The following is a 144179-nucleotide window of genomic DNA, read 5'->3' as shown; positions in this document are numbered from 1 at the left end:
TCTGGGTACAGGGTCAACTGGTCCAAGTCCGAGGCACTCCCCCTAACAGCTTATTGCCCCTCCACTGCCTTCCATCCAGGGGCGTTTCAGTGGCCTCAACAAGGTATCATGTATTTGGGTATCCGATTTCCAAGACAGTTGAAAGATGTGGTCAAAGTCAATTTTGATCCATTATTAGAGAAAATTTCTTGTGATGTTGAGAGATGGGCAACTCTTAATTTATCTATGGCAGGCAAAGTTAACGTTTTGAAAATGAACTGTGTTCCCAAACTTAATTATCTTATACAGTCCCTCCCCTTAGAAATTCCCCATTATTATTTTAAAAGGTTTGACAGGATATCCAAGATATTTATTTGGAATGGTAAACGCCCCCGTTTGAACCATAGCAAGTTACAAAGACCAGTAGATACAGGAGGCTTAGGACTGCCAAAGATGTTGTTTTACTATTATGCTTTTAGTCTAAGGCACCTGGCCCATTGGTCTCTCCCTCCCGAAAGGGCCCCCCCATGGTACTGTATGGAACAAGCTGTAATGGCCCCTCTGTCACCCATACAAGTCTTGTCTACTAAATTAAGTAAAAAAGCAAAAACACATCCAATAATTTCTCATCTTAAATTGATTTGGACTAAGGTTGCTCGAATATTTAAATTTGATCCCTTTCTAAATCTCTCTTCAAGTATTTGGTTAAATCCTAAATTACGAATTGGCAAATTCCCCGTTTATTGGAAAATATGGCAGGAGAATGGTGTGGTGACATTGGGGGATTTGTATTGTGATGGTTCCTTGAAATCTTTTGGGGATCTGGTGCGGCAGTTCAATATCCCCACGTCTCACTTCTTTAGGTACCTGCAACTTCGACATATGCTGGTGGGGATTTTTGGGTCTGCGGTGGCGGTTCCCCAAAATGCAGAATTCCTAGATAAAATTATAAAGAGTTATGGAAAGGGGCACGAGGCGGCTGCTTATTATTCTATGATGATTCAGACTCTTGGCAGCGGGCTCATTTCAGCTCTGCAGAAGACATGGGAAAAGGATCTGAACCTGACATTCAGTGATGAAGATTGGAACAGAATTTGTAAAAGTGTTAAAAATGTTTCAAGGGATGCAAGAATTCGTCTTATTCAATTCAAAATTATACATCGTTTTTATTGGACTCCTTCCAGATTATTTAGATTAGGGCTATTACCCACATCAGATTGTTGGCGATGCAAATCTGAGGAAGGTAATCTAGTTCATGTTTTATGGTCATGTGATAAAGTCCAGCAATACTGGACCAATATTTATGATAACTTGTGCGAGATCACAGAGATACAAATGCCATTTAGCCCTAGATTATTTATTCTGGCTGATGATTCAGTTCTGGTAGGAGAGGATAAACATATCAAAAGTTATGTCCAAACCAGCATTATGATTGGCAGACAAATACTTGTCAGAGGATGGAAGACGGAAGGGGTGCCCTCTCTTCAAGAGTGGGCTGTGGAGGTGGCACGAGTGGCAGCTTTTGAAAAGATGTCATTTAAACAACTGGGTAGACTGGGTCTATATGAAGCAAAGTGGGGCAAATACGTAAAATTCATAAAGGGTTCCTGATATGGGTTACATGGTGGAGAGAAGCAAGCTGTCATTATTGTGGGTAAATACAGAACAGTGCTTCTTATTTGTTTGCATTTTATTCAGCTATTATTGTTTTTATTTCTTCATTTGTTAACCAATTATCTCTTCAATGTAGTGACTATTTTGTGTTGTTTTGACCTTGTCTGGAATCATTTTTTGTGCCTAATTTTGTTATAGTTATTTTGGGTTTTGTCTACATTGATGCAGGCTATGTAGCTGTAATAGCTGTACATGAAGGAGCACAGGGGTTGATGTTGGTAACCAGAAAGGGATCAGCATGGATGGTGGTGGCCTGGGAAGGGTTTGTTTGTTGGAGGGTGGGGGGGTTACTGTTACTGTTGTATTATTGAAATAATGAAAATAAAAATGTTAATCATAAAAAAAAAATCTCCTTTAGAATGATTAAATAGCCTATATTGTCATGGCATGATCCTTTTGTCCTTTAAAACAAACTGATATTTTTCAGCATCAAGCAGTCAAACAGATCCCACATCACACCTAACGTGATTTGGATTTGGACAATGAGATGAGAATTTATTTGATTGTTCAACATGATGTTGCAAACAGCTGGGTAAATGTAATGACTGAATCGCTGGGTCGTTGAAAACAGATCCAGATTGAGTGATTAATTTAGTCTTGGGTGAATAATCTGTTGGTCTTTTTTGTTGTGGCAGAAACATTGACCCATAAACTGGGGAACCATAACGTTGGGTCCCATTCCTGCCGCACCATACCCATTTAATGGGTCAATCTGGAAAGCAGGAAAATTGACTGTGAATATGGGCAAGGCACAAATCCTGGATCTTGCAGTGTTTCTGCTAGGATTTTTTTAAGGAGTGGCGGCACCCCACCCCCCACAATTGCAACATTATTGGGGTATGTTGAGACGATGACGATATAGCACGGCTTCTTGTGTGTTAAGCTATTGCTTATGTTAGCTGTTGTCTTTTGTTAGGCTACAATGCTAGCTAGCTAAGCCATTTCTTGAGACAGGAAGGATTATATCCCACACAAAATCATGGTTTGCTGCTTGCTGTTCTGTATCCTGGAAGTCTGTTTAGCCTATTTGTTTCTGATCTGTTGTGCTCTGTTTATTTGTTTTTTGTTTTGTTTTTGTTTTATAATTCTCCTTTCCTTTCGAAACGACACGCTATAGCCATTCTTGAACGTATGTATTTAAATGTTTAGTGTCTTATAAGCCCATGTGGGCTGGGCACAAAAGAAAATGTGCATGACACTTAAATAAAACAATCAATCAATCAAAATCAACAGTCAAAACTAGGGATGTCCCGATACCACTTTTTCACTTCCGATACGATACCGATATTGCAGCCTTCAATATCGGCCCGATACCGATATTGATCCGATATTGGGGGTGGTGAAAAAAAAACGATTATTTATATTTTTCAAATTCTAATAGGCTACTCCTGTTGCTGACTGACAGGCTGTTGCTGTCATGTTCTTCTATGGGACAGACAGTAGTGAGCTTACTTTTGAACTGTAAAATATTTAAAAATAAACCTTATTTACAACTGTTATTGAATTACTGTATGTACATCAATGTCAAACAAAAGGCAAAATCTTCTTGCTTCAAGGTTTTATTTGTCACTCCAAATTGAAGATTATAGCCTGCCCTACAGTAAAAATGGCATACATAAAATGAAGAGGAGTAAAGCAATATATTAAGCAGCAATATTTAAGCATCAAAGATGTTTAATCAAACCCACATAGTTTGAAACAACGTTCAAAACACACAGCCAGTGTCACAACTAAGCATAAAGCCCGCTAGCTTAATGCTAACGTATAATGTAAAACGCCATAGACGGGCTAACAGAAATTAGCATCGTTAATTTAATTCTGGCTTTAGCACTGTTAACACGGCACAACATGTGGACCAGCTGGTCTTCCTCCAGAAGAATCTGACCACCGACCCCGTCGGTAGTTAATTTGAACTGTACATTTAGAGCAATATAGCGCATTTACCGTTTATTAGCGGGCAAGCCCTACCTGTCCATGCACCCGTGTCTGTGTGTGTACACGTACGTGTGTGTGTGTGTGTGTGTGTGTGTGTGTGTGTGTGTGTGTGTAGTCTACGTGCCACACAGCCGACATCACTTCTCCCTGCTACAATCGCACACACGCTGTTGTTGTTATCATGTGTTCTCTGCATGCTGGAGCCGGGCGCTCTTCTTCTCTGGCGGGCGGCGCACCAACATTAAGGTGCATTACCGCCACCTACTGTGTTGGAGTGTGAACCAGAGTCTATTCATATGGGACAGAAGTGCTGGAGCGGAATAATTGACTGCTTTTATCGGAGCGTTTATATCGGAGATTTTAGATGCAGTCCGATATAATCCGATATTCGTTTTTTTGGCTGATATCGGACATAAATCCGATATCAATATCGGATCGGGACATCCCTAGTCAAAACAATAACAGGAAAAAGGAGAAATCCACAGAACACCTGGCAAGTAGGCCAAAACCTAACGAACCTAGTGACTCACTTGCCCGTTCGGCCATGTTGCTAAAAATAGTAAAAGTATATGTCAATGTAATGTTGATAATTGATTGCCGTTTTGACAGCATTTAAACATGGCCTGACTTTTTGTTCATTTTCCACTCTTAAAAATGTCTTCACAGACCATCGCCTAACTATGCTTCATCAACGCAAGGCCAACCTGATCCAGTTGGCATTTGAGAAGGACTTGACTCGGAAATATAGGAATGAGTGGAAGGACAAGAAGGTTTCAGCTTGACATCAGTTATGTTTCCAATAGAAGTGAAGCTGTATGGTGCTATCTGCATGCCACAACCCTTGTTGCTGTTCTTCTTGACATAAATGCTTGAGTTGAATAAATGGACACAGCACTACACTGTTGTTTTTTTGTTTGTTTTTTAGATTTTGGGATGAACTGCCCCTTTTGTTTCTAAGCACTGTAGAAGCGGTTTGCTCAGCCTGAAGCAAATAAAATATGGGTTGAAAAAGTTTGCCCCCCTGAAAAAATAATGCCCCCCCCCCCTTGCCGCCGAATCTGGCGACAGTGGCTACTGCTACTGCTGGTTGGGTGTTTTGAAAATATCAAGTGATCTGATCACGCTGGTGTGATAACCCTGGAGGGTTAAAGTACATGTGTGATAGCTACAGAGGGTTTGACTCAAAGCGCAACTGATGATCGACTAAACCAAAAATCACTTCAGTTTAACAACAAAGATAAAACCATTTTTCCTCTTCCTGTAAGTGTTTGGTCATAAATCTGAGGAGTCTCACTGTCTCCCAGAGGCCTAATTACTGTTATTTCTGCATATAATCAGCTGTATAATGTATACACTGCATAATGTACTGTATTTCTGAAACAAACAAGAATAAGTTAAACCCTAGTAAGTGGCTGGAGTGTATATACATTCTGCTTGATGTCAGCAGGTTTCAGCCCAGTATGTGTTCGCTGCTCTCCAACTCTCAGTGCTCACATACACTGTATACAGCCTAATTCATAACAAAGCTGTTCTCATTCACATGCATTGGAATTAAATAGTGTCTGAAACGTGGCCCATTATACTGCAAGTTGTGTCTGTGGCACGAAAAGCCCCAAACTCACAGAAAACAGGCGTCTTCTACAACAGAAAGTAGCTCAAGTTTGTCCAAAAAGCTTCTGATAAGTCAGAACATTGGGAGGAAAATGTGCAGAGTTAGTAAAACAACTTGTTCACAACAAGGTGATTTTGAAAAAGCAAAAACAAATCAAACACACAGCCAGCTGACCAATGCTGTAACTTCATAATTCAGTCAGACACAAATATTCAAATTGGCCTCGCTAACATACAGTATACAGGGCAGGCTCCCAGAGAGTCGGCCATACTGTGCGCATACTGTGAGTGGTGCGGACTCTGCGCGCACTGTCCGTGGATGTTTAAGGTTTCATAGTCGAGCGTACAGTGTCAAATTTTAAAACAGGTTTGTTCTGACTCCTGTCAGTGTTTGAGTAATGTTATTGGCCCCCTGGTGGCGTGTCAGGGTTTTACACCGGAAAGGATCTGACTAGAGAAGTGACCTGCATAACACACACAGACTGTGCTACACCGCAGTGTTGTTGTCTGAACCTTGGAGTAGATCCATCAGTAAACTGCTGATCGTAGCTCATTTAAGTTAAGTTTAAGGTTGTTAAAGGTGCATTGAAGTTGAAAACCCTTTTTTATCTTTTAGTTGGTAAACAATGCTTACGATGCTAATGCTAACAGGATCGTAGCTAGTAGCATAGCAAACTCAATTCACTGACAGCCTCATTCATGTTGTATTTTACGTTTATGTGTGAACCATTGCCATTTACTGTGTTTATGGTGTTACTTACCTGTGAGAGGATACTGTAAAAAAAGATGTTTGACTTCGTTAATATTGTGTTGATCTGATTGACCTGATCTGTAGCCTGAAAAGGAAAAAGAAAGTGTGACCAGTGTTGTTGCATATTTTAATTTCAATTGTAACATTCTTGTGTTGCAGTTTTACAAAATAAGAAAGTCTCAGAAGATTTCAGTAAACAGCCTCAACCTGGAATCAAGCCTACGAGTCTTCAATTGTTAGCTATCTGTCTACAATACAGCTCACGTGTTATCCAGGACAGAATAAGGTTGATGAGAAGATTTCCCACCAAGCAGTCTATAGTGACAATGGGTACGCGTACGTGGAAAAATTGAGCTTTGCACTGATGGGTCTGCTTTGGGTCCACCTCGAGTCACGTAGATGTCCACGGACTCTGTGGGGACCTTACCGCATCTCAATCTCATTTGAGACTGAGACAGGTGTTGCCATTTAGACAATTAGTGGCCTATGTCAGAGTGCTGGGACGACGGAATGGCGGTTGCCCCCACAGAAATGGTAACGCTACTGCTTTTTTTGTTCCTTTGGAAGTCTCTAGAAATAATTGCATTAAAACCCGTTTGACCCGTTGTTGTTGTTTTTTAGGGTGCCCATTGTCATCTGGCCGGGGACTACAGCAGGATATTAGCCATGCTGGCTAAAGCTGCCCTTTTTACTGTATTTAATGCAGTTGATTAATTGGGACTGTCCACATACAATAAAACAATAAAGTTAAAGTTAGTGATTGGTTCCCCAGTTTTTGCGGAATTGGAAGTAAGGCAAAAATCAATCATGCAATATGCATGGTATTTATGCAATCAATGAAATTGCAGGAATTTGCAAAAAAAAAAAAAAAAGTCCTTTGCAGGGACTGCTTTTTGGACATGGAGAACTTGTCCAAAATCAATCAAAAATGGCTAATTGATGAAGATGTTGTTCTGATTTGGAGAAAGCATCATCTGATCAATTAATCTTTGCCTCAGCAGACTGAGGAAGACAAAGGTTTTACTGGCCATGTTTTCTCAATTGAACCATGTGTGTGTTTTCAGACCACAAATACTTTAACAACCATGTTTCCAACAAAGAGAACATTTTCCCAGAACTTTAACATGTGAAGAAATGTCTGTGGTACAAACACGGGATTAAATGCTGTGTGAAATATTGACCATGGAAGGAGCAACATCCTTTTTTATAACTCATGGATATATTTTAGCGTATGATTTACCAGATGAAGACAGAAGAAGACGAAGACGACAGGAAGAGGGGTGAGTGCACTGGGGGGGGGGGGGGGGGGGGGCGGGGGCTATAAACTAAAGATCACTTTCATCAAAAAAAAAACAGGACTTACAACCTCATAAAAGACGAGTCACATTAAATCAAACTCATCCTGCTCGTCCCCACTCCGAGTCAAACAACTTCTCCATCTGATTTTATTCCCTTCAATCCTCGTTCTTTCTTGTTTGAACATTTCTCACGGGAAAATAAAAACGACTGAAGACTAAAGTCCATCCGCTCTTTCTTTCATAAAAACATTTTTTAACAACAGCTCATATCCTACTGTTTCTTTCAACTCACCTCCATCCCCACCCCCCCCCTCTCTCATCATTCAGCTCTCTCTGTCATTTTCATCTGTCCGTTCCTTCTCTCCCCCGCTCACTCTCTCTCTTCCTCTTCTTTCTCCAGTGTTTTTTATTAGAGGAGAGGATATGAGTCGGTGGTGATTCCTTGATTGCTCCAGCACATGTGAGTGGTCTATAAATCTATCATCATCATCATCTCTCTCTCTCTCTCTTACTCTTGCTCTCTGGGCACACACACGCACACACAAGAATTTGGACACTCCCCTAGAGGTAACCACATATACCCAAAGGGAGAAATCAAGATGGAGGGTTGTGGTTGAGGGCTTCAACGACAGGAGAGTATGTCCACACACACGCACGCACACACGCACGCACATAGAAAGAGAGACACACACACCCTAAAGGACTAGACTACAGTAGTGGGCTTTGGAAAGTGTATTGGCTTTCACAATAAAAGCGAGGAGGGCACACCTGTCCATCAAAGCATCCCAAAGGACCCCTGTGTGTGTCTCTGTGTGTGTGTGTGAGGGACCACAGGTGAGATGAGCAGCACCGCAGCACGCACACACACACTCTCGCTCTCTCTCTCTCTCACACACACACACACACACTTGGATGTGAATGAGGCATTTAGAGTCTGGTAATTTCCACAAGAAGATGAGGTTTGTATCCGCGGATGCTTTGCTGTGATTTATCTGTTAGTGCGACAGTCTGAGAGAAACACAGCTGTTCCCTCGGAAAATAAACTTGTTCTGAAATGACAGCCCAGCCACATTAGAGCCGCACAACGTTTTCAGGAAGTCACAAAAAAGAAAGACAGAAAAAAAAAACATAAATGTGTTTGAAATTGTACAAGAGATCTGGTAATCGTTTCTGCGGTGACTGATGTGTGTGTCAGCGACTCGGGCGTTAAATAAAAAAAACATTCGGAGGAACTGGCTCGTAAGGAAATATTGTTTGATTAAAAGTTTGTGTTAAACAAGAAGGAGAATAGTTGTAAAAAGTGTTTAAGTTGAACATGTTTACAGGGTGGAAGCTGCATCTTTATAAAGAGTCACTTTAGCGTTCACATCAGTGTTTTCACATCGTCCTGACATCAAAACACACAACATTGTCTAAATGTTGCAGTCAATCAGCAGCATCTCAGAACAAAACTCTTGCTGGTTTCTTCAGTGGAGAAAAATGATGTCACCGTGGCAACTCACCTGCACGTTCAAACTAGTGTTGCACCATTCAGATATTAAAGGTGAACTCTCCAGGTCTGGTCTCTCCTCCTCTCTGTCTCTAACCCTCCTCTCCTCCATGTGCATTTGTTTTCAACGAAGCCAGTGAGAAATCAACCCATGGAGCGGTGGATAACGTTATTTATCATCTACCATGTTACCACGTGTATATTTGTGTAGTCTTATCTGTCATAAACAAGAGATTACAGGTTACGGGGTGCGTTACGTTTGTGTGGCGGTGCCGCAGAGACGAGAGCTGGGACACCGGGTCGGAGGCTCTGATCTTACAAGGTTGTTTTTCAGCCAAGAGATGCTAGGTGGAAGACAGAGAGCCTCCATTCTCCCTGGAACAAGCTACACGTCCTACAAGGGATAGTTCAACATTTTGGCAAATTGGCCCATTGCCATAATCCCTATAGTCATAGCAGTACATTTGTTACCTTTATTTGTCGGTGTAAGCTGTTTTTAGAACGGCGGAGCAGAGCCGCGAGCTGCTCAGAGCTACGCTACGGAGGCTCATGGGATTTCTTGGTTTCCCTCATCAAACTCATCAAATACACAATCCAACAACTCCAAAACGCTCTGGTGGACAAGTTGTGACCTGCACATTCACCACGCTATGAGATAATAACAGAACGTTACGAGACAGAGTTGTTTTCGAGGGAAATTCATGCAAAACCGTTGATGCGCATTCCCGTTGGGGGCAGTTTTTCAGCAAGCAGTCTCTGCATATACCTCGAAAACAACTCTGTCTTGTAATGTTCCGTTATTATCTCACAATTCAACATTTATTCTCCAAAAGGCAGATCTTTAAAGGACTTTTTTGAGTTATTATCTCCACTAACAGATGAAAACACAGCTGCACTCTTCAGGTAAAAGTCGGCGTTACCTCCTGTAGAAGGAGTGTGGACATTTTTCATGTTTAATTGTGCCGAAAAAATATTACAGGACGCACAACAAGTAGTTGTTATATTTCTCCCTCTTCACTTAAATCCATGTGAGTTTTATTAAAGCCTGAACTCATGTTGTTCAGTAGTGACTTCACCTCTCAGCTGGGATCCGTTCGTTCTGACAGTGAGTGTGTGACGATCCGGAGTGAACCTCTCCAAGAAAAGGTGGGTTTCTTTTTTTTAAACGGTTATTTCCGTATCAGGGCTGATCGTCTCTTCACAGAGTTTATAATGGGACGAGTGAACTCTGTTAGAGCCGCTATGAAAAGCTCCAGCCGTCTGATGAAGCTGCTGCCTCCACCTGTGTGTGTCTGTGTGTGTGTTGTGATTGCCTGAGTCCAGTCTAGTGTAAAGCCGCCGCTTCAAACTGCACTTAATCACACACTGCAGCACCGAGTAAATATCTAATCACACGCACCGGGCTGCATGAATGCTGATGCACACGCTAATGTGTTTATCATGCATACACACACACACACAGACTCTCAAACTGCACAGTTGTGAATGCATAACACACATACACAATCATACACGTGTCTTTCAGACATGGAGTAGAAATTCCATCTTTTTCCACTTTGTGTAACGGCCAGTGCAGCCGACACACACACACACACACACACATCACTGTTTGTGATCTATCTCAATGCCACGCCTCAACAGATTCAATCATAAGGGAGCTTTTGTTTTTTTTTCTATCTGTCGTTTTATTTTCCTTTTCTCTCTCTCACTCATTCACACTCACGCAAACGCACACATTTTTTTTTCTCCGTTGGAGCCAAATAACTTGAGTCTGAATGTTCCCACAGCTAAACACACAGATATGCAACAGGATCACACACACACACACAAAGAGTGAAAGAGAGAAGAGTGAGTTACTGTTGGTATCGTGTGTGCGTCTGTATATACATTACATTGTGAAGGTATGTGTGTGGTGTGTGTGTGTGTGTGTGTGTGTGTGTGTGTGTGTGTGTGTGTGTGTGTGTGTGTGTGTGTGTGTGTGTGTGTGTGTGTGTGTGTGTGTGTGTGTGTGTGTGTGTGTGTGGTGAGGCAGGTGACAGCAGGGAGTGAGTTACAACTGCTGTTCACTGTGTCCAGCCCTCGAGATTTATGACACACTGGAGCTGCACATTAAAACATGCAGTGTGTTAGAGTGTGTGTGTGTGTGTGTGTGTGTGTGTGTGTGTGTGTGTGTGTGTGTGTGTGTGTGTGTGTGTGTGTGTGTGTGTGTGTGTGTGTGTGTGTGTGTGTGTGTGTGTGTGTGTGTCTACACCTTCCTTTAACTACACTTGTTGTCTTAAACTTAAAGCCAAACCCTCTCCATAATTTTTAAATGTGCCCCCTTTGAGTTAAACCTCATCCTTGTTTTTATCTGTGGAGTAAATCCTCTGGTTGTTTTTAGGGATGTTGTTGATGGGGGGGGGGGGGGGTTTGTTTGTTTTTTTACGGATCACTTTTTGATAAAAGACCCATTTCCCTCCTATTTAATCCAAACAAACCAGCAGCATCAGATGGATCAGGTCCTCCATATTAAAGTCAGTGGGTGTGTTTGTTTTTCAGCTCGGCCTCTTTTGGTCGATCCGTTCTCACACGTGCTGCAGAGCAAAGTGACAGAGAAATGAATCATAACTAATAATTGGAGGTGTTTGCTTTTCTTTTTAATGTCGATACAGTACTCTGATTTATGAAAGTTAAACTACAGTTTGTGCTGCAGTGTCTAAATGTCTAAAATACAGCTGGGCCTGAAGTTTACAGTGACAAAACAGATGATTTTTTGACTTCCTGGGAGCAGCAGGGTACAAACTGTCAAATGTTTTAAATTACATTTTCATACATCCAATAGTCAGGAAGAAGCTTCAGTATTTTCATAAGAGTCAAAAGTTCACCCTCCTTTTAGCTCCGTTTTGGGCTCCACAATCACATCTCACATACACATCTCGTCCAACAACAATGTTAGACATTAATCTTTGTCAGAACATAATCTACAATGATATTTTCGACCAACCCGTCCTGGCGCGCTGGTTTTGGGCCGAAAATATACACAAATGAAGAAAATAATTTGCTAGAGAGTTGGCTTCAACACCGGCGGGTTGGGGTTTTAATTTTAGAAACTCTTCCGTCTGTGAATACCTCCTCCTCTCACTGCACACCCTGAAGTTTTAAACAGAGATCCTGCTATTGAATTTTTTTTTTTAATTAACAAAATAACTTCATTACCACACATGCACACAAAAAACTGCTGAAAACAGGTAGCGTTGCATGCCAGTACTGATCCCCGGAGCCAGGTATTGGTACAATCTCAGTTTAAATGTCAAAGGTACCCATCCCTACATCTCACACATACATTATAGCTGTGACCGAAACCCAATGACTGTCAAAGGAAAACTATGCAAGTCTGGTCGCGTTTCCGATGTGTTGCTAACCCTCCTCCTGGCTATGTGCATTTGTTTACAACAAACCCGGCGAAAATGGACCGGTGGATAACGTTAGCTATATAACATATACGATGTTACAAGTCACAAGTCATGTAGTTAACTATCACAATTACTCCAGAGGTCAAAATGTAGCATAGCCACGCGAATAATCCTGTTTAGTTCATCTTTAAACAACTCAATGTCAATGAGCTAACGCTGGATTTTCATATCGATCCAACTAAAACTGAATGTGCATGTGACATTAAGAGTCGAACATCTAAGTCTGTGTGCGAACTTTCATTGTATACAAACATAATAATAAGTGCAGAGTCTCTTACACACTGTTTTCTGTATCTTCCTCCTCTCAGCTGATTAAATCCTAACGGCCGTCTGATCGTAGCAGGACTGACAGCTGAGTTTCATCTGCTCTGGTTTCTAATTTGAAACAAATCCTGCACCAAAGTGTAGAGCACACACGCACACACACACACACACACACTGATCCGTTGTCGGGCACCTTGACTGAAGCGTGTGCAGCCGGCCGCCTGCTGCAGAGTCACTCCTCGTCTCTACCTCTGCACCCACTGGACTGGTTCGTTAGAAATCTGCTGTTTGCTGCCGGCTAATTAATGCTCAGTAAATCTCTGATGCCTTTCAAGCCTCCAGTCTGAGATCCCTCATGTAGAAATGTTTGTATGATGCGTTTAATTTCACCGCTCCAACAAGTTCTCTAACAAGAACCGACCAGAATAAATGCACATTGACAGGGGGACGCACAAATTCAGTTTAAGACCTTTTTTAGGACCTTTTTAAAACAACTTTTAACAAAACTTAAGACCAAACCTGCGATGGAAATACAGCCCAAAAGTGAAAATATACTCTTTCTAATTAAAGGCATTGATGTTAGTTCAAAATTAACAGTAAGGTAAAATGAAAGTAATCAGTTGAGTTCAAGAACATTTTTAAAGTGTGTTTATTAAAGCAGTACTAAAGAACTTTCAGTTTTGGTTGAGTTTGGCGGCGCCAGTGGCCCAAAGCGGTAGTGTTTTGCCTGAAGGAAGACTCCATTTCCCATGAGCATTAGCGTGTAGCGCCGTAAACATCCTGATCTCCCGGTGCATGGAAATTAACAGAAGACGTCCAAACTAAGTTTCTGTTACCAGCGGATCATTTCTCAGTAAACACACATGCACAATCTGACGGAAAGGTGCCGCATTGCCTGCTCCCTCCTCGTCCTGACTCGCTAAAGGGCAATTCCAGCGTTATGGATGTTACATTCAGAGAGAAAATTGGAAACTAAGCTGAACTTTGACAAGGCATTGATATGAATTAGAAAATTTAAAATACATATTTTAGTTACACTTATTGGGATAAAAATAAGCCTGCAATATGAAATGTTTTGACCCTTTGGATTTTGAGAGAAGTGACAAAATACCCAGCGTTATGGATGTTACGGAAATGGACAAGCTTTTCGGACTCACTGAACACATGATGAAAACTCTGTGAATTGATCTTTCAAAGACTAACATGTTAAATATATTTTTGTAGGGAAGGGTTTGAGGTACCCAAAAAGCACATTCAGGAAAACCTTGTTTTTCCTGTTAAGGAAAGAATCACAGAAAAGTGCCGTTATGGATGTTACATTTTTGCGTTATGGATGTTACATGTCTGAAATAGACAGTCAAAAATAGTGGTTTACCCACATTTGTTTGACTTGAGTGGCCTTTTTAAGCTTGTGTGTTGATAATAATGAAGAGGATTTAGCACTTATATGGTACAATTAACATTACTAGCCTACACTAGCTGATTGTGCCTGATCTTTCACTCATATGAAGCTAACGTTAACAGCAAATTTTAGCTAGCCAGAAGTTAGCCAGGGAAAAGGTAATGATGAATGCCCAAATTACAGACTATATGCTTATAATTTAAAGTGTACGTAATGTTCTTTTTTTCTTTTATACACAAAGTTAAACATAATGTTGATTAGTGTGCGTGTGTGTGTCACTTTAAAGGGATAGTTCACCCAAAATTCAAATTTCACTCATTATCTACTCACCCTCATGTCGACTAAGAGCTGTGAGAAGTTTCAGAGTCCTCCGTCCCTTCTCTGAGTTACGGGGGGGGGGGGTCCGCATAGCAGTATTTGTCCATATAATGGTTGTGAATGGATACCAACTTTCTTCGACCAAAAAGACACACCAAAAACCCTCAAAATACCTCCATGCTGCTCGTCTGTAATGTCCCTCTTGTATTGAAGCCCCGACATGAGAAATTGTTCCGCCGGTCAGTGCAAATCACACGAGATTTGCACTGACACAGGAAGAGCAGTGAACCGAGACACTGGGAGCTTCTGCTACAAACAAGCTTAAAATATAGACTTATTAAAATGTTTTCAAAACAATTTCTCATGTCGGGGCTTCAATACAAGAGGGACATTACAGACGAGCAGTATGGAGGTATTTAGATGTTTTTGGTGTGTCTTTTTAGTTGACATGAGGGTGAGTAGATAATGAGTGAAATTTGAATTTTGGGTGAACTATCCCTCTAATGAATTGGCGAACCAAAAAAAAAAAAAAAAAGTGAGAAGCGCGACGCAAGTCGAACTGTCTGGCCAAAACAAAAGCACCAGGTCTAAGAATAAAGTTTACCAGAATCTCTAGTAGCCTAGGCTACTGACTATAAATAATTACGGACCGACGTGAAAGCGAGCGGAGGAAAACTTAACTGGTATTGAAGTGAGACGAGACGTGAGCTGTCAAACGTGAGTGATTGACAGAGAGGTTGTCACTGTGTGTGTGTGAGAGAGAGAGAGAGAGAGAGAGAGAGAGAGAGAGAGCGCGGAGCGGGGCACAGCTGTAGTGACCTGTTTGTGTGTGTAGTTTTCATTCATCAAAAGCACAGATAATGACTCGTATTATTCGTACAATAATCGTAGCTACTCGTCAAAAGTGCTTTAACCGTACCAGATACGCGCCGGCTCAACCCTGTTAAACAGCGAGCAAGAATGGCAGTGTACCCGCGTAGCCTAATGTGATACAGTAACATTTTCCCATGTCGGCAGCCCATTCCTGCAAATAGCTCATTCAGGATGATAAGCACTACACAGCGAGCCACAGGAGCAGTATTAACTTGTATCATAGTGGGGTGTAACCATTAACGTGATACAGTGTAATCAACATTGTTCACACATGGACTGGGGTTCAGATGATTGACTCAAGAATTCATCTACAATATGTAACGTCCGTCACGGTAACGTCCGTAACGCTCGGAAATAATAATAAAAATAAGACCAGGATGACCAATTGTTGCTAATATGTCATCTTCATGAAAGTTAGCTTTGCTTAGAAAGTTTGGCTGAAATTGCTTTCCAGATTCATGTTTTATGACAACTTTTCTTAAAAAACGTTATGGACGTTACACGCGCTGTCCCATAAACGGGCATCATTAATAGCACGTTCCACCTGACAATGGAAAGACACAAAGTACATAACTGATTTAAATATTGATACAACAGCCCTTCTTGATAAAAAAGTGAGGTTAGAGGACATCTGTAGGTGATTTCTTTTTGCCATTTGGCCATTCAGAAAGTCATACAATTTGGTTATTTGAAAAATACATTTTTACATTATTGCGTCTCCTCATTGTAGTGAGGAAAAATATGTATTTGCATGAATATTATGATCAAATATATTTTGTACTTCAAAATATAGACCTTGATGATACATTTTAAATGGGTTTTGTTATAAATATGGCTACTTTATTTTTTCATGGTGAGGTTGACATTTGTATGGAATTGCCCTAAAGTGAAAGTGAAACTTAAGTGAGAGCCGGGTTCCTGCCATGCTCCTCAAAGCTGCTTAGTGCCAGAGAAAGAGATACCACGACAGAGGTGTCATTCAACTTGTTGTAAGTCGATGTACCATCACAAAAGTTATGAAAATATTATATGAAGGTTGAAAAGTTCCTTAGTGTTGGTTTAATGTGGAAAAAGCACAAAAATATAATTGTCCTAAATTATACGTTTCATTGCGTCACCTGATGTAAATGCATCGACGGGGTGAAAAGGGCGTTCATTCAGCACATACCAGAAAGTCTCGCAGTCACATGTAAATAGGAGATAACGTCAATTGAAGGCAGAAATATTTAAGACCTAAATAATCTGAATTTTAGACTTTTAAAGTTTTTATCAGTACACTGATATTTAAAGGCCCTTGCACAAATATTTGCATCAAAACCATTCATACTGACGGCGATGCATATATGCAACAGATGCAACAATTATAAACCAAAGTTTCTCATTAGGTGGTTCTTTGTCTCTACGTTATGCCTTAAAACCACACAACACACACCGATTGATTATTCCTCATGAATTCAACACAGGTTTGTTTCGTTAGCCGAACCTTCTGTGATACTATCGTCTACTACTGTACCTCCAACACAGCAGATCACGATCTGAGCCTCCACCACACTCTACTTCATTTCTTTGTCTTTATAATGTTTGTGTCCCTTTGTCAAACAAGACAAGGTGGTGAGAGACACAGTTTGTTGATGTAGTTGTCATGGTTTGTGTGTAGGGTTGTAACGTAGGCTACCTCCTTTTCATGCAACATGATTGGCGTTTAGTCGCCGGGCAAAAGCTCATAAGATCAACCTCACTCTGAAAAATATGTTTCATTTTCTCTGCGTCACATTCGCTGTCTGTGTGAAAGGACTCGTGATGAAAACCAGAGGTTGAAAATAAAATATTGACGTGCGAATTACCTGCACAATAACTACATCTCCGGTGTGTAAAGGCCTTTACACCGTTCGAGGACCTGCGTTAGCTCCACAGTCGGCAGCTTTAATCAACCTGTGTAGCTTTAACTTTCTGTGTCGGTTAGACCAGATGCTTGTGCAGGTGAATATGACCCTCCTGGGCTTCTGTACTAATTGCCCCTCACGCTTCACACACACGTTTTTCAGCTAATGTGCTAAATGGGTGAAACTAGCATGGCTGTAATTTTTTATTTTCTGGCCTAAACCACCGTCGCCACCCTCTCTCCTCCTGTCTTCGCCTCCCTGCTCCTTTTCATGACAGTTAATTGAAGAATATACACAATTCACAGCCCTCGCAGGAGCGCACGCCGTACAGGTGGGGCCCTGGAATATGGCAGCGGATTGACTAATTAAAAAAGAAAATCCCATTTACGCGTTGACTTTTTTCATATCCCAAGACCGGGTTTGATACGCTTGATTCAATACCAAATTCTGAAAATCTCACCTGAGGCGGCGAATATTGCAAAAGCGTCTGAGAGTCTGAGAGTCTAAATCCATCTGTTAGTGTGAGGAGCCGAGGCTGCTGCTGTCTGCCGGAGCAGAGCCGGCTGCACACACCACAGTTAGGCAGATGTTAAAACTAAATGAAGATGTCCTATCTCATTTCCTCCTGCTCCTCAGCTCGGATCACTGTGTAGTCGCTGCTGCTGCTCCCTCCTCCTCCTCCTCCTCCTCCTCCTCTTCCTCCTCTCTTCAGTTATGTCCAATTCTTTTCCTTCCTCTTCCTCAGTATAAACTCTGCCGTGCACGACTGACTTTTATACGACAGTACCATTTTCCACCGGGGCTAAAGAACACGCTAAGCAGTTAAAGTGTCAGGGGACATCAGTCTACCTCTGCGCTGGCTCCGGCAAACACACACACACACACACCGCCGCTGCCTCTCTGTATTCACACTTTGCATTTTTCAACAAGCGACCTCCATCCATCAGCCAAACACTGTTTTGATGTCTGATATGCAGCGAGTGAGTGAGGGATTATTTCACTCAAGATGAGTTCAGTGTTTTTTAGTGAGGAGAAAATAACCACGACGAAATAACCACACTTGAATCATGAGTCGTCCAAACATTTCAGGTGTCAAAGTGCAGAAACCACGACGTCCTGCTTCAGGTTGAGAGGGAAGATTAAAAAAAAGTGTGATTTAAAGACTTACTACAGTTTGAGCATCTCTGAAAGCACCTCACCCCTCCTCCTCCTCCGCCTCCATGAGTCAAATCCCAGCCCGGAGCCTCCAGACGGGATCTCATTGGCTGCTCCCAGGTCCAGATTAAAAACAATATTTTTTTGTCAGCTCCTTCCAGAAATCAAGAAGACTTTTATGGGCTGTCTGGGTGAAAAACAGCCAGTCAGTCTATGTGAAGTCTGGATGAAAGCAAACAAGTAATCAGCCTGGTCTTTACCTTCAGAGCTGCTGGACTCTGGATCCATCTGGATGATTACAGCCGAGGAATCTTTTTCTTTTTTGGGCTAAAACTCACAGTTTTTCTTTCAGTTTGTCATTTCAAACTTGTTTTATTGGCCTTTTAGTCAGATTTAGACTCCTCTAAAACACCTTGGGGGTCACCTCAGGTTCACACACTATACCAACACTTCCATACGGTACTTTTCTTTCACGAACTGTTCTTGTGTGTGTGTATAATGGCGGCAGTACATCTCCAGGTATAATCAGAAACAGCTCGGCCTGAAGAATAAACGGTGGAAAGTTTTGCAGAGGAATGAACTTTGAGGGATTTTCCCACTGTGAGCTCCAAACTTTAAGTCGCTCTAATCAATATTTTATATTAATAATAGATCAAAAATCACATGCACTGAGTGTGAGAGAGAAGCTGCAGCAGTTTGTTTTCAGCAAAAAGTTAAGTGGAGACAATGTCAGGATTTTACTGTGGAGCAGGTGGAGAACAAAAACTGAGCTAAATGATGAATGAATGATGAACAGAGAATAATCAGGTGAACACAAAATGAAGCTAATGTCACTAAGTGTTTGGTAAATGTGTATTTATGGGGTATTTTAGCATCTTGATTAGCACTGGAGCACTTTTAATTTCATTTCAATTTAATTTTAACTGCCAATTTAGTTCATTTACTGAATCATGTAAATTGTCTGGACTGAAAGTGATGGAAATTCTTCAAGTGGAGACAAAAAAGCAGGAATGCATGGTAACTATCGGTAACAGGAGTACTCACTCTTTAGTACACACTGATACCACTAGTACTTTGATATCAATTAACACAATTACAGATTATTTTGAACAAAGACTTAAAGGTCCCATATTATGCTGTTTTTCAACCATTTCACATGGTTCTAAGTGGTCCTACCATATTGTATTCCTAGTGTATTGTCCCCAAATCAATCTGCAGCTCTACATCTCAGTATCTAAAAGTGGCTCTCCAGAGCTCTCCTGAGAACGAGCCATTTCTGTGTCTGCACCTTGAAATGCAAATAAGATGTGTAAACCACGTCCACTCCACACCTGTCATGGGGAGAGGGTGTGGTTTTCCCTACAGGTACATGTGCTAATGTTGACATTGGGACAGGGGTCGGGCATTGATTTCCGAAAAAAAAAAAAAAAAAAGTTTCTGAGACTCTTATCTTGTCTGAAAAAATGTAAACGTCCCTTTTTTACTGTGGCAGAAGGAGAAGCATGGATCAGAAAGTTCTGTGTGAAACTGTCAAATAAAAAAACAAGTGAAACTGAGGAGCAGCACAAACTGCACGGTGCGACTGATGAGAAACTACCGGAGAATATTGACGTGGTTTTGCGCCGGGAGAGGAGACTTCCTCGTTCAGATGTCTCTCATTCCGTGATGAGGACCGCTGCGCTGATGAGAAGCGGTATCGTTGCAATATTCTCTGATCCGCGATTTAATTTTTAATGACCGGCGGCTGTTTTTCAATCAGTGATTCAAAATGATCATCTGGCGGCCGCGGTACCGACCGCTCCTCCTGTATCTACCGCTAAATGACGGACGGGAGGGAGAGAGAGAGAGCGTGTGTGTATGTGTATGTGTATGTGGATGGGGGCGTGGGGGGGTCGCGACTGTCGCTGTTACGGAAATGCCTCACCGGGCGGAGCTCAAGTTTTTCCAGACTGGCCCAGGGGGAGTATAAGGAAGTACCGGGAGGTGGAGTCACCTGAGTTCAGCGCATCCTGACGTCAAGTCTGCCAGCACTTCCAATTCGCCCGTTTGGAGACACGATCTCAAAAAAGTGTAGAAATCAATTAAGGGAGTGAACAGACTTTTTCCACCTCCAGGCGTCATAGAAAGGCCACGGGAACACATAGGACCACTACAAAACCTGTAGAAAGTGGATTTTGCATAATATGGGCCCTTTAATATTCAAAAGCAGCACAGTCAATGTGCAATTGACCTTTCGCAAAAGCTCCGCCCCCCTTAGTTACCGTTGCTAGCCCGACAAGCTTCTCGACGCTGCCCGAGTGTCAACAGTGTTTTTATATTGAGCGTCTTGAGGCATCAGAGTCTCAGAGGCATATGAGCGCTATATTTATTAATATTAATAATCACTAAAACAATCTGACACCACTACAAAATTGCGTGGTCACAATACAAACATAATGGTGATCAAAATACGTCTTTTATCGATTCAGAAATTGCATCATGTAGCGCATCCATACAGTCTATGAGCGCATCTGCAAGTCTGGACACTTCCCTGCTGTTTTGCTAAGTTTTGCTGTTTTTGTCCTGTGCATGTATTTTCAACGAAGCCTTTCATAATCAATCAGTGGATCGATGAATTATTATATGTTATGATGTAGCCTAAAGTCTTATTTGTCATAAACAAGAGAATACGGGACGTGGTGTTTGTGTCGCGGACCGAGACCAAAGCTTCTTTTTTTTTTCTTTTTTTCTCCCCACCGAGAGGAGAGCTGTGACACCGTTCAATCTGTCTAAGTGCACTATAGTAGGCTACAGTGTTTCCTCATATGTACAGCTCCTTCTATATTTTATTTTGTCGCAAATACACTGCTGCTCAGTTCATGCATTTCCTCATAGCACTGTTTGTTATTGGCATTCACACGCGCACACACACACACACACACACACAGAAGCGCACATGCTGCAGAAGTGCGTGGTGAAAGTGAAAGTTGTAAGGTCCGATCCCCCCCCCAATCCTACAGCCGCCACTCCTTAAAAAAAAAAAGGAAACACTGTAGTAGTGAGTGATTTGGGATACAGCCCTAGTCCTGCTGGCTTACCTTGGAGCAGATGTAGGCTGTATGCTTGTTTATTTTCATGACATTTAACTGGGAGTGGGAGAAGGGTCCGGCTGCGGGGTGGGGGGGGCTTCCACACGGTTTGACCCATTGTAGGCACCTCTCCTGTTGTGTTTTCAGCTTTGGGAAGGGAAAGGACACGACTCCCCCAGCCAAACTCTTCGGGTAACTACTGTCCGACAATACACTTTGCTTGTCGGAGGTCCGAAGCTTGACGGACCTTGTTTGCATAGTAACGGTTGCTATGATGTCTGATTGGACAATGACCGTTCGGGGGCGGGGTTTTGCGAAAGGTCAATTGTTTGTGTATTTGCAGTGTTTCCTGAAGGATTGCTTCAAGTAGCGGCAGCAGGATTGACCAACCCATTGTGAAAATCTGAATAAAGGAAGGAAATAAAAGAAACTCGATTTTTTTTTTTTTTACCTTGAGAATCGGCGGCTGGTATCGGCAGCCTTCACCGGTACCAGATACTTTGAAATAAGGCCGGTATCGGCCTGATCTCGATACCTGGTATCGGTACTCGCCCATCCCTAATACACATAAAAGTCTGATCATGAAATGTTTTGCCAATTACTAGAGTCAATTAGCCAACATTGCCTTGATTGTTCAGTCAGTTTGCCCCCAAAGTTGATTTGAAACAATAATAAATGTTGATCTTTGAAGAGTCATAACTGTTCTTGTTTTTGTTGTGATTACTGGATTGATGTTGTTTACTGTATATTATTTAGCATGTCAGAGGCAGATCTATAATGTTTATTTCATCTTTACTCACTACATTTAAGTTTTCTTAACCTCAGTTGTGTATATAAACTATTATAAATGTTATTGTTATTGGCATCGGTTATGAGAAGCAGGAAATTGTAAGTTATTTAACGGTGGGGGGAAATAAATTAAGGTGCATCCCTACAAAAAAAGGGATAAACCTGGTCGTCTCCTCTGAAATGTGTTTACTTTCACATTACGGCTACTCGCTGCTCAACAAGCCGTCGTTTCTTTGCTGGTGAAAAGAAGAAACGTACCATATTTCCCAGCAGCACTGACGAGCAGCAGCAGCCGACTCCAGTATCTTCAAAAAGTCCCTGAGCAAAAATTAAAAATTCAGCAGGGTTACCTCGTGATAGGAAGCGAAAGGTCATTAAGACCTTTTTGACCGACCACTTTTACAAAGAGCCATTAGCGCCTCCATTTGTGGCTCCAGTGGACTCGTGGCGAGTCGGTTCCCCCCCGCCCCTCGGACCGTTGAACTTTCCAGCGGCACCGACGCTAATTTCCCCGTGACTTTAAAGCTGTCTTTCAACTTCTGAAATCTGATTAATCGCACACGCCGCTGATCATTTAAGTAAAAACACTCGCAATTAGCCTGCATGACATTTTGTTTCTGTGTTTGCCGGATGCATCCTCAACCAACGGGTGTGTGTGTGTGTGTGTGTGTGTTGTGGTGTTAAATGAACCCCGTGGGTGTGCTTCGGCGTAGGTAACACTCCATTACTTGTCCATTTCCTCTGCATGGCTGGTCTGAGCATTTTACTCACAGCATAATGCACTAATTACTGCTGTAAACACACACAAAGACAAACACACACAACCATTTACTTTGCTAATTTTCACCGAGGCGCTGTCCTCGCGTCCTGCTCCTCCTTCTGCTGCTGCCCCCCCCCACCCCCCCGATTACATTCGAGTGATCGCTCCTGTCTTGACTGTGTGAGGAGACGTAATTTGTTTGTTCCCTCCACGACAAAAGGACGAGTTTTTAAACCAGGTTCGTGTCACAGTGTGTGGAGGAGGAGGAGGAGGAGGTAGTGGTGGAAGAGGGAGGGGACAATTTCATCTTCATCACTGAATAGATGTGATTACATCTGCGGGGGCGGAGGAGGAGGAGGAGGTGAAATAAGAGGTGGACAGATAATGACAAGCGGCAGGACGGAGGTAGAGCGGAGCAGATGAGGTCTCCTGCCTCTTTTTGTTCTTCATTTGGGTCACTGCTCTGATTACTGAAGACGTCTCCTTGTTATTTAAAGCAGAGCAGTGGGGTGGGGGGGGGGGGGGGGGGACTAGAGCGCCGGTTCGGTTCTGCAGGAAGAAGAAGAAGAAGCTGATTCAATTCAGTCTATGATGAGTTCAGGTGCTCAGGATAAAAAAAAATAAAATAAAATGATCAGGTCAGAACGATGTGGTCAACGATGGTGTAGCTGCCGGATGTGCACTTTGCTTCCTCCTGTCACCTAGCAACCATGACGAGAGGAGCATTTTTTTTTGGTAACCACTGTACTTTTAGCAGCTGAACTGAGCTGAAAGTCAACACTTATATTTTAAAGTGTAACCCTCAGGCTCACATGTTTGCTCCTATATCATTTACTTGACTGAACCTTGATGAAGGTTACGATGATTATCATTATATATTATTATGTGTTGTCACTGAATCCAGGATTGCCTTGTTGGAGAGTTTACTGCATGGGAAAAGAGGGCTGAGATGGAAGGAGCGCGTGGTGAACGTGCTGTTTTCAAGGACGAGATGCAGATGCATCCAGATGTGTAGTGAATATGACCTGTCCTCAACTTATAGCTCCGCCTACTCTTGATTACATCAGGACTTCTTAAATCACTAATTAACAGATCCATATGTTTGATTTATTGATCCATAGGTCCACCTATGACATCTGACAAACGCCTCCCACCAATACAGTGTCAAGCAGAAGTTAAAACACATAAAAAAAAGTGACTCCCTGGTTAATAGGATAGGTGGTGCAAATTTCAACAAAGACACATCGGCCCACTTTGCAAATATTTTAACACAAAATATAAAGTTTTTCTTCATGAATCTACTCAATAAACACATTAATACTAGGGCATGATAATCACAATTACATTTGGCCAAACCCATAGTTGGAATCCCTTGCTGAAGGGAACCGGCTGCAGTCACAAGCCAAACCGCCTCTGTCACATAGTGTAAAATATATAAACAAACACAACAAACTTGATGAGAAGTGCAGCTACAAAGGCAATCTGTCCACAAAGCCACGGTTATTTGTGATCCCTGGTAAACAACAAATCAAACAAATAAAAAATATGATGCATTAATAACCAATTTACAGTCGTTATAAATATTCAAGAGGGAAACAAGTGAACAAGCTGGAAGTCACCATTAATATCTGTGCACAACTTCATGACAAACCACTGGATAATATTTGATTATATTTCAGCCTGGATTAAAGCGACCGCCCGGCCACAAACTGCTGCTGCTGCTGCTGCTGCTGCTGCGGTGGTGAATAAATGAAGCGTACAGAGCTGGTGATCGAAGCCAAGTCTTCAACACCACGCTCTCATTTGTTTGGTTATTTACCTAATGTCCCAAAATCAATACAGTAACGATTTATTCATGTCAAAAAGCGCTACATGTAGCACCTTTTATTTAAAAAAAAAAAAAAAAAAAAGGGCTGGAGAACAAAAGGCGACAAGAAATAAGATGAAATCTGGAGATTAATTTTGCAGCGAATCGACAGGTAGTAAATGAGGAAAAAGGAGCGAGCGCCTCGGTGGATGAATGGAGAGTGGACGAGAGGAAAGAAGAAGAAGAAGGAAAAGGAGGAGAGGAGGAAAACAGATGCTAAATAAATGAGAGAGAGGAGGATGAGGAGGAGGCCTCAACACATACAGTATGTTTACTCAGCCTGTTTCAGTTACATGGAATTAATATAGAAGCTGCCAAGGCAATAACCAATTCATTTCCACTACTCAGGGACACACAGGCCTTTCACACCCTGCTCCTGAATACAATCAACAAGGACGCACACACACAAACACGCACACACGCACACCTCAGGAGGAGCTTTATCTGGGTTCAGCTGGAGAACACCTTCCCACTGCTTCTGCTAAACTCAGACCAAGGCCACAGATAAACAGGAGTGAGACCTCTCCGTGTTATTAAACCCAAAACAGTGCGCACACATACACACACACACTTTCTCTAAAACTGTGGTGGCCTCGGTTTTTGGTTCCATTTGATGTGATTTGTTGGTTGTGTGTCCTCACACACACATAGACACACACCGACACAAACAAAGCGAATGCTACCGAGTCATATGGTGGCCCAACAAATCGAAAAATGTAATGACATTCAGCCAGCGGGGGCTGCCGTCCTCACACACACCTCACACACACATACACACCTTATCCTGTCTGACCTGTGAGTGTGTGTGTGTGTGTGTGTGTGTGTGTGTGTGTGTGTGTGTGGGAATGTATGAATGAATGAATGAATATCGCACTGCAGGTCAAACATGAAACAGAATAAGCAACGAGGAGCGCTCCTCCCCCGCCGCTCTGCAAGCACGTTCACCATACATATTCAAAAGCACGATGGGGGGGGTCGACATGGACCTCAGCGTGACTCAGCACACACACACACACACACACACACACATATTCACATTCACACACACTGTCGACACTTTAAAACTATGCTAATGTGAGTATGTGCACATACATGCTGCGTTACAGTGGGGGTTCATGGGGTTTGTCCTTTACTGTGAGGAACAGGAGCTGAACGGATCCAAGGTAGGTGTGTGTGTGTGTGTGTGTGTGTGCGTGTGTGTGTGTGTGTGTGTGTCTGTCTGGAATAAACCAGCGGCTCCAGGTGACTGGAAATAACACGAAGCCGAACATCTGGACTGTTTCACAAAGGATAAGTAGTTATATGCAAATAAAGGGGTGTTTGTCCTAAAAATACAAACACACAAACCTCAGAGTTGTTTATTCAGTTTGATCACCGTCGTCAGGTCGGGTTTCCTCCTCACACTAACAGACCTGGGACTAAACACTCCTTCCTCCCTCTCTTCCTCCCTCCCTCCCTCCTCCCTCTCTCCGTCTGGATCCTGGACTTCCTGTCTGCCTCAGCTCAAATCATCATCAGGCTGAAATGTTGCACCTCCCAGGTTGTGTCCTCAGCTCCCTGTGCCTGCGTGGCGATGCGGGAGCCGTCACTGTGGTGCACGGACAACAACCCTTCACTGAACATGTTTTTAACTCTTTGACTGCCTAAGAAGAATCTCGTCTCATACCGTGCGTTCACACAAAACGTGATGGAGACGATGTCATCGCCCGTAACGCATTTTTGATCATCACTGCATCGCTTCAATCGTGCGATGACGCAACCCACCTCCCGCTATATTTTCTTTCTCTTGTCAACCATGGCTGAGTATTGAAATATTAATAAATATAAATACATATGAAATATTCACAACTTAGGAGTAAACTGCACCTCCTCGCTGACCCTCGGCAGGCATTATCTTTTTTATTACGATCGCGGTTAAAGTACGACACCGTGTCGTAAAGCTCCGGGAAACGGCCATGGATGTATTATATTATTGATATGAGGAAACCGCACACAGCCCCAACCTTTTTTTTTTTTTTACACAGCCACAGTTCTTCTCGGAAAGTTTCTGGCGAGCGAGACTATCCACAGTAATCTTCTCCGCCATTTTTTGAAATGTGTATGTGTGTCTGGCGTAACTATGGTAGCTGTGTCGGTGACATGGTTGGACATCAACGCTGATTGGATGTCGCTTGAAAAGTTCCAATTTTTCTTTTCAACTTCAAGCGATACACGCGATGACGCGATGGACGCTTCATCGCGTCGCTCTTATCGCCCAAAACGCTTCGCCTGACACGACGTTGCATGTCATTTACCTTGACTTTGAATGGAAACTTGTGGCGTTGACGTCATGCTCTGTGAAGATCAGACTTGTATCATCAAAATAAAGTGCAGAAAAAAGCATTTCGATTGAGAGATATAAAAGTATAACATATTTATCCCCTTCAAGTAAAAAAAAAAAAAGTTGTAACTCTAAAATTAAAATTGATTGATTTTGTTGTTGTTTAGAAGAGAACAACTGTACAGATGTTGAGGTGTGACTAAAGCAAAATAATGGAGTCAATTGTACTGCTACACCTGAAAATGACGGCCATAAAAAAAAAACTACTACTTTGGGCTAAATTAATCTGTATTCAACAGCTAATTACTCAAGACTGGAACAAGATGTCCAACGTAAAAAAAAATTCTTACTGGCCCGCTTGGCCAGTAGATTTGAGTTTTAGTGGCCCGGCCACCAAAAAATGAAAATAACAATATTTTGAAAAAAAAAAAAAAAAAACGTATTTATTTATTGAAATTGGTTGAATAGGATCAAAATGATGTAACAGGTGATTGTACGTCTGCGTCGACCTGGTTCTCTTCTCAACAACAGCCTCAAGAGACCTCAAGGGCCATTGTCGTCAGATGATATGCTGCCCCCCACCCCCCCCCCCAAACAAAGTACAGCATAAAAAAGGGCAGTAGCCACTAGCCAGGATACTTTGGTAAAATCCATGTGCTGCAGGGCTCCAGCCTAAAATGCTGATAGTATTCACATCATTATGACCTCTCTTCAGAACAATATGAAAACTCACATCCAACAAAACACCAGCACTTCACAGGTTTGAGATAATCTAAAAAAAAAGATTTTCAATAGATAAAGTTTTTTGTGTCTGTTTTCTCAACTTTTCCAAAGGGCAGGTAAACAGTGCGCATTTGCTTTACTTTACGCTCCAGCCTAATTCAATCCCCTTATTCAAACAAGTGCACACACACGCACACACGCACACGCACACACACACACACACACACACACACACACACACACACACACACAAGTGAGATGTTTGAGTTTCTACAGCTTATTAAGTTCCCTGCTTAGACACGACACAGCAAGACAACAGGGCCTGGGAAGTAAAGGCAGCTTTTCAGAGGAGTATGTAATGTTTACCAGCTTTAGACTGCTGGATTAGATCAATAACAGATTTTTATGAGACACCATGTTGCTCATCTCTTCAGATAAGATGGTTATGGTGCAGGCCACGTGATTGAAGTATTCAGCTTCTGTGTTTTATTTAGGAAATAGACGTCACTTATTTAAAATATGGATTATGATGAAGAAGAGTTGGAAGAACACAACCGCTGCGTGTTCGTCATAATTGAAAACAATAACACAGCAATAGTGTCACATGGACTTTGACAACCACAACTACTACCAAACATCACAGTCAGCTTTAGCCAGCCAATACTAACAAACCAAAACAAAGCTTTAACAGTGTCAGCTAGTGTTGTAGTCGAAAAGACCATCTAACCAAGACCGAGACCAAAACCAATGCAAGCAAGACCATTTTCAAGACCATGACTGTATTAGTATTTATAATAATCACATTTACATTATTCCTCAGCTAAAAATAAAAGATGATTTTATATAAAACACATATTTAGTTGAAACAAAGTTTGGATTGAACACAGCACAGAACCTGCTTTAGTCTTTCAGATGGTTACTCAAACATACTTTTGTAGAACAATTTGGTTTACATTAGATAAACCAAAGTGAGCAAGTGACAGAGACATTTGCGTTTGAAAAAAAAAAAAAAAAGTCACTGCAGCTGTGGTCTTGACTGGTCTTGAGAAAAAAAATCCGGAGAAGCAGACAAAACTAGGACCTTGAAAACCAAGACTGGTCTCAGTCAGTAAACATGGGGCAGATAGCCATCAAGAAAAGCGAAATAGCTCATCCATCATCATCAACAACGGCACAGCGGCCAAATAATAATAATAAAAACCTGTACTCACCCATTAGTAGATTATCCGCCATGATGACGTAGCTCATTAAGACGCTGATCAGGTCCAAACGGCTCTGCTGTAAATCCACCTGACGTTAGCCTCCGGTTAGCATCCGCTGTTAGCATCCAGTGAACTCAAGTAAATAAATAAATAGATAGACGTTTCCAGTTCCGACAGTTAAGCAGTAAACTCCGGTTGATATATTTTGATGCCAAATCAATATTCCATGATATAAAATAAACACTAGTTTACTGATACCTCGTATTTTAACTCTGTACGTGCCTGTTGCTAACGAGTGGCTAAAACGAGAGCTCGGCGGTCGTTAGGGACGTAACACGTCATCACGCCGTACACGGAAACAGATCTACTCACCTGTGCACCTTTTCACAGTTTTTCGTTGTGATTATAGTTGCGGGTTTGCAACTTTTACTACTGCTGTAAGAGCAAAAAAAAAAAAACTTTGTAGAATAAGTCTGTGCTAAATTAAAATTTAAATAAAAATTAAAAAATATTTTGTCAGGGAACCAGGGTGATGCTAAGGTTTAAGTTGACCTATAAAAAAGTAGTTTTTACACTGTGTTTTAAAATGTAAAAAAGTCAAAGTCAGTCATCTCCATGAATGCAGCTTACTACCCTCAATAACCTGGTAAAAAAATGGGGGGAAATATTATAAACAGGTAGCCTAATATTATTCTGTCTACATCAGTTTCCAGTTGGAGCATTTTAAGTAATAAAATGTAAGAGTTAATGGGTAATGTATTGGACAGAAAACATCTTGCTGTTATTTGAATAATTAGCATTTCAAACATCTTCTCAACAGTCCCAGATGTTTTGATTTGATAACAGGTCAGACACTTTATATTTCTGCAAGAATATACCAGAAGATTGACAGTAACACCAAATATTTGGCTACAAATCACCCACACATCATGATGCATTTTATTCAAATTAATGTACAACACAGTGGAGATGTAGACAGTGAATGCACATTGAGGAAAAGATCATATCTGCAAAGGAAATGGAGCTGCCATTTGATTGACACAAAAGAAAATGATTTGCACAAGCCTTCACTTAAGGCCTCCATGACACCACTTAGTGCACTTTCCTGTGGGATTGCTGTCGTTAAAGGGCACAAACACACGTGCGCTCCACATCCTCAGCTTGTGGCGTTTACTGCCTGTGAAGCAGAGCAATCTCATATCAAGGCCTCATGCTTCTTAGGAAAAAACACACACACGCACACAGAAGACGTGCAATCACAGCTCCCAGGGGGAAACGCTCCTCCACACTCTTTGGCAATCAGTTGACTGTTGTGTTTAATCTGTCGTCCGGCGGGTTTGGACTCTTCAAGTCGCTCTGTGGTGTAAATCTGAATGTTGCACACACGCTTTCCTGCACATTGGGATGCAAACAAGATTCACAGGAAAAAAGCCAGAGGTGTGTTTGGCTTCCGACAAACCTTAACTGGTAATCGAATCTGAGTGTCGGTGTGACCAAATGCTACTTGACACCCCTCCTCTCCTCCTCCCTCCATCTCTCCCTCCGATCCATCTGATGACTCAGGCAATCTGTGTGTCGTGTAAAATTAAGTAAGTGGATCTGAAGACGCAGAGAGAGAGAGATGAAAGTGTGGTGGAAATTATAAGAGCTGAGCTAGGTGTGTGTGCTGGTGGCGTCGCCCGGCCGGCGGTGAGGACTCTGACACACTGTAGAAGTGACAAGGTAGTGACAAGTTTCTTCTGATCAGGGCTGCAACAACACACACACTTAGGAGAGAGAGAAGCCCCTGTGGGTGTGAACAGTTCTTCTCCTGCGTCACTCTCCTCCTCTCTGTCACTGTCTCGTTTTCTGAAGCCTGAAGCTTTTTTTTTTTCATATTTTAACAAGCAAAACACAGCAAACGCAAAAAATTTACTCCGAAGCCAGAAGTCTGTGTGTGTGTGTCTGAAGGAGAAATATTAATGTCAGACACTTTGAACAAATGTAAAACAGTTGCTGGATGTTGACACATGCAGGTTAAAGGGATATTTCAACATTTTGGCAAATTGGCCCAATGCCATAATCCTAGTCATAGCAGTAGGTTTGTTACCTTTAATTGTCGGTGCAAGCTTTTTTTAGAACGGCGGAGCAGAGCCGAGAGCTGCTCAGAGCTACACTACGGAGGCTAATGGGATTTCTTGGTTTCCCTCATCAAACTCATCAAATACACAATCCAACAACTCCAAAACGCTCTGGTGGACAAGTTGTGACCTGCACATTCACCACGCTATGAGATAATAACAGAACGTTACCAGACAGAGTTGTTTTAGAGGCAAATTCATGCAAAACCACTGATGCGTGTTCCCGTCGAGGGCAGTTTTTCAGCAAGCAGTCTCTGCCTCGTACAGTAACGTTCTGTCATAGCGTGGTGAATGTGCAGGTCACAACTTGTCCACGTGAGCGTTTTGGAGTTGTTGGATTGTGTATTTAATGAGTTTGATCAGGTAAACCAAGAAATCCCTGAGCAGCTTGCGGCTCTGCTCCGCCGTTCTAAAAATAGCTTGCACCAGCAATTAAAGGTAACGAACCTACGCAATGGGCCAATTTGCCAAAATGTTGAACTATCCCTTTAAGACTGAACAGTAACTGATGGGATTGAAACGCAGCTGTTATTCACAGGTGACAACTGTTTTTATTTGTTATGTAAGTTCTGTTATTTTTGCACAGTCTGTCGATAAAAAAAAGATAATTAATGAGTCAGCAACCCAGTGTGACACTACTTTGCTCATCTTGAGGAGGCGTCTCCATGGCGACCATGAGGATGAAGGCACAGGTGACATCTTTCGTTGACTTCCTGTTCCTGTTGAACTTCTTTTGTTGTTATAAAGTTGATTTCCATCAGTGCTGCTTTCGAATAAATTAGAAATGACACGACGTGCGACAGTCGTCATTAAAACACTAATGTGACTTGTTTTGCAGTTGAAACTGAATTATTTTTTATTATCAATTATTTTTCAGCGAGTTCATTTACTGTCTGATGAGATGAGTGGAGCAGGCCTGAGCCCAGCAGTTTCACTCAGACGTCTTCTTCTTCTTCCTCCCACGGAGATGCAGTCAACCGTGAAATAAAAACTGAGGAAAATCTGGAGTCGTGTGCGAATCTGAGAGTCTGTTTGAGCCCGATAGCAGCAAAGTGAAGCCGCTAACTGATCGATCAATTAATGGACTAATTGTTACAGCTCAAATTGATTCCACTTTCTCTGTAGAGTAATTTCCTAAACACACAAAAACCAAGTCCTCACCCATTTACTTCCATGAGCACACACACACACACACACACACACACACACAGAGCCTGTGAGAGCCGGGGTCTTTCCCTCAGTGATAAATGTCAGCCTCCCTCCTCCTGAACAGATATCGATGGTTATTTGGGCTTATTCCTCCAATCTGTTGTTCAGCTCAGAGTCGAGATGGAATCCATTTCTGCCTGGTTGGCAGTGAGGGCGACTGTAGGACAAGGTAATTTGGCCGCCTGGCACCCTCCACTATCTCTCTGTCTGAGCTGCTGAGCTATCTCGGGCCCTATTTCCAAAGTTTACCTCAAACAAACAACTGCACACACACACACACGCACACACACACACACACACACACACACACACACACACACACACACACACACACGTCTTCCTCTGAGTCGAAGCTGAAATGAAACAAAGCCCTGACGTCCTGAGCGCCTGTTTAGTTTGATCTGACTCTTCACTGAGGAGGTACAAGAAAAAAGAAAAAGAAAGAAAGAAAGAAAGAAAGAAAGAACACGTTTTACAAACGTTTTATTTTCTTCCATCATTTCAGTTTACATCTGGTCAAACGTGTATATTTATATCTACACACAGTGGGGTCCCTAAATCTGCTATATATTTATTCACACTTGTCTCTTCAAACACTGAATATTTCATTTCTTCATTAATGAGTGTGTCCTGGAAAAACTTTTTTGCACAAAAAAAATTAAAATAATAATAATATTAATCGGTAATCCAGGGAAAAACATGAGAAGAAATGTAGTGTCAAAGGTTTGTTGAGGAAACGTAGTGTCCAAACACAGAACCGTCCGAGGAGAAACGGAGGGATCTGATTGGTCCACACAGGTGTAAACAAACAAACAAACAGGATGCCGGTCGTACTTCGAAATTTCACAGGATTGTCAGGATGAATCTGCTGAAGTGAGAGACTTTTATATTAAATCTGTTTCTTCAGATTTAAATGGTCTAAACTGTTTAGATTGTTTATGTTTTTAACAATAAACCAGAGTTCACACGTACGGTATAGTGTATCATGTGTGTCGGTGCAGCGATGCCTTTAGTGAAGCTGCGTAACTTTTTTCCTCCTCTGACATATGAAAAGCTGAAGTTTAAACGAATGGACTCGTTGTGTTCGACCTGCAGCTACCTGAGGCTAATGTTAGCATTAGTTAACACACGTTAGATATAAAGAGCGTTTAAGACCAGGGCCGCGTGTTGACACGGACTTCCTGCAGTGACTCAGTTCTAATTTGATTCAGTTAAACTCTGATTCAGTCACAAGATTAGTTTTGTATTGATTAAAAATCTGATTCTAACAGTCAAGTTGTGGCTCATTACGAACCCTGTGTCTGTGGAAATATCTATTGGACGTTTTTAAAGGAATACCGTAGTTCAACATTTTGGCAAATTGGCCCATTGCCATACAGTAATCCCTATAGTTTTAGGAGTAGGTTTGTTACCTTCAATTGTTGGTGCAAGCTATTTTTAGAACGGTGGAGCAGAGCTGTGAGCTGCTCAGAGCTACGCTATGGAGGCTCATGGGATTTCTTGGTTTCCCTCATCAAACTCATCAAATGCACAATCCAAAAACTCCAAAACGCTCTGGTGGACAAGTTGTGACCTGCACATTCACCACGCTATGAGATAATAACAGAACGTTACGAGACAGAGTTGTTTTAGAGGTAAATGCAGAGACTGCTTGCTGAAAGACTGCCCCCGATGGGAACGTACATCAGCGGTTTTGCATGAATTTACCTTGAAAACAACTTTGTCTCGTAATGTTTCATTATCTCATAGCGTGGTGAATGTGCAGGTCACAACTTGTCCACCAGAGCGTTTTGGAGTTGTTGGATTGTGTATCTGATGAGTTTGGTGAGGGAAACCAAGAAATCCCATTAGCCTCCGTAGCGTAGCTCTGAGCAGCTTGCGGCTCTGCTCCGCCATTCTAAAAATAGCTTGCACTGACAATTAAAGGTAACGAACTTACTCCTAAGACTATATATTGGCCAATTTGCCAAAATCTTGAAGGTGGTGGTTTTAGGTGGAGTGTTTTCTTGTGTGCTTCTCTGTGCTTGGTTGACGAATGGAAATCAATCAAGACACCTTAAATGTCAACATGACACTTGGACTATCGCATTTGTTTCAATCAGACAAACTCTTTAGCGATCAGGTCCTCGAACACTGAAACTGTTTTTAACACTTGAACTTATCTGAATTTATCAAATCATTTGGAAAATAAAATAAATCTGTGTGGTTGAAGTGACACCTGCAGCTCTACTCGTGTGTTCACCTGAGCAGATGTTACCATGTCGGATACAGGAGCGTGTGCTGTGTTTAAGTCCGTACCATGTTCCTATAAACACCAGTTGTATGTGGCCTCAGTTACAGAGGTTCACTTTAAATACAGCGTGTAAAACACATGGAGGCACTTCATTCAACATCATCACTGTTGATTAAAAACTATCCTAAAAGGTTCAGAGCACCTGAAATGCAAAACAATCAATAAAACTGGTGCTAATCACAGTTGTTACTGCTGCTGTAAACACGTTAAAAGTCATTTTGGAAAAAGCTGCACAACTTGCAGTTTGGCAGAGGAAGGACAAAAGTGCATTTGGAAACAAAAAGAGGAATGTCTTCCTGAGATCCCACATGAAATGATTTCTTTCTTTTTTATTTTTTTTATTTGGAATAAAACTCTTTAAGGCTTCGTCGTTCGACTGGTTCCTTTTGTTCTGAACTCGGAGCTAAAATAGAAAAGCAGATTTCCTGCAGCGAGGTGTAAAGCCGTCCAACTTTCTGTCTCTGACAGAGTCCAAACTTCAGGCTCCCGCAGTAGCAAGGCACTTTTTTTTTAATGTGAGTACATATGGAATGATCATTTTAAAGGAATTAAAGCAGCAGCGCAGCAAAAGAAGATTTCAAGGTAGAAAAAAAAAAAAAAAAGTAAGTCGAAGGAAACGCAAAATGTCACAGGAATTAAACGGCTCCGTCCGTTAGAGGCAGGAATGAAGAGCTGGTTAGTGGTGAAGCAGCGACGTGACTGACCTGGTGAGGCACCGTCAGGTTTAACACTGTGGTGCCTTCAGGTGCATGATGGGAAAACCACAACTCCAAGCTGATAAAATAAAACAAATAAAATCAAGGAAAGGTTAAATATGTGGACAGGCTTTCATGTGACGCACCTCTTCATTTTAAATCATCTAAAAACAAAGTCCACACAGTGAAGGTGGAGTTAGTGACGACTCGGGGTCAGAGCCGAGGTCCAGACTCGTCATCAGTGACTGTCGGTTCCTCAGAGGTCGGTGGTGATGACGGGCGTGACTCCGTGGATGAGCAGCGTGGGGCCGAGGTCCTGGGTCAGCAGCTGCAGCTGTTGCAGGTAGGCCGCGTAGCGCCGCGTGTCGGCCGGCGGCCGGGGCAGGTACAGGAAGCGCACGGCGGGCGGCGGCCGGGCCTGGTCCAGGATCAGCTTGTTGACGGCCGACAGGTAGTCGTCCGACAGGCGCATGGTGTTGCTGGGGAAACTGTTGACGTAGTCTTCGTCGTTCTCCTCCTCCTCCTCCTCTTCCTCCGACCTCAGCTTGGCGTCGTCCTGTATGGAGTCGGGCGACTGCGGCCGCTGCTTCTTGCCCCACTTGCCCTGCCGCTGCCAGTGCAGCGCCACCTGCTGGTCCCAGGGCACCGGGTAGATCCGAGCTTTGATCCTCAGCTCCTTCAGCAGCTGCCCCAGCTTCTCCTCCGAGCCCCGCACGCTGCGCCCTTCCTCCACGCACAGGAAGAGGCGCAGCGTGGCCTTCCTCCAGGCTCGCACCATGTTGAGGATGCAGGCGAGCTGCAGCAGGAAGAGCGAGCAGGTGTCGACGTAGCTGCAGCTGTCGGGCCGCAGCAGGTTCACCGGCCACACGTCCACGTACACGCAGCTTTTCCCCGGGAAGGAGGAGGAGGAGGGCGGGGTGAGCACCTGAGTCCGGTCGAAGTTGTTGAAGTATCGAGCCAGGACCACGTTCTTCAGCATCTTCATGGCGTCGGCGATGATGGCCACGTACTCCTGAGCGCCCAGCACCTTCCCGTCACCGAGCTCGCCGCCGTCCGGCCGGTCGCTGGCCCTCCGCAGGGGGGAGAAGTGGAAGAGTGGGGGCTGCTGATCCGGCTCCTGAGACTGACCCGAGGGATCTGAGGACTGACTGGTGGACATGGAGGGATCGACCAGTCTGTCCTTTGGAAGGGAGTCGTCGTAGAAACCGAGGACGAGGGTGTTGGGACGCATCCCACCTGGATGAAGAGAGAGAAGGAGAGATGAGGTGAAAGAGCGAAACGAGAGCTGCTGTTCAGATCAGATGTAAATGATTCCTTTATAACGACCATCGATCTGTGCAGAGGTTCAGTCGCTCTCTGTGATGAAGTGACAGTGAGAGACAGATGTGGAGGAAGACAAGAGCTGGAGCGAGAGCTGGGAAGGAGGCCAGAGAGAGGAAAGAAAAGAGAAGAAGAAGAAAAAGTGGTTGAAGATGGAGTCGAGTAAGAAAAACTGGAAAGAAGGAAGAAGTGAAGAAGATCCACAAAACTGTGGGAACAACTACGTTCAGTTGAAAAAGGTTCAAGTTTCTTATTGTAATAATCTGCCAATTAGCATATTAATCATATCTGCATCCTGGCTTTAAGTCAGTTGGTTTCAGCCGTTTACCTCTTTATTTCTCTCTGTGCTCAAATGAACAGGTTTCAAACTCATCTCTTCTCATTTACATGTTTTTTCGGTTTCTGTTTTCAGAAAAACTCAGGTGATTCAAAATCACCTCTTATTTTATAACAATTATGACATCTAACAAAACTTTGAAAAAGTTCAATAAAACGGCTGTGAAGAAATTTCAGTTTCCGTTCATGTGGAGAATGAATGATCTTTAAATCAAGCCATTTTCTCTGTGTGATTTAGATCAAGATTAAATGGTCGAAAAACATTTTAAAACATAACTCAACAGCTTCTGAGAAATTCACAGATGCATACAAAAAAGAGATTTAAAGCTGCTATGAATAGACTTTTAAAATCTCAGCTTTGGGCCCCCCTTGTGGTCAAACTGAGATCAACAGGCAACACCAATTTAAACCAGGATTGTTGAGTAATTCGACAAACAAACAACGTAATAATCATAAATAAATAAACACCTCACACACTGTACAAACAGACTTAATATGTAAAGCTGCAGCTGTACTCCCAGATGTTACCGTTGGCTTTTAAAATGTCCCTTTTGATCGATAGGGACATGAAAAATTGATGTTGACACTGACCCAGTCCAGAGATGAAGAGCAGGTGTTGGACTCCGTGACGCACAGAATCGGCCAGGGTGAGGTTGACGAAGGCCTTGATGTTGAGATGGTCGACCAGGGACAGCCAGGAGTCGTACTGGGACTGCAGGGGGTCCGAGGGCAACGTGTCTGCGAGGGGAGGAAACAAAAACAAACAGTCATGAGGTGATAAAATATGGCTGACAGCTCAATGGAGGCGTGTCGGGACTCGAGAGGGGGGACGAAGGCCGAAAACAACAAAACGCCGAGCGGTGAGAGAGAGAGGAGCGAGTCTGACAGAGGCTGAATTAGAGGCGCGAGAGATACGAAGACGGGATGCCGGGAGGACGAAGAAGATGCAAGGACAAATGACAGCGGAGACAGGAAGTGAGATACACGGAGGCAGAAACAGACGGACAGGTGATCAATCATTCACAGAGAGGAAACATCAATACAGATTGTGATACATCTACGGGCTTCATAGACGATGCAGCGGCGGTTTCAGACCTCCTCGCACTCGGCTCCTCTTTGTATTCAGCACCGACGGAGAATAAATGGACAGAGTTTAAACACACTGGGAGGAGACGTGGAAGTCGCTCCACAACAATCCTCTTGAACATAATTATGTGAATGAACGACTCCACTTCATTTTTCTCAGGACCAAGTGGCTCCTCAGACGAGAGCAGGACTAACTAACGAACGTCAGATGATCTATTCAGGGCCCGGTCCCAGCGCTCCCATCAACACAGTTAAAACCCCCAAAAGTGCATCAACGGACAAAGAAAAAGAATCAGTTATTCTGCTGCTTTACACTCTGGAAGTCAGAGTCTGTGTGCAGAAAAGAAAAGAGACGTCTCCAGAGCGTTGTGAGTAAAACAGATGACATGGAGAGAGGTCCGGTGTGCTTTAGAGGTCCATTAAATGATGCTCAGAGCAGCAGATAAAAGTCTATGTGGAAGATTATTCTGCATTTTATGACTAAAGCTTGAAACTTTCTCCAGTGTTTCTATAAAACATCACGTTAGGGACAGGGTGGAGCCTCCTGCAGCACCGAGAGAGGTTCAGACCAAACTAGACTGTTACAGTAGCTGTCATCCTGGAATATCCTGGGAAAGTTCATATAAAAAACAAAATAGTTCAAAAAGTTCATTTATTATAAGCCTGTGCATAACAACACTGATATATTATAGTTTTATTTCACGCAGAGTGAAATATTTTTAGCTTTTTTTGCTTGTGAAAATCAAAAATCCAGAGGTAAGACAGAGAGAGGACAGAAAAAAGTGGTTAAAGATAGACATGAGCGACAACAGACAGGACAAGGAAATCAAAAAGTTGAGTTAAACTGAGGAGAAGAACATCCACAGGTTCGTCTTGACACAGCTGGAAACTGAAGATGTGTCGAATAAAAGCTGTTGTGGAACCACTGTGAACAACTACAGCCAATGGAAAGAAGCTAATGTCGCTTAAAGTTGCTAAAAGTAATGATTAGCGTTCGAAAACAGTTCATATATTTGAGCTTCATTTCAACTAAAGTGAAATATTTTCAGTCTTGTTTGTATTAATTTTGTTGACAACAAATCACAGCTCATGAAAATCAAAAATTCAGACTGTCAAAATATCAGAATATTTCCTAAGATCGATCAAAAGAAGGATTTAAGGTGCAATATTCAGATAAGTATACTGTTCATTTATGCTCCTTATTATCTATATAGCCACAACGGGATTTCTTGGTTTCCATCATTAAACTCATCAAATACACAATCCAACAACTCCAAAACGCTCTGGTGGACAAGTTGTGACCTGCACATTCACCACGCTATGAGATAATAACAGAACGTTACGAGACAGAGTTGTTTTAGAGGTAAATGCAGAGACTGCTTGCTGAAAAACTGCCCCCGACGGGAACGCGCATCAGCTGTTTTGCATGAATTTACCTCTAAAACAACTCTGTCTTGTAACGTTCTGTTATTATCTCATAGCGTGGTGAATGTGCAGGTCACAACTTGTCCACCAGAGTGTTTTGGAGTTGTTGGATTGTGTCTGTGATGAGTTTGATGAGGGAAACCAAGAAATCCCATTAGCCTCCATAGCGTAGCTCTGAGCACCTCGCGACTCTGCTCTGCTGTTCTAAAAATAGCTTGCACCGACAATTAAAGGTAACAAACCTACTGCTATGACTATAGGGATTATGGCAATGGGCCAATTCGCCAATATGTTGAACTATCCCTGTAAGTAATTTTGGTAAAGATTTATTGTAGGTGATTAAAATGGAAAAATTGAGCCAAAAACAGAAAACCCTTGGTACTGTACGCCTAAAGGTCACCAGAGGTCAGACATGAAATGCTTCCACATCTGGAATCAAACCTCTGCGTATGTAGTTTATATTCTACTCAACCTGTAAAGTTTTATTTAGCACCTGCCCAGAATCACAACACTTCATGTTAGTTTTTTGTAATAAAAACAAACTGCTGTTAAAATTCAGAGCTAAGTTCACTGTCAAAAAAACAAAACAAAACAAAAAACGCCTCAAACAAACAAACAAACAAACAAGCTTTTAGTTTTGTCAGCGCTGCCTCTAAATATCATACTAATGTTAAATTATCCGGTAACTATTTCCCATCACCACCCCCGGTTTGTTTTTCTCATAATTAATGTTGGCCCTCTCACACTGAGCTGCTTCACACGAGACGTGGTGCAGAACTAAACTTTCAAACTCTCCTGATGAGCCGATGTCGTCAGGGAAAAAAAAAAAACACACACACGACGGGAGAAGGAGCTGACTCATGGCGACATTTCAAAGTAAGAGCCCTCGTTCCATCATGGCGCCTGCAGGGGTGTGGAGTTAATGTGATGTAACAGAAGAAGAAAAAGAGATTTAACAGTGGGGGCGGGCCGGGTCCTTACTGAGATCTCCCAGCTGGACGTGGCCGAGCACGTAGAGGCCGCTCTTCTTGATGTCGTTGATGAAGGTGATGAGGCCGACGCTGCTGCGAGGGTTGGACACCATCAGCAGAACCTGAGGCCTCCAGAACTTGACGTGGTCCTTCCTCACATCCAGCATCAGCAGGTACTTACGCACCTGTGGGGGAGCAGGGAGAGATCAATAAGACGGGTTGTTATTGGGACATAAGTCCAATTATAAGTCATGACTCAGACTCATGGTTCATGTTCCTCAGATGACTCAGCAGATTTCTGAGACTTAAATCCCTCTGTCCTGAAATTCAAATTTGGAGTTGATGTAACATACACACATTACAACATCCACAGCTCATCTTAAGGATTTGAGTAAAACAAGGTGAAGCAGCTTTTTGTTCTTGTGCAGCAAAAACCTGATTTAACATCATGATGATGTCACACATGCTCCACCTCCGATTGATTTAAAGGGATAGTTCAACATTTTGGCAAATGGAGTAGGTTTGTTACCTTTAATTGTCGGTGCAAGCTATTTTTAGAACGGTGGAGTAGAGCCGCGAGTTGCTCAGAGCTACGCTACAGAGGCTAAAGGGATTTCTTAGTTTCCCTCATCAAACTCATCAAATACACAATCCAACAACTCCAAAACGCTCTGGTGGACAAGCTGTGACCTGCACATTCACCACGCTATGAGATAATAACAGAACGTTACGAGACAGAGTTGCTTTCAGGGCAAATGTAGAGACTGCTTGATGAAAAACTGCCCCTGACGGTGACGCGCATTAGCGGTTTTGCATGAATTTGCCTCTGACTCATAATGTTCTGTTTTAACTCATAGCGTGGTGAATGTGCAGGTCACAACTTGTCCACGAGAGCGTTTTGGAGTTGTTGGATTGTGTATTTGATGAGTTTGATGAGGGAAACCAAAAAATCCCATTAGCTTCCGTAGCGTAGCTCTGAGCAGCTCGCGGCTCTGCTCCGCCGTTCTAAAAATAGCTTGCACCGACAAATAAAAGTAACAAACCTACTATAGGGATTATGGCAATGGGCCAACTAAAATTGTTCCTATTTTCTACTGTTTACTCCGAACCGAAATGACTACTGTCTTATTTATAAACTTGACTTTGTCTGCTGTATTGATATTTTCCATGTAAATCATATCATTATAAATTAATTTTTACCTTTTCTATCTTTACTTTAAGGTAAATGTGATGTGATTGTTGAGTGCAGAGGAAAACATAATCCATTATGGCTGCTGCTTAATAATTTCGAATTAAAAAAGTAAAAATGGGCGTGTATGGACTTGAACATGTCTCCGTTTGAATGTTGACTGAACGTAGAATATTTTATTTTTATCAATATATTTATCTTCCCATCGACATACCACTTTCCTCTGGTACTATATTTTTTCTCAACTGCTGATCTACCGTATTCCTACAAATCTCATGCCGCACAGCAACTATTTCAGGTGCAACATCCAGGGCATCAAAGTTATTTATTTAACACATTTTAATCCAATTCATACTTAAATTGTTTCGCTAACCTAAAATAATCTGCTTTTTTGTGGTGTTTTCTATCGTATTTCCAAATGCTTTTATAGCTTCATTCTGCTGAACATCTCCTGCTGCACAGTTTGAAACACAATAAATGTTTTTTTATTCTTTATTCTCGACAAGTACACCTCCACCTCTCACTTCTACTCTGCAGCTTCAGGTCAGACTGAATGAATGAGAAAGAACTAAACTTCACTCTGTTTTGATGAGAAGATAAATGAACAAAAACCAGCTCCAGCTCGCTGTCAGCACTGAGAGTGAGTGTATTTAATCAGCTACATTTTGGGTCAAAGGTTCATTTTAAATGTATAGGAGCTGACACAACCTGTCTCATGCACTTTGTTATTGTTGTGTGTGCATGTGTGTAGTTGAAGTGGAGTTTTTTCTCAGCTGTAGTTTCACAAACAGACACACACAACTCAAAAAATTATATAAAATCCTTTTAGATTGCAAACCCTGAATATAACTGTGTGTGTCTGTGTATATGCGTGTCTGTGTGTGTGTACGTCTCTATCTCATACCTATGCATGTGCTGTAATCTTTTAATTGCAGGGACTTCTCTTAATGTAGAAACAAATTACATCTCTAATCACAATCCCATTAGGATATGAGACTGTGGCAGAAACTAAACACCAGAGAGAATGTGTTTGTGTGTGTGTGCCTGTTATATGTCTGCATGTGTGTGCCTGCACATGTGCGTGTACATGCATATTACATACAGTATATGTGAATCACGTAATGGGTTATTTATTGGTAAATATGTCCTCATCTGTGATTGCTCATAAGCAAACTGTCAGACTGTAGTGGCTGGTGTGTATCGGTGTGTGTTGGTGTGTATCAGTGTGTGCGTTACTGCACCACAGCCGTCATTAGGATTCTACCTCTGTGCTGATGGGGTGGCATCAAGGTACCATTAAGGAAATGTAACCAAGTGGAACCAAACATTAGATGTGAACCTAAAGTCTACTCAGAGTGATTACCACTCGTTTGAGACTCTCATTGGGATTAATGACCATTAACTCTGTGACGACACGTCCGCCATGTTAACGCTGCTGCTGCTACCTACGCCGTCACAGACTCAGGGCCACCACAGACTTTATATGGTAAACACTAGATGCGCTGGTCGATAAGTTCGTTTTTACTGAGGAGGTACTATGAAGAACTGTGCAGTAACATCATTATGAAGGTATGGGGGCTTTTATTTTGCGCCACAATCAATTTCATGTAGCGGAAATCCTGATGTTGTCTTGTGAGTGAACTGCAAACATGGGAGCAGTTGGGGTGAAAGTGCGCTAAGTCACACTTCATTCGAATACAACTGTTTCCATCCCTTTCCAATCAACCAAAACCCGGCCATAGCGAGCGTATTTCAGTTTGTGCGAATCAGGGGATTTTTGAATTACGGCGTTTCCATCATAATTTTCCAATGCGATACATCTAGATGCGCATCTAAATACGCTGATGGAAACAGGGCTAGTGACCACTGACCTCACTGTTACATCAGAGTGAAGGAGGAAGTGGAGCCTGAAGAAACTTGAGCCACTTTAAGAATCACAGACGAGACACTCAGCTCTTAAAAGAAGGAGAGCCACTAGAGAACTGAGTGAAAATACTTATAGGAAAAAATACTTTCAGGGTGGATTTAATGGACTCGGGGTCGTGACAGGAAATGAAAGAGCGACGGTCGTCTGGTGTCGCTGCTCCACTTAGAGATTTAACCCATGAAGAAAGAGGTGGAGGAACATCTGAGTAGGTTCTGTAGGTCTTCCAGGTCATTGTCATGAGAAGGTAACTGGACTAGAAGATGTTTTGCCTCTCATCTAGGGATGCACATTTAGAATTTTTTTTCATAACCGATTGTATTAATCGGTCAAAGTTCTTGTTATCGCTTATCGGTTAATCATGTGCATCCCTACTCTCATCGGAAAGACAGTTCTAAAAACTGATGTGGGAGTTGCACATTTAACGATTGGTGGGGTTGTCACCTTCGAGCATCGTTCAACTCACTAATGACTCACACTGTGGCCCAGGTGACCTGAATGACCCACATAATGACTCAAAATGACCAAATCCACCAAATGTTAAATACCTGGGACTCTTACATTAGTTTTAAGAAAAAGTCGTCCCGCTTTGGGATTTAATTCAAGAAGAACGAGGTGGAGGAACATCTGTGTAGGCTCTCAGTCATCCAGGTCATGGTGGTCAGGAGTTGCTGAAGTTGAAAGTGCTTCAGTTCAGTTTATGAATATGTTTCACCTCTCATCAGAAAAAGTCCTTCAGTTCTAAAAACTAATGTGGGAGTTGCAGGAGTCACCTTGAGGGTCATCCGGAGAACTGTTGAACTACTCAACTAATGAGTCACTCGTTGGCCCAGATAACCCTATTGATTGACCCAGATGATGGGTAGTTTAATGACGTTAGTTTTTAGAAGAAGTCGTCTGGTGTCGCTGCTCCACTTCCCAAGAAGAAAGAGGTGGAGGAACATCTGCGTAGGTTCTCAGTTGTTCAGGTCATGGTGGTCAAGAGGCGCTGAAGTTGAAGGTAACTGGACTTCGGTTCAGTTTTTGAAGGTGATCTAAAAAGTCTTCTTCAGTTCTGAAAATTAATGTGGGAGTTGCAGGTATTGTTGTCACCTTGAGGGTCGTTCGGAGCATCTTTAACTACTCACTAATGAGTCACAGCCTATGTGTGACCCACATCTGACAACTCCAACAGACATTAGTTTTTAGAAGAAATCGTCTGGAGTTGCTGCTCTGATTAGAGATTGAACCCAAGAAGAAAGAGGTGGAGGAACATCTGTGTAGATCCTCAGTCGTTCAGGTCATAGTAGACATCTTGACTTCTGTTTGGTTCTTGAAGATGTTTCACCGCTCATCAGAAAGACTTCTTCATTCCCCAAAAAAACTGATGTTGGAGTTGCAGGTATTTAACCTTTGGTGAGAGTCGTCTTGAGCGTCACTAATGAGTCACACTTCGGCCCATGTGACCCTATAACGACCCACGTGATGGGTGGTTTAATGACTCTCTCCAAGGTGACAACCTCACCAGACGTTAAGTACCTGGGACTCCCACATTAGTGTTTTTTTTGTAGAGCTGAAGAAGTGAAACGTCGTGTTCAGCTTCAGCCCTCGATGACAGAGGTGGAGGAGTCGTGTTGATAATGATGAGCTTCGTTGTGAACGATCCATCAGAGCTCAATCAAAAATGAAGATGCAACTATCTCCATCATTATTACATCTTCATCTCCGCCCAGTAAAAAAAAAAAAAAAAAAACACACACACACACACAAAACAAAACGGGTCCCAGGCGGAGAGCAACTGCCTCCACTCATCTAATGATCTGTCTCTTTATCTCTCCGTTCCTCCGTCTTCTCATCCATCAGCCGATCATTATTCCTCTGTCGTTCCGGTCTCATCCATCACTCATCCCTCCTCCCTTCTTCTCCTCTTCTGTCTCTGTCTTTTACCTCCTGTGATACCATCGACGGCTCCTGCCTCAGTTTGTCTTTCCCTCCGTTCTCCCTCTGTCCTCAACACTGTTAATCTACAGTCGTGTGTCTCTGCTTCCTGTTGCAGTGTCGCCCAGTTGGCTTCGAGCCACCGGAGGGAAACGAGAGAAATGGCAAACAAACAAGTGCAGGTGTGTCACAGGAGGCCTGATGCTGATGTTAGTGGGTTTTAATCAGGGAGGGGAGGGAGGGAGGGAAGATGAATTAGATGAAAATGAGACAGAAGAAGAGGTAAAAAGGAGGACAAGGAGAAGAGAAGAGCAAGATGAGGAAAGGAAAGGGAGAAGACAAAGACAAAGAAGGAGGAGGGGAAGAGGAGAAAGAAAAAAAAGAGGAAGTGGAAGAGGAGGAAGTGAAGCAAGTAAGAATAAAGTGGGAGAATAAGATGAAGAAGAAAAGAGGAGGACAAGAAGAGAGGAAGAGCAAGATGAGGAAAGGAAAGGGAGAAGACAAAGACAGAGAAGGAGGAGGGGGAGAGGAAAAAGAAAAAAAAGAGGAAATGGAAGAGGAGGAAGTGAAGCAAGAAGTAAGAATAAAGTGGAAGAATAAGGTGTAGAAGAAAAGAGGAGGACAAGAAGAGAGGAAGAGCAAGATGAGGAAGAGGAAAAACAAACAGGGGAAGAGGAAGAGAAAGAAGGAGAAGGAGGAGGAGGACGATAAAATAAGAGGAAGAGGAAGTAGAAGAGGGTGAGGAAGAAGGAGGAGGAGAAGAAAAGGGATAAAAAGAAGTGTTGAAGAGAAAGAGAGGAAGCGGGGGAAGAGGAAGTGAAGCAAGAAGTAAGGGAGGAGGAAAAGGAGGAGGAAAAAGAAGAGGAAAAACAAACAGGGGAAGAGGAAGAGAAAGAAGGAGAAGTAGGAAGATGAAATAGGAGGAAGTGTAAGAAGAGAAAGAGGGGAAGTGGGGGAAAAAGAGGAGGGCAAGAAGGAGAAGAGGAAGAGGCGCCCTGTGAATGAGTAAACAGTGTCAGGACTCTTATTAATTAATGAACAACGTTATTAGCAGCTTCATTGTTCATTCATTGTTTTCTCATGTGAGATCGTGTTAATTAATCACTTCTGTAAACAGCCTCCGGCCTCGGGGGCGTTACGAGACAACGAGACGAACTGCTTCGTCTCCATGACGTCGACTAGCGTCTTATTACATCATCACATGACATCATCGTCACCACATCACACTGCTGTCGTTCTGCATCACTACTCTGTTCATCCGTGTCTCTTGGTGGACATTTGGTGTCTCTGTGTGGTGGTTTTGTGTCTTCATGTAGTTTGTTTTGTGTGTATTAGTGGCTGTTTTGTGTGTCCTTGTGGTTGTGTAGTTGTTTTGTGTGTCTTTGTAGTTGTTCTGTGTGTCTTAGTGGTTGTGTACTGTAGTTGTTTTGTGTGTCTTTGTGGTTGTTTTGTGTGTCTTAGTGGTTGTGTAGTTGTTTTGTGTGTCTTTGTAGTTGTTTTGTGTGTCTTTGTGGTTGTTTTGTGTGTCTTAGTGGTTGTGTAGTTGTTTTGTGTGTCTTTGTAGTTGTTCTGTGTATCTTATTGGTTGTGTTTTTTGTGTCTTTGTAGTTGTTTTGTGTGTCTTAGTGGTTGTGTGGTTGTTTTGTGTGTCTTTGTAGTTATTTTGTGTGTCTTAGTGGTTGTGTAGTTGTTTTGTGTGTCTTTGTGGTTGTTTTGTGTGTCTTAGTGGTTGTGCAGTTATTTTGTGTAATTTAGTGGTTGAGTTGTTGTTTTGTGCATCTTTATAATTGTGTTGTAGCTTTGTGTGTCCATGTGTCTGTGTTACACACTCCTCCGTTGTCGTGTTGTGCGTCTCTGATTGAGTTTGCCAGTAACAACTGTTGGTCCAGGAGTTTTTTTTGGGCCTGAACCCAACAGACCTGCTCAGTTCGTCCATCTACGATACTAACAAGCCAACTACTTATCACCTGGTAGAGGAGGAGGAGGAGGAGGAGGAGGGGGAGGAGGAGGAAGAGGAGGAGGAGGAGGAGGTGGAGGAGGGGGAGGAGGAGGAGGAGAAGGAGGAAGAGGAGGAGGTGGAGGAGGAGGAGGAGGAGGAGCGGGATAAAGGGGGGGAGGAGATGAAGAGAGCAGGATGGGAAAAGGATGGGAAGAGGAGGAGGATGAGGAGGAAAAAAGCGTAATAAGTTAAGTGGTTGTAATAATCCTCTGCCTCCTGACAAGCTGCTGGCAAAACCCAGACACCCTCAACCCCCCCACCCACCCATAACCCCCTGCCCACAGCCTTGGCAACCGTTCCCCTCGGCAACAGGCCCTCCTGGCAACGATGCTCCTTCTCCTTGAGAGCAACAGGCTGGCAAGATAGAGGACACAGGGAGCTGGATGATGTAAAGCTGCGTGTGTGTGTTAGTGTGTATGCGTTCGTGTGTGTAGGTGCGTTACCGGTGTGTGTGTGTGTGTGTGTGTGTGTGTGTGTGTGTGTGTGTGTGTGTGTGTGTGTCATAAACGTAAAGAAGAAGTGCGCAGAGAGAGAAGATGCAGATGTGTGTGTCTGGTGAAGCCGATATAAAAGTGATAGATAGCTGCTGTAGAAATGACAAGGCGGCGTTTGTGTGTGTGTTTACGTGGGACAACAGAGGAGGAAAAAGTGTGTGTGTGTGTGTGTGTGTGTGTGTCTGTAAACCTGATAGAACGATTGCTTGGCAGAGGTACAGGCTCTTGTAAAGCTGAGGGGATGAGATTTTAGTTGCTCTAGTAATGACAAGGCTGTATTGTGTGTGTCTGTGTGTGTGTGTGTCACTGTGTGTGAGTGTGTGTGTGTGTCAGTATGTGTGTGTGTGTGTGTGTCAGACCTGGTGGAAAATGAGCGCCTGGCTGATGTATCCCCAGCTGGAGGTGGGGCTGAGGTAGTGAATCAGCAGCAGCAGCAGCAGCATGAAGGCGATGCTGGCCGAGGCGTAGATGGCGTTGATCAGGAACATCATGACGGCGCATCCCACAATGCCGAGCACACAGGTGTGCCAGGTGAAGTACCGGAAGGTCGGCCTGGAGGAAAAACACACACACACACACACAGAGAGTGAGTTACTGTAACAGTCTAATTATGTCATTGCACCGTATCTACCAGTACAGACAACGAGTGCTGACTCAGCAGATCGAGGATCCTGCTGAGTCAGTATTTTGCAGGACGAGTTTCCTCTGAGAATATTTCCCATCATGCATCTGGAGGAAGTTTACAGGAAGTTGTAAAAAAACAAAAACAAACACTGATGAACAAACGGTGAACAACTAAAGTTTTAATGCAGACAGATGTTGCAGATGTTGCAGAGAGCAGAGTCATCCAGCTGCTGTGGTGGGATGACTCATTATCACAACATCATGGTTTTATCGCTATAGGCCATGTCTTCTCCTCCTCCTCCATTGTCCACTCTCTTTTCTACTTCTTCATCTTTTTCTCCTTCATCCTCTTTGTCTTTTTCTTTCTCTTCCATTCCCTTGTCTCCCTCTTCCTGTTCTCCTACACCGTCTTATTCCACTCCCTTTTCTACATCTTCCCCCTTTTTCCCCCCTTCTACTTCTTTGTCGTCTTGTTCTTCTTCCTCCTCAATCTTCTTCTCCTTTCTCTTGTTCTTCTTCCTGTTTTCCTACATTGTCTTGTTCTACTCCCCTTTCTACATCTTCTCCCTTTTCATCTTCCTATCATTGTGTTCTTCTCCTCCTTTCTCTTGTTCTTCTTCCCTTTCTTTCTTCTTCCTGTTCTCCGACATCATCGTATTCCACTCCCTTTTCCACCTCTTTCGCTTTCTCTCCTTCATCATCTGTCTTCCTCTTCCACACCCTGGTATACCTTTTCCTCCTCTTCTTCTTTCTCTTCTATCTTCTTCCTGTCCTCCCTCATTGTCCTCTTCCACTACCTTTTATACGTCTTCTGCTTTTTCTTCTTGTCATTCTTCCTCTTCTACTTCTTTGTCTTTTTCCTTTTCTTTCAGTTCTTTCTCCTCCCTCTCTTCTTTTTTCTCTCTTACCTGTCCTCATCTTCTCCTTCTTTCTCTTTTTCTTATACTTCCTCCTCTTCTTTTTTCTTCCTGTTCTCCTTTGTCTTCTTCTTCCTTTTCCAATTATTCCTCTTTTCTGTGTGTTGTTCTTCATCTTCTACTTTTTATCTTCTCATCATTCCTGCTCCCTTTTCCTATTTTTCTGCTTTTCCTCCTCTTCTTTCTTATCAAAACTGAAGTTAATGATCATCTGTGCAAGATGAAAACATGTCTCTAATGTCTTTTTTAAAGTATTTTTTTTGTGTGGCTTTTTTGGCTATATTTGATAGGACATAGTGAGATAGACAGGAAAGGGGGAGGCAGAGAGAGGGGGAATGACATACAGGAAAGGTCTGCCCGACGCAGGATTCGACCTGGGGACGCCTGCGTTGAGGACTATAGCCTCTACATGGGGCGGCCACTTTAACCACTGCGCCACGCACCGCCCCGTCTCTGATGTTTGACAATGGTTTTCTTTTTTTTCTTTCTTTTCCTGGTGGAGGTCAAACAATCATTGGTTCTTCAGTAGCTGATCATCGACGGGTCAGGACTGATGTTAATAAACGGAGCAATAACAGCGATAATCCACAGCAGTCACAACAACAAACGCATTAAATCAAACGGGGTCTGACACAGATAATCTGAGTGACGTCTCCACATCAAACTCCTTCAGAGGAAACACACAGACACCGACGTCCCGTCCCAGGTCTCTGAACGGAGACGTCCCAAACAAACATCAGCTGCTCAGACGGAGGACGATTTGACAAACCACCGAGGAGTTCAGAGAAGAAGCAGCAGAAATGAAATTAAGATTCTCCTAACGTGGTTATCTCTCCACCTGGACTCCAACAAGAATCTCACTGTGAATTATTAAAGTCGAGCGAGAGCAGAGCAAAAACATCCTCAGTCAGAGAATCGCTGTTTATTGACCTTGTTCCCGGCTACCGAGTCGGTTCATAGAAACAGAGGCCGATTGTTTTCAGTCAAATCCTTAATTATATTTTCTCTTTTTCTTTTCAGTCTTTACACACAACTGGAATTCAAAACAGTCAATATGTTTATTTCTGTCTTCTTGTTTCATCATCATTTGTTTTTAAGTTTCTCTGCTTTTCCTGCACGACAGGAGAAACATAAATAAAGTTTATTATAATTTCTATTATTATTATTATTATTACCACCAACTATTTTGGAACTGTGGAGATTTCGAGTGTTGAAAATGTGTTTTATTGATCGTTTCTAAGTGTTTTACTACGGTGAAGATTGTTGTGCTCTTCTTAACAATGTCTCTGCTACAGAGGCAGCTCTTTATTGTTTATTTTGATTTAATAATATAACTAATTTTAACTTAGGAAGTGATTTACAGAAAGAATTAAGAAGGAATTAACACAGAAATTAAGAAATATAAGAAATAAGTGAGTATATTGGCTGCCATATTGATTCGTTTATGGTGAACTGATTGATAATAGATCCTTTATTAAGGTATTTGTAGTTTAGTTATAATGTCTGAATTAGCTTGGTGCAACTTGTCTGACGATAATAATGATAACTTAAAACTGCTTCAAAGATGAAATAAAACCAGCACAAATATAAACAAATAAAACACTGTGCAAGAGAGAGCAATAAAACAATAATTAGGAATGAAAAATTATAAATAAAACTTATCACATGAAAAAGTAGATACTTAAAAAAAATGCATTGGACGAATGAACCATTTGCAATAATAAAGATATTTAAGATAATTTTTTCTTGATAGTGTGAAGACTTATCCACAGATCTCCGTGGAATTGCTTCGTAATTTCAATAAATTGGAGGTTTGGTGCGGGTGAAAGTTGTCAAATTTGTCAAATTTAAAGAGAGAGAGTTTCATCACAACAACTTGCATGGTATTTAGGAAACAGAAGAAGAATTAAGAGCGATTTCACAGCCCGGCAGTAAACACAAGGAATAATACTTCACGTCGTTACCTCGACTCCTCTTTGTTCAATTCAGTGATTATTTTAAAGCCTCTAAGAAAACACCACACACACACACTCTGTTGCGTTAAAGCAGACACACACTATTTCCACTGTAATTAGGAGGTGTTATGATAATTAAATTGTTAAACTGGTAAGAATGAATCCTTTCCCTCAATAAACATCTCGGCATCGTTTAAAAAACAAAAAAACAGTCAAACTTTAACCAGAAAACGATGAGTAATTCACACATACACACACACACACATCTACTGAGTCATTTGCTGATGCGTGACCGCAGGCGGCAGCATCAAAACAAATGTAGAGTTAATGTCGGGACAAAAGCAATTAACGCAAACACCACACACAGATAACGAGCTGCTGGAGTAAAACCTCCCAGAGTCTGTCACACGGCCTCAGACTCATATATGAATGAGTGCGTTATTTAGTTGTGTTTAATGCACATATGAACCTGTCAAAACACACTCCGATATATATGTGTGTGCGTGTGCCACTTAAGTGTAAATGACTTGAAGAGGCCACAGAGTTGTGTGCGGCGCCGCGGGTGGGGGCGCTCGCATTTTTAGAGGATCATGTAATTGACCCCAATTTCCCTGCAATAACGGCGTCCGTGTGGATAAACAGCCATTAAAAACAGGCCCCGGCTGTAATTACACAATACGGGCCGCAAAACCTCCGTGGATCAAACTCTCGCTCTGTGAAAAGAGGAGAGAAAGAAAAGCAGCCGGCGTCGCCCAGCGGGGAAAGAGCTAATGTATCAGGAGGGATGGCGGGGGGGGGCGAGACCGCCAGGAAGTGGAATTAGAGGGAAAAGAAAAACAGAAAAGTGGTCGATGGAGAGAGGCGGATGTTTTCCCTCCAAGTGGTTTGACTTTTCTTCACTGTGGTCAGGAAACAGAAAGCTGCTAAAACCAAACAATAACCACGACTCGTGTGTGGTGGAAGTGAGACGGTGAAGTTATTAGTAAGGACTCGGTGCTGTCATGTCCTCCGTGTCTTCCTTGGTTTAGTTTAAGTTTTTCTTAAACTCTTCTTTGTGCCCTCTTGTGTTTTCCTCCTCACTGTCTCATTGTCTTCCCCTTGTCTGTGTATATACTCTATAACCCCCCTGTTTCAGTCACTTGTTGCCCGAGTTGTCTTCCTTGTCGGCCCTCTCCACGTACCTCTCTCTCGTTAGGTCCTTGCAAATTTCTTTTGTGTTTCTTGGTTCTTGGGTTCAGTCCCCTTGGGCGTTTTTTCACTTTTGGACTGTACAGGCCAGTTGATACTTTGTTCGTTTCTGTTCGCAGATGTTTGCATTTGCCACTTTTGTTAAATGGATAATTCAACATTTTGGCCCATTGTCATAATCCCTATAGTCATAGCAGTAGGTTTGTTACCTTTAATTGTCGGTGCAAACTATTTTTAGAACGGCAGAGCAGAGCCGCGAGCTGCTCAGAGCTACGCTACGGAGGCTAATGGGATTTCTTGGTTTCCCTCATCAAACTCATCAAATACACAATCCAACAACTCCAAAACGCTCTGGTGGACAAGTTGTGACCTGCACATTCACCACGCTATGAGATAATAACAGAACGTGACCAGACAGAGTTGTTTTCTAGGTAAATTCATGCAAAACCACTGATGCGTGTTCCCGTCGAGGGCAGTTTTTCAGCAAGCATGCAGTCTCTGCATTTGCCTGCATTTACCAATATGTCCATGGATGGAAGTGTGTTTTCTATCTAAAGAACAGGGCCTTTGGATGTTTTGATCTTCATATTATTTAGATACAAGCTCCTTTAAATAAACTGTACTTAAATAAACACTCTGTTTCTGTTGGGCAGATGATTTTAAATGCCAACGGCTCATTTCTGCGATGTACCCTTTAGCTTTTTTGTTGTTTATCAGCCGTTGTGTACAAACGAAGAGTCAGTTCCTAATATTCATCGATCGCTCAGGTTTTATTCACAGGATCCTGGCGTCTGGTCGAGGATCAGGCAAGAGAAGAACGACTCTGCTGCTCTGATTGATTTCTGCTGCAGACTTTTCTCCACCGCTGCTGTCTCCATTTGTGTTTTTTACTTCTGTCTACTAATAAACGACGGACTGAGAGCAAAGCAGAGAATCATCGTCATGCTGAAGTCGTCCGGCTTAGAAAAAACAAAACATAAAAACACCTCTGAGCTCGTCTGCCTCTCTTTTCCCTTTGGCATATAACATCATCACAGAGGCCTGCTGTCCGACACCGGGCTGCTGCGTGGAGGTTACTGATGTAAACACAGGATTTAACTTTCAAACCGTCGACTCAGCAGTTTAGTGCTCGCTGAGTTTCACTCAAACTTTAAAAAATCCAGACAAATGGGAACAAACTTTGCGCTCACTGGACCTCACGGGACGAGACTCACAACGGAAAGTCACACTAATGAAATTAGTCAAGAGGTTTTCGCTGCAGGTTTTTGCACCCGAGGGGAATGGGGGATGGGGGATGGGGGGGGGCGCTCTGTCTTTAAACTTTGCTTTTATTTCTTCTTGCACTCGATCACTTAGCATCAGCGGCCGCGGCCACAGCTCCCTCGTCTTGTCCCTCTCTCCAGCCCATCGGAGAGCCGCTGTAATTACGATAAAAGCTCGCCCTCCCGGTCCGCCCCCCTCCTCCTCCTCCTCCTCCTCCTCCTCCTCCTCCCACCTCTTTTGTCTCCATCCCCCTCCTGAGCATCATCATCATCATCATCATCATCATCATCATGGGCGGCAGTGGCGGTGGCTGTGGTGGCGGTCCCCCTCCCCCCCCTCTGTGCAATCACCTCGCTCTCACCCCGGCTCTCGTTTCTCCGGCGACTGATGTCACTGAGCTGACTCGGCAGAAAACAGCCTGAAATAATCGCTGCCAATCAAGTCCTCTGAGACATTAAGGAGAAGAAACGGAGAGCGATGAAGATGGAGAGAGGAGTCCCGGCCTTTAGCCAAGAGACACGTCATGATGGAGGCAGAGCAGGGACAGAAACTTTATCCTCCCCCCTCCCTCTCTCTCCCCCCTCTCCCTCCCCCTCTCCCTCTCTGTGCTGCCAGCAGATGTCAGGCTCTATAAGTGAGAGGTCGGTGAGTGGGAGACGTTACGTCAGGGAGCGTCCCTCCCAACACTGGCACTGACCCAGTGGAGACTGGACCGACCTCAAGGAAACACTCACACAGATTCAGTCGGACACACGGCGGACGCTTCGCCTCGCTGTCGCATGACGGGAGATCGAACTCACACGTCGTCGACACGGTGCGACCTGATAAAACCTCCGCACAATCTAATCAACCGATCGAGTGAGTTGTTCCTGCATCAACATACGACTACTACATATGACATTTTATCCTAATTTATCGATGGTGGTGTCTCATCTTTTATTTATATTATTTTTTATCTCACTGTAGGTTCTTAATTCCTGTGATTGTTACATATTTTTGGTATGGATTTAGGGTTAGGCTGCAATAGTCTCAACTCATGCACACACACTCACACTCACACATTACGGGATCCCTGGACTCTTGGACTCTTGCATACACCTTGACTTTTACTTTTATTTATACGTATGATGCTTCTTTTTAATGTATGATTTGTTTAAGTATGATATGTGTTGAGTGGGACTGTGATGATTGTTGAGCTGCTGTGCAGCACAAATTTCCGCAAGGACAATAAAGGTCTTTTAAGTTAAGTTTAAGTTAAGTTCACTGCCACAGTTTTTTCCCTCAGTGTACAGCCAGTGCCAGCACTTCTGAGGATTTCTACAACTTTTCAAACAGCCACAGAAAATGTTGTGCTATGACTTAAATGACACAAAACATCTCAAATGAAAGGGGAGACTCTCTGCTTTCACCAGAGTTCGTAGCATGTTCCACTTTATCCTCATTTGAATACAGCATGTTTTCTCCTAATTCAGCATTCTGGGGAGGATAACTCTGAGAAAAAACAGGTTTAAAGTGAAGGAGACATTTTCAAGCAGAACTCTCTTTTGAACCTTTAATTTTTGACTATTTTTGACTTTGCGATGATTCTCTCTGACTCTGTGTCTGTCTGACTGTCTCTCTCTCAAATGACCTAAATAGGCCGCTAATCTTTTTTTTTTTAATTGGTGGGATGCGGCTTCTCCTTTGATACGGGACAAGATGCATTCATGTTGTTTTGATATTGTGAATAACTAAGACTTTGATTACATGAAAACAAAGGGTTCAACCAGGGTTCATAGGTTTGATGAGACACTTTTTTGCTACGGTTACGTGATGCGTGCTTCATGGCCGGTGAGTTAGTTGATGAGTTAGTTTAGTTGGTTAGTTGCTGCTGCTTGGACTGGTGCTTGGTGTTTTTTTACAGTGTGCAAAATGTTGAAAATGTGTGATCATATTATATCATTGAGGTATAAATTTACTGTTGCATTCACAGATAACGGTTCTTTAAAGACATAGTTTTCACCCGTCCATCCAAACAATGTTCATGATCCATCTGGATTTTTTAAAAACCTCAAACTCCTTTAATAAAACTGTGAAGTCGAATCACTGAGTGAGTCACATTTGGACAAAATAAAGGCACCGAGTGGAGGAGAAGCTTTTTGTTTTGGAGCTCAAATCACAGATTAATAGGACGACGATGGAGGCGGCTACAAAGAAAAGAAGAGAGAGAGAAAGAGAGAGAGAGAGGGGACTGAGCTGGGAAAAGTGAAAGGAGTAAAAAATGTGTTTGTTTTTTGTTGTTTTTGTTGTTGTTGTTTTCCTTTCAGTCTGACTGAAGGTCATCGCCGGGACGTGACTGAGCTCCAACACAAACCTACAACAAACATCCTTTGGCATCACTGTGGAGCTCTGAATGCTGGCCAGTGACCCTGTGATACAGAGTGCATATGTGTGTATATACGTTTGTGTGTGTGTGTGTGCATGTTTGTGTATGTGTGTGTGTGTGTGAGTGTATGTGTGTGCGTGTTTGTGTATGTTTGTGTGTGTGTGTGTGTGTGTGTGTGTGTGTGTGTGTGTGTGTGTGTGTGTGTGTGTGTGTGTGTGTGTGTTTTCATGCGTATTTAAGCCACAAGTTCAAGTGGCCGGTGCCCGTGCAGCAGCTTCAGCCCCCTGAGGAGTCCTCCACACAGCTGGAGCCACCACTGATAAAGCTGCCGCCAACACAAGCCTACACACACACACACACACACACACACACACACTGATACACACACACATGCACACACAGATAGACACACATGCTGACACACAAAGATAAAACTACAAACAAGGAAAACACACACACACACAAGAGGCGTGTGTGTCCAAGAGGCAGATGAACTCACACATCAACGATCAGGAAAAAAAATAAAAAATCACCCAGCATGACTTAGGTCTCACACACACACACACACACACACACACACACACACACACACACACACACACACACACACACACACACACACACACACACACACACACACACAAACACATTAAATTGCGTTGCTCTCTCCTGTTGTATACTCTCTCACACAAACACAGACACTCTTAACAAGCAGACATCTTTTCCGCTACATCACAATTTCACCCCCCCCCCCCCCCTTCCCCCTCCTCTTCCTCCCTCCTCCACAACAGCAAATTTAAGGGAAAGGGAAATATTTCTGCTAAATTAGTTATGCTAATTACAGAGCAGTTCTCAGGGGGAGAGACGGCGCTAAATGGCTTTTAATTCTTTTCGCCTGGAAAGAGACGTGGGAGAGAGCCAGACAGAGAGAGAGAGAGACGGAGGGAGGGAGAGAGAGAGAGACAGAGGGAGGGAGAGAGGGAGAAGTGAAAGAAGCAAAGAGCACGGGCGGAGAGAAAAATAAACATATACACACACAAACAACTGGCATTACAATTTTGCCCAGTGACACAGCAACAATGAAATAACAGAATTAACAACTGAGGAGGAGAGAGAGAGAGAGGGGGGGGGGGGGGGGGGGGCTGGCCGGACTACAAGCCCGGTCTTATCAGCTCCGGGGGGCCCCTGGTTGGTGGAGAGCAGAGATGGACGATGGGAAAAAAAAAAAAAATTCAAAAAGTTGAGCGGCTAACTTTGTGTCCTGTAGCCGGTGCCAGCGGTCACACAGCGATAACGAGGCGCGAGCTGATAGCAGCAGCAGCAGCAGCAGCAGCAGCAGCAGCAGCAGCAGCAGCATGGACGACACCAGAGGAGCAGCAGCGTGAACGAGCCGCATGGAAAATTATCGACTGTCGCACTCACAACCTTCAAACAAACAGACAAACAGACAGACAGACACTCCTCACAGTGACAGCGCCCTCTGCTGGCAGCACCGACTCATGCACTTCAATATTTAGGCAAATATGAAGTGATGCAGGGGCGTCGTTTAGCTCAGTGGGTGGAGCAGGCGCCCAATTAAAGGCATAAAAGCCTGACAAAATATGTTTCTGGTTTTAGGTGAATTAAAGGGATAGTTCAACATTTTGGAAGATCCTCCTCTCACAATAATCCCTGTAGTCACAGCAGTAGGTTCATTACCATTAATTATAAAACGAACAATAACATGAGGAATATCAGCAGATTAATCGGTTATTGAAATTTTTACTCAATCGGTGTCAGTATCGGCCCCAAACATCTCTTATCAGTTGAGCTGTACTCAATATTTACTCTACTTTTCTCCTGAGCCCAGTTCGATCTCAGTAACACTACTCCACTGCAGAATGATAAGATGCATTTTTAAAATGGGTCAAAATAAACCAGAGCCAATTCAGTTAATACCCTGTACTTGACTAGACGTTGACTGATGTGTTAAAAAATCAGAACAATGTGGCAACTGTTTTGAAACGTGTTGCGATGAATCAGGATTTCAGTAATTTCCGCTGCCAAAAAAATGAAAATACAAATAGTGATGACAACGTGAATTTGTCTGGAGAGTGTGAACACAATGCTTCATTTATAATGGCTCACTGTGACACGTTTTTACTTTATCAACAAAATGCAGCTCCTGCTATTTGGATATTGCACTTGGACCTCACTGAGGAGTTGATAATGATATTTCTATTAATTTGTTGAGTCGTGCTCGAGGGCAGTGAGAAGTGAAGTGAACTCAGTGGATCAAACCGACGGCATCAGGAAACATCAACTGTTGTTTACACGTCTTTACAAAAAGCACTGTTTGGTTTCTGTCCCTGGATTCAGCTTTTGGTTTTGTTTTTTATAATTATCTCGACATAATTGGGTTCAAGGTCTAATTTGTGTCAGTTTAAATGTGTTGGACCAGAAAAAAGTTTGAAAACCACTCATTTGGAAAACAAAACACATCCTCCCTAAATATCTGGCTCCAGAGCTCAATGTAATAGAATAATAGAAGTAGTAGTGAACATACAGTAAGTACTCACTATTAATCATTGATTCATCATTAATAAAGCTCTCTCCATACATTGGTTCTAATTAGTATGTAATATTTACAAATGATTAATAAGCACATCTATAATGGCTGTGATTGATTCCAATTGATCAATCAGTAGTTCATTAGATCATTTATAAAGTGTCAGTAAATAATAAACTAACTATTAGATGAACATTTATACTGCAGTTATATACACAATGATTTAGACATTGACTCATGGTTAATGAGTGTGTTAATTATGTTTTAATAAACATTTATTAATAAATTCAGGTAGTATTATTAGTGTTACTTTATAAAACATCAGTTATTATCAGTGTAGGAAGAATGCTTTATAAAGCAAATAAGAACAAACAGAAAGCATTAATTAGTTGCATAATTAATCATTTAAGCAACTAATTAATGCTTTCTATTTGTTCTTTTTATCGTAATTATCAGTTTTATTATGGGCTCTATTTTTTTTATGTTATTGACCTTTATGTTGCTGGGGTAACAGATTTCATTACTTCAACGCAAAAAACAACAAACTTAACTGAGAAACTTAGAAAGTATGTCAATATATTTAATAGGGGGCGTCGTTTAGCTCAGTGGGTCGAGCAGGCACCCATGCAGAGGCTATAGTCCCCGCCTGGCGGCCTAGGTTCGATTCCACCTGTTGGCCCTTTGCTGCATTCCCACTCTCTCTGTTTTCCGGTCAGTCTACAGCTGTCCAATCAAATAAAGGCACAAAAGCCCCAAAATATACTTTAAAAATATATACATCTATGTGTGTGTATCTATAGTAAAATACTTTCACCTGACAGTTGTAAAACACTTGTGAGTCATAGATAAAATAGATTTTACTTCTTTTATTTATAAAACTGCATTAGTGACCTGAATTGGAATCAGACAAGCGTCATCTGAGAGTGTGTTTAGTGTTTACGTACAACATTCAATATGAAGTGAAGGCAGCAGCATCTTCTAACAGCTGAGTTCAGTCCAGCGTGTTGTGAGTGAAGTGTTCGATCCCCGTACGTACGGCTGCAGCAGTGGAACCATCCGTTTATTAATCCACTTACATCATCCCAGCAAATATTCAAGCAGCAACAACAGCTCGATAGATCCCACTGTGCCGGGGGATCGAACCAACTCTCCGTCAGGCAAAAAAACAGGATGTTTTTATTTCACACCGTTCTGTTGACCGACGCTTCTTTAATGTGGAGAAATTCTGCAAATGTCCTTACACACACACATATCTTATACGACTCATTCTCAGCTATGGAGGCGGTTTGTCATAACGATAAAGTTGACGACGCCGGGGCGTTTGAGCGGTTTCTTCCCCTGCGTAACAAATAAAAGCAAGAAGAACAGTTATCACGTCGAGGCTTCACAGGCCGGTGGAGGAGGAGGAGGAGGAGGAAGAAGAAGACGACAAAAACAGGTTCGTTGGATTTGGAGATGAAACTTTTATAAATTAAAGATGGAGCAGATTCGGACGACGACGCTTCACATTAAAAATACGAAGCAGCTCATAAAAGTCCAACGCTGAACTCCGGCCGTGTTCTGCTGCTGTGTGTGTGTGTGGAGAGCTTTTATAAATCAGGATCATTACAAGTGTCCTAGGAGGGCAAACTACACACACACACACACTGTAAATTCAAATCTGTGAACATCTACAACATCCCAGAAAAACAAACACACATGTATGCACTCGTGGTTTTACTGTCGGTCCCTGTCCAATATAGGGCTGTAAGGAGTGTCCAGTTTTATGTCTTAATTAGTTCCCAGTCGCCATGGAAGCAGCAGCATCCAGCTGGCAAACAACAGTGTCCTTATACGCATACATAAACAACAGCACAGGTAGAGGATAAACAAGGGATGGTGTGTGTGTGTGTTGTTTGTGTACCTGAAATTCGGTGCAGAGGCCCACTCCAAGGCGAGGCAGGCCAAGTCCACGGCCGCGTACACCAACAGGAAGAAAATGGTCACAATGCTGGCGATGGTGTTGAGCTTCCCTGCGAATAGCACCAGCTAGAGAGAGAGAAGAAACACAAAAAGAGGAAGAGGGGAAAAAAAGAAATTAGCATTCACAGCGAAAAATCATCCCAAAGTCTGACAGATCGCTGCATTTTAATGTCTTTTTTTATGACCTTTTCCAGCGCCCAGCTACTTTTCACAGCCCAAAAACACACCTCTGCAGGACGAGGCGCTCGACGTGACGCGAATGCTCATGTTCGATTTAGGCTGAAAACAAGGTGATCAAAAATCTGATTTACAAGCAGCCGGGTCCACTGTGGTTTCCCTCCGCGGAAGGAGGAAGTTTCACTGTTGGAAATCCTCAAAACGACATTGAATCCTTCCACATTAAACAAAAAAAAAAAAAAATCAACACAGAGTTTATTTGGATGAAAATATTTTTCATAAGTTTTCTCATCTCCTTCTCTGTCGGTGATGTTGGACGACGATTGGCTGCAGATGAGCTGTGATGTCACCAATCTTCACTCTCCTGAGCAGAGAGACAATTTCCCTCTTCAGTAAATCAAATCTAATCTAATCTCGTTTCTTCATAAAGCTCATTTAGACAAACGGCAAACAGCCAAAGTGCTGCACAACTTTTAAGGAAAAACAAACAAACTTGATCCAGATGCTGGTGAATAACAAAATGTTTTGAGTCGACATTACAGGGATTCAAGTAAAAGTAAAATCACAATAAAACAGGGCTGTTTGATGATTTTTTGAAAACTTTTGAGTTTCCCTCACCAAACACATTACAATATGTTTTACAGTGTCAGTATTTTGTTTCTTTTTTTTCCAGCTCATCAAGACTTTTATGACCAAAAGTCTGAGATGTTGCATCAACATATTGGATGTAGAAACTAGGGATGGGACTTTTTGTCGACAAATCGACAAAAAATCGACACATGCTCCCCTCGACAAAAAAAATGTTGAAATGTCGAGGGGGCGGGGCTTGTGGGATTTCCATGTGTAAATTGCATTTTGTCTTTCAATATTTCCTATTCAAATAAACAGCAGAAAGTGCCACTTTTCCCCTAATGAAATAATATATTTTAAATAAAACAAATCCACTTTTTCTAAATGGGATAGCTACTTGACCCTCATTCTGCTTCACATGTGACGGGAGCGTGCGCGCATGCTGACAGGCAACAGAGTCAAGAGATCAGCTGTCCGGGCTCCCTGCAGTCTAGGTGATGGTGCACTGTTGATGACGAGTCCGGCTCCGCAAAAAGGGCAAAACAGGTGGATGCAATGGTTGCATTCTTCGTAGAGGACTGCGGACATGCACAGAAGAAAAAAAAGAAAAAAGAAACCGAATGCGTGCTGCCTCGTCCGCTCGTGCCGACAGCAGTGTTAATAAACCACAACAAAAGCACGTGTAGCCCCCCACCCGCATATCTGCTGCTGCTGTTAAAAAAAAAAAAAAAAAGGGCCGACAATTCGACAAAAAGTCGACACATGGGCCTCGACAATCGATTTTCCAAATCCCGTGTCGTTCCCATCCCTAGTAGAAACTCTGTTTTTACTTGTTCTATTAGCTCCAAACAAAGTCAAACACGTGACTTTGTTTTCATGCAGGAACATCTGGAATCAGACAGGTTGAAATCAATCCTATAGAACGAATCGCCTTGTTGTTTACAACTACTTATGGGTAGAAAACCAGCATGAGAACAAGAGTGACGGACGAGAGTTTCTAACCCTAACCCTATATATATAGTATATCTAATTTTTCTCGTCACCGTTTAGACTAATCTGATGTTTGTAAAGTCTATAAAACCAATGATGGGACAAACATTACTATTTCTGTGTGCACGTTTTTGTAATTAGTCATGGTTATCATAAATTGGCGGGGTTAAGCTAACCGTTACCGTTACCAGTGACTCAATAAACGGCCCATGAAATTGTTTTATTCCAGCAGATAGTTACAACATGATTGAGCTAACTGGAGTAGTTTCATGTCGTGTCTGACAACGGGAGGGTTTTAACAGCTGACGTCCTGATGTTAGCGTAGCTACTGCCGTTAGCATAGCTACTGCCGTTGCTGTCCCTGTCTGCTGAGCCACTGATGCTTTCTAGACACTGTGATTCCCCCAAAACTGAATAAATACCACACGTAGCAACACAAACCTGCTTTGCTTGTGCACACAGAAATAGTAATGTTTCTTCAATCATTTCAGATTTGTCTAAACGGTGATAGTTGCATGAAAAACATGATATATAGCTCTTGTTCGTTACTATTGTTCTCATTCAAATTACATGCTGGATTTCTACCTGGAAGTAGTTATAAACAAGGCGATTCGTTCTATAGCTCGGGGGCCACAGAGTTTTAAAATTTGACGGACAGGCCAGGCGGATAGTGTTTGTGTGAACTAATATTCCATGTAAAAGCCAATTACCTAAAATTAAAAGAAAACTACATTCAAATGACATTCAGTTCCAGTGGGAGCAGTGTTGTTGTTGGTCACCCTTTTTTTTTTTTTTAAAAGCCAGTGCATCAAAGTTTGCCGTCTTTGCTATAATTTCGCCAATTTTGTACCAGTAATTAAACGGGCTGGATTAAAAAGCCCAGCGGACAACAGAAGAAACAAACGTCACCATGAGGTAACAACACGCAAAGCATATTATTAAGTGGAGGAAACCTGGGATTGCTCAATTTTTCAAGAAAAAAATAATACTTAATAATAATACTTAAATAATAAAATAAGTAAAAATCCTCATGTAGGACCTTTCAGTAAGTTGTTATCGAGGCCAGAGGTTCCATCAGGTTTAAAAGTCTGGATCCCCTGATGATTGAGCTTAAGTCCGCTCTGGTCCCGGGAAACCTCATGAAAGTTTTCTCACCGTTAGATACGATTATCTGTCTGCGCTGTGGCCGCGAGCTGATATCAAAGATTGATTTAAGGAACATCCAGGGAGAGGGACGTTTTCTGAATTTTTTTCCTGGGGGACCCTTAGTCGAAGGGGCCATGGTAGCCGGGCGTCCAGGTTTTAATTAAGGCGTCCAGGGTTGGTGCTGTTAGCGACAAACTACCGCAGCGGCCCGGTGGAGCCGCAGTCAGAATTTCCAGTGCCTGATTAGGAGGCTCGTTCATCTCATAATCCTGACAGCACATTAACGTGTGAGGCCCCCCACCCCTCCCCTTCCTCCTCCCGGACTCAGGAGTACTAGGTGACTTCTAATGGAGGAGGGAAATGATGACCCCATTATAAGCACCGCTCCATGCCATGTTCTCTGATGACAGAATGTGTGTGAACACGGCAGCGTGCGATTCGCTGCGAGCTACACACACACACACACACAAACACATACATACACACACACACACACACACACACACACACACACACACACACACACACACGTGGAGGCAGTGAGTGAGAGCAGCGAGAGCTCTCACCTCTACGACGACATCACATCCCGGTGAACGAGCCACAATTACGGTCACATCTATAATGTAGGAGGGCGAAACCGTTCTCGCCGACGCGACAGAATTGTTAAAGCTTCATGTTTTCACTTGTGGGCTGTGCAGGCAGGTGTAAACACTAGCATGGATCTACAGTGTCATCACTTTGTAGAGTTGTTTTTGTCAAAGTTTTGCCTATTTACACATCAGACACACACACACAGAGTACAGAACTACATGAAGCCTTTAGCTCCAACTAGCTGCTAACGCTGCTAATCTTCCATTTGGTTCAGAGCAGGTAGAAAACACTGGGTTTAACTCCTTATCTCAGCCAATCAGAGGGAGACATCTTGGACAGGTTGTCACTTTTTTTGGACCAGTGAGAACCCGTACAGACACCGGGAGGTCTGAACCTGCTGTGAGGCGACAGAGTAAACCACTGAACCACTGTACCGCACCATTGATGAACCAACAGTGTCAAGTTGCAGACTGGAAAAACCAAAACAACTAAGAAGCCAGCATCAACATTATAGCAAATTGGCCCATTGCCATAATCCCTATAGTCATAGCAGTAGGTTCGTTACCTTCATTATCTCATAGCGTGGTGAATGTGCTGGTCACAACTTGTCCACCAGAGCGTTTTGGAGTTGTTGGATTGTGTATTTGATGAGTTTGATGAAGGAAACCAAGAAATCCCATTAGCCTCCGTAGTGTAGCTCTGAGCAGCTTGCGCCTCTGCTCTGCTGTTCTAAAAATAGCTTGCACCGAGAATTAAAGGTAACAAACCCACTGCTATGACTATAGGGATTATGGCAATGGACCTATTTGCCAAAATGTTTAACTATCCCTTTAAGTTTAATTAATTATATAGCACATTTCTTAATAAAGTTATGAAGGGATTCACAATCCTCCTGCATTTGTCACTAAGAGTGAGAACTTTTACATCACATTAGTCATTAAATCCACTGTTGAAACAAGAATAACTGACCCCAAAATATCATCAAACGAGTGGCATTTTGATAATAATTGTTGTGTGAAGTCTTAAGTTACGGCTTCAACCTTCAGTCCAACTGAATATTCGAAGGGATTCCCTAGAGGAGTTTCCAAGCCTTCATAAGGAGAGATATTGAAGAATCTAAGATGTGACGATGAAAATCTGACAACAGCATAAAGTAATCACACACTAATATTAGAGTATGTGCACTATTTTTATCCACACATGATCAACTGAGCTCGACACTAAAGAGGAGCCTATTGTATAAATTACATCCGTCACCACGCCACCTCTGTTTTGAGCTGTGAACGCTTTCTAGTCATAAAAATGGAAATCCTCCGTCCACACGTCCCACACCTTCTTTTCTTTGGTGGAGGAAGAAAGGAAGTGCACAAACACACTTTCATGCGCGGGCCGTCATTAGCTCCTAAAACATTTTGTGGATATTTCATCATCAGACGTGCTCTTCTTTATCCGCGCGAGAGCCGCTGAGACTGACTACACAGAACAAAGTGATAACGACTGTGTTGTAGCTGCGAACAAACACAGAGCGGCATCGACTCTCTCTTTCTCTCTTGCTCTCCAATTATTACGTGTTTTATGATTGGACGCTGAGAAACTCCACCGGAGTTGGAGTAGATTTTCTTCAGCTCAAGGGCAAATCACTGGTATTTATGTAAGAGAGAAAGCAGCAGCTCTGTGATCACTGAATTTGTGACCAGGAGGCAGAAGTAAACTGAAGGAGGGAGAAAAGAGATAGAGAGAGGTGGGAAGGTAATGATGGAGGAGAGAGAGATTAACAATGTCATGTTACTGACAGGCGTTTAGAGTCGGAGACGAACTGAAGGAGCGACGAGGGCAAAGAAGAGCAGAGAGTCGAGAAAGAGAAAGTCGGCAGGAGAGCATCTCTGACCTTTGGCAGTCAAAGTCAGTGTGAGTCTCTCCAGCGCTCCCCTGGGAACCTGCTCTACCAGAGCATTAATTAGCCATTAACTCAGAAACAGGCCAGCATGGACGACTGCTGTCATAGCACAGTGCGTGTATGCGAGTGTGTGTGTGTGTGATTCTCCTGGATATGCGTTTGTGTGGCGGTTTGAAAGAGTTTTTACTGGAAAGCCATGTGCATAAATTTCTCTGAAATAAGTGGCTCACACAGACACTTTTATTAAATAAAAAGAATCGAGCAGCAGAAGCAGCTGAGTAATGCTCCGGGCTGCACAGTTAGAGAAATGTCTCAGGGGGAGTTGCAGGTAGGAATCGGACAGCGCCTGCTCAAGTCTGTGTGTGTTTGTGTTTGGGATCCTTTCCTTTTAAAACACAGCTAATGAACAGGGTTTTTGGGAGATAACTGCGGCCCAACATGACACCGACTGTGGCAGCTTTTACATTAGAGCTCTTGTTTTGTTTGTTGAGTTGAGACAAACTGCAGCAGATGTGAGAAACGGAGAGTCAGCGGCAGAAGTTGTGACTGTTTACAAGAACTTTTTAATCACGATAAGTGAAAAGTTTCAGTAAAAACTCCTGAACATGGAAAACATTGCACCAGCCTGTTTAACCCTTTCCTGACAATCAATTAATCAATCAACTGATTGATCCCTGGACACTTATTTTATGTTGTGTAATCTGATATCAATTCTCTAAATAATTCTATACAGATTCTATTTAAAGGGATAGTTCAACATTTTGACAAATGGGCCCATTGCCATAATCCCTATAGTCTTAGCAGTAGGTTTGTTACCTTTAATTGTCGGTGCAAGCTATTTTTAGAATGGCGGAGCAGAGCCGTGAGCTGCTCAGAGCTACGCTACGGAAGGTTCATACGAGTGTGTTTGGAGCTGACGAGAGGAAAAAGAGCGGAACAACCTTGCAGCCGTGCTATTACAACCAAAACTCAAAATGACTAAAACTGAGTCGAGCTGAGCAGAGCTGTGTAGTGTGAAGCATTCATCTGTTGTGTACATCCTGGATCACAACTGAGAGCACCAACCACTGAAAATGTTGACTTATATTTACCAAAAAAAGACAAATACACAAGGAAACAATAGCCATCTACAGGAAGAAAACAACTGGTGTGATAATGCCTTCTTCACTTCTTGCTATGGTGTCACAAGTAGCTTGCTCGTTACCAAGCATTGTGGGAAAATCAACCTTTGTGACTAAAGAGCAGGCTGGACTTCTCTTTTTATTTGAAATCCTGATAATAAAGACATCTTGAAAAAGAGAAACCCCACAAAGCACATTAACAGCCCCCTCTGTGGATGCTCACTCACACCTCGTAAAGACTAAATTTCCTGGCTCAGCACAGCATCACTTCTCCTTTGACAGTTTTTCTGCAAATGACTACACAGCGTCATGTTGCTCTGATGAATCCATCAGACCGCGATCTTAAGAGCGCAGACAGTTTGCAGTGGAGTGTGACGCCGCGGAGATGAGAGTCAACACCTCAGAATCAGAAGCTGTGGCACTCTGCCGAGAAACAGATCCACAGTGCGAGATCAATAGGCAGATTGGTGCAGCGTCAGCACGACTGCAGGTGATGTACTGGATTGTGAAAAGCCCCTGATTTAACAGTCAATCTGCATTGCAGTCCTCACCTCGGGTCACAACCTGTAGGCAATGGCCAAAAGAAGAAAGTCACGGGTAGAAACAATCGAAACGAGGAAATTACAGAGTGGTTGGATGGTGGATGAACGGACATTCTCATCTGGGCTGGGAACGCCTCAGGATCTCCAGGAAAGAGCAGAAGGACGTAACTCATGGTTCCAATTAAACTTGGCGGCCTGATTCCCCAGTCGTCATCAAGCTTGCAATCCAAGATGGCTGCTTGGTGCATCAACAGTTGTTCATCAACCACTTAGTCTTGTTTTTGTGTCATTAAATCATTCTTGCCAATGTTATTGTGCAACTACATCAGTTGTATTGTTTTCTTGCAGAAACCATCACGTATTGTGTTGTTATCAGCTGGGGCTGGTATTAGCTAACAATGCTAACAGTAGCTCACAAAAGGGTTTGCTTTTTTGACTTGTTATCAAAATGTTATCAGAACGCATTTGTAATGATGCCTTTTTTTGAAGCGGTTGATCCGTCAAGGAAGAGATAAATCAAAGATCTTAAGTTCAAAGCACTTTAAAGTAGGGGTGGGCAAAAATATCGATATGGCAATATATTGCGATACTTTATATCGCGATACGATATCGATATTCAATATTTAAATATCAATATTTTTTTTTTCAAATAATAAATCATGTTTCAGACGTAAATCCAGTACGACTTCCGCACCTCTGCTCCGCAAGGTGTCACTGCTACCTCAGATAGTGTGTTGTACATGCAAATATGTTGTTGTAACTTGCACTTGTATAAAATGGCATGGATAATTTAAATTACATTGTTTTGACTCAGTTTGTCCCATAAATTATCACTATCATCTGATGTTCATACAACTCGGATTTTAAGATGCATAATGCATTTTACATTTTTCAGTGAACTATGTAGAACATCGCAATATATCGCAAAATTTGGATATCGCAATATCGTATCGTATTGTGACTCAAGTATCGTGATGCGTATCGTATCGTGAGGTCCTTGGCAATACCCACCCCTACTTTAAAGAGACCCCGAGGAGTTTGCTTTTGGTTATAAAAGAGTCTCATATTAATGTAGATGAATCTACGTTACCCACTTGTAAATGGGTCAATTTTCGGTAAATATAGCATTTTGTCTTTATAGTTATTTTGATATTTTTATCTAGTAGTCGACTTGCCCCGCATTTCCTAGTTTCGGTTTCCTGGATGCTGCCCGGCAGGTCATGGGAATAACGCCGCCGGAACACCGTTTATGGTCGGAACTACGGCGGTATCTGATCGTCTTCCAACCTTCGACTCTCGTTCTTGATTAATGAAAACATTCTTGGTAAATGCTTTCGCTTTCGTCCGTCTTGTGCCGATCCAAGAATGTCACCATGCCCGCGGAGGCTCATGGGAAATGTAGTGTGAAAACACTTAGCTTTCCGAAAGTCCTCGTAGTCCCTTTAATACGAGCTCTGGCTCACCACCAGCACGCCATACAATGAACAAGGAATGCATATAAGGCGGATAGCATTTTGGGTCTTCTTCTCTCCATAGATAAACAAGCGTCAATCACTGCCCTCAATTCTTCCAGACCTCCTTGGGTCCAACCAACTCACTTATTCTGGGAAGAGACATGTACATGTTTCGTCCATGCACACATACTGTATATGACCTATGTAAAAACTTTCATGGTACTTTCATGGTAAAGGTAACGCACCTTGAAGACAGGGCAACTCTGTTTAGCTTCTTGACTTGGTGACCCAGGTGGACGGAAGGATAGATACAAATATTGCATTGAGTTAAAAGTGCTTTGAAAGATGTTTTTGTTTTTGATGAATGGAGTCGGACTTCACTCTTTGTTTGTGGAGGTTGGGGTTTGTGACTCCTGCGGTTGTTTTTGGACAGAGAGCTGCAGTGATTACTGCAGGCAGATGAGATTTTGCAGAAAGTTTGCAGGGATGTGAAATTATTTGCAGACACTGTGGATATCGACTGGACTTGAATTCATTCTTAGAGTCACAATATTGCAAATCCCCGGCGGGACTGAAGAAACTGGTGTATATACTATGTGTGTGTATGTGTGTACGCTGCCATGTCCGTCTCTTCTATCACTTTAATTTGTGCCGTACTGTTTACCTTCACCTCACCTGCAGTATCCACTTCAAACATCTCTCAAGCTTATTCTGTTTTTCTCCTCTCCTTGTTCTTGGAGTCCTCCTATTTTTCCTTTACTTAAAAGTCCAATAACAGAAAGCCTAAGCTTACGCCTCCCCCCCTCCTCCTCCCCCCTTCCTTTTCATCCTGCAGTGTGAGTGTTCGAGGCGAGATTACAATCAGACTTTTGTCATCAGTGAGTCATTTGAAATGGCAGAGGAAGCAGCAGAGAGAAAGAGGATGAGAGAGTCAATAATCTCTGATGGCGGTGGCGGCGCAGCTAACGATTTCCATCTAATTGCTCCTCCTCCACTCCTGGAGAGCGGTGAGGGATGAGGAGAGGACGGCGAGAGGGAGGACAAAGAATGAGAGAAAGGGAGAAGGAGTGCAAATAATGACCAGCCATTCAGCCTTTAACACTCACCTCTGATAATGATGGGATAGTCAGGCCTATTTGCTCCACAGACCCTCCTCCTCACCCCTGACAATTTTTCCCCCCTCAGAAAATATTGACGTGTTCTTTCCCACTTAACAGCCACAACAGAGGAGAAAAAAACACCACACTCCTCAGAGCCGCGTTACAGGAAATATGGAGTTACAGCATTGAACGGTGTGTTTTTACTGAACATTATGTCACAGTGAAGCTGAATTAACGACTAGTTTCAATGTATGACGTCGTTACTTCATGATTTTAACCTTCTAGACCAAAAAAAAATTAAACTAATTATAATCAGTTCATCCTTGAGTCCAAATGAATGAACTGTAATGAAACTTCAGCTGGATGTTCTTAATATTTTGTATTCAGAAGAGTGAGAAGTCGCTGAACTCTGACATTTACCCACCAGAGTCAACTTACTTTTAGACTCCAGCCAAATGTTTGTTTTTAATTTGAGAAAAATCTTGAGATACGGACTCTCAAGAGGCCAGAAGGAGCTTTGTGAGGAGGTCACTGTGACTCTGCTCTCAGACCCCCTGGATCTAAAATCACTTCATCTTTTTGAGTCCAAGTCGACATTTGTGCCAAATTTGAAGATATTCTTGGGAGAAATCTTAGAGTAGAAAAATGTAACTCCTGAACTATTTTATATTTCCCCTGGATCCAGACTAATCCTACTCCCCTGTTTTTCCTCTTTAATTGTATCTATTTCCCATTTTTAATGGTTTGTATAATTACTCAATAATTTGTTCCCTTACTTATTTATATACTCATTATTTTCTGTTTCTTTTCATTGTTTTTTCTTGGTCATTGTTCAAACACCAACAAATAATCCCTATATTTTCATATCATTTGTTTTATACTGATGGGTTTATGTATATAAGTTTATAATCCTCTCTCTATGAATATGAGCACTGGTACAACAGTTTACATAATCATCTTTGGCTCAGTTGAGCATTTTAAATACATTTGAAGGGAGATACTGGAGGAGATTTTGTGAGGTCACCGTGATCTTGACCTTTGACTGTTGACCACCAAGGTTTGGCCAGACTGTTCTTCATTGAGTCCAACAAATTTGAAGGGATTCTCTCAAGCTGTTACTGAGATGTTGTGTTTACAGGAATGGGACATATAGACGTTTAGGTGGAAGAACTGATGATCTGGAAACATCGCACCAGAGGCAAAACAACATGAAAGTCCTTCTGTCCTGTGTAATCAATACTGACATTGGAAATGAATCATCACCATCCCATGTTCCAGCATTTTAAAAGTCTGAAGGCAGCACTGCATCTGTGGGATACAACGGTTTTGATCAAGGTCCGATCAGCAGCACACTTTTAGCCGGGCAGTGACTTGGGAGTAGTTTTGAAGCTGCACTTTGACAACAAAGTGCAAAAAGATGCTTAGTCTTGTTTTTTAAAGTATCTTTAACCTTTGTCTAACCCAACGTCTATTCATGCCTCCATTTCATTCCATCTCAGTGATTGTCAGTCTCTACAGTTATTATTCTCTAGAGTCTTTATTTAGTTGCAAAGTAGCTGCTTGACTTTTAGCAGGCACTATGAGGAAAAAACACATTACCACAATTTCACCAGCCGTTTACAGACTTTCCACTGCCTCCAGAACAAAAGCCGTGTTTCCATTGCAGGAACTTCGGGGTAATTTTATGGGGCCAGCCCCGTTGGTGTGTGTTTCCACTGCAGGAACCTCCCCCACAGGGCCATTTACAGGAACTTTTACGGGGGCCAACGGAGTACCTACTCCAGGGTAGGTACTCCGTTCGGCCCTGAAAAGCTCCTGGGTGGGGCTCGAGGTTAACCCGGCACTGATTGGCTAAAGCTAGAGCAGGCTCTGACGCTACCAGAAAGCACCAAAACAACCGGCATTTTTAAAAGGGGGAGCAGAAGGGGAGCATTAGCCTAGCAGACACCGCTGTAAACAACAAGAAAACAGCAGGAAGATGTACACGGTGAGGTGCAGACATTGATTGCAGTCTATGGCACCGAGGAGATTCAGAGGGGGTTTGAGTCATCGCGGCGAAATTAAAATATCAGCGCACCTCGACACACTGGGGATCCATCACGCCACAAAACAATGCCGTGAAAAGTAAAAAAAAAAAAAAAAAAACTCAAGCAGGATTACAATCAACCACCATGTGCACAAACACACAAACCAGAAACGCGGCTACCACCTCAGCTCCTTCCATCCTTCTTCGTTGTTGTTATGATTTTTATGCATGTGCTTGTGACCTGCCTGGGTGACGTCACGGTCGAAACTGTCGCACAGCGATTAAGCGGCGATGTACCACTGTCCTTGAACTCACCTGTATAGTTCTTTTTAAAATCCTGTGGCTGACAATGTTTTCTTTTTCTTACTGTTTAACTTCAATTATTTAGACTAATTTAGTAATTTTGTCCCTTGTGTCCTTTGTTGAATCACTTTGCACCAAACAACTGAAAGAGGAGAAAATGTCAACCAAAGTATCAACAACAAAAAAGCCAAATCAGTCCTGGCTAACTGTTGTCACTCCACAGATAAACAATATTATATCCAGACACACACACACACACACACACACACACACACACACACACACACACACACACACACACACACACACACATATTGGGTTTTTTGTGTGTAAGTTGGGTGTGTCTTTATTGAATTTATTTACTGCTGGCTGTGCAATAAATTACTTTCGGGAAATTGGGATATTAAAGATTACATTATGAATCTTCTAGGTTATGGCACCTTGTAACTTTGTTTTGAAAGGTGCTCTACAAATAAAATTATTATTATTATTATTATTATGGAAAATGAGATATAGTAATGGGAACAGCACCTTTCTCTTTCATAACTTCTGTCTGGGAGAAAACCAAACAACTTTTCTGGGAAACTAACCGAACACCATTAAATCTGAGCCTTCACTGGTCTTCTTGGGTCCTTTTTCTGGGGGGAACGCAATAGTCAACAAAATGAAGGACTTCAAGCGTTATTTGTTCAATGCAAATGGACAAAATTAAAGAGCAGTTTGACAGGTTTCCATGGATGCAAATTAGCGGCAGTCACAGGGAAGCAGAGACATCAAACTGCCCGCGCTGAATTAGCTTCTCCTCTGAATCAGTGAGCTCCGTTTGAAGGAAGAGTCCCTGATCTTCCAGGAGCTTGCGACGATTTCGTTCCACTACTTCTCCAACCTTGAATTTATTATCCAGAAATAATAGCAGCATGTTTGAAGCGTCTCTTCCTTCCTTTTGTACTGAGCTCTGTTGCTCCTGTAGACCCACGGGGATTCATCCCCTGAATCATCTGTTTCTCTATAATAGTTAAAACAAGTGTTGTATCTACTGTACTGTATGTTCTTGAACCTTCAAGCTCTATATATTTTTAGACCCACTGATCACACAACAAATGTGAATCAAAAGTGAATGGAATTAGTAACTCTTTTAATTTTTGTGTTACTTCAATAGAGGAAACTAAAGAAAAATGCTTTAGGTAAGAAGGGTCTGAAGTTTGGAACAGGTCCTAAAATAAAAAATCTGTGTTGTTTCCTCTCGGACTGTTTAATTAAAAAAACTTCTTTGGTGTTTTTTCTCCTTTTTACACCACATCAGATCAAAAGTAAATCCAATGTAATCTACTGCCAATACATTTTCATTTGATTTGAAGCCTTCACTGGCTGAATCAAATGGTCTTTCTTGGTCTATCTTCTGCAGCGTTTGTTTATCTCCACTAACCTGCACAACGAACCAGGAGATGAGCACGGAGACCCAGGGGTTACCACTTTGGGACGTCTTCTTGGCTGGAGACAGCACCTTACCTATAAAAGACATGAAAAGAGATGCTGTTGGCGAAAACAACAAATGATTCGTTGTTGGCATGAAAATAACCCTGAGCGTTCTCTATAGGAGCAATGTTGGCCTTCAACAAAAAAAAAAACTAAGCATCGGTAAACTTCTGGAGACACACGTGCACAGAAAGGTTTAATCAAAGTAGGAATGCGATGAATGACCAACCTTTGGTTATCTGGAGAATTTATTCCCCTACTTTCTATATTAAATGTCAGCAGGCATTGCTCTTAGCACTGGAGGTTATTACAGCGCTTTGTCACTACGTAGGTGTGGAGCAAATGAAATAGCAGTGGGACATTCCTGTCGATCGTCACTCAAAGAGACGCCCGTTGTCAATACTTGCACAAGCTCACACCTCCCCCTCGCTGCTATTCCTGATGGGTTTTTGACACTCTGCTTCCCACAAGGCTCCACGAGGAAACATTAATGTGTTTACTTGTCAAATGAAAAGCAGCTCTTGGCAATGCAAAGTTTCTTTCCCTTGAATCACTTGATCTGAAAGTTTCAGAGCCAAACACATGCTGCTACTGCAAAACAAATATAACATAAATACAAATTCTCAGCCTGGACAAACACATTTTACACATTGACATTTGGCTGTGTGCTGCCTGTATGCCATGTTTTTTCTTTTTTCTTTTTTTTAAAATGGTAAGTGAGGACTTGGTTCCATTAAAAATACCCTAAGTGGGTGTTCAGAACAGCTTTATCCAAAGAAGATGCACTCTGGGTAAATCTAGGGAGTGGAGTCAACAAACAAATACAGGTGCTCTTAAAGAAGAAGAAAATAAATAAAAAAGATGAAAAATTCAAACACCTGCCAAAGCTCAAACTTGAGGCAAAAAGGAGCAGGAGCAGGTGACGTTTTGATAAAACATCTTTACAGCGTGTTTTCTATGAGGAGACGTGAACTTTTCCTCACTTCAGCTGAGGGCTGCATCCACATCAGGTAACTGGGAAACAGGTGGAGGATAATCAGCCTGAAGCTCGCTCACATATGTTGAAAGCAAGAAGCAACCTCCAAGAAAAACAAGCCAACACAGAGACATGACTGTTTCTGTCAGCCCACCTGTGGACCTCAGGTTGGCTCGCTGACCGACAAATTTTAAATCTCTTTCGAAAACTAACTTTTACATAAAAGGCATTTGTAGCACCTTCATCCAGTTGGATTTTTAATTTTGTCAGGCTTTCATACTGTAATTTTTGGTTTTAACCCTCCAGGGTCTATGATTCACACCGACGTGATCAGACATTAGATTAGATTAGATTAGATTAGATTAGAAAACTTTATTCATTCCCGAGGGGAAACTGCTTTGCCATGCAATAAAAACACATACATCCACTTAACAAACAATACAAACAATTCCATACCATTGCACAAGAACAGCTGTATCGACATGATTGGATACTTCATACGACAGAGTACTCAAAACAAGTGAATTAAATTGATAAGGGCAAAGATAAATAAATAAATATAAACCCCCAGAAGATTAAAAAAACAACAGACACCCGCTAGTTAGTGATTGTGGTTAAAAAATCTGACTGCTGCAGGAACAAAGGAGCATCTAAGTCGTTCAGGAGAACACTGAGGCATCACTAACCACTCACTGAAGGAGCTTTTGAGCTCCTTAAATATATTGTGGAGTGGGTGGTTTTCATAGAAAAGGACTGTTTTCAACTTGGTCCTTGTTCTCTTCTCCACTATTACCTCAAGCTTGTCTGGGTTAAAACCAATCACTGAGCCAGCCCTCTTTATCATTTTATTAATCCTGTTCTTGTCGTCAATAGATGTACAACGTGACGTTTTCGATACTAGGTCACCTGTCAACTTCACTCGAAAGTGCAGATTTGAAGATCTCTCCCCGTTTTAGTCGAAATTTCAGGGCTTCAGTTGAGCAACAGTTTCTTTGGTTGATTACAGCCCTACTAGAGTGAGTCTCCAACAGGCCCCATAGACTCCAGTGTAAAAATGTCCAACTTTACAGTAGAAATACGTTTGAAGTTCGGTCTCTACAGCTAATTTTCACCTTTATTAGGACTGGTACATTTTATAATTGAGGCGTGCAACAACCACGTCTCTGCTCCACACATCCCCCCTCTTCTTTGCCCATTTTTGGATTAGCTAGAAGTTAGGGGGCGGAGTCAGTCGCTGCCAAGATGGCAACATGCAATAACACTGCTCTTCAGAAACCTGTAGGTGGCGTCCTACAGCCGACTAACTCTTCTTGAATTTTCAAAAACTAACACTGTCATTATAACTTTCTAAAGTAAACACTGCAGCAATGTCTCGGCATGTCAAATGAAATTTCCTGGATCAGACAGGTTTTTGCATTTTGTTAACACGGTGTCATTTCTGTTTGAACATCCACCAATACAACACTTTAATACTTTAAACGCTGTACCTGAGTAAAACTACACAGACAATTGAACGGCTTCATTTTGAGGCTGCAGCAAATTAAAAGTGCATTAAACGCAACAGATTTGCAACGTGTCAGGAGCTACAGTTTGTTGTTCTCTTCACAAGTCAGAGTCCTGTTTATTTTTCAAACAGCCGATGTTACATGACTCACACAGTTAAAGCTTCTCCTACCACCTGGGTCAGTGTGAAACCGTCGGTACAAAACAAACACAACACAACACCTGTGATAGAAAATTATCCACATCTCTAACGCTTTGATATAAAAGTTCACAAAACTTCAAAAGCGAAGTTAACGACGACTCCCACGGTAATTCAAGCAACTGTTTTCTTTACAAATTGAATTAAACGGACTGATATGAATTCACTTCTGCTCCTCACAGCTGCAGCAGCCGAGGCCACGCCAAAATATGGTCATGATGAATAATCAATAAACCTTATGGATTGTTTAGGGATGGGTACCGAATTTGGTACTTTTTTTGGTACCGACCGAATTCCCACCAAAGTACCGAGTACCGATTCACGTGAAGTCAAACGGTACCACATTTCGGTACCTGAACGCACCTTCACGTCGTGTGCGTCAGCGAGAGTGGATCCAGTCTATGGATCTGCCGCGACGCAAATATCAAAGCCTCACCACCACTTCATACGCACACACACTCATCTCACACACACACACGCATACACACACACTTTCTCTCTCACTCGCTCCTGTCCTTCATTTGAAATGAGGAGCTGTTAAATGTTAAATCACAGACTGAAAAACCAAATCAAATTTAAAAATGAAACAGACTGTTTACTGGAGAATCGGTACCGGTACCGTTCAATTAAGTCCTCGTCAATACCTTCTCCGGTAGCTTCTCATCACAGTCCGCACCGTGCAGAGTTTGTGCTGCTCCTCAGCTTCAGTTTTTTTTTATTTACAGAGTTTCACACAGAACTTTCTGATCTTTCCATGTTTCTCCTTCTGCCACAGTAACAAGAGAACGTAGATATTTTCAGACAAGATAGTCTCATGACCTATTATTTATTTAATTTTTCTTTCATTGAATGACTATTTGATTATTAAAAAATCATTGACCATCCTTAAAACATAAAATACTCTTAAAGGCTGAGGAGTTGTGATGTTGTTGAGAAATAAATATTAAAAATTCTGAATTTTGACTATTTTTTATAGACAAAATAACTTTAATTACCACACATATGCACAATAAGTACCGAAAACAGGTACCGTTGAGTACCAGTACCGATTCCCAGGTTCCGAGTATCGGTACCGCATCGATTCAAATGTGAAAGGTAGTGGTACCCATCCCTAGGATTGTTACATTATCTGAGGCCGATGACATCAGCATCTCCACAGACTGTTTCCAGTGTCTCTTACAGTTATCAGACGTCAGACCTCCACACGACGGCGGCGTTAGCATTTAGAGATCAGAGCAGATTTGGACGACTCATAATGTTACTGACATTTAAAACAAAAATACATGTAATTAAGTGCACGTCTGGTCTGAAAAGAGAGCAAGAGAGAGAGAGAGAGAGAAAAGGCAGCGGATGTGTGGGCGAGACAGAGCGACGACAAACTGAGGTAACCCTTCACTTTATTTGATATCTACCAGCGCTGGAAGACGATTTATGTACATAACAGCTGCTCATTCCTCTCCCATATATGACATTTCATCTCATGACTGAGACAGAGCTAATCACAGAGGCTCCAGCAGATATGACAGAAGAAGAAGAAACTGAAAAGTAGAGAAAAGCGGAGGTGAAGGGTGGCGGAGGCAGAACCAGCGCTTATGACTAAATTTCACAGCAGATAAAGGAGTGGAATTAAACCTGTGAGACTTTAAAGTTAAATCAATGCGGCTGCGAGGAGAAGAGTGAGTGATGGAGGAGGAGGAGGAGGAGGAGGAAGAGCGGGACAGAGGTGAAGGAGCTGGTAGATTAGCGAGTTATAGAAACTATTGAAAAATAAGTAGTGGAGGATGTGTGTGTTTTTCTGCGTGCACAAGTGTGTGTGTCACTCAGTTTGCACATCGGACAGTGTGAAGGTTAAAGAGTGAGCAGCATGCATGGATGACAACAAGAACACACTTACACACGCACTTACAAAGTGGTCATACGTCACACACACACACACGCGCACACACCCTCTACAAGAACATTACACGTTTATGTCCCCGCACTCACTGACTCTTAATTAAACAGATTAATCTAATTGAAGTTAACCCTTTGGCTGCCGGTGACAGGCAGCTGAACCGGTGTCATCTGCCTCTTGCTCCGTCTGATCACTCCGCAGAGGAACTCGCACTAATACAGCCATTTATCTCCTCTGACACACACACACACAGCTACACACAGAAAGGAAGAAAGAAAGAAACGGGTTGAATCAATTTGCAATAGACTTAACAAAAGGAGCAGAGGATGGGATAAGGAAGTTGCTCACTGTCATTAATAACGAGGAAGCGGCCGGGCAGCGCGGATCTGCCCGGCCGGACGCTGCGTTCGCTCATTATTGGAGAGACGAACTTCACAACTCGGCGTCTCTTCGTGTTTGAACTTGTGACAGTGATCAATACTTGCAGAGGTGAGACATTTCGAGTCGTTTCGACCTCACTGGTAGAAGTGAGTGTGATTGTCAGAGTGTCACACGACTTCAGAGTCATCAGATACTGGTGGATGGGAGGATGTTGTGGCTTTTAGATCTCATCCACACAGAAACGCCGCTTCCCCAAAACAATCTTTTTCTTGTTTGTTCTTTCGCACACATGATGAAACCAATGAAAATGAAAGATATTTGTAAATTTGTTGTACAAAAAGCTAGAAGAGAGACTGAAAGGAGATGTACACTATATCTGTTATTGGAGTTAAGGATTTACGAATGTGTAGTTCATTTTCGGTTTTCAAAAAAATGGTATGCAGGGCAATTTTTGAAGGCTACAAATGTTAATGTTTTTTCTCTGATATTTAATAATAATAATAAATGTTATTTGTAAGCACTTTTACAAATGCTCATTTTTAGTTTTGCTTTCATGTATGAGTGCTTGTTTGTTTGTTTGTGTTCCATATTGTAAGAATGCTGGGTAGCTTAATGTAGGACAGGCATTAATATAAACATTATGCTTCTGCCTTTTCAGTGATAATGTTTGTAGCCATTATGTGATGTGACTAAATAAAGAATGTCATCATCATCATCAAAACAGCTCTAAAAGTGCATCTGCCAGGCCTGTGTGTGGACGTGGAGCGTGCACATGAAGCCTGCGCGCTGTAAACAAACTCCAGACATCGTAAGTCGACTAAACACGAGGATGTTGATGAGGAGTCGTGTCAGGTCCAAACTCAGGTTACAAGTTACAGAGGCACTATGACATCTTTGATTTACAAAAGTTCCAGTTTGGTTTATAATTATTATTATTTATTCGCTCTGTGACCTGTTTCCAATAAGGGTTTTGGGGTTTCCATATGGAGGAAATGTCAAAATGATAATAACATTTTTTTTTTTTTTTTTGCAGGAATATTAAACATCCCTGTGGATGAGCCACTGACAACCAGCTCCTTTTAGGGAGGAACTATGCAAGTCTGGTCGTTTCTCCTCTGTGCTGCTAACCCTCCTCCCGACCATGTGCATGTGCATGAATCATCTACCATTTTACCACGTGTATATTTGTGTAGTCTTATCTGTCATTAACAAGAGATTACAGGTTACGGGGCGTGTTACGTTTGTGTGGCGGTGCCGCAGAGACGAGAGCTGGGACACCGGGTCGGAGGCTCTGATCGGTTGGTTTTCAGCCAAGAGACGCTAGGTGGAAGGCAGAGAGCCTCCATTCTCCCTGGAACTAGTTACAAATCATTGATTTAACCAGCACTCGGACTCTGAAGCTGGTTTATTAAGGTAAAAATGTAGCAAAGTTCCTCTTTAAACCATGAGAACTAGGGCTGCCACAAACGATTATTTTGATAGTCGACTAGTCACCGACTATTTTTTTCGATTAGTCGACTAATCGGATCATACGTAAATTGAATGTAAAACATACAGCTTATCGCACCAGCATGCAGCTGCTCTTATATAGCTACCATCATTAGCTTTCAGCTTGAAGTGTTTAAGGTATATGCTAACTAAAAATAAAGACAATTAAGAAGATAGTTCATTAAACTTTTAATGAAATATGCAGCTTTAACTGTAGCATAAAGTGCAAACAGCTGAGTAAAATAAGACAATCGTCTTGTCTGAAAAAATGTAAATGTGCCTTTTTACTGTCACAGAAGGAGAAACATGGAAAGACTCCACCAGAAAGTTCTGTGTTAAACTGTCAAGTGAAAACAAGTGAAACTGAGGTGCAGCTCAAACTCTGCAAGGTGTGGACTGTGATGAGAAGCTACCGGAAAATATTGACGTAGTTTTACGCCGGGAGAGAAGACTTCCTCGTTAAGATGAGCGCTCATTACGTGACGAGGACCGCTGTGACCAGACGCGGTAACGTTCCAATATAAGTCCGCGGTTTTATTTTTAAATGACGAACGGCTGTTTTTCAGTCCGTGATTTAAAATGGTGGAGCGTATCACTTCTCATTTAAAATGACAGACGAGAGAGAGAGAGAGAGAGGAGCGGCGGCTGCAGCGGGCGGGCGAGGTTACACCGGTGCCGCTTGATGAGGGACAAGACAGGTAGAGAGAGAAAAGAGAGAGAACACCTATGTGTACTCACCTTGAGTGAGTGAGTGAGTGAGTGAGTGCAGTGTGTGTGTGTGTGTGGTGGGCGGCTGCAGCGGCGGGTGCGTGTGTGGAAGGTGCCGCAGCAGTTTTGAGAGAAAAACAAAGTAAAAAAAAACAACAACAACGACGCATCGACTATTAAATTAGTTGTCGACGATTTTAATAGTCGACGTAGTCGTGACTAGTCGACTAATCGTGGCAGCCCTAATGAGAACTTGTTGGTGACATTCAACAGGTCAGAAAAACTTCAGGGTCAATCACCTTTTAGTTTCCTACGTTAACCCTCCTGCAGCAGCTGTAGGTTTAATCCACCTATAAGTCGCTAATCAGCTCAAAAGACAGAGCAGAACAGCGAAGGCCACATGTAAACCATGAGATGAATCATATCTGTGTGTGTGATGAGGAGTGAGTCATAAAATATGGATGAATGAATCACTGTGAGACTTCTTTCAATGTAAAACCTGACGTCTGCTCAATAACAGCATTTACGGGGATTTGAGTCTCTCTTTGTGTGTGAGCATTTACATTTTCATTTTCCAATGAAGAAAATCTGTTTTATTTCAGCTGGGAATCATTGACGTGTCCCAAACTGAGCTGATGATTCAAACAACCAACCTACGTAATCAATGCCTTCAAGATAATCGTCTGACTTCCTCTGCCCCCCTCTCTCTCGCTCTTTCCCAGCATCCTTTGAGGCCTCTTACCAAACAGGTCGTCCCGGGCGAGGGCGTAGAGGATGCGCGAGGCTCCGATGAGGTTGCTCATGGCGGCGGAGAGCGTGGAGGAGTAAAGGCCGACGGTGACGAAGGGGTGCCAGATGTTGATGTCCGTCAGGAAGCCGTAGTCTTTCTGAAGCAGGATACTGTAGACACACAGACAGAGAGAGAGAGAGAGGGGATGAATGAGGTATTGCTTCTGCCCTTTAAAAGAGAGTGAGCAAATAGAAATCCATTCATTTTCTCCCCTTTAATGTCGTTACATTAATTACAGCAGAGAGAGGGAGACAGGATTATTAGCTAACACCGGCCGATCAAGGATACACGTAGGAGGATCTGCAACGAGACACTAGTGAAAACCATTTCTTGAAGAAGATACTGTTCAGAAAGATCAGTGTGTGCTTTACATTTTAATTAACTTTAATATTAATGACGTAAAATACAAATGTAGAACAGAAATTGTTCTGTTATTGTCTTATTGTATTGTCACTGTATTGGTATTTTATTATGTATTGGTAGTTTATTGTTTGCGTGGTAGTTCTTGTTCTTATTGGTTGTGCCGTTGTTTGTTTTGTTCTAATTGTACAGTATGTCTGTTGTATGTGAATATGTTATTGTGGTCTGGAAATAATAGAAAAAAAACAAAGAAAAGTCCCATCTCGTGGTCGTATCAAGCTGCAACTTCCAAGGACAAAAACCTGCAGTTCCAACTTTACAGCACAAATAAACACATTAACAACCTGGTACAAAAACAGTTCTGCTCTAATAGTTCGTTACCTCTTTTAAAACGACTGTGCTACAGGTGAATTTTTATTACACTCCCCTGTTTAGATTTAGATTTTACTTTAGAAGTGGAGTTGTATGAGGTGCAAATGGCCACTAAGTATGATATCTGCAGTGGAAAGGTCTCTGCTCCTCTCTGCCCCCCCACAGAGAAACACCAGCACATCGCGTTGCACTGAGACACAGGCAGTAAACGGCTGTCAACGAGGGACGATTAATCAGCGTATTTCCGCTGCCTACGAGAAGTCCCATCTCAAAATAATACACCAGTTCAAGAGAACGATAGAAATAAAAATTGACAATGCATTATTAGCCAGTCGGAAAAAAGTTAGTTCATCTGGAACACATGTACATTTTTTGCATTTACTTCCACATGTGCAACCAGGACATTTTTACACTGGTGAAATGAGGAAGAGGCGACTCATAAAATCTGTCATTACAGGTGACAGGCCAATGTTTGGAAAAGGAAATAATATTATTTGCCTTACAAGTCAATTTACACCCCTACTGTAAATGTTCTGCTTGCCCTTCTAATATTTTAAGTTAGGGGCCAGTGTGCTCCGAGTAAAAAAAAGCTAGTCTGGAGCCCTTTGACCTCCAAAGTAATATCAGTTCATCCTAAACTTCAAATGAAGGTTTGAATCAAATTTTGAAAAGGTTTCCTCAAAGGACACAAGATGGACAACATCAAAACATAAAACTGATGTGAAGACACATAAACATGCTGTAAATAACTTGCACACATCATAAATATATTCAAATATAAACAACTGTATCTGGCTCAGATAAAGAAACAAACGTGGCTGCATCATCACTTTCAACCTGACAGAGAGCGGAGCGGAGCGCCAGCGTTTATCATTTTACAACCCCCGATATCAGGAGATCAGCGTCGAAGCGGTTCACGTGGTTGGGTGTGTCGTTTCCAACACATTTGTTGTTGTTGTTGTGAAGACGGAAAACGTGGAACAAGCGTTGAATGAAGAAGAAGATTGAGGAGGAGGAGACGATCACTCAAGTGGAGTAAAGGGAGCTCGCACCACCGAGTGTGGGTGTGTGTGTGTGTGTGTGTGTGTGTGTGTGTGTGTGTGTGTGTGTGTGTGTGTGTGTGTGTGTGTGTGTGTGTGTGTGTGTGTGATGCTGCAGTCGACATGGAGACGGAGAGATCAGAGAGTAGAAAAAAAACCCTCAGTGGGGTGTGTGTGATTACGACCTGCCCCCCCACCTCCTTTCAATACAACACAGCTCGAGAGAGGAGAATTAGAGTGCAAAGTATTTCTATCTCTCCCTCTCCCGATCCGACTCAATCTCTCTTTGTGTTTTCCAAGTGCACACACACACACACACACACACACACACACACACACACACACACACACACACACACACACACACACACACACACACACACACACACACACACACACACACACACACACACACACACACACACACACCCAATCCATCTATTCCCCTCCCTCATCACCTTCAACCCCTCATCATGATGTTTTTAAAACCTATTCAAGAGGTTTTTTTTTCTAGTTTGTCTCCGTCCTCCCCCTTTCATTTTATTTCTACTTGTACCACCGTCCACTCTCTCTCTCTCTCTCTCTCTCTCTCTCTCTCTCTATTTCTCTCTCCACCCCCCCCCCCCCCCCCTCTCTTTCGTTTGTAATTAAGAGTCTCATCACGTTTTCTTTCAGGTCCAGTGATTTTAATACTTATTATCACGGCCCTATTAAGTATTGTTCACTCCATCCAAAGATCTGAGCACACTATTATTTCACATGGAGCCCAAGAGGCAGGAACACGCACATACACACACACACACACACTGCCACACATCAACTACACAAAGGTTGTGCGCAGAAGTTAACATCGCCCTCGAAATTAGGAAATGCCAACTACTTTGTTTATTTGACGTGTGTGTGTGTGTGTGTGTGTGGGCTTGTGTGTGATATGAAGTTTATGAACAGCTGCTTCAGTCTCAGTCTCATATATTTACACCACAATGGTCTGATACACACACACACACAGTGTTTCAGTGTGTTTGTCGCATTAAAAAAGGAGAGTCACGCATGCAAAAACGCATGCAAAAAAAAAAGTGGGGAGGCATGATGAGGAATTTAAAGGGGCATTGTGTAACTTCTCCTGTTATCTATTCACGAAAATGTATTATTTTGTTCAAAAGTATGTTTTTCATTAATCATTATAAAACGGAAAGGTGAAATCCGGCGATCTGATTGGTTGTTGAGAATATACCACGGAGCTGGTGTTGACGCGATGACGTCAAGCGCCTAGCGACAAGCCGTTCGCACGTACGCATTGAAGCAAAACGGTTGTCAACAACAATGGCCGTTTTCAGTTTTGCCTCTTCGTATGGACAGAGATATTTCTGTGGTGTGGACAGAGTTTGTATTTTAAAACGAGGACGAAAATATCTGCTTAAAAAAAAATCCATATGCGTGTAGTCCAGGCCTAAGTGTGTTTGTGTGTGTGTGTGTGTGTGTGAGGTGAGTGATGATGTGGGTCAGAACTTATAGGCTGATTATTAATTTCTCTGACGTGCAGCAGGAGCAAAATAAATCTGCAAAAGCTTGACATTTCCAAACTGGCTCTCAAAAACAAAGCCAATGCAAACTGGGTGACAGCTATGACAAATGGTGTGTGTGTGTGCGTGTGTGTGTGTGTGTGTGTGTGTGTGTGTGTGTGTGTGTGAGAAATAGAGAGAGAGAGAAGAAGAGAGAGAGAGAGAGAGGTTTCCATGTGCTGGGTCATGTCAGAAAAAACAACAAAATGCAGTGTGTGTATTCATCACTGAGGGAGTATTACTTATAAGTGGCTGTGTGGGTGTGTGTGTGTGTGTGTGTGTGTGTGTGTGTGTGTGTGTGGGGGGGGGGGGGTCTTGATAGTAATTATTGATCAGATCATCCAGCTGAAATGAGCTCTGCCATCCAAATAAAGAGGGGAACAAAGCGTCGGAGGGGGAGAGGGGGGGGGAGTGACAGATTAAAAGAGCTGGTTGAGAGACGAAGAGGAAACAAAGCTCAACGACTAAAAGGAGCCCGCAGAGATCGTTGGGGCTGATTGTTCTCGCTCCGTCCTCCTCCGCCTCATTTGTTTACCGTTTTTATTCATGCCCTCATTTGTGTATTCATGCGTATTCATCTTTTAATCCATCATTTCGCGAGTTTGTGCTTCTCATAATTCACCGGCGCGTTTTGGTTCGAACATTATGGATTAATTATCTGCGATATTTCAAATGGGATGAAAAATGAAGTGCTGACACCAGGAGTAGCTTTAGTGTGTGTGTGTGTGTGTGTGTTAAGGTGGATTACAACGTCAGTATAAACACTCCCAGCAGCACCAGCACAACCAGAGCTGGTGCTGGTGCTGGTGCAGCTGGTGGGGAGGACGTCGATCACCTCGGCTCCTCGTCAGGACCAACGATTCAGGATCATTTGGTTTATTTTTTCACTTTTTTTTTCCTTTTACAAATTATTTTACAAAATAACACATGAAAATGGGGCATTCTCAATATAATACAAGGAAATAAATAATTAAGTATATCTTAATATATAAAGAGAGAGAAAAACTAACCGATTGCGCAGTAATGTCAAGAAACAGCCTAGAAATAACGGTCAATTTCATATAGTAATGTCATGTTTTTCATGAAGGCAAAAGATTACACATACTTTTTATGCTTTGAATTTTAAAGGGTTACCAAAAAAACTTGTCTCGGGGAAATAAACCTTTTCCAGTGCTTCCAGATGTCTTCGAATTTAGATTGCTGAGGCCTCATTGAAAAACTGATTCTTTCCATATGTATCGTAAATTATATTGTACCATTCATCAATGGATGGGATGTCTGGCCTAAGCCATTTCTTTGTGATTTCTATTCTAACAGCTAAATTAAGTATTCCGATTAAATATTTAGTAGTTTGATGGTAAAGGCTCTGAAAACAGAATGCAGGAAAGCTGAGCGTAAATGGAGAAAAACTAAACTTCAAATCCACCATGACCTCTACAAACAAAGTCTTTGTAATTTTAACCATGGGCTATTCAAGGCTAGACAGCAATACTTTACTGAAATGATTAATAAGAATATCAACAACACTCGTGCTCTGTTTGCTATGGTTGATAAGCTTACAACCCCCCCAAAAGAGATAGCTTCAGAACTCTTTTCCACAGAAAAATGCAATGAATTTGCTTACTTCTTCAATGAAAAAATCAAATCCATAAGGCTAAATATCAACACAAATCAGCAAAATAATACAATGATGCAATCCCTAAAATCACCTAGGAATAAATCAACTGTAATGTCAGAGTTTAATACAGTTGACCAAAAAACCTTAGAAGAAACAGTTCAGCATCTTAAAACATCGACATGTTGTCTTGACACAATACCATCGGACTTTTTTAAAACTATTATAAGCTCTGTCCAAACAGATCTGCAGCAAATAATAAATTGCTCACTTCAATCAGGCACGTTTCCTAAACCCCTGAAAGTAGCTGCCATCAAGCCACTCTTAAAAAAGAGAACATTGGATACTACCATTTTAACCAATTACAGACCCATCTCAAATCTTCCCTTTATAGCCAAGATCGTTGAGAAAGTGGTTTTTAATCAACTCAGCAACTTCTTGAACTCCAGTGGACTCTTTGACAAATTTCAATCAGGCTTCCGACCTCACCACAGTACAGAAACAGCTCTGATTAGAGTGTTAAATGACATAAGGCTGAACACTGACTCAGGCAAGGTGTCAGTTCTGGTCATGTTGGATCTCAGTGCTGCGTTTGACACTGTGGATCACAGTATACTGCTGGACAGGTTGGAAACCTGGGCAGGACTCAGCGGGACAGTCCTAAAATGGTTCAGGTCCTACTTAGAGGAACGGAGTTATTTTGTGACCATTGGTAGTTATCAATCCGATCGAGTGGCTATGACATGTGGAGTTCCTCAGGGGTCAGTCCTTGGACCCCTTCTATTCAACCTGTATATGCTGCCTTTGGGTCAAATTCTACAGAACTCTAATGTCAACTATCATAGTTATGCAGATGACACACAGATATATCTTGCACTGTCTCCAGATGACTGCAGTCCAATAGAGTCATTATGTCACTGTTTAGAGCAAGTCAAAAATTGGATGAGCCAAAATTTCCTTCAGTTAAATCAAGAAAAAACTGAGGTCATTGTTTTTGGAAATAAAGAGAAGAGGGTTGTTGTCAGTAAACACCTTGAGTCACTGTCTTTAGAAACTAAAGACCAAGTCCGAAACCTTGGCGTGCTGATAGACTCAGATCTGACCTTCAACAGCCATATCAAATCAGTCACCAAATCAGCCTTTTATCAACTGAAGAACATATCCAGAATGAAGGGTTTTATGTCCCAAACTGATCAGGAGAAGCTGATTCATGCTTTTATCTCCAGTAGACTAGACTACTGTAACAGTCTTCTGACTGGTCTCCCCCAAAAAAGCATCAAACAGCTGCAGCTCATTCAGAACGCTGCAGCTCGAGTTTTAACCAGAACAGAGAGATCAGATCACATCACCCCGGTTCTTAAGACCTTACACTGGCTCCCAGTCAGCTACAGAATAGATTTTAAAGTTCTGCTACTGGTTTACAAATCACTGAATGGTTTAGGTCCAGAATACATGAATGACATGTTAGTAGGATATAAACCCAGTAGAGCTCTGAGATCTACTGGCTCAGGTCAGATAGTGGAGCTCAGAGTTCAGACCAGACATGGTGAAGCAGCATTTAGCTGTTATGCTGCTCACAAGTGGAACAAACTACCAGCAGAACTGAAATCAGCCCCAACTGTAAACACTTTTAAATCCAGGTTAAAAACATTTCTCTTTTCACGTGCTTATAGCTGAGAACTTAAAACTTTATCTATTTTCTTTTCTTTTACTTGTATTTGCTCTTGCTTTTAACCCTGTTTTTAGTGTTTTTATTCTGTCTTATGTTTTTTTTTTTTTTTAATGTTTCTTTTATTTTACTTCTATTTGCTCTTGCATTTAACTCTGTTTTTATTGTTTTGTTTGTTTTTATTCTGTCTTATGCTTCTTTTTTTTTTTTTAATGTTTTGTCTTTATGTAAAGCACATTGAGTTGCCTTGGTATGAAATGCGCTATATAAATAAAGATGCCTTGCCTTGCCTTGTCTACTTGCTTAACCTGTATGACCAAGGACCGAACGACATTTGTGGCCACGTGACTTTTGTTTACAATATTTTGGACAGTTTTAGTTCGACCTTTGTGAACGCAAACCGGACCAAATGTATCATCCTTGCCTTGATTTGAATCAGATAACGGACCTTTAGGTGGAATTGAACAAACCGATCATGTGGTTTTAATGATCCTGAAGAAAAAAAAAAAAAGTTCAGAGCTGGTTACTGAGACGCCAATGTTTCGGCTCATTTGCACCATTATGTGGCCATTATGTGGCCTCTGCAGTACGGACGCCATCGTGTACGTCGATACTCCGACTCTCAGGAGAAGACAAAGGCTAAAACTCCCTCCATCAATATCATACAGACATTAACGGTTATTGTTCCTGCCTCTTCCACTGGTGGCTTTTACAGTATTTTATCTTTGTGTTTGCAAACAGGGATGAGCAGACAGATGCAGATCCCTCTCTCCTTCCTTCCCTCCCTCCCTCCCTCCCTCCCTCCCTCCTCCTCAAACATCTGGATATATGTGCATGTGTATTTATGAGAAATGTAAATAAAACTCAGGCTTGAATAGTGTAAAGTTGTGCGATGTGGAAAAAAGGTGATGAACCCAGAAAGAAAATTGTGACCCGTGTTGCAAACTACACCACCGAACAGCGAGAGCGGCCATAACTATGATGAATGTTGAAAACATCCTGGGCACGGTGCTTTCAGGTACGCAGGAAAATAAAACTCATGTATTGTTATTATACTCAGGTTTCAAGAGCTACAGAGCTGCACTCCTCCAGTCCAGTGCTCATAGAGACTGATACTGTCCTATACTGTGTTATTTCAGTCTGTTTTTTTGCAATGACATTAATCTAACGAAGCCAGGGGGGTAAAAAAGGTAGATGGACGTGAGCTTGTTGAAAACCGGACGGTGATTTTATCAGGTTTGGATTTTAATTTAACTAATTAGTTCAACATGAGGTCGTCGCTGATGATCCACTGTTCTCCGAAAAACCCCAGTCCCACACATATTTTAATCTCAGTTACAGGAGTGACTGTTAAACTGGTCCCAGTACTGTCCACACAGTTCATAAACCTTTAAGAGATCATAATGGTTGTATGCTAAGGCCTGGCTCCGCTCAATTTTTAATTCCCTTCACTACTCCGCCTGGGATTGAAACGCTTTTGTGGCTTTTTTTCTCCTGCAGAGAATCTACCGGCCAATCAGCGAACAGAGGAAGTGGCTGACAACGACGACGCTGAATTTATACGCTAAATTGGATGTTGTACATGATGACGGACCAAACATTAGCGGTTGGGTACAGGCAGATCCAATATCTCTCCAAGTCCAATCTCTCCTCCTCTGTGTCTCTAACCCTCCTCTCCTCCATGTGCATTTTTTTTTCAACGAAGCCGGTGAGAAATCGATCCATGGAGCGGTGGATAATGTTATTTATCATCTACCATGTTACCACGTGTATATTTGTTTAGTCTTATCTGTCATAAACAAGAGATTACGGGTTACGGGGCGCGTTACGTTTGTGTGGCGGTGCCGCAGAGACGAGAGCTGGGACACCGGGTCGGAGGCTCTGATCTTACGAGGTTGGTTTTCAGCCAAGAGACGCTAGGTGGAGGGCAGAGAGTCTCCATTCTCCCTGGAACTAGTTACACGTCACTGATTTAACCAGCACTAGGACTCTGAAGCTGCTTCATTATAGTAAAATTGTGGAATAGTTAAAGTAAAAATCCTCCATAGTTGCTCTTTAAACTTCAACAGTCACCTGTGAGTGGCCGGTCGCTGTGGACGGGTTAGGACCAGGTTATGTTAAAGCTGCAAAATCACAGGATCCTACATTTCCAATCATGTGACTCCTGAATGCATCATAAGCCACACCTCGGGATGTTAACATTGGCTTTTTATTGAAATGTACTGAGGTTTTATGGTGTGAAATAAGTGGATTGCTCCTTTAAATGTCATTTTCTTCAATACTGGTGAGATCCAGTGATTATTATATGACCAACAGAATCTAGCTTAGACTTCTCTCTGAGTCTCTGCCTTGTTAAAGTGGACTATTATCCAAACCAGTTTGAATATTTAAGATGAGATTTACAATTACAGAACCGTGACAGATGTCTGGTCCAAGTTTCCACCGTTCAGGAAGGAAAAAGGAAAAACAACAAAGACACTTCCAAAAGTCTGAGCAGTAACAGCCTGAGCGTGAGGATCTTAATCCTCAGAGGACCCGTGTTGCCTTTACTGCCTGTTTCCTCCTCGCTCCGCCTGAGCTCAGGCCTCTGAGAGACGACTGAATCGACTCCATGGCAACCAATGCACCGGTGCACGACTGCATCCTTTACTGCTGGGATTTAGTGGTCGGTCTTTAGCCTCGCACCGCCTTGACCTTGTACTGTAGGTACTTCCAGAGTGAAGCCGCGGCGCACGAGTGGGAGGGAGGTGAGGAGGGGTGAGGAAGAGATACAGACGCATGAGGAGGCAGCAGAGGGAGGGAGAGAAGGAGGGAGGGAGAGTTAAGTGCTCTCAAGGGACGAGACTGTGGTTAAGGATTATTAAATGGGATCAATAACTAACAAGCACGTGCACACACACACACACACAACCTCCCCCTCTCTTTTCTCCCCTCCCTCCCCTAACACTTCACATGCACGGCGCACGTTTATCAAATTTTTCCCTGATGCTCATCTCGTTTAACGGCGGCTCTCCATTTCCAATTTTCAGCCACTCCATCCACTAGCTCTCTCTCTCTTCGTCCAATTTCTGGCCACTTGTTTTATATTACTCCATCGCTTGCCCCCTCGGAGCTCGTAACGCGGGGTTACCGATACGAGGTGCCGACTTCCACAGCTGTGTTTTCTGATTTTCAGAGCATCCGAAGTAGGGGACGCACGTACTCACACTGAGCCATCAGCAACCCCTTCACCTGGAAATCACCGTCACTGCTGTCACAAGTGAGAAAACTATTGTGTAAAACATAACGGCTGATGGGATCGTGTTAGACGCTGCTTGTCCTTTTTTCCCCCCTATGACTTACACCACAGTCGGTCAAAGGTGGTTTAAGGAGATCTTATCCTCATCTGAAGTCACTTTGAAGCAACACAAGCACTTTGGTTAAAGGGATAGTTAAACATTTTGCCAAATTGGCCCATTGCCATAATCCCTATAGTCATAGCAGTAAGTTTGTTACCTTAAATTGTCGGTGCAAGCTATTTTTAGCGAGCTGCTCAGAGCTACGCTGCGGAGGCTAATGGGATTTCTTGGTTTCCCTCATCAAACTCATCAAATACACAATCCAACAATTTCAAAACGCTCTGGTGGACAAGTTGTGACCTGCACATTCACCAGGCTATGAAATAATAACAGAACGTTACCAGACAGAGTTGTTTTAGAGGCAAATGCAGAATGTGTGCAGGTCACAACTTGTCCACCAGAGCGTTTTGGAGTTGTTGGATTGTGTATTTGATGAGTTTGATGAGGGAAACCAAGAAATCCCATTAGCTTCTGTAGCGTAGCTCTGAGCAGCTTGCTGCTCTGCTCAGCCGTTCTAAAAACAGCTTGCGATGACAATTAAAGATAACAAACCTACTGGTATGACTACAGGGATTATGGCAATGGGCCAATTTGCCAAAATGTCTAACTATCCCTCATTGTTGTCTTCAGTGTTGGCTTTATTTTTTTGCTTGGTATGTACCCTGACCATTCTCTTATCAACTCCCCCCACCCAAAAGTCAATTGACCATATTATTTACTCAGTAAAAAATGTTGCATTATGTTAAGGAGAACATACCCAGGCTGCTGCTGCTGCTGCTGTTGAAGATCAGTTGTATATAAATGTAATTTCTACACGGCGGGGTCACAGGGCGGTAAAACTGGGCCGGTTGAAATGTAAGTGAAGACAAAACAAAACAGTAAAAATCCAGACCTAAAATATAAATGTGTGTTTGTGTGTGTAGCGTGGTCCAATTCTCAATCCTGTTTGTACACACACTGTTAGAACGAGACAAAACCAAAAGCAGCTGGTTTTTGTTTGAGCTGCTCTTTACAGTGATTTCTAACAAGCCAGACACAGCAGCAGCAGCAGCAGCAGCAGCAGCAGCAGCGTGTCGGGTTTGGAGGCTCAGTGATGTACTTTATGTTTCCAGGCAGCAGAGATTCCAGTTAAAAAGCTGGAAAGACGACAGTGGAAGAGAGCGTGGGTGGATGTCACAAATAATGGAGAAACAGTTAAGGGCAACACAGACCAGAGGCATCTTGGCGCTCATCCACCCGTCAGGATTCCTACTGTCACTGTCCTATTTCACAACACATAAACTCTCCAGCAGCGTTTTTTAAAATCACATTTACTCCAAAAAAAAAGATCAAAACCGATAATTAGACTCTACTTTTTTTTTTTTTATTAATCCTGACATTGTTACTTGTTTCCGGTAATTCTATAGAAGAGAATGTACCTGTGTATGCAATTTTTCAACAACAACAAACAAACTGTCAATCTGAAGGGTTTTCCACTCCATACATTGACTTACTGTACAATAACCCTCACAGCTGCGTTCAACTTCTCCAAGACTGTTGTCATTTTTCCGTCCATATGAAGACGTTGGCCTTTCTATCAGTACCACCTACAAAGCTCTGACCGGCCTCCTAAACAGCTGTCTGAGGGCAACACAACAACATCTGTTGAGACGTTGGCAATGATTCAGAGGACTCAAACCAAGTCAGTCCAAACATCTCAGCCTCCATACTTTTACGTACATTTTCTTCTGTTTGATTGACAGACTACGACTAACCCTAACCCTAACGACTAAATGTCACGTAAGACACGATAAACTTTTATTGATCCCACTTGTCATAACAACAGTCATAAAAATAGATAAGTACATTTGGCACCTGACAAGTTTTAATTCAATGTAAGACTAGCTCTAATCAAACTTTCGTAGAAACTAGTAATAAAAATGAGGGTCTGTCACACCATTTCAAACTAAACTCAGTCAATGAAGCCAATTGTATTTATCAGGGGTGTAACGATACACAAAAATGACGGTTTGATACGTACCTCGGTTTTGAGGTCATGGTTCGGTTCATTTTCGGTACAGTATGGGAACTAAATGCAAAACCTAAATTTTCTTGTTGTTTATTAGGAACAGTCAACTGTAATTATAACATTATACAAAATAAAATAAAAAAAATAGAATACTGTTGTAAAGTGTTATTCTCAAATAAACAGTAGGCTATATATATAAAATAAGCTTTCCAATAAATAAAATATATCGAAACGGTTCAATACGAATACAGTACATGTATCGTTACACCCCTTGTATTTATTCAAATAGATAAATGCCAATAATTTGTCAATAATCTGCATGCTGCTAGGAAACAGTAAGCATAAAAGCATAAAAGAATGGCAAGGTTTAAAATAACTTTAGTAAATGAGTTTGAAGATTGATCTAAAGTGAATCTTTTTTAAAATTTTTAACTAGTTTGGTGCAACTCAATTTCAACTGATTCACCTCATTGGTGAAATCCAGTCTATTCGTACATGCAGTTGTAAAGCTGTACGATACATTTATTGAGGTTTCAATTATGTCACATGATCTTCATCAACAGATGATTATTGGTAAGACAGTTGCAGGAAGTCCAGCTCCAGCAGAGCTACTAAAGAGTCCAGGATTCATTCATCTCAGTTTCAAAAAAACCCAATTGAACTCTGGGAACAAATGAAGTTGAAAGTGAGTAAATAAGTGAGTAAATAAGTGATTCATCTGCGGCCGAATGTCTGGAGGCAGTCGTTAGCTAGCGTTAGCTCCCAGACAGAGTAAAATCCTCACACTGTTCACTTGACTCCAACGGCTTCACATCTCTTAGCCGCAGATCATATCTCCTCAACAAACACAAACAGACCTCAGATCAGTCTGCAGAGTCTCTCTCTTCAGTCATGACGGTCCTATAAACTGTGGCCGGTACCACATCCACCCTGCTGACTCACTGTGACTCATATAGGTGCAACTTGATGTTCAGAGTAAACATTTAACACATGAAGGAACCATGACTGAGCTTCTTCTGCATGTATGAGACGTTTACTACAGATGTTCATTGAGGAAATCGGCAAAAGTTGATTTAACGATTTTAAGAATATATTATATTGGAGTGTTTGTTTTTAATCCAGTCTCAGGTTCTACAGTAACACCAAGATTTAATTCTGAAATTTAAGCAATTAAGTTCATTTAGACCTAAATTGACTTACTATTATGTACAGTAAACTCCAGAAGGACAACGACAGGTGAAAGAAATTGAAGACAGCAGCTAATCATCAATGTTTTTGAGGAGTTTGATCAAAAACTTCGATCAGAATCTGGGTGTGTTTTTCTCTAACATACGACAGGTGATGTTTTCATCAACTGTAATAAAACATGTTTCACGGACGACTGTCTTTTTCTATAAAACGCCCGGTGTCTAAACCTCTCTGTGACCTAAATCCTTCCTTTCTCCTCTCTGTCTGTTGCTCTTCATCCCTGTGTCTCTTCCTCCAATCCCTGCAGCTTTTCATTCAGACAGGACATGTTGTTGAAGATTTGGCCGGCGGTGCCACTATTGTCACATGTGAAGAAGAGGAAGAAGATGAAAAAAAAAAGAAAAGAAAACCAGGACAGCAGTGAAAAATATGAGACGGGGGGGGGTGTGAGGGGCAGGAGTGACTGGGATCTCTGTATTGAAGAGATAGCGGGTGAATAACAAAAGGAGGGAGCAACAGCTGTGTGGATGGGATGGACGGATGATGGACAGGACGAGGAGGGAGAGAGGACGAGGAGGAGGAGGAGGAGGAGGAGGAGGAGGAGGAGGAGGAGGAGGGAAGTGGAGAATTATGCCAGGAGGAAGGAGAGAGGAAGACAAGGAGAGAGGACAAGGGGATTCTGGACTGTGGCAAGGAAGAAGAGAGAGAGAACGAAGAAAAGAAGAAAAAGACGGAAAGACGCGTCAAATAACTCTTGCATCATGACAATAATAAATGGCTGCAGAGACACAAACGTAATGTAACGTTTCCTACTTATGCATTCTTACGGAAAATCACATGACAAGATGTAAACCTCAACCACCTTTATGCTAGCCTGCTACACTAAGTTTCAGGCTACACTTTAGGCCCCAGCTGATCCTGAACTTATGCTTAACTTATTGATGAAAAAATACGAAGATCTACTACTTACACCTGTTAACATGAGCTGATAAGACCACTACATCACAGCCATCAGCTGACCTCTGAGGAGGACTGTCACTGCAGTTGAAACATGTCAAGGTAAAAAGAAAAAAAACAACCTTTTGTCAGTTTAAAAGAAGAGAAAAACTAACCGAAAAAAGGAAGTATGAACGTAATCACGCTCCTACAGTAACATGTAGGGAACCTGAGGGTTTTGGATGTGGGTAAACTTTGCGGCGGTGATAATCCAGTAATTCATGAACTAGTCTTTTGTTTATGCGGCATCAAAAAACCTCAGACTACGACTCACAGAGAAGAGTGTTTGTCTGAAGCATCACACACTGCCTGTGCTCAACGGGATGCTTTAATCTGTGTGGTTTGACTGTTTGCAGCTCCATTATTTTACCATTCATCGCCATTTCATTAAAGGTAGAGTACAGTAGGAGATCCTGGAAAAACTGTTAGAACAGGATGAATTTTGAAAATACACAATTAAAAGTCCAAGCCTCTTTCTTCAGACTTCTCTCTGAAGCCTCCAGAGATCAGGAATGTGCAATGTTTGTTTCTGCAACTGCCTTGTTGAATTTAGCAAGCTAGCATAAGCTCTGGTTCTGGCGTTGTCTTTTCCGTATAACAGCACAATCCAATGAACTCGCTTGTGGCTTGGATGGTGTTTTTACAGGATTGTCTGTTCCACAGGTGACTGACATTTCTCATTTTTGTGAGAAAGCATTTCATTAATTGGTTGCTATACAGGTGTGAAGAAGATCAATACGGTAAAAAATTCCCCCGGAAAAAGAACTCCTCTCCGAACTTTAATGTTTTAGCCTCCATTTGTAAAAAAAAAAAAAATGGATCAACTCATCAAACAGCGCAACAACAGCAATATAAGTTTATAAAATGAACACTGTTTTTGTAATTTATATTGTTGGAAAAGCTACTGTTTAAATTAAGTTTATATCAATTAGATTTTTTTAGGAAAACAAATAAAAAGTGCTCCTTTTAAACTGTAAAAACCTTGACCTGACTTCGGTGTGTTTTTTATGATTAACACACCACAGACTGGACTTTTTTTTTTTTTACACTTTACACCCAGTGACTTTAAGTTCAAAACACTTGAATGTGCTGCACAGGGAGAGAATAAAGCAGCACTTGTGTGTCTCTCCCCATCAGTTGAGCTATAACTTTGTTGTGTTTGGCTTTTGTTCTGCTTCCTCTTTCTTTCTTTCTGCCAGGAGTTTTTTTTTCTATTTTTTCCCCCTCAAATCAGTTGGTTGCAAGTATGAAAGATGGGAGCTGTGTAAAATTCACCACTCAGAGACACTTTCTACTGCAAACTCAACCTCAATGGTTTGTGACCCATTGTGAAACACTATCAGGAAAAAAAAAACATACAAGTGGAACCAAGAGGGTGCTCGGGTGCTGGAGGAGGTAAAGGTTGTTTTTTTGTCATTTAGTGAAAGAGGAGTTGAAGCAAAAAGAGAGAAAGAGAGAGAGAGAAGATGCTGAATGAGTGAAACAAATGTGAGATTGAAAGATCCATCAATCCTTCAATTAGCCGCACGGCTTTTTCCTTAATGTGGTCACAGAGGAGCCAATCACAGCTGACGGTGGGTCGCCACTCCATCACAGGGGCTGATTTATGTCTGATTATATCTTTGTGGGTACAGTACGGGAGCAGCATAAGGGTTCAAACCCCAGAACCCACTGCTCCACTGTGCCGAAACAGACGAAACATGTTACTTTTCTGGAAAAAAGTGAGAGGAATTATGCACAGTGTGGTGTGTATGTGTGGTGGTTGAACAGAGATGAGAGACGGCGGCGGCGGCAGACAGAGGCGCTTCAGGGGGTGTACGGCTCGCACACACACACACACACACACTCACACTGACAAGGCTGCATGTCAGAGATAGCGCAACAAAAGGAGGAGGAGGCCCGGCAGATTCAAATTAATATCATTATCAAGACGGTTATTAATACAAAAGCTGTTGCCGTGGCGTCGGGGCGGATTAGCCCACGGGTCACTGACGCCACGGCACCGCGGAGACAGAGAGAGAAGGAGTGGAAAACCTGCGAGTGCGGACTCAAACACACACAGAGGATAATGAGTCAATCATGCAAAAGACAGGAACCACACACACACACACAGTAGAGAAGCAAACTGAGTTCTCACTTTAAGAGTCTCGCTTTAAGAGTGGATTTAAGTTCCTAACACACACACACACTCCCAAAAGAGCTTGATAAAGTAGCGACAGGGCAATCTGTCATGGCTGGCTAGCTGGTCACATGAGGTTAATAGATTCCCCTCTCTATCTCACATCCCCTCGGCCTTCTTCATCATCATCATCATCGCCCATCATCGCCGGAGCCTCCTCCTCTCTTTACCATATTCCGGCATATCACCGCCGATAATCTCGCGGAAAACAGCACAAAATATGGCGCCGCTCTATTAAACGGTGACCTGGAAACCTGCTCGTAACGGCTTTTACATCCAAATGAGCTTCATTTTCTTTTCTTTTTTCTTTGCGGCGCTAATAGCTGTGAAGCAGAAAATGTGCTTATACGGCTGTGAAACAAAAAAAGAGAGATGGAGAGAGAGAGTGGTGGCGTTGTTGTTGTCGTTGGTGCATCTGCAAAGTCAATCTCACAGTGACAGAGTTCCTGTGGAGCAGCGGCTTTAAAAAATAAAAATAAAAATCCAGAACAAAGCTGCATTAGTGAGCAGGAACGCTTATTCGTTTAAAGGTCCAGTGTGTCATAATTGGAAAAGGTTTATTGGTAAAAATCTGAATATAATATCCATGAATATATTTGTGTATAATCATAACATAAAATTTGTTTGGTTTTCATAGTTAATTATTCTTTTATATATACATATAGCAAGGGTCTTGCTTTTTAGAGAGTTTTGCCATCTTGCGCTGCCATGTTTGTACAGCAGCCCAAATTGAAAATCCAGCCAGCCAGAGAGCGCGTTTCAAGAGTTTCATGTTCATACATAAACCAATGAAGTAGAAGGAGGAAACAGCAGACATATTGTAAAATGGTTTAGATCACCTCATCGCTCCATGCTCCTGAAATACTTCCAGTCGTGGTAAACAAGTTTTTTTTTTCCTTGTCCTCGGAGGCCACCGTCACTGCCAACGGGAGTGTGAGCGTGCAAGTGAGTGAGCACTGCAAACTAGAATCTGAATGCTAGATATCACATTTTTACCATCATTTTGGACCTTTAATGCTGAATTAAACGTTTCTGTGATTCTGTGCATCCTGTGACAAAATCCAATGACTTTCCATGATTTTCCAGGACTTCCATGACCGCCACTGAGAGCTGCGCACACACACGCACGCACATGCACACAGAGGTATAATGACAGGCCACTGAGGGAGGTCATGCTGCAGCTCATGTTAAACCCAGAGTGTGATCCGGCTGAAGCCGTCAGCTCTGAGTTAACTGACCTCACCCTCTGTTATAATGAGCTCACACTGACAACACCTCCACTCACCCCTCTCACTCCATCTCACACCTGAGACCTGAGCCCACGCTGCTGTAAAGAGGTTCCCCCCTCGCCGTGCCGTGCATGTGCGTGCAGTATAATCATGTTCCCGCCGCCGCGTCCACCTTTAAATACAGACTGAACCACTTTGCTATTCAGAATTATGCAGAACTACAATTAGCCCACGGTGGCTTATGAGCCTTATGTAAAGGTTAGTTTGTCACTTTAAATCTTGCTTTTAAAAAAAAAAATATATATATATATATATATATATATATGAAGGGAGCACGGTTGGTTGGGAGGAGAGCGGGACTGCCACCCTTTGGACAACTCAGGCAACTACAAGGGGATTTTCATTTTATTAAAGCATCCATAGAAAACTACAGTATGTAAAGATCCTTCAGGAAACAGCTGGTACCGGTATAATCATATAAAATAAACTAATCCTGCTGCAGCATTCAACTACTAACTCTTGATTTTAACCCAGGAAACAGATTAATTAACTAATATATTCACTAAAAACTGTTTAAACTCACCTGAGGAGGTTTATTCATGTGACACTGTTCTGTCTTTATCCTGATATAAAAAGCATTGATACATGAACATCTGAAGCTACAATCAGGATCTATTCATAAGCCATAACTAGCGATTATTATAATTATTCTCATCATTATTATTTCCCTGTTGCTGCCATGACAACAGAGCAATCTCTGTCCCCTCTGATGACGACGACCATGAGATCGGTTAAAACAGTTTAAATGCTTGATAGTGAGTGATGTGAACATGTGTATTCACAGTGACCCTGCCTGTGTGTGTGTGTATGTGTATGTGTGTGTGTGCGTGTGTGTGTGTGTGTGTGTGTGGACGGTGCTGAGGTGTGGGGGGGGGTTCCCCAGCGTAATGTGACAGGTGACTTTAATAGAAGGCGTCATATTTTAATCTGTGATAACACGGTTACAACTCGCCTGTCAGTGTGATTCAATGACAAGAGACCTGAGAGAGTCACTCTGGAGTGTGTGTGTGTGTGTTTAGTGTGTGAGGTAAACAAAGTGTGTTTGGGTTTCTCCTTTATAGGAAAATAAACACAGTATTTGTGCTCTTGTTATTTTTATGTTTCTTTTGGTAACACTTTACTTGACGCCTATCTCTATAACACATTATAACCATACTTATAATGAGGTATAATGCAGTTATAACACTGTATAACTATAGTTATAAACACTCATAAATGATCATAATTCTTTATAACAATAATCATAACACACTATAAAGCATTTTATTATGACTTATAAGGTCAGGTATTATAGTACGTTTACGTTATAATTGTTAGTAACTGGCTGACAATGCCCACATTTATAATGCATTATACATATAGTTAGAATGTGTTATAATTGGCTTATAAACGTGTATAACTATCATTATAAACACTCATTAATTATCATAAGGCTTTATAACAATAAGCATAGCACATTATAGGTGCATTACAGTGCAATATGGGATTGTGCATTTGGTGAATTGAATGTGTGGTTGTGTGTTTGTTTTGTTTTATTTCTTTATTAACATTATTCATTCTAGATATTTTTTATGCTCCTTTACTGTCTCTTTTTTTTATTTATCGTGATGGTTGCACCGTCTGGTTTGGCATTTTACATTTCATTGTACATGATGTAGTGACAATAAAGCATATTCAATTCTATTCTTTTTTGAATGTGCTTAATAAGTAAAGTTTTGATTTTGATTTGCTTTCATAACAGGTGACCAATCTCTCTCCCCCTCCTGGTTGTTTCCAGACCGATTTGCACTTGGAAAATAGATGTTAGTTGAATTCTTCGGTGCCGTGATTAATGTCGCTCTTTTTCAAATTTTATCTTACAAGAAATCGATAAAGTTTTATGACGCACTTTAGGTATTGTTGGTAATATTTTTTGTAGTTGTTTTTGGGTTTTTTGTTTTGTTTTTCCCTTGTGAGCTGCAGCAGCACAAACAGGTGACTGAACCCAGAAGCTTCAGGTTCCTCTATCGGACATTAAACCTGATCATTGTTCACCACAGAGAGGACGTGACGTCACTATCGGTCCTACTTCTTCATCTCCTGATAACTTTCCTCCGCTGTGCACAACAGAGCATTGTGTTCACCGTGGGGAAGTGAGAGCAGTAAAGTCCCGTCGTCACAAAGACAAAGAGAAGCAATAAAAATTCTGCTTAACTATGTCAGAGTTGGAGGTGAGAAACACGCAGGAAACTACGCAATCACAACAAACCTCTGTTTCCTCATTTGAACCAGTATTCAAATCAGCATTATCTGGACCAATATGAGAATGACCAGAGACGAGCGAGCGCACAGAAAAAGGAAAACACCCTCTAGCTGACAATTTTCCCCCCGCGCTTCCGAGAAACGATCATATTCCATTAGTTCTTCTGTGCCGAGATAACGCCGATATCAGCCCCGTTCTGGTCAGCCTCAATAAACCAAACAACCCCCGAGCCAACGGGAGATAAGACAAGGAGCGATGTTCCGGCCACGAAAGCAATAAAACGGGATTTTACACCTCATCTGCGCTTCAATCTCCTTCTGTATTTCATAACCAAACAATGTGAGGGAGTCGGCGTTTCTTATTCCACACCAACACCAACACACCTCCTGCTGCTGCTGCTGCTGCTGCTGCTGCCACAACAACTGTTTACACTTTGTCTGCGTGTGCAACAACATGTTCAATCATGTGACCAGAGCGGCATGCAAACACACATAAGCTTTCAATACACAACGCACACATGCAACGTCACTGCTGGTATCAGTGAAACAACGTCCATTGACAAACTTGTTAAATATGGAGTAAAGGCATGTAGATGTAGTAGGTATGTAGTTCACACACACACACACGCATCATGTGAGTCATGTGTCCAGATAACATTTGTTTGCAGCTTCGCTTCGACACCAGAACGTAACGTAGATCAAGAGTAGATTTACTGAACTGATCTTATCACGATTCACAAGGTCCAGATTCGATTCGATATTAGATAGATAGATATAGATAGATACAAACAAATACGAAAAGACAGAGAAGGAAAAAAACAAAACAAAACAAACAATTAATTCATTTGGAGATTATCAGTTTTAATACCAAGTTGCTTGGTTATAAAAAGAGATTTTCACAAAACTAATGTTGCAAGTTCAAGTTGTAGAAAGATGGAACTCTTTAACCTGGTGTATTATTAAAAATATTCATGTTTATATTTAATTGACCGAAAAAACACAAGTTACATGAATGTACATTTATTTAAAATGACGCACTCCAGAAGTCGAACAGTGCAATAGTGTACATTAAAAGATCAATCAAAGGATCTTATGAATCGATATCAGATCTTTCAAATGAAGATCGCTACAAATCGGAAAATCCATTTTGGTATCACTTTATAATAAGTATAATAAGTACTATCATAAGTACACACTAATAAGCATTAGTTAAGCATTAAATACTGGATTCATCATTTATAACGCATGAATACTCATTGGTATGTAGTTTATAAACACAGTTAGTGCTTATCAATGATGAGTAAAACATGTTTTAACTGTGTTTATAAACTACATACTAATGAGTATTCGTGTGTTATAAATGAAGAATTCAGTATTTATTAATGCTGAACTAATGCTTAATAGTGTGAACTTACTAAAGTGTTACCAACCATTTTTAAAACCCAGCCCTAAGAGCAACACACACAGCAGCGGCAATTTGCTGCCTCATCTCAATGGACTATAAAACCTACCCTGTGTGTTTTAATGGGATAAAACCAACCATATGGACACACATCTGCTTCTTTACTGTACAATATATCATCTATGTATAGCAGTGGTTCCTCATCTCTTTACAGCCCTGATCATCATCATCATCATCGACACCACTTATCATATTTGACCTTATTTCTAAACAGTATGTCCCTTAAAACTTGTGATTATATCAAATAATCACGTACTTTGACTTCAAACAATCAATTCCAAGTACCCTGTATTACTGTTTGCTTACTATTTCAGCACTGGTAGCTAACCTTTATCCCATTACATGTAATTATCTATTATATACAGTATATCCTTGTTTTGTTTGCACTCTAAATGTGTTTTGCATGTTTATTGTGTGTTGTTATTTACATTTTCTACAGACCTCATGTCGTTTTTTTTTATCTATTTACGCACCGTTCAGTGGCTGCTGCAATTCGTCATGCACCTACCGGCATGTATGATGATGACTATAAAGGATTTCTGAATCTGATCCTGAATCTACAGTATTTATGTCAAAATAACATGTAACTTGTTTTCTTGCTGTGTTGTATTGTGGGTATTTTTTTTCTGATAAATAAGGAAAAAGTCCAGGCTCTGTGGCGTGTCCCCGTCTCTGAATCACAGCTTCCTGTGTCCACATGTGTGATATCCAGGTCCCACTGCATCCACATGTGTGAACAAGGCCCTACACACAGACACACAGGTCATGTGAGTGACCTGGTGGCCTCCATGTTGGGTCATGTGGTTGCTGACTGAACATCTGCCTTTATTGATGACTAAATAGCTGTGTCCTTAAAGGGATACTTCACCCAAAATCGATAATTCAACATTCATATACTCACCGTCACGCCAAGGAAGGGTTCGGAGAACTTTCAGAGTCATCAAAACGCTTTAGGAGTTCCAGGGGGGGTCCGGATGGCAATGGATTTACATATAATGGTGGCGAATTGTGCTCACTTTTGAATCATCCAAAACACACACCACTCCATACTGCTCGTCCATACTGACCCAAGTGTCCTGAAGCCGCCACATGGAAAAGTTGTTCAGAAAAAAAAAATGTGATCTCTGTTTTTAGCCTTGTTGTAGCAGTAGCTCCCAGTGGCTGCGCAAGATTTGCTGCGAGATGTTGTTCTGTGTTTACATCAAACATCCAATGCTTTACAATGACGAATGAACATCTCGCAGCAAATCTCAGAGCCACTAGGAACTACTGCTACAACAAGGCTAAAAACAGAGATCAAATACATTTTTTAACGACCAACTTTTTCATGTGGCAGCTTCAGGACACTTGGGTCAGTACGGACGAGCAGTATGGAGGTATCTGGATGTTTCATAGTGTGTGTTTTGGACGATTCAAAAGTGAACTCTATCTGCCGCCATTATATGAAAACCTGTTGCCAGCCGGTCCCCCCCTGGAACTCCTAAAGCGTTTTGATGACTCTGAATGTTCTCCAAACCCTTCCTTGGCATGACGGTGAGTAGATGATTGGTGAATTATTGATTTTGGGTGAAGTATCCCTTTAACATAAAGGTCATTTTCTGTGGCTGACGTGTTGTGTATATGTACGTAAATTCACTGGTATAATGCTCGAGTAATGTGTGATTGCAGGGGGGAGAGATGGAGCACTGCAGAGGAGCAGAAAGTGCGTTATACGGTGTCTCTTATCAGTGAGAGTGAGTGTGGTAGGCGGACACCGGGAGGACAGCGTGGCAGGGTAAATGATGGCACTATTGATCTCCGATGCTCTTTTATAGCCCTGTCATGTCAGTTTAGCACCTTGGCAACACTCGCTTTAGAGCTGCATCAATACCGAACTCTGGCACTCAGCAAAAGACAGATAGAAGAAGAGGCAGACAGATAGAGGCACAGAGAGAGAGAGAGAGAGAGGGAGGGAGACAAATAAATAGAAAGAAGTAAATACCAACTGCAACATCAAGGACCTCAGGGTTTACAGCCCCAGACTCAAGAGTGAGGCGAGGACACAGGCACCACTATCTGGCTGTTAGCTGCATGCTAACACCTGAGACAAAGATCACTTCACCTTCTTTTTTTGGGGTCGGCAACTAAACTTAAAATTAAACTATAGCTGAAGGGACTTTTTCAGTGAACTCTCCTTTAACAGCTCACAAACAGAGCAGCAGCTCAACACCACCAACAACACAAAACCAGGAAATAAGGAACTAAAATGAGAGGAAGTTTTAAATCTAATTTGCTAAATGCTAATTTTATGCCAACACTGATCCAAATAAAACAGATTGAAAAAGTGTGTGAGAAAGTGTTAGCTTCCTGTAACCTAACCTCTGATCTACTGAGGACTCCAGTCATTTTGTGGTGTCACTGTGAGTTTGTCTGTTTGCTACTCATTAAACCTGATGTTAAAATAAACATATTGATTACAGTGCAACATTATTTTTTGCTTCATGAGGTTTGATCAGCTCCAACTTAAAGTCTTAAGAAAAGTTATTCATAGGTTTCAAAGGGGAGGGTCGCTTATCAGACCAATGGGCTCTATGATCAATTTAATGATTGTATGTCTGTCAGTGCAAACAATGAAATACAATTAAAACATTAAAGGGATAGTTCAGTTTTTTTGAAGTGCGATTGTATGAGGTACAAATGACTACTAAGCATAATATCTGCAGTAGAAAGGTCTCTACTGGTTGTTGCTCTTCACTCAGAGGAAAAAAGACATGACCACGTGTCAGATTTCCCAAATGTAGTTACTTCATCTGACATCAGCACATAACAACGTTATTGTTTCAAATGTCTGCATCACAGCTGTAACATCTGGATCAACGTTTAGTTAAGATTTGTGAGCTTGATGCAAAAGCTAAGTTTAGTGTGTTTGGATTCAGCCACTGTTAATTTCTAAGAAACTTCTGGTGTAATATATTTAACTGGTTTTCTTGACAGTATGGAAATAACATTCAGTCAGACTGCATCATGCATGCTTAATACATTTAGTAAGCATGCTTTAAAAAGGCGAGTAAGTGAGATCTTAAACTCATGATCTATACCTCATCTGTACCTCCACTCTGTCTAAGCTTAATATCTGGTTCCTCCAGCCATTTTGTTTTGTCTTTTTCCTTTTTGTTTTCTGCTTGTTTTCCTCTTTAACTCTGTTTTTCCCCCTCGTTTGGTTATGTATAATTATTTTGGTGGACGAGGGCCGTCTTCAACTCCTTGTCTCTGTTTGTAAAACTGTTTAAATGGTTGCTCTGCCAAAATCATAAAAGAAATAGTCAAAAAATAAAGAAATATGCTGAGCTTTCATACATGCTCTCAGTGGCAGTGTTCCCATTGTTTGGCCTATACTGTATATCAATTAACTGACACCTGGCGCACTCACTTGGAATAAATGGTTTAGTAATCGGGTTCCACTGATGCTCCAATTCTGTTTGGTGAAGCAGAAAATGAACCCTGGTTGCCTTATCTGACCGCCACTAACTACCGGATTTCATCGGCTGAAAAACAAAACAAACATGCTAACATCTTTTTCTACGGCGCTGCACTTCTGCTCTTATCAACGGCCCCGGTTTAATGAACAGGATCTGAACCGATTTATGTGCAATTACAAGCCGGTTTAGTGTCCTGTGCTTGTTTGGTAGATGTAGGTTTGTGTGTTATTGTTTGTGTGTGTGTGTGTGTGACTGACCGGTCGCAGGAGCAGGCCACCAGCACACTGAGCAAGTTGTAGATGATGAAGGTGAAGATGACGGCGGTGATGGTGCCGCGGGGGATGGAATAGCTGGGATTTTTCAGGTCACCTGGAGGACAGACAGGTTTTACTCTGCGCTCACACACATACACACACACATATCACACACACACACACACACACACACACACACACACACACACACACACACACACACACACACACACACACACACACACACACACACACACACACACACACACACACACACACACACACACACACACACATAAACGAACAACCCTGCTTCCCCTCACCTGACATGTTGGAACCAGCCATGATGCCGGTGCAGCCATTAAACATCACAGCGAAAACGGTGGCAAAGGTCATCATATTTCCCGTTGTGTAATCCAAGGTGTAGTCAGCTGTGGTTGAGAGGAGATGACAGTTAATACCTGTTGTGGTTGTGCGTCTATTGTTGAGCGTCATTAGGTCTTGTCTGTCATTCTCAGTCTCTTCTGAACCCGCTCGCCTCCAAACTTTGCGTTTAAACCGTTCTCTTCAACTCTACTCGATCTCCTGATGCTGCATTTATTTGTAGAAAAAGAAAAAACATCCATTTCACAGTTGAGGGTTGTGACAGATCCACTGTTTCCTCTGTTTCCATCTGATATTTTACACACACACACACACACACACACACACACACACACACACACACACACACACACACACACACACACACACACACACACACACACACACACACACACACACACACACACACACACCTCTGAATGTGCACTATTAGAGATACATATACGGATCATGACTAACGCTTTAGCTTGAGCTCAAAACAAAAACACAATCTCCTTGCTCATAAGATGCAGTAGCATTTCACCTGGGGGAATTCCAGCAACAAGAAAACTCATTAAGACTACTGTGCTTTATTGATTAAGGTGTGAAGGTAAACAAAGAGTGTGACTGAACAGCTAATATTACAGCTGCAGCCATATTTGTTAAAAAAGAAAAAAAGAAAGAAAAAAAACACTTGATATAACAGTTTGGGGAAATTAAACAAACATGTAAAAGTGACGGAGTGAGAAGCAGAGCGGCGCTGCCACTCCACTCTCTGCACAATGTGTTCATTGAAAATCATAATTTAATATGTCTGTGTGTGTGTTTGCATTCTGTTTCATTAGATCTCTGGATAATCCGAGGCTTGTTGTGTGTAATAGTTATCACGTGTGCCTGGGCGCGTGCCCAAGGTGCAGCAATTAGCTTAGTAGTAATCATGTGTTTGGATGTAATTCCCTGGAAACGAAGCCGAGCGCCTGCTTAGCTTTTTCCGTGGAGAACGAGGGGACATCTGGTTACACATCAGTCAAAACTACTGTCCTCTGCCAGTTTTGTGTTATGTGATTATGTATTTATGAAAAAATTAAACATCGGAGCCTCTGGTTTTATTCCCATTAGAGCTAATTTCTGCTTCGTTAATGGGTGGGAAGCCAGTGAGGGATCATGTCCACTGCACTAGAGACACCTACTATTTTTTAAAGCATTTTGGGTTAAGTATACTTATTTTCTATCTCAAATGAGAAGTTTGATACCTTTATCATGGATATACAGTTAATATAAAGTTATTACCAGCAGCCAGTTAGCTTAGCTTAGTTTAGCATAAAGACAGGGAATAAGGGGAAACCACTAGCCTAGCTTTGTCCAAAGGCAACCACATCTGTATGAATGCAGTAAAAAGTGCATGTCCACTAAAACTGTCCTTCAGGACAATGAAGTTCTTCTTAGTCTAGATCTTAATCAACGTTTTGTTAATTGTGTGTAAGACGTGAAGCATAAAAACTGAAATTATGTGATTTTATGGGAGTTTATGAGCAGGACTGTTCATATATACTGTAAAGACTGCAGAAAGACACATCTGGTCCTCTGCATTTACAGAAGTCTTACTGTAGTTGTGTAGTGAATATTAGTGAAGCCAGTCTTAAACTTAGCTCATTGACACACCGGATCAAGTGACAAATCACTCATCAGTAACTCTAGTATAATCATTTTTAACGCTTGTTGCAGTGTAGTCAATCAAGATAATTCATGAAAAAATACATTTCACATCTCTGTTGACCTCTCTGTGACACTATAGTAATGTAAAGGCTTTTATTATGTTTCTGAAATGCTTTGTAGAGTTAAAGAGCTTAACTTGAGGCTAAATCACATCAAAGTCTGAGTTTGTGCATTAATTTGGTCACAGAAAGTTATTATTATTACGAAATGTAGTCATCAAACTGATCAATATTGTATGATGTATTTACTCTTTCTCTTCATGTTACACTGAGGTGAATCGGCTGGTTTTACTCAAACCTTTTTATGTCAGGACTGATTTGTATTTACACAGAAAGCCGTGGCTGTGACTGGAGTAATAAGAGACGACACACCCATAAGTGTCGACCTTTGTCTTATGATTTACGTTAGTCACACTCACCCTTCTATACCGTAGTTTATATAAGTCTGTGATTTACCTTAGGTCAACATCTCTTTATCTTGTGATCCTCATCACATCTGCTTTTCTTTCACCCAAACCCAAATAGAAACTTTGACTATTTTATAATTAAAGTATGAACTCAAAAGTCGAACAGAGATATGAAAACTTTATATACCTTAGACTGTAATAATATAGTAATTATTGTATATTTGCCACCAAAGTAGTAGTATAGCCTTTATTGTCATTGCAAAAGCAAAATGCAATGAAATTTGCATAAATCCAAGCAAAATGTAGTATTTTATAAATATACTAATCATAAATTATACTGAACTAAACCGATTCAACTGAGTAAAGGAAACCAAACCACCTCCTTCTTCATTTAACCTAGTGTTGAGTCGATAAAAGTCTTATCAGTAATAACAGATAATTTATTACTCTCACTAATTACTAGGGATGCACCGATACCACTTTTTTTCAAACCGATACGATACCGATATTTGGATCTGAGTACTTGCCGATACCGAGTACCGATGCCGATCCTTCTACCACAACAAAAAAACAAACGATTAGGCAAAATGCAATGAATTGGAAGACAAGTTTTATTTTCTTCTCTGCTTGTTACAACAAATAATGATAAATATGAGTAAATGACTGTAAAACTTTTCACATTTCAAGTGAAAATAAACATTTTTCTGTGAAATTATTGCAGTTTCCTCATTTGAATCAAACAAAATTATCAATTGGCACTGTCTTCAGCTTTTAGATTGAGAAAACATGAATTAACCTATTGCAGTGTCCACATTTGAATCAAACAAAATATCATGTAACTATTTGGCACTGTCTTCGGCTTTTACAAAACATGAATTAACCTATTGCAGTGTCCACATTTGAATCAAACAAAATATCAATTGACTATTTGGCACTGTCTTAAGCTTTTAGATTGACAAAACATGAATTAACCTATTGCAGTGTCCACATTTGAATCAAACAAAATGTCATGTAACTATTTGGCACTGTCTTCAGCTTTTAGATTAACAAAACATGAATTAACCTATTGCAGTGTCCACATTTGAATCAAACAAAATATCATGTAACTATTTGGCACTGTCTTCAGCTTTTACAAAACATGAATTAACCTATTGCAGAGTTAAACTTCAGTCAGAATGCAATGGTGTGGTCTTTGAACTAAGCTTCTTTTGAGAAAGTGAGAGGCAGATTCTTTTTGATGAACAGAATCATCTCTGCATGATCAGCTGTGAGCCTGTTTCTGCTTTCACTCACAATGTGTGACACTGAGCTGAACAACCTTTCACTGTCAACACTAGTGCAAGGTGCTGAAAGGTATCTGCCCGCCAGTTTAGCCAGAGTTGGGAAGCGCACTTTATTAACCACCCAGTATTGTAGTGGTTTGTCTTCCCGTGAAATCACGGCCTCTCCAAGATATGTCTCTACTTGTACACTTGAACCTACTGCAGCTGTGCCCACTGATGCTGATGCCTGCTCATCTGCAATTTCATCAAATATGCTGTCTAGACTGCTGGTGGTCTGGTCCATGCGTGGTTTTCTTGAAGGTGGTTCATTCAGGTCATGGTCCTCCTGCTCGTCCAGTTCTCCAGGCAACCTCAGCAGCTCAAGTTTCAGCACCTCTTTGGCATGTGCAGCAGTGGTAGCATTGGAGAAAAAACGATTTTTGTACCTAAAACAGAGAAAGAAAAAAAAGAAGTTGAAAATAGCATGCTTGCTATTTTAGCACAGTCACAGTTACAGTCACCCAGTTGCACACACACACACACACACACACACACACACAGTCGCAGTTACAATCACACATAGTCACACACAGTTACACACACACACAGTCACAATCACACAGTCACAGTTACACACACACAGTCACAGTCACACACACACTTACAATCACACATAGTCACACACAGTTACACACATCAGTTACACACACAGTCACAGTTACACACACACAGTCACACACATCACAGTTACAATCACACATAGTCACACACAGTTACACACATCACAGTTACACACACAGTCACAGTTACACACACACAGTCACACACATCACAGTTACAATCACACATAGTCACACACAGTTACACACATCACAGTTACACACACAGTCACAGTTACACACACACAGTCACACACATCACAGTTACAATCACACTAGTCACACACAGTTACACACATCACAGTTACACACACACAGTCACACACATCACAGTTAAAATCACATACAGTCACACACAGTTACTGTCACACTCACCTGGGATGGAGCAGCGTTGCGATGCTGTAGAGTGGGTTTGCCTCCACATCAGTGAATCGCTTCCTGACAGCTGCAGCCAAGGTTCCCTTCATCGCTTTGACCCCATGGTCTTCGTCAGTCTCCCTTGTTAGAAATCTGTGCAGCACAGTGACTGCTGGAATGACGTCTGCAGCCATGGCATCTGAAGAGCTAACTTTCCGAGTTAACTCCTCGAATGGACCCAGGACAGAGAGCACCTTCTCCAGCAGAACCCACTGGTGACCCGTCAGAGTGTCAGGGAGTCCGTATTCAGACACGTATATTCCCAGAGCCCGTTTCTGCTCAATCAAGGACTGGATCATGTAAAACGTGCTGTTCCAGCGGGTCTGTACGTCCTGCTGGAGCCGCTTAGCAGGCTGGTTGATCTCTAACTGAATGTCCTCGAGCCGGGAGTAGGCCAGAGCAGAATGTTTAAAATGGCCAACAATTTTGCGGCCGACAGCCACCGCATCAGTAACACTTCTCTGTGACAGAAGGCCCTCGTGAACGACCAGCTGGAGAGTGTGAGCTGTACAAGGTAGGCTGGGCAGCTCAGCATCACTCATGGCTTTTATCATATTCCTTGCGTTGTCTCGGAGCACTGCGTGGACGGACGTCTTCGGAATGTTCCAGGTCTGGAGCATGCTATCGAAAGCACCTGCGATGCTCTGGCTGGTGTGCGAGCCCCGGAATGACTTTGCATGTAGTGTGACGTGATGACGAATGAACTCCTCGTCTAGCCACTGCGCCGTTAAGCTGAGCAGTGACATCGGACACACACTGCTTGTCCAAATGTCAGTAGTGAAACTTAAGGCTGAAGCCTTATTCACCTGGTTGCGAACTTTTTTTTTCACATCCTCAAAAAGTTTTGGCACCATAACATCCGTGATGTAGGGGCGACTGGGGATCTCATACCGTGGCTCGAGTGTGCTGAGAAGACGGCGAAATCCTACATTGTCCACAACCGACAGTGGCTGGTCATCCAGAGCAATAAAATGAGTCAGAGCCTCTGTAATTTTAACAGCCCGTGGGTTTTCTCTTGACATTTTTTCTCGCTTTTCCAAAACCTGAGTTAAAGTTGGTTGTTGCGGTTTCGCATTAGCCTTAGCAAACTCGGTATACTCAGGGTGATGATGTGTCCTCAGATGTTTTATCAAATTGCTCGTATTGAACGACGTACTCTCCTTTCCTCCCCTGGAGACCTTACCAGCACACAGTTTGCATTCCGCCTTGCTTCTGTCATCTTCGCATATTTTGAAATGAGCCCAGACTGCCGACATGGTGCTAATTAACCGCAGCCGCCAGTTTTTTTTTTTTTCAACCGCCAGTCTCACTCCTCGCCTAACCACGCTGTTTCTGATTAGCTCGATGTCTCCCCCTAGCCGCCAATCTAAAAAAATACAACAAAGATGCAAAGCCACCCTCTGATCGCGGTCTTCATGCAGAGTAATTGCATGCACTGGTATCGGTTCTTGGTATCGATAAACTTTAGCGAGTACGAGTACAAGTATATTACAACAGTATCGACCCGATACCCGATGCCAGTATCGGTATCGGTGCATCCCTACTAATTACAGTCTTGAGTTTGACTTGTATTGTGTCGTCACCTGATAAAATAAAAGGCTAAAGTGCAGTAAAGATAAAAAAGCAGCTTCAAACATGCTTCCTGTGACCGTTCGCTCCACTTCCTCCTCCTCCGTCTTACCCCACAGGTTCCCGAGCAGCGTGTCCAGCTTGAAGCCGGTGAAGTTGGCGGTGGTGGGCAGCACCGGCCCGGTCCCGTTCACCCCGGGGTTGACGCCGTTGGTGTTGGGCAGGTTGATGGTGCGAGGCCACACGGCGAAGAAGCTGACGAAGATGGTGCCCAGTACGAACATGACCACCAGGAAGATGATGAAGGTGGCCTTGGCGTAGAGGTGGGCGCCCACCATGCACACCAGCAGGCACAGCAGCGCCACGAAGGTGCCGTAGAGCAGAGACCACCAGTAGCCCGACGGCAGCACCTGGTAGGAGGAAGTGGCCAAGGTCCCATCTAGGAGGTCATGAGGGGGAAAAGATAAAGATGAGTTCATGTTTATTAAAGGGATAGTTCAACATGTTTGGCAAATTGGCCCATTGCCATAATCCCTATAGTCACAGCAGTAGGTTCGTTACCTTTAATTGTCAGTGCAAGCTATTTTTAGAACGGCGGAGCAGAGCTGTGAGCTGCTCAGAGCTACGCTACGGAGGCTAATGGGATTTCTTGGTTTCCCTCATCAAACTCATCAAATACACAATCCAACAACTCCAAAACGCTCTGGTGGACAAGTTGTGACCTGCAAATTCACCACACTATGAAATAATAACAGGACGTTATGAGTTGTTGTAGAGGTAAATTCATGCAAAACCGATGATTCCATTGGGGGCAGTTTTTCAGCAAATAGTCTCTGCATTTACCTCCAAAACAACTCTGTCTCGTAACGTTCCGTTATTATCTCATAGCGTGGTGAATGTGCAGGTCACAACTTGTCCACCAGAGCGTTTTGGAGTTGTTGGATTGTGTATTTGATGAGTTTGATGAACCAAGAAATCCCATTAGCCTCCGTAGCATAGCTCTGAGCAGCTCGCGGCTCTGCTCTGCCGTTCTAAAAACTGCTTGCACCAACAATTAAAGGTAATGAACCTACTGCTATGACTATAGGGATTATGGCAATGGGCCAATTTGCCACAATGTTGAATCCCTTTAATGATTGACAGAAGGACCTGTAACCTTCAATTTCTTGTCTAGAAACTTACTGGAAAAATATTCTCCAAATCTCAAGTTATGACTGTAAAAAGAAGACTGCAACTTTGCCATGGAAACCTGCAGGAATATGTCACAAGCTGTAGAAATCAAACTCACCCTCTGGCACGCCGAAGGTGCCCACGATGGCCTCGACCAGACCGAGCACATACAGAGCGCTGCCGCACACGTTCGCAAAGAAGAACATGATGCCGATGCTGCCACCAAACTCCGGACCGAGCGCTCGGCTGATCATGTCTGAGTGACGTCAAGGCAAAGTGCACTAACGGTGTTTTGTTACACAGACCATGAAAAACAAGGGAGCGTTTCTATTATAATATATAATATCATCTGATCTCACAGAAATCTAACACCACAACACCCAGAAAATATTTGACAAAAAGAGAAAAGTCATTGTGAACAGACATCTTACATCACAGTGAAGGGAATGAGTTTATGGAAAAATCTTAACAAAGAAACCAAAGAATCTAAAAAAAATATTGTTGTTGTTTTTTTAAAGCAGGTAAAGCCAGTATGTTAAGGAAACAAAATGAAATGTTCATTAGGTTTTGCTCTGTTCTGTTTTGTTATTACAGATAAATCATTCTGGTTTTAAATAAACTGTAACCTAAGAGCTAACAGAGGCCTGTGAGTGGCTGCAGCTATTTTCATTTCCATTTTATTAAATTATCTGATCATATCTATATTAATAAATGAATGTCTTGTGAATGAGAGGCAGATTATATTAGATTACTCATTTTACTGCTCTTTTTTTTAATTCAATATTTGAGATTTCAAGTGTGGCCGTTTAATTATTCTGTTTGGTCAATGAATGAATCAGTTAAATGGAAATAAATACAGTACATACAGAAAACTTAATGATTCCTCTTGTCGGTTAGGGATTAAAAGCATTTTAAAGACTATAATGAAGGTTTAAATACAGTTGTAATACCATGACATGCAGGCAGATATACATTAATCTGCCCAGTTTCTCAAGATGATCCATAAATATAAATATCAGACATATGATAATAAAAGATAGTGTCTGATTAAACAGCACTGATTTACCAATTCCCAATCATAAGTATTGATCAGTGTCTTATGGTGAAGTTAATAATTCAATCAGGCTCCACTCAGTCATTCTGACGATGACTCAGTGAAACAAAGACGCTGTTTGTTCGGAGCAGAGAGGAGGAGTGTGTGTGTGGCCCTCTGTCCACATCTTGACCAGCAACGACCTTACTGCTGCTGCACTGACCGTCACGTGACGTTAGAGTGTGTGTGTGTGTGTGTGTGTGTGTGTGTGTGTGTGTGTGTGTGTGTGTGTGTGTGTGTGTGTGTGTGTGTGTGTGTCTGTGAGAGATGAGGATACAATAGGCTCCTCCAGCATCCAGAGCTCCATTGGTGGAAATAGCGCAGACCGACAGCACCGTCATAGAGATGATGAAATAGGCCACGAGGAACATGGCGATGGCTTGGTACAGTCCGGAGTGGCCCACGACGAACCCTACACACACACACACAGACACACACAGAAAGAGACACAGTCATTAACTGACTGGATGCAGGACTTCAAACTTCTACAGAAACATCAGAGAAGCTGAAGAGGGAAGTTAAAAAAAAAAAAAGCCCAAACACATGAAACCAATAATGAATGAAACCAATAATCAGCAGCTAATCAACTCTTTGATGTGAACCACAGGCATTTGAAGACTTATTGGAAACACTGTGCTTGTAGTTTGTTGATTAATAATGTTTCATTTAATAACAGAAAAATATCTCTGGGAATTCTTCAAGAAAAACTCAAAATGAAAGTAACTGTAAGTCGAACCACAACGACAACACACCGACACACACACACACACACACTGCTGAGAGAGAAACTGGAATCACAAGATGAAAATGATTCCAGTTTCTGTTTCATGTCTTCACTGTCTGAGGGATTGTGTCAGAAAATAAACACTTCCTTAAAAAGTTGTGAGAATCAGGAACTGGTGAATCAAAGGAAGGAATAAAAGAATGAAAGTTGTATAAACACGCATGTACAGACGGGTGAGAAATCAAAGAAAGACCAGACAACAGAGACAGAGACTGAGAACAGAAAATCCCAAAATCCATATTATATCCGCCACTAAAGACTAAAGATTTGAGATGAGCAGGTGACAAAATCACCACACGTATTCAAACCACACGGACGCAAATTAAATATGGACAATTTTTGAGTGAGCTGCTAATGCACAGATAAAAAAAGAAAAAAAGAGGAACTACACACAGCCTCAACAACATTTAAATAAACTGCAGACACAAAACGGGGGTGGGGTGTATCAGATGTACAGATTTTAAGGTGCAGAAGAAATAAAAATAACTCCAAAATCTTTTTTTTTTATTTTTTTTATTTCATTTTATTAGGTTGAAGAACTTTGTGTGCACTTACAGTATATTAACTTTAAAGGGATAGTTCAACATTTTGGCAAATTGGCAATACTCCCTATAGTTTCTGTTATTATCTCATAGCGTGGTGAATGTGCAGGTCACAACTTGTCCACCAGAGCGTTTTGGAGTTCTTGGATTGTGTATTTGATGAGTTTGACGAGGGAAACAAACAAATCCCATGAGCCTCCATAGCGTAGCTCTGAGCAGCTCGTGGCTCTGCTCTGCTGTTCTAAAAATAGCTTGCACCGACAATTAAAGGTAACAAACCTACTCCTGAAACTATAGGGATTATGGCAGTTGTTGAACTATTCCTTTAACCATTTAAAAAAGTAATAAGATGTGTGCACCAGATTTAGCAGGAAGCTATTTTCCATCTGTAGGTCTCACGTAAAACATAAAACAAATTCCCACACACAGCATCACGCAACATACAATATCCTGTTATGTATGTTTTAAACAGTACTCCTAATAAACTGTGAATTACAGCGGCAGTGCCTAGCCTAATAAAAACATCAAAACGCCACTGAATAATAGTAGTAGTAAGTTTTTTTTTTTTTTAAAAGGCCATAGATCATATAAAGTGCCTGTATAAAGTAGTGCTATCCAAGTAACAACAGCAAAAAGAAGGAGAGATCGCATACAGAACGGTGCAAGTAGCTAAAATCAGGAACTGATCTATCAAAGAGAAGTGAGAGATAGAAAAAGAAGTGAGAAAAGTGAGAAAAAGAAGAATCTGTGAATGCAGGAAGCAGCTCGCAATACAATGTTGGTTTGAAATGGGTCAAAATTCAAAGATGAATTTGACCCAGATTCTTAGAAATAAGGAAAAAGTGACGTAACATCCATCAGTGTTTTATAGATACTGATCCAGATCTGGACAAGGTTGTTATTGCTGATCCCGGTGGACAAAATTCAGCCAGTACTCATAAAGAAATAAATAAAGAAATAAAGAAATAAAACACTATAACATCTGCAAACTCGTATTTAGTGAATTAAAAGAAGCAAGAGAAATAGTTGAGATGCTGCGACGGGGTCGATTAACATAACTCACATCTCACAACTCCAGCAGCAGAAAGTCATGTGCGTCTAATCAGAGTGTGCGAGGAGATGTCAGAGTCACTACACACCGCGTTAGACACACATTCACCACATCACTGCCACTTTCTTCTCTCAACTGACCGCAACCTTCCACTATATATATATTTATATAAAAATCAATTACTGTGACTAAACGTCTCTTTTTCTTTCTTTTTTTTTCACAATCTGCCTTCACACAGTCACAAGATCTCAGAGCACTGGACCCAGAAACCTCATGAGGGACAAAGAACTGAGTTTATGAATGAAGCAGCACGGTTAACGGTGATTATAAGCACGTTTAAAATGTTTAACATTGAACGTAAAGATATAATCTGATTTAACAAGTGTATAAAGACAGTTTAGTCTTTGTTTTATCCTCACATGTGTGTTTAGGTTGGGTTTTTTTTTTTTCCGAGGCTGGATCATTTCACCAGTTCGGTTTCACATCCACAACGACAGCGAGTGTTATTTCCTGAACAGACGAACACGCAACAGGGTGAGAATAGTCGTCGAAAGCTGCACATACAGACAGCCACTATGTGTGTTCATGTGAGTCTGTGCATATGTGTGTGTGTCCACTGCACAGCAGCTGACATCTCACGAGACTCAGGGGGGGGGAGCAAAGAGAGAGGGAGGGGGGGGGGAGAGAGTGAGAGAGAGTTAGAAAACAAGTCTGAGGTACAAAAGGGACAAAAAAAACACACAAAACTCAAATACCTGTGACTGAGATAACAGACAAGAAGATTAACTCAGGTCTGCTCTGTGTGTGTGTGTGTGTGTGTGTGTGTGTGTGTGTGTGTGTGTGTGTGTGTGTGTTTGTGTGTGTGTGTGTGTGTGTGTGTGTGTGTGTGTGTGTGTGTGTGTGTGTGTGTGTGTGTGTGTGTGTGTGTGTGTGTGTGTTTCGGCTGAGACGGCACAAAAAAGAAAAAAAAAAAGCCTGGATTGCATGACTGGAAGATTATTTGCATCACATTAGCAGATTTTACCCTCTTCACGTGAAGCATATGACTCAGTTCAGCTGCTTTAACCTGAACGTTACACAACGTTACAGGAACCCTTCCTCTAAAAACCAAGACGATCCACTGCAGACCCCGACAATAAGAGGAAGGATTTGACCTCAACTGTACAGACCAGTCACTCACTCAGTCACTTCGAGGAAAATGTTGCACTTTTTTTTCTGTTTTTGTGTTAAAGGGATAGTTCAGCATTTTGGCAAATGGGCCCATTGCCATAATCCCTATAGTCATAGCAGTGTAGGTTTGTTACCTTTAATTGTCGGTGCAAGCTATTTTAGAGCGGCGGAGCAGAGCGGCGAGCTGCTCAGAGCTACGCTACGGCAGCTAATGGGATTTCTTGGTTTCCCTCATCAAACTCATCAAATACACAATCCAACAACTCCAAAACGCTCTGGTGGACAAGTTGTGACCTGCACATTCACCACGCTATGAGATAATAACAGAACGTTACGAGACAGAGTTGTTTTAGAGGTAAATTCAGAGACTGCTTGCTGAAAAACTGTCCCTGAAGGCAACGCGCATCAGCGGTTTTGCATGAATTTATCTCTAAAACAACTCTGTCTGGTAACGTTCTGTTATTATCTCATAGCGTGGTGAATGTGCAGGTCACAACTTGTCCACCAGAGCGTTTTGGAGTTGTTGGATTGTGTCTTTGATGAGTTTGATGAGGGAAACCAAGAAATCAAGTCTTAAGCTCATCCCCGTTCTGCTGTGTTCAAACCTCTGCAGAGATTAGAACAGTTTTGCAAAGAGGAAGTAGGTCGTGCATTAAATTCAAAAGCTACAGAAAGAAAAAAAAAGATTAAATTTTTTTGGGGGGGAGAATTTATCCACTCACACAGGTGGTGTGTGCAAGACTGAGAGAGACTGAAGCTGGTGAGGTAAACATGCTGCTAAATTTAGTTACATGACACAGACTGATGCAGAAACTTTACATTTAATTGGCGATCTAATCTAAGGTATTTCTGTTATGCACACACACACACACATTCATTCATTCATTTTATCCAGACTCGCCAGTCTAATCTGCACGACCTGATGAAGCCACTTGGATAAGGAGCGAAACGTCTTCAAGACAAAAACTAAGTCCAGTTGACTTGATTCAAACCTTTGACCTGGACAAATGAGAATTTACACAGACGTCCAGACTTGGTTTCACATTATTAATAACCACAGGTCATCACGGGGCCTGGATTTAAACGCAGGTGTGTGCGTATGTGAAACCTGAAATGACTTCCTTTTACAAGCCCATCTGTAATTCATCTGTTTCTCAGTCTGACTCAACCCTGTCTTTTTTTTTTTTCCAATGGTTCAATTACAAAGGGAACAAAAGGTGATTCATCATCACATCTGTGTAAATGTTGTTATCAAGCACTGTTTTTCTTTCAAAAAGATCAACTATTAACTTTCACTGGTTCCCTACATGCTTATCCAGGTAGATGAACAAAGTTTACCTTTTTGGCACCATATACATGAATAGGATTTAAAGGGATACTTCACCCAAAATCGATAATTCACCAATTTTCTACTCACCGTCATGCCAAGGAAGGGTTTGGTTTTCACTATACTGTATGTGCATATGACCGAAATAAACTACTAAAATAAAACACATTTATTTGCATGCCAAATTCACCAGTGGCTGCTAAAATCCCCCATAATATACATATCATATGATACAAGTTTTTCCTGAAATGCAAGGAAACGTAGAAACTTAAAATGTTAAGGAGGTGGGTCTAAGTAATTAAATATTACTGATTACTGTTTTGATTATTTATTTCATAAGTAATTCATTATGTTACTAGTTACTTTACTAGTTCACTTGTTACTCCATTGACATTGTCTATCAGGACAGTGGAGCAGGTCGACACTGTATCTCAGGACGGGTACCTACACTACCAGACAGTCAAAGGTTTGGAAACTGTGTTTATTCTTTATTTTTATCACTTTCTACATTGTAGATTCAAACTGAAGACATCAAAACTATGGAGGAACACATATGGAGTTATGTTGTAAACAAAAGGGTTTTATATTTTTGATTTCTCCAAGTATCCACCTTTTGATTTGATGACAGCCTTTTGCACACTCTTGACATTTTGTCATCGGCTTCATGAGGTCGTCACCTGGAACCACTTCCAACCGTCTTGAAGTGAGTTCCCAGAGGAGCTGAGCTCTTGTTGGCTGGTTTAGCCTTCAGCATCTCAGTTGGGTTTAGGTCAGGTGACAGATATATAACACTTTGGGTTTAACCAGAGGCGTTACAACAGGGCGGGCAAACCAGTCAATTGCCTCGGGCCCTAAAGTGGAAGGCGACCCCCTGAGATGGCTGACATTGGTCCATATCAATGACAACATGATGCTGCCAGTGGCTGTATACAATGTTGTTATCAGAGCATACAATAAGTTAGTGCCACAAACGCTAATGTTAATTTCTCCCATTAGCAGTAGAATAACACATTTGATGTCAAATGCTATCATTAATAACATCGATTCTGCTGTCAGTAGATCAGCTTGTCCTGTCCAAACTGTTACAAATTTGAATGTTGATGTTATTATGTATCTTATATCTTATATCTTATATCTTCAATTTAATTTTCTGGTATAAATGTTAACATGAAGCATTGTTACTGCAAAACTGAATCATCAATGGTTTTGGATTACGTTAATTGTAAATTTGTGGGGTGCCTTTTGCCTGGGGGCCTCCAGAGTGTCTAGAAACGCCCCTGGATTTAATCAACACTTTTGTGTAAGGACTCTATATGTGTTCCTTCATAGTTTTGATATATCCAGTATGAATCTACAAATGTAGAAAGTGATTAAAAAAAAAAAAGAATGAATGAGGAGGTGTGTCCAAACTTTTCAGTTTGAGGAGTGGAGTGAACTGGCAATGTTGATAGGTTTCTGGGCCCTGTACCTATAATGTGATTACTATTTATGAACTTATAACGTACAAAACATTTTTAATTTATATGGAAAATCTACCAGCACACCAGGTAGACTAATCTCTCTGTATTGGTGCTTGACTTGGTACATGAACTATGAATAGTGATGCTACCCCATGTCTGTCTCAGTATCTTTTATTATTGTATAATGTACTTTATTTATTTATTCATTTATTACTCTCATTATTTCCACTTTCTATTGTCCTGTCACTGTGCGTTAATTTCCTTTTTACTTTGCCACCTGTGGACATTGAATTTTCTCCTGATCTGATTATGTTGTGTCAGTTTGTTACTGTAAAATTGCTCTGTTTGTCCTGTTACTGTTAAAAGTTGTACAAGTATATCTCAATTAAAGAAAATGTTTAAAAAAGAAAAGATAAGCGCCTACAAAAAAAGAAGAAGGAGAAGGAGAAAAAGAAGGGAAAAAAGAAAAGATAGATAGACGAGTGGTGTCCACTGCTATTCTGTGTCATAAACTATAAACTGTTTTCTTGTATGTAACAACATCTATTGCACGTCTGCCCGTCCGGGGTGAGGGATCCCTCCTCTGTTGCTCACCCTGAGGTTTCTCCATTTTTCCCTGTTAAAAGGGTTTTCCTTGGAGTTTTTCCTCAGTCGGTGTGAGGGTCTAAGGACCAGGGCCGTTTTATATAGGGGAGAAAGGTGATGATAATTCTAGGGGCCCAGTGCCCAGTGGACTAATACTCATAATAATGCTGCATTAGCATCAAAACAAAGTAGGTTAAATAAAAAAGTATAATACATACGTAGTCTAAGAAAAAGTGGAAAAGTCAGGGGCCCACTTTAGTATTCTTTCAGGGGCCCCAGAATTCCTAGCAACGGCCCTGGTAAGGACAGAGGATGTTGTTGTGATGCCATGTAAAGCCCTTTGAGACAAACTGTTTGTAAAAACGGGCTATACAAATAAAATTGCCTTGCCTTGCCTATTTTGCAAGTTTATTTTGCTTGTTTGTTTTCTTGTTATATGTTTCATCATCTTTAATTTTTTAGAAATAAAGTATAACATTGGTGTTGATAGTAAGCCGATGCAATTATAACAATAGAGAGGGGCAGGTACTATAAGTTTTTCTTCATCCTTTTCATTTATGGTGACATGATGTGTAGGCTACATTATGTAAATACGTGCAACCATGTGAAGTAGCCTATGTATACCATGAATGGAATAAATAAAAATGATACGAACTGAACTATCATCACACACACTCACCTATCCGGAGAAAGAGCACCACGCTGAACATGGACAGCAGAGTGGGGATCACCACGCCGACGAAGGTGGAGAGTTTCTTGGGCTGCCGGTGCTGCTGGGCGCCGCCGGACCGGGAGCGGGGGCTGGTGGCCGGCTGCTGCCCGCGCCGCTCCGCGACCTGCTGCCCGGCCGGGGCGGACCGCGGCTCGGACTCATTGACGCTGGTGGAGAGGCGGTAGTGGAGCAGCGGCGTCCGCTCCGTCATGGTGACAGAGAGACAGAGAGACCTGGGAGGGAGCTGCTGGACTGTAGCTGGATGTGTCCGATGGTTTTATACTGTATATTGATCTCGAAAGGTCCGTTCAGTTCACGTTGATCAGTGACGTCCAAATAAAGTCAATCACAGCTAGATGGCTACATAGCTAACCGGGAAAGTGGTGTCGTTTTGTAGTAAAATACCGTAAAATAAAAAGTGAACTTACGCATTAAAAACAAGACGGACCCTTTACATTGTGTTAAAATGCCTGGTACAAGTCCACACCAAGCTGTCAACATCTCTCCGCTGTGGCTCGGGATAATTTTCTTTCCTCGTAAAACTATTGAATAGAATATCATGTGATTGTGCGACCGTTAAGCCGCCGCCATTTACAACTACAACTTCCGGTTGGGACTTTCAGTATAAAAGCTTCTGAAACCAGATCAAATGGCATGTAGGCTACGCTATTAGGCTAATGCATTTTATACAACTTCAAAATAAAGAATGCGTTTAAATATGACTGTACACAAAATTAATTTGATATACTTTATGATATTTCAGCAACTCCTGTGAAAATTATAATAATAATAAAACAACAACAATAAAATATAAAAAATAATGGTCTACATAGCTCAAAAGCATCTCCCAAACAAGTAATAAAAGCAACTGTCAAGTCACTTGCATAAATGCCAGTGCTTGAGAAGAAACACACACTGTACTTGCAGACATAGGAACATACCATAGACTGTAAAAAAAAAAGGAACATACATAGATGCAGGAATTTCTTTTATTTTGGCGATAATTTGTTCCATTTCCGGTTGTGTCCTGTCTGTTTATATCTAACTTTATGAATCAGCCCGCAAGCCTCTCGGTCCCTAATGTTTCCAATGAAGTTTCCAGCCTGTTGCTCTCGGTCATATGATCGCGTAGGCTGGGCCAATCACAGCAGCGCATTCTTCCGGCCACCTGCAGGTCGAGCTGCTGCAGCGAGGGTTGTGTTTATGTCTGTGCTTACACGTATTTCGAATATGTAGCCTATTGAACAAGACATTATAGGCAATAAATAATGATTAATAAAACAAAAACTTGAACTGCTATATGCAACTGTAAGTGCTCTAGATTGCATTTTTTAAACAAATGTAAAGTCACATTTTAGTTAAATACTACATTAGATTAAGCCTATTATTATGCACCTTTAGTGTAGTGTAAAAGTGTATCTGCCAGGTGTAAATTGCTGCCCATCCTATTTTTACTGATTGGGCCAACATTTACTTACATTAAATCAAACATTCTACTTATATTCTGGTTTTACGTCTTTATTCATATAAAACACACAATACTTGTTGTTCACTTTTGAGGCTTTTGTATTAAAGTTCACTTGTTTTACGACAAATGCAATCCAAATAATACAGAGAAGTGCAACTGTATAACGTCGCCCCCTCCCATTCCCCCTCTCACCCAGTAGATAAATGATTGTTATTATTGTTTTTGTTGTTGTTATTGAAAAAATAGTACAGCTTTAATACATATTTGCCATATATACACAATGATACATATAGTTTAAAAAAGGGAATGCATACTTTCAAAATAAACTCTGCACACAAACAAAAGTCCATTCATTCATTCTTCTTCATGCTTCTTAAGACCTCAGAGAAATTGTGAGCAATGCCTCTCGTCCCCTACGAGCCCTGGGAAGGGATGCTGTTGAGAGCTTTAATGTTGTTGCAAAGTGCATTTTAACTGTGGCTTTTTTCATTCTGACAAGATCCTATTTACATCTACAGGTTCCTGATTCCTTCTTTCCAGCCCTCTGCAGTCAAAGACGAAGCAGAAGAGATGAGATTCCCACTTTCCTGCTGCCGTGGTGCGAGCCAGAGCAACTGCAACATCCAACAGGGAGCACCTCTCCTCATGCACCCACAGAGGGCGCTATAGTCTAAATCATAACCATGCACTACGAGCAGTACAGTAGTATGAGACACATACAGTGCACAGCCACACTGTACTATTTTTAGTCAGGGTGATTCATACAAATTTATGGCTGTTTCACAATGAGATGTGCAGTCATGGAGAAACATCATTGCCTGGGGTTTTTGTGTGGACAAGAACAAGATCGGAATGATTACAGTCATCTACTTTCACCTGAAAGATTTTGAAACTCAAAAAGTCACATTTATCGGCATGCAGAGTTGGTTGCTCAATATTTCTTTGCAAAGAAAATCGCTGATCTCACTTCCTCTTGCTTCTGTGTAAGTGTTTTTCTTGGCACCTTTGAATGTAAAACTCCTTCACATAAAATTCCATTGATATGGTTCACAGATGCTCCCATATCTTTATCTATCTTTCTCTCTTTTCTCATGATATCGAGACGTGTTTTGGTTTTCGACTGAATACCTTCAGATCTTTCCCACCAGCCACTGCTGTGTTGCAGTCCAGCCACACGTTGGAGGAAGCTCTAAACTAATGATTCTTGAGAACAAGACCTATAAACATTTATATATATATATATATATATATATATAAAAAAAATGCATGATTTTCTTTCAGTGCATATTAGTTTTCTAGTGGTTGTAAAGTTTTTTCAAAATAAAAACCTCCATCCATCCCGTGTCCACTTGTCCACTTGTAGCTGGACAGGTTGCCAGTCTATCATCAACCACTCATATTCCCATGTATGAGCGGTTAGAGTCATCACAATGAAAACTTTAACAATGTAAAACACTTGTTCCTTCAGGTCTATACTGTCTACAGTATTCTCCATATGTCCTGTCCTGTCCTTTCCATCCACACCAGGTCCAGTTCCGGCTCCTTTCTTCCTGAGTTTTCATGAAGATGTCGGAGTCTTGCGGTCCACATTGTTGTCCTGGTTTCCAGCTGTGTCTCTAAGAAGTTTCAAAGCAACTTCATGCACACCAGTGCAAACCTGCTTGTAGCTGGTAGTTATAGACCTCCATAGCAAAGACATTTAATTTCCCTTTGAGTAGAATTTTGTACTTTTCCACCACTTCGCTCAGTTCGCTGGTTTGGTTTGAACAGCGCTGTGCTGCAGGAGGAGACGGAGAAGGTGCAGCTGTTTTGATCTGTGAGTAGAAAAAATAAACTATGGTTAATTGAGCAGAGAGGAAACAACAGACTGTCTTACTCATCTTAATGGGTTTTGTGCACAGCTCCTGTGTGTTTGTGGGTGTTCGTGTGCACGTGTTATCACCTGTATCCGTAGACGCCGGACTATACAGACATAATTTTTGATGTGATGCTCCAGAACCTTCAGCGGCCTCCGACATTGCTGCGTGCTGTTGTCGTGTGCTGCTTTTACTGCTTCTTTAAAACCCTGGAAATCCACCAACACCTCTTCATACTTTTGCTGTAACTGGCGAAACACAAAGACAAACAATGTCACAATGTTGCTGGTTTAATTGGTTATTGATCAAAGTATTTTACTATGTATTTACGTAATTAGCATTTGATGGGACAGTTTGGAGTCTGAATCATCAGGAACAGGAGTCTGTGTTACAGCTGACAAACAAATTGTGTTTGCAAATATCAACGTAAACACGGTGAAGTAAAATATCAGCTTGTTAGCATATACATATACATATATATCTACACACATACACAAATACACACACACACACACACACACACACACACACCAAAGAGAATCCGTGCATCTTTCGTTCTTTTGTTTTTCCGTTTCAAAACCAAATCAAAAAAACTAAAAAACAACGTTGTTTTTCTGTTATTCTGTTTTAAAACCAGAACGGAAAAACAGAATAACACAAAATCACACATGTGAAGCCCCCTGGCCAGAGCTCCAGTCGTCTGCGCCTCCGCAAGTCTCCCAGAATCCCCCAAAAGTTTCCAAATATCATACAGTTTTTCTCGATTGCTAAGACACATTTCTTGAAAGCTTCTCTCATTTTCTCTGAACTGTGAACACAAACCCCAATTTTCAAGCTACATTCACAAAACCTCAGACTCTTCTTGCAAAACCAAACTTTCACCTCAAAACTGTGCCCAAAACTGAAATATGTTGTCAAATCAAAATTAAAAACACTACTGAGCAGCCACTAAACACTACATAGAAAAATAGAAAACACAATGCTCAGCACATGAAGCTGTAGAAATAAATGTTTATCGTTCACTGTAGGCTAAATGCATGTTGCAAAACAAAAAACCTGTGCATTTACACTGTAGCACTTATCTCCTTCCCTTTCTTTCACCCTCCTCCCTCCCTCTCCACATCCATTTCATCCCCTTTTCCTTCCTTCTTCTTTTTTCTTCCCAGTTCATCCCTCCCTCCCTCATCCTCTCTTCCTTCACCCTGTCGTCTCTCATCTTCTCCTCTTGCAAAACAAAACACCTGTGCATTTACACGTAGCACAGTACAAAAACAAACAGAAATCTTGTGCATTTAGCACTTGTATACAGTAAGCTTACGTAAAAATAAAGTACAAAAATATAGAAATGAGAAGTGCAACTCAGCCACAGCGTCATTTCTCTGTACTGAATCAGACCACAGGACTTCATCCTGAACTAGCTTACAGTATATGTGCCCTCACATCATTGGACACAAGTGTGATCAATTTTGAGTTGTTGTGTTCAACCGGTGAAACTTGTGCTTTAGTTGTGTTTGACTTTTGCCACCTGTGCTCAGCATTATGCAACACAGGTGCATCACAATGAAAATGTGTTGGCAAGTTGTGTCTAAACAGGTGAAAAGTGCTGATGGTTTTGCCAAAAGAGTGACTGATTCAATCAGTGGGTTCAGGCAACTGGGAATTTGGTTCAGACAACAGGGTTTAGTGTTTTAGCAATTGAGAAAAACTGTAATAACAAAACAATAAAAAAGTCAAACACTTAATTTTCACATTATTCTGTTTTTGTTTTAAAACAGATTAACAGCTTCACATGTGTGACTTTGTGTTATTCTGTTTTTCCGGGGGGGGGGGTCTATTGGATCTATTGGTCCTCGTCCCTACGTCACCACATTCACGCGCATCCCTTGGCTGCACACACAGCCCTTCATGCCGTTCTCTCTCCTCATTGGATAAAGCTTGTAGGATACAAGGAAGTATACAAGAAGTTTTCTCCTCGGCTTACAGCAGAGCAGAGTGACTGACAGACCCGTGTTTCGGACCAAACACACACACACAATGGTCAAAACCTCTCACTTCTCCTGCAAAATGAAACTTTACATTCAAAACAATGTTATTTATTCTCAAAATGCTGTTTTAGTTTCAAATGACACACACAAACCATCATATGACTGGACATCTATAAGAACCAGTTGAACACTGATGTGCTCAGTGTAAAACACTATGATGAATGGAAAACACTTCTACTCCATTCATCATAATGACTTTGGCTTTTTTTTCTTTCTTTTTTTACAGTAACTACAGACAGTACATATATAAATGAGTTGTAAAATTTTAGAATATTGTTTTGATATTTAGAACACTCAAATACACGGTAACAAATGAAATGCGTGAAGACGCGACCAAGGTGGGTGTGTGACGATGCAGCCGTGCTGATGTGACCACAAAAAAAAAAAAAGTCGGTCGGGGTCAGCTGGTTTACGGCCGGCCAATTTTGAAAGACTGATCACATCATTTTGATGTGATGAGACTAACATTTAGCTCACCTAGTAGAGCAGCACTCTTTGTAGTCAAAGACTTTGTTCTAGTCGAGCTTCAAATCCTTCCATCGATATGCACTTTTGGTGATCAATGCATTTTCCTTTGTCATCATCATTACACTTATATATATATATATATATATATATATATATATATATATATATATATATATATATATATATATATATATATATATGTATATATATATATATATATATATATGTGTGTGTGTGTGTGTGTGTGTGTGTGTGTGTGTTTGTGTGTGGCCTCTCTCTCTGTTTGGTTTCTCTCTTTGTGGTGTCAGTCCATCACTGCCTGTCATGCTGCCCTTTTATGCTAAAGCTCTGATTGCTAATTGTAAAACTGTGTGACAGGTGTTTACCCATGTGATGAGTCAGTGTGCATAGTAGGGAAACTAACTTTAGAATTTTGAATAACAGTGTGTTACTCGTGAAAACAAGAGATTTTCTTCATGAAAATTGTGCCAAATGCAGAGAATTGTGTATAGTGTTTTGAAAAAAGTGTGTTATAGAACTGCAAATTGAGTGTAAAGCAGGAATTGTGCTTGTAGTTTAGCAGACTTGGTTCAGGGGGTTGGTGCATGAGTTAGATGTTGAGGCCATTGTGCCTCAAGAACCAGAAATTGTGTGTAAACAATTGAGAAAAACTGTAATAACTAAATAACATAACACATCTTGAAATAATTTGGTTTATATTTGGGCATTTATAACATCTTAGTTTCCCCAGTGTGTGTCAGAGCAATAAAGTCTTTTCAAACTATTGTTGTTGCAACTGAAAGTCCCAAGGGCAGGAGACCAGGCACGGTAGAAGCATCACAACTTATTTATCTCAACAAATGTGAGTAATTTTAAAGAGTTATGCATCTGAGCGTATGTCTATAGGCGTTATATGCTCAATCAACACCAAATTTGCTACACTGCATCTTCAGACTGTCCTCCACAAAGTTAACACCTGGATTTTTGATATTTGAAAAATTGAGCCTACAGTGCATGAAAACGTTTGACTGTAAACAGTAGGCTACTGTAAAAATGTACCAGCCAATTCTTGCTAAACACATTTTCAATCTTCCTGAAAAAAAAAAGACAATATTTTGGAGTCGTGTACAACGGCAGGGAACAACTGCAGTCAATGTAAGAGTGACAATTTTAAACATCATATTTTCTCTTATAAAGTAAAACACTTATCATTAAAAACAAATCACCAACATTTCCATGCTGTCAAGATGCAATTATGAATTATCAGATTTTTATCTTGATAACAGAAATTTTGACATTTTGACAACTTTTGAAATCTGCCTTGACGACTGCTGTCACCATGGTGATGCGTCCATTTGTAAAGACATCTCTCTCTTGTCTTTTACTTTTTTGAGGTTGTGTCCTTATGGAAACTATTGATTTACGAGTTACATCAGTCCATGACAGATGATCTGCTCGGTCTTGTCTTTGAGCCTGAGCCAGAACAAAACGGAAAATGATTCTTTGAGTGTGTAAGTCAGAGTAGTTGTGCTCCCTCAGGGAATGAAACACGCAATAGTGTATTGTGTCTAAAACAATCCAGACAACCAAAAACATTTTTACATTTCGCAATAATGTAGCAATTTACAATAAAAGGATTTGTGTTTAACAAAACATTTTGTCATTACCAGAACGCACAGTAACATTACCGTTACAGTACAATTTGAGTTAGAAAATAAAGTTGAGCCAAGGCAATGTTTTGAAAGCCATGTTGTTATAATATATTCTAAATGTACTATTTAGTACATACTCCTCAAAAAGCACTTGTTATATTTACTGGAATGATTGAATGATTGTAAAAACTTTGCATGTCATATCATTTTGCATTTAAATAAGATTTTGGGTTTTCGAGATGGTAATTCTGTTTTTAGGGTGACCTTTTAACATCTGTCTGGGGAGATGAAAAATAGCCTCTTGGCTAATTCTGGCGCATTTACAGTGATGTTATTAATGTGCACTGTCCCTGTTTTCAAATAAACGTATCATTATATTATATTATATTATATTATAATGACATAACTTATTACACCATTTAAAAAAAGCATTAAGATGTCAAAAATGCTATGAAAGCTATATACTAAGATCTTTGTCCAAGATTTGAAATAGAACAGACAGAGATAACAACTGTGACTGGTCGTGGGGGAATATGGATCTTTGCTTTCTTTCGCTTTGAAACGTTTTTTTCATGACTTAAACGTTTTTTATAGTTTCAACATAATCAATATCTCATGAGACTTTGCAAACCCTCAGGGCTGGTGAAAATGTTCACATGTGTGGTGCAAAATATCTTCAAAGCCCTCCCTGGATTTTTTTCTTTAACCCCTCCACATTGAGGTTACTTTCTAGTATAGGTGGACAAAAATCAGTTGGTACTCCTATAGAACAAAGCCTGACTGTACAGATTAAAATCTGCACTGTAGTTCTGTAAATCATGAGAGATTTGAAACAATATTTACAGTTGTCTGCTGTGCTCCTGCCTTCTCTTTGTGTATTTATGTGTTGTACAGATGCTGCTCACAGCTGTATTTGTGGACATTTTGCAGATAGGTTAAAAAAATCTGCTCAAATGGTATTGTTGTCATAGATATGTCAAATATGTAGAATGGTTGCTCCTTTCTTGCTGTGTGTCTCTAGCTAATCATTTATTTTTGCCATTGTGAATATCAGAATATATTCCACACACAACTACTGCTCCCTTCTCGTTGTCTTCCTTTATGTTACGCCTCTATTTGGGCGCTCTAAATTAAAATGCTAGGATGCTTTTATTTTATCTAAACAGCAGCAGTGGCTACAATTTTTCTTGTTTGACCCTTTGAGACTCCCATGCCTAAATTATTACTTCTAGAACTACTGTACTAAGCTTTTCTTCAATTTTATCAACAATGATAACAATGATAGCAGCAACATTATCTGAACAAAAATCAATTTTGGCCCTTGGTTTGGTACACTTCACATAGTCCGGACCTCGCCGAAAACTAATTGGGGAACCCTGCTCTGGGCTGACACACATTTCTATGGCACTTTCATTCAGACAGATCTCTGCCTAGTGTACGGCTCTGCCTTGTAGACACAGTTGACAATGTATGTGCAGAACATCGTCGGAGCAGGAGGGGCCGTTCGTTGCTGCTCGCAGCTTTGATATGGTAATTATACTTCGAGTTACAGGTGATTTAAGGAACTTCAACAGTTCACAATTAAAACAAACTGGTTAGACAAGTTTTGACACCCCGAGTTGGCGTGATAGGAAGCTTTTTAACAGACGCGACGAGTGATTTGCTATAACTGAATATGGGAAAGCAAATACTTCAAATGTGTTTGTGCAGTCAGTAGACAGTTTAATCAATGACAGACAAATAGCAGATGTGTGTGTGTGTGCGTGAGAGTTCATGCATATGAGGAATTACTTACAGTTTTATTTTCCCATGCAGTGGTGTTTACCCCTACACATGGCAACAGTACCGGAGACGGCAGTGTGACCGAAGCAACACAGCGAGCCTGCACATTTGAATATAGTTTCACTCACTCAATAAAAACATTTGACACTCACCCCATCCAATACAAGCAGATACGGATCCAACAGCTTTTTTTCTCTCTCTCTCTTTTTTTTTTTTTTTTTTTCAATGGATATTAATGCATTTTGTTTTTACTTACATCCTCTGTCATCCTCAGCACAGTGATAGCGTTCACCATACTATCCCTGACTATTTGGTCACACCAAAAGGAAAGGGGTTTGCCCTGCACTTCAGGTAGATGGGGAAAAGTCACTCCTATCAGCAGCAGCAGCAGCAGCAGGAGTCCTGGAGGAGCGCAGAGCAGAGATGACTGACAAGCTGCCATCTGACTCCTTTATGCAGCAGCAGAGGAAGAATTTCACGCTCTTTTAGTTTGGAACGCATTTGTTTCGTTGTATCACCATCCCCTTTTTAAAGACTGCTGTTACTTGTCATCAATGGCATGTTAAGTACTTACCCTGTTCTCCTCTTGCCAAAATCCCACCCACGGGTTTCGCCCTGACAAGTTCTACACACACTTTCTAATCTTTTAAAAGCCAACTCTTATATGTTTCTTTATACTAGATATTATCTGTCAACACCAGAACACAATGAATGGAGTGTGCGCTTTTCTTAAGTAGGCTATATAATGGGTCAGTTACAAGGTATAATGAGTACTTATATGGAATCCCAACCTGAGCCGACATGTAACATTAGCATCTAATACAACCTGCAGCATTTGTGATTAAGTTGTGATTAAAGTGGTATGTTAACATCATTGTAAGTCTGTATAAACTATAGTGACATCAGTCCTCCCTCTCTGTAAATAAGAGTTGTAATACAGGCCATGAGTCCAGATGGACAACTTACTGCTATACGCCATAACCCGTTCCTGGGTGCATGGTGTCCTTAAGCTGTGGTCTGTCAGCCTGTCCAGTCCTTCGTCCACTCATCTTCAGAGAAATTCCTGAGTCAGAGCGTCAATTATTCCAACATGGATTTAAATAGATCCATGATTATGTCCCAACGATTTTATAGCCGGACTGAGTCACAAGTTAGACATGGTTACGCAAAACCAAAATGTGCTCTAAAAGCTTCAGAGAACGAGTGGGCTTTATATTTGATTTAGGCCCAAAAGTTAATGTTTGACTTTGGGTCCTCAATACAAATAAGACAAGTGAGACTCCACATAGACCCAAACAGCACTAACGTGCTAATAGTACTCCAATACAAAAACGGAAGACTATAAATCATGTGAATGTGTTGGTTCACTTGAGGCAACAACTGGGTTGGGTTGACAGCAGCATTCACACGGAAATTACACTACTACTACTAACACTGTTTGTAAATACAACCTGCAGGATGTGTAGAATTATGAGCTGATTTCTGTTTTACCTGCAAGAAATGCTTATAGGGTTGCTTATATTACTGACCACAGGTATACATCAAGGTACAATTTTACACATAGATGGTGCTTGTTTTAATTACCCATTTAATTGAGAAATACTAGTTAAAATAATAATAACATCTTCAATTTATATAAAGCCTTAAAAAAAACTGTACACACTAAAAACAGTTGGGTTAAAAAATAACCCAATTTTAACCCAACTGCTGGTTCAAATAAGGACGAAACCCTCTTTTGGGTTATTTTAACCCAACGGGTTGAGTTAATCTTTTTGACCCAACTTTTGGGTTAAATATTCAACCCAAGAGTTGGGTTATGCTAACTACAACGTTGGGTTATTTTTAACCCAACTATTGGGTTGTGTATAAAGCACTTGCTCGACCCAATAGTTGGGTTAAAAATAACCCAATGTTGTAGTGCGCGGACAGCATTTTTCAAATGAACCGAGTAAGGTCTCGCTGCAGCCTGTAGGACACGGCCAGAGGGCCAGGTGCTGTCACGTGACAACGTAGCTGCCGCGTGATGACGTAGTGCTGTCACGTGACGACGTTAAGATGGCGGACACGGTAGATTTAGGCGATTTAGATGATAGAGAGAGTAAATAAGTAATGAATGAATTACTATTAAAGCAGAAGTAAGAGATCTGGTCGTTTTGGCTAATGCTGCGTTCCAGGTAGGCTTTTGAAACCGTAAATTACAGCTTCAAGTCACAACTTATGACTTTGTAGCGTTCCAGGCAACCCACTTGTGTTTTTCCGACCTGTTGCCTGTGAAAGTCACTATAACGGCCACTCGTAACTTCCGACCCGTGAACTCGTACCAGATCGAACTGGTACGACTTCACAGGTTGGAAAAACACGAGTTACGGGTTGCCTTGAATGCACCATAACAGTCCTCGTCCCTACGTCACCACATTCACGGCGTCCCTTGGCTGCACACACAGCCCTGCATGCCGTTCTCTCTCCTCATTGGATAAAAACTGTAGGATACGAGAAAAGTTTTCTCCTCGACTCAGAGCAGAGCAGAGTGACTGACAGACCCGTGTTTCGGTCCAAACACTCTATGTAAGTGATTGCTGTCGGAAGATAGAACTATTTAAGACTTATATTACTGTAACACTAAAATATCGCTTACTTCTGATTTAAATATATTTTTTGAATTAACAATTATTGGAACTTCGGTAAACGTTCCGGTACATTTTGACGACGCATTGCAATGTAATGGATAGAACGTGGTGCCGGAAGTATCCAATTGATTTTTTTTTTCCAAAATAAAAGTAATCCTCTGTCATTGCATCTTGTTGCACTTTCATTTACATTTTTGTAGTTTACTTGCCACACCCACTGACCCGCCGACGTCAATCGCACGGGAGTGCTTCTCCACTGTGCGCCAAAATGACAACAGAAGAGGACCGAAGAATTACGATGGCAAGTTACTAAAATGAATCAATGAAACAACATAATTGTGATTGCAAAAACATGCGTTAGTGAAATGTGTTTTCAATGGGTCCACTCCTTAAGCTAATGTATTGATCCACGCCTGTGAAGTTAATGTTTATGTTTAGCAGGTGCTGTAAATAATAGTTACCTACATACAACTTATTTATTTCAACGGAATAAATAATGACTATTTCAAATAGTAGGCCTATACTACATACATACGCATATGGAAAATATACAAAAATTAAATACCTAAAATAAAATGCAAAAGTATGATGTTTTCTGCCAAATATTATCTGATACATATCCATCATTTTGTTTCCATTGAAATTAAGTTCATGTGATTTGTTTTGGTTCACAGCATCCATCACACTTGAAGGATAATCCTGACCTTGAAAAATACTTTACGGGTGGTATTTACACATGTCCCTGCTGCAGGTACAGAACTGATCGGCAGTTGAATTTTGACACACACATGAACAATCACCTTAAACTGGCAGTGAAGCATGAAGGTATGACAATATTTTTTGACTACTTTTCTTTAATTTCAATATAACAAATATGTAACAATTACAACGACTTAGTAGAAATTGTGCTCCCACTCAAAGTCTTTGAATATCTGTGCTTCACAGGTCATTTGCAAGTGTAATCGTCCATGCAGAACAACTGCACACTTTCACTGCCTGTATTGCAGTCAATCCATCATCAAGAATCAGCAGTATAAAGTACACATATCTGTGGCATCACTACAAAAAGAGAACTCCCATCACCTTCTCCTGATTCTTCCATTTGTGGAGGTAATGCTTCATGTAAGACAGGGGTGTCCAAACTGCGGCCCGCGGTCCAGTTTTTATTGGCCCGCAGCAAATTATGAAAATATAATTGACCATGGCCCGCAGCCCGCACATGAAGCTTGAACTCAACTCTGTTGCACTTCTCAGTTTTAACACTAGATGGAGCCAGCGCTAGTGCTTCTCCACTAAACAAAATTAAGCAAAGAAGAGCTTTTCCCGCGAGCCCGTACAGTTACCAGAAATGGCAGAACCGAAGAAACGCAAAATAGCAAGTGAGTGCAGAAGATTTCAGACACGGTGGGAAAATGAATATTTCTTCAAGAAATCAACGGAAAGTGTGTCTGTTTGATTTGCAATGAAGCTGTTGCTGTGATGAAAGAGTATAGGCTAATGTCCGTCAGCACTATGAGACCAAACATCAGAGCTACACATCGTACACCGGTGCTGAACGAACACAGAAATTCAAGCAAATGGCAGCTAGCCTGCAAGTTCAACAACAGTTTTTTTCCCGTGCCAACAAAATACAAGAAAATGCCACAGCAGCAAGCTATGAAGTTGCTAAACTCATTGCCCAGCACGGCAAACCGTTCTCAGACGGTGATTTCATAAAGCAGTGCCTCATCAAAGTCACAGAAATAATGTGCCCGGAAAAAGTGCAGGATTTTAACAACGTGAGCCTGTCCAGAAATACAGTGGTGCGGCGAATCGAGGACTTGTCAGCTAACTTGCGATGAGAGCACAGATGCTACAGACACCGTGCAGCTGTTAATTTATTTGCGGGGAGTTGATAATAATTTTTGCTGTACGGAGGAGCTGCTTGATATGAAGAGCCTAAAAGCATAGTGCGAAATACAGGGGGGTTTGGACCCCCCCGATTAAAACAAATTTGATGGACGTTTCCTCTGTAGAGATAAATATTATTACACATCAGGTTCAAACATTACTTCATCACATTATTGTGACTAACACAAAAGGCAAACACATTTTGAGCTAATCTTTGATTGTTTAGCGTAGTATAAAAGAGTGGTAAATTTGGTGATTGATAAACCAATATCCATCATTCAAAGTCAGCCCGAATTTATCCTACTGTACTGTTTAAGGACCTCAATATGCAGGAATAATAAAAAATATAATGGATTTTTTTAAATAAATGCCACATAAGAAATAACTGTGTTGGTTTTGTTTTGCACAAAACTACAAGGGATTAACGTTAGAGTGAATTGGATGTGTCTGTACAGAGGTACACTTATCATACGAAAACATATTCAGGTATCTTGAAGAGAATCTTGCTTGTGCCCTGTTTTCCATGCTAAATGTTAGCCTAAATCTGGAACGCTACTATTTACCCCCTACTCAGTAGCCACTTTTACAGTAATTTAAAAAGTAGCGGAGTAGAACCCCCTGAACACAGCACTCGGTGCTCCTGCCCAACTTCACCTACTATCCAATCAGAATAAAATAAAAGTTGTTTACAATAAATGAGGTCTCATGATTGTCTGTTCTATATGTCATTTTGATGATTTAACAGGTAGTGATTGGCAGCCAATCACAATGCACTGCTAATTGGCTAAAAATAAATCGGGGCGGGGCGGGACCGATCAACATTACCGATCCGAGATCAGTTTTTCAACAAACAAATTACACAGTATGTGTTTGTAACCGATCCGTGCTCAGATATATTGCATGTTCGAGTAGTGCAGGGAAAATAAATTTAAACCAGAGTTAGGCTAATGGAGAGCAGCAATAAACCGAGTGGGGCTGCAAAGCGAAAGGAAAAAAAAGGAAAAGGAGGAAAAAGAAGCGGCAGCCAAAAAAAGGTACTGCTAATAAGCAGCTTTTTCAAAAAAGCTCGGAATAATTAAGAGGAAGAAGACGTAGCTTTTAAGCATCGACCGACAATCTGTCCTGACTTTTGCTTTTATTTGCTGGTTTGGGTCAATTAACTTTTAGAACCGCAACAGACTTCAGGGCATAGTCAGAGTGTGCAGTAAAATTGTTGGTGCTCCACTGAAAGACATTTCCTTGTTGTGTCACTGTTGTGCTTTGGTTTTTATTGTTGTTTTATGCTACTGGCTGCACTACAAATTGCCCTCTGGGGACAATAAAGATCTCTTGACTTGACTTGACTTGACAACAGAGACAAATAGACAGACCACAGCAAACAGAGGGAGAGCAAGGTGCCAGTTCTGGCTCCGCGGCAGCGGCAAGTCCCATCATCCCCAAAGACCATAACAGAGAGCGTTCGGGAGGAAATTTTGTGCAAAGGACTGTGAAGGTGAGAGGACATTTTCAAAACTGAAACAAATAAAAAATGAATTCAGGACAACCATGGGTCAGAAGAGGCTGACATCACTGTCCTTGATGGCCATTGAGTCGGACCTGGTGAGGGAGCTGGACTTTGAGGACTTGATCTCAGAGTTTGCAATGAAAAAGTCAAGAAAGAAGAACTTCTGAAGGTAAGAACTATGTTATTAGTGTATTTGGTTGCCTAGATCACACAATACACACCATGTAGGCCTACATCACCAAAAACATAAATATCACACACATAGGAAGAGGGGTCTGTATAAGAGGTTACAGTGGGAGTTTGTTGAGTGCACTGATTGCAGAGGGGACGAAGCTCTTGCTGAATCGAGCAGAGTCCTGTACAGTGTGTGCATCCTGATGGCAGCAGTGTGAAGTGGGTTGAGAGGGTGATCCGGGTCATCTGTTATTGTCTGTGCAAGGTGTGTGATAACTCTGTGATTGAGCTCTGGAAGCTTTGGTGTGGGATGGTTTGTGATTTTGGATTAATTTTTAAAAAGAATAATTAGTTTAAAAATATATTTGTATCGGTATCAATTACTAGACATTTCAGGGGACCCCATTTGAATTCCAGGACCCCAAGGTTGAAAAACACTGTGTTATAGAGTACACCAATGGGGTACAGGCGCAGGCTACTTGTGAACTTTTTAATGTTTTTTAATAATAAAAAAAAAGTGATATATTTTAAAATATAAAATAAAATGCCTGAGGGAAATGGTCACATGACCACTGCCTGCAGAGATAAATGGGATTATCCTCAGTGTGGGCTTGGAGGTTGACTCCACGTGACGACTCTGAAGCACGTTCTGACGTCGCCATCTTGCTGCCACGTGACACCAGCGTTTTGTAAGTTTTTTGTTTGTTTGTTTTCAACAAACATTAAAAAGTTCACAAGTAGCCTGCGCCTGTACCCCATTGGTGTACTCTATAACACAGTGTTTTTCAACCTTGGGGTCCCCTGGAATTCAAATGGGGTCGCCTGAAATGTCTAGTAATTGATACTGATAAAAATATTTTTTTAAACTAATTATTCTTCAACAAACAGTTGAAAACAAAGTATTTCTTCAAAGTATTTCTTCCTTAAAGGGATAGTTCACCCTAGAATGATATTTCGCTCATTATCTACTCACCCTCATGTTGACTAAGGGCTGGAAGAATTTTCAGAGTCCACCGTCCCTTCTCTGAGTTACAGGGGGTCTTGGCGTAGCAGTGCATTTCAATGCAACGGTTGCAAAGGGACACCAGAGCTCTTCGTAAAAAAACACACACAAAAAAACATCCAAATACCTCCATGATGCTCGTATGTAATGTCCGTCTTGTGCTGAAGCCCCAAATTGCGTAATTGTCCCGAAAAAATTAAATAAGTCTATATTTTAAGCTTGTTTGTAGCGGAAGCTTCTCGAAGCTCCTCTTCCTGGTCCGTCCAAATCTCGCGTGATTTGCGCCGGCGTCAGTGCGGTTACTGCGAATCACGCGAGATTTGGACGGACCAGGAAGAGGAGCTTCGAGAAGCTTCCGCTACAAACAAGCTTAAAATATAGACTTATTTAATTTTTTTCGGGACAATTACGCAATTTGGGGCTTCAGCACAAGACGGACATTACATACGAGCATCATGGAGGTATTTGGATGTTTTTTTGTGTGTGTTTTTTTACGAAGAGCTCTGGTGTCCCTTTGCAACCGTTGCATTGAAATGCACTGCTACGCCAAGACCCCCTGTAACTCAGAGAAGGGACGGTGGACTCTGAAAATTCTTCCAGCCCTTAGTCAACATGAGGGTGAGTAGATAATGAGCGAAATATCATTCTAGGGTGAACTATCCCTTTAAGTTCATTGTTTTAGTCGTAGAAGACTGGAGGCAGCTCTAAAAGCAGACTGTTTGTCATATTCGGCTCTCAAAATAAGTAATTCTTTTTCCAATTGAGGACTGTTTCCCTTATAGACTTTTTCTTGAAGAGTCTTAATTTTACTTCCCAAATTTAATCTCTCCTCTCGTGCTTTTTTTTTTTTTTTTGAGCCTGTGTAACTTATATGTCCTCTCAGAAAGGCTTTAAATGCTTCCCACCTTGTACATGCTGAAGTCTGTGTAGTATTAATTTTGAAGAACTCATCTATCTGTTTTCCTATGTACTTCACAAATTCTTCATCTTGTAAACATTTATGCTGAAAGTACCACCTAGGTGGGTCCTTCGTCAATTTTTCATCCTTGTATACCAAACAGCATGGCGCGTGATCTGAGATCACAAATGCATGACTTTCTTAATTAAACACAGACACAGTAAAAAAACTCAAAAAGGATGGGGCATTGGGGCGGTGCGTGGCACAGTGGGTAGAGCGGCCGCTCCATGTAGAGGCTACAGTCCTCACCGCAGGCGTCCCCGGTTCGAATCCCGCGTCGGGCAGACCTTTCCTGCATGTCATTCCCCCTCTCTCTGCCTCCCCCTTTCCTGTCTATCTCACTGTGGACTATCAAATAAAGGCAAAAAGGCCCCCAAAAAATACTTAAAAACCCAATTACCCAATTCCTGGGTTGTGTAAGTAATTGGGTTATTTTTCAGTGAGTAACCCATTTGTTGGGTTAAGGGTTGGGTAATTCTGTGACTTAACCGGCTGGTTCATTCTATACACGAATTCGGCGAGTGATTTGTGTATGCCGCCACCTTGCGGCGGCGCCATTGCTGCGGTGACATGTGTCAGTCATAGTAAACTGATTCTCTATGACAGCATCATAAATAGGCTGCATTTGTGATGTTTAGTGCCCCCCAGTAACTGATTAAGGTATCTTACATGAATACCAATATTAATTTAGGAATTAATCATTTGTTTGAGCGATTAGCAGGAAAGATTAGAGTAACAGGGAGATAAGAGACTGTATCATAAACAATATAACATAGGCTACCGGTACGTTATGCGTGCTGACGTTAGCAAGCCAGCAGCGGGATATTTAATCATGTGGACAGGCTACATGAATAAAAACAACAGCTTGTGCTTTGTTTTAGATATTCAAGAATATTTTATTGATCAGCTGGCCTCCGATGATCAGAAAAAACTAAAACGTCAATTACAGGCCTCTGATTTATGGTCAAAATTACCTGAACTCCGGATGGGTCGGACATATTTTACACCGGCTTTTAGACGACCATTATCACATCATATTGAAGGGATCAGTGAGACATTCACAGACCGTCCACACGATGTGAAGGTAACGGTGAGAAGGGAGAGGAGCCAGGTACAGGTCAGCTGTGACTGCGTCGCTGGCGGCTGCTGCTGCTGCTGCTGACACGCTGTACGTAACGTTACGGTCTAAACACGGACACTCCTCCTGAAGTAAGGGGCTGTGTTTTGCTGATATTAGAGCAGCCGAGGACGGCACATGTCCTCCCAGCCTTCCTAGACATATTTACAGAAGAGAAAAGGTCCACTTCTTGGCGCTTGCATTCAAATGCCCGCTTCACGCACAGAACCCATCGCTGCCTGACTGGGAGCTGTCACCGCAGTAATGGCGGCTGCTCGACTAACGGTTATTTCGCCGAATTCGTGTATAAGGTCTCGCTGCAGCCTGTAGGACACGGCCAGAGGGCCAGACGGCCATGTGCTGTCACGTGACAACGTAGCTGCCGCGTAATGACGTAGTGCTGTCAAGTGACGACGTAAAGATGGCAGACACGGTAGATTTAGGTGATTTAGATGATAGAGTACTGTAAATAAGTAATGAATTAATTACTATTAAATATATTTATTGAATTAACAATTATTGGAACTTCGGTAAACGTTCCGGTACATTTTGACGACGCATTGCGATGTAATGGAGAGAACGTGGTGCTGGAAGTATCCAAGAGTACCTTCCTGCAGTTACAATGGCCGACCAGGGCGCCGCCATACATCCAATCCATCCAATCCATACCGGAAGTCTCAAGCGGAAGTTAGTTAAACACCGCTCCGAGCTAAAACAAAATAAAAGCATGTACGTTTACACCTTTTACAGTCTATGGTTTACACATAATTCTATGGATTTTTAACATGTTTATCGTAACGGTATGATTGACTGGTTAATTAACTCTGCAAGTTTATAGGCTACTGTAAAACTCAGAAGCTAGAACTAAACTATTGAAATGTTAACTTTTCATGGATATCATATAACTTAAATATCAACGTTATCACAAACGTTTGTGTGGTGGTGGTGGTGGTGGGGGGGGGGGGGTTCACACACACACACACACACACACACACACACACACACACACACACACACAGTAGGACTGAATAATGATTAAGATTGAATAGACTGAATTGTCATGTTAAATAAACCTAGGATTAATCGATCGTTAAATTGTTTTGACAGTTAATTAATATGCGAGTAATAAACGAGTTAGTCCGAACCTGTAGTTTAAATCACAATGGAAAATAAATCATTAACTGTATTTTGTGCTTTTAATGAGAACTGAATGTTAAACATGACAGATGACCCCAGAACACCTCAGATAATCATGGCTTCTTACGTTTTTATATTAGTTTTCAATATAAAAGAAGTTGATGTGTAATATACTCTTCAATTTGAAGAGTATACACATCAACTTCTTTGCTGCACAGTTCCCAGTTGTCTTTACAGGATGTTATCAAAAACTCAGTCACACGTGGTTTGTTTTTATCAGTCACACTGTGTGATTGAAGTGAATAAGAGCTCTTTGGAAAATGTATCTTCTTTTTAATAATTGTCTTACTGGTTGTGTTCATAGTTTCATCAAGCCTTCAGATGGATGAGACTCTTTGTTATACAGTTTAGCCTTACAATATTTCCACAACACGCAGAATATCAGTGTCCACTGCTGTTACAGAACCAGGTATTTTTCATTATATGCCCCAGACACAGTTGCAGATGTTGGATTTAGTTGGGAGAAGAAGAAAAAAGTCACAAGCATGTTTGTTTTTTCAAACAATTTAATAATATGATTATGAGTTTAAGTGATCATTTAGCATACTGACACTGAACAAACACACACTGACGACGGTGAGGGGGAGGAGGAGGAGGAGGACGTCCACGGTTCTTCCTCCGGCCCCGGTGAAGACGGGGAGCAGCTGCACCGTCGGGACACACACACGACACACACCGACCATGGAGGAGTGTGGAGAAGTCTCGGTTTACATTTTACCACCGTGGCATTAATTAAACCGTAAAAATAAATTAACGTGGACGTTGTGAACGGAGCAACAGGTGTTGGACATCAGCCGCGATGAGACACTGTTGACACACACAAACACATAGAGCATAAATGACTTATCAAGCTAAAATTACTGAAAAATATGAGTTTTACGGGAGCAGTAATGTAAAACAGTCCGGTTTCACGTCAGTAAATGCAGTCATTACGAGGCGATCTCATCAATTAAAACGTTACGTTTAAGAATACGAGTTGACAAGAGACTAATAACAGACATTAACTATCATAAAGTTAAATTAACTCGATGTGACCAAACGAAAACTCACCCTTGAGCCGTGTTTTCCACTTTTCTTGTTACAGATCCATGCTTGGGACTTCTCTTCTTCTTCTTCTTTTTGTTTTACGGCGGTTTCCGCTTAGGACTTCCGGTATGGATTGGATGTATGGCGGCG

General features: G+C 41.6%; 2 protein-coding genes across 2 annotated transcripts; both read right to left on the bottom strand.

Annotated features, from left to right (window-relative positions):
- Positions 1 to 33776: 33776 nt before the first annotated feature.
- Positions 33777 to 123473, bottom strand: LOC310996421 (solute carrier family 12 member 9; the record flags this gene model as incomplete). The annotated part of the gene is made up of 13 exons (XM_083985813.1): positions 33777 to 36366; positions 37378 to 37524; positions 40279 to 40453; positions 48151 to 48343; positions 60555 to 60679; positions 73957 to 74039; positions 81898 to 82055; positions 106980 to 107091; positions 107300 to 107407; positions 113481 to 113807; positions 114657 to 114794; positions 115909 to 116043; positions 123230 to 123473. The coding sequence occupies 13 exons, from the start codon at positions 123471 to 123473 to the stop codon at positions 35387 to 35389; spliced, it is 2925 nt and encodes a 974-aa protein (XP_083841939.1). The 3' UTR covers positions 33777 to 35386.
- A 1371-nt stretch (positions 123474 to 124844) lies between these two features.
- On the bottom strand, positions 124845 to 133702 carry LOC310995659 (uncharacterized protein). Its single transcript, XM_083984774.1, has 5 exons — positions 133500 to 133702; positions 132790 to 132935; positions 132547 to 132633; positions 126673 to 126834; positions 124845 to 126544 (listed from the first exon to the last, which is right to left on the bottom strand). Exons 1-5 carry the CDS (start codon positions 133510 to 133512, stop codon positions 126368 to 126370), a joined length of 585 nt encoding a protein of 194 aa, XP_083840900.1. The 5' UTR covers positions 133513 to 133702; the 3' UTR covers positions 124845 to 126367.
- Positions 133703 to 144179: the final 10477 nt, after the last annotated feature.

The sequence above is a fragment of the Trachurus trachurus genome, assembly GCF_905171665.1.
Source record: "Trachurus trachurus genome assembly, chromosome: 13".
Lineage (NCBI taxonomy): Eukaryota > Metazoa > Chordata > Actinopteri > Carangiformes > Carangidae > Trachurus > Trachurus trachurus.
Note: the sequence above shows the minus strand (reverse complement) of the source record. Positions and strands in the feature narration are given on the sequence as shown.

Bases quoted from the DNA above. Each gene is read 5' to 3' on its own strand.
- LOC310995659 (XM_083984774.1), bottom strand. The intron at 126,835-132,546 runs GTAAGTAATTCC...GTGTTTCGCCAG, and splicing joins CTGCATGGGAAAATAAAACT to TTACAGCAAAAGTATGAAGA. The intron at 126,545-126,672 runs GTGATAACACGT...TTCTACTCACAG, and splicing joins TCCGGCGTCTACGGATACAG to ATCAAAACAGCTGCACCTTC.